This window comes from Cryptomeria japonica, chromosome 2, assembly GCF_030272615.1.
Source record: "Cryptomeria japonica chromosome 2, Sugi_1.0, whole genome shotgun sequence".
Lineage (NCBI taxonomy): Eukaryota > Viridiplantae > Streptophyta > Pinopsida > Cupressales > Cupressaceae > Cryptomeria > Cryptomeria japonica.
Window position 1 is genome coordinate 27,475,764 of NC_081406.1, and position 144,179 is coordinate 27,619,942.

General features: G+C 36.3%; 2 protein-coding genes across 2 annotated transcripts; both read right to left on the minus strand.

Moving 5' to 3' along the window:
* Positions 1-8,909: 8,909 nt before the first annotated feature.
* On the minus strand, positions 8,910-10,102 carry LOC131858996 (uncharacterized). Its single transcript, XM_059212508.1, has 4 exons — positions 9,984-10,102; positions 9,787-9,864; positions 9,183-9,596; positions 8,910-9,096 (listed from the first exon to the last, which is right to left on the minus strand). The coding sequence occupies exons 1-4, from the start codon at positions 10,100-10,102 to the stop codon at positions 8,910-8,912; spliced, it is 798 nt and encodes a 265-aa protein (XP_059068491.1).
* A 33,460-nt stretch (positions 10,103-43,562) lies between these two features.
* Positions 43,563-90,951, minus strand: LOC131048485 (V-type proton ATPase catalytic subunit A). The gene is made up of 20 exons (XM_057982445.2): positions 90,654-90,951; positions 86,120-86,246; positions 85,794-85,849; positions 85,592-85,648; positions 85,099-85,210; positions 84,971-85,008; positions 84,757-84,858; positions 52,556-52,612; positions 52,343-52,414; positions 52,091-52,192; positions 51,913-51,975; positions 51,684-51,816; positions 51,014-51,120; positions 50,190-50,384; positions 49,983-50,069; positions 49,709-49,813; positions 49,309-49,406; positions 49,076-49,154; positions 44,112-44,200; positions 43,563-44,028 (listed from the first exon to the last, which is right to left on the minus strand). Exons 1-20 carry the CDS (start codon positions 90,729-90,731, stop codon positions 43,917-43,919), a joined length of 1,869 nt encoding a protein of 622 aa, XP_057838428.2. The 5' UTR covers positions 90,732-90,951; the 3' UTR covers positions 43,563-43,916.
* Positions 90,952-144,179: the final 53,228 nt, after the last annotated feature.

Genomic DNA, 144,179 nt, shown 5'->3' on the forward strand with positions numbered 1-144,179 from the left:
GAGGAACTTTTATCCCTTGTTCATGAGCACCACAACCATTTCCATGATACCCATGCTTAGCAAAAATGCAAAAACCACGACCATAACGATCGGCCATTTCAGGAAGAGAAGGTGGTTTTTCATAAGACAAAGAATCAAACTCTTCATAATTAGAGGTGTGAGGAGAAGAAGTTTGAGAAGCGGCCACAAAATTATTGCTCATAGGTTCAAGTAAGACTGATTGATCTCTAGTTTCTTCCTTCTTTTTAACTTTAAGCTCTCTAGGAGGAACCCTATACTCACCTACAAAGGTGGGATTAAAGTCAAGGGATCCCCAATCGTCTTCTGCGAGAACCTTCTCAGGATCAAAAGCCTTTTCATGTGTAGACTCAAGTTGAGAAGGATCTTCTTCAGGAGCTTTAGACTCATCCAAAGAATTTTGATTATTAGAGGGTGATGATTCATCCATAGGTATCTTGTTTAAAGAGTCATCACTAGAAGAGGAAGGTTTAGAAGAACTCCCTTTGGAAGTAGATGTTTGCAAACAAGCCTGAAGATTAGTATCACCTATCAAGGTATATGACTTATTGTTATAAATGAATTTAACTTGTCTATGCAATGTAGAGGGGACAGCTTGCATACTATGAATCCAAGGTCTCCCTAATAACAAGTTGTATGTTAGATTTCCCGACATAACATGGATAGGAGTAGGCAAAGTAACAGGTCCCACCGTGATGGGTAAGGTGATAATACCTAATGAAGACTTAGCCACATTATCAAAGCCTCGAATGGGATGAGAGTCAGGCTCAATAAGGGATGTATCCACATTCATCTTATGCAATAGATTAATGCTACACACATTAAGGCCAGAGCCATTATCTACCAATGTTCATCTTATAGCAGTGTCATTTATGATAACCACAATCATCAAGGGATCATATTGATGTTGAATTTCACTAGTAGGCAATTCATCTTGAGTAAACACAATTTGAGCTTTAGGATTCATCACAGAGTTAACCAAAGACACTATATTACTAGATGTATTAGGTGGAGGAACATTCAAATCTTTCAAGGCATCTTGTAACATTCCATGATGAACGGAAGAAGTTTGGATCAAATCCCAAAGGGATATCTTAGCAGGGGTAGCTTTAAGTTGTTCTATGAGATCATATTCCTTACCAAGAACTTGTGAAATACGTGGAGCTTGCGGAAGAATTGGTTGGGAAGGAGGAAGTGAAGTGGGGATAACTGGAGGAGGATTAGGTTGCCTATTGTTTCTTGTGTTATAGGTATGAGCAACCGCATGATAACTCTCTCTAGTCAGTTGCTTAGCATACTCATAAGGGCTCTTAGAAGAATAACCTCCTTGCACAGTAATAATAGGTTTCTTAGGAGTGCAAAAAGAATCATTAGCATAACCACCTTGAACCACTAAGATAGGCTTATTTAAAGGTTGAGAATTTTGAGAAGGACAAGCACCTTGGATAGTGAAGAGAGGTTTGTTAGGTGTCTCATTCACATGTATCAAATTGATTAAGGATGGCTTAGAGGAATGAACAAAAGTGTTGGAAGAATTGTTGATAGTCTTCTCTTGTACTAAAATATTATCACAGATCAAATCAATTTTAGGAGAGAGACAAGGGATAGGCATTGATGTTCTAGTAGGAAGAGTAATACTAGGAAAGGCCATATCATCCTCTGTCATCAAAGGATCTACATGGGGAATAAACTCTCTAGGAGAAGGATCAACATTAGTCTCTAAAGTCTCCCTTTTGAGAGGGAGATCTTTGAAAGAAATGTTAACCATCTTGCTTTGAACTAGGGTATCCTTATGAGTAGAACCAAGTTGAGGAGAGGGAGATGCTTTATTTTTAGAGGGAGAAAAATTGAGATTCAAGGAAGGTGAGAAAATATAAAGAGAGTTTTCAATCTTGATTTCATCCCCTTTGGCTAGGGTTCTCTCATGGGGTAGAGAATAATCTTCATCTTCTTCTAATGGTTCATCCCAAATAGTGAAGTGGTTGAAAGGAATGTTTGAAGTATTGTCAATTTCGGGAGAGGAGATAACTTTGTTTATTAATTCCTCATCCTTAGGAGGGAGAGCATCAATAGATGTGTTAAACTCATCCTCTTTCCTCAAAATATGTTCAATGTGATCTTTAGGGGAGAGAGAATTAAGGAAATTGCTTATTATTTCATCTTCTTTCTCTAAGGGATGCTTATGGGTAAGACAAACATTAGGAGAAGGGTAAGCATTTATCATTAATTCATCATCTCTAGTGGGAATTTTGTTGGAAAAGGAAATACCATCACTAGGAAATGTAGGGATCATGTCATCTTCTTGCACAAAAGGATCCTCATGAAGGGAGTGTTTTTTAGGAGGAACATGAACAGACTTCTCCAAAGATTCATGCTTAGGAAGGAGATCTTTGAAAGAAGTGTTCATAACCTCTTGTTGCACTAACATGCCCCCATTGGAAGGACCAACTTTAGGAGAAAATAAGTCAATGTCCATCAATACCTTTTCACTTAGAGAGGCATCCTGTAGGGAAGGTGAAGTAACATTAAGAAAGGTGTTTATGATATCATTCTCTTCCTCTAGGATAGCTAAATAGGAAGGGCACATTTTAGGAGAGTTGTCAAGATCACTCTTAAAGTCTTCATCCTTAGAGCATGGGAGAGTCTCAAAGGGATTGGTAGCAACTCTTTTAGGCACTAAAATGTTGTTATAGATGGGGGGAGGTTCCTTAGGAGAAGGAAAAATTGAAACAACGGAAGCTAACCCATTATCACATCTATGAGATGAATGCATCATGACAACAATTTTCCTCTTTCAAATGATAACACATGCAAAATAGAAGGAAATGTTTAATTTTAACCAATGCAAGCACTTAGAATGTAGATTTAGAACATGAAATTTATGATTCAAATGAGTTCCTAAATCAGATTTGAAATTATTGATCCAAATTAAGCTATCCACAAGTTCAACTTTGAATTGAAAAATTAGGGTTTTAACAAAAAATTCCTCTAAATTTTTTTAATCTTGCAAGAAATTAAAACTTGTAAATACAAATTTGAATTTTAAATAGCATAAACACTCAAATTTGAAAACATAAATCAGAATTAGAGAAGATTGGAGTTCACGTCGGGTTCACCAAAATGTGTAGGAGAAAAAGTGACACTAAGCAAACATGCCCTAATCTCACTTTCAATCACACATTTGTGGAATGCGAAAGAGCCTAGAGGTATCACACAATTGGCTACTTCTTTTTGTGGAAGAGAGAGCCACGGGCTACCTATTAGGATTTCTATTCCTTTGTTGTAATTGAAAGATAAAATGATGCAAGTTCAATCCCTAACCCCAAAGTGCAAGTATGAACTAATAACAAGATTGCAGAATTGAACTTAAACAATGGAAAGCTGTAAACACAAGGACAAGGCAAGAATGCAAATGCGTACCCGGAGTTAAAATCTGACTGAAAATGTTCGGGATGGGGGCGCTGGCGCCACTGTCCTGATTCTGCCCCTGAAACTGCTCCGGAAACTGCTGTTTTTGCACTCTAGAAAAGCTGTCAAAAATGCTGAAAATGTTGTCTGTCAGGAGGACCAGGGCGCCCAGCGCCCCTGTCCTGATCTTTTGCTCTGAAATTTTGTGGGAAGGTCGGTCTCAGTCTGCTTTTCCTAGATCTGCAACCTGCGGCGTCGTCTGAGTCCCGAAACCTGCACTTATATCTGAAAAGGTGTTTGGGCAGCTATATAGGGTTTTTCCTTAGTCAAACCCCCGCTTCGGTGATTTCCATCTCCACGAATAGCCAAATTGTATTGTAAAATGTATTGTGTGTGCAGACCTATTGTGTGTGCAAGGTCCTTAAATGCAAGAAAGCAAACTAGAGCAACCTAGAAAGTAAACCCTAATTGCTTGTAAATGATAATGTAAATACTCTAAATCAAGATGCAAAGTGATCTAAAGCATGAATAAAGGATATATTGAAGCTTATGCAAAGACATGAAAACAACATGAAATCATACCCAACCCTCAAGGGAGGAGTACAAGCCAATCTTCAGTCGGTAATCTCCTATTGCTCTTCAATGTCTTCAAAGCCCTAAATGGATGAATGAAATCGATGAATGCTTGATGAATGGATGTTGAATGTTGTTGAAGGATGTTGAATGTTGTTGAAGTCTTCGAAGATCTGCTCTTTCACTGCATATGAGGTCCTTGAAAGCCAAAATTCCGGATCCTTTCAAATGAAGAAAGAGAGCTCTTATGTAGGAAACCCTAGATCGTAATTTCGTCTTTTGGCCGACCTAGAGATTGAATATCCTGCCAATTTCTTGGGGTTAAGCTTTATTTTATGATTGGATCGTGCTCCTAAAATTTCGGGAAAAATGTCCGGGACCATGTGCACTCCGGGCGCCATGGTCCCAACAACTTTTCACCAAATTTTCAGGGCCGTCGGATATGATGATTTTAGAGAGAATCCCGAAGTTACAGGTGATTTCGAGATGTTTTGACCCCCAAAATCAAGCCCCCAAGTTCAAAATAGGACCTAATTAGGGTTTTTGATTAAATGATGTATTGGAAGAATAAAGTGAAAAGGGCACACTTTAATGAAAGGGCCCAATTTTATGATATGGAAGATGATGAAATAGAACCTTAGACCTAATTAATTTAATTAATTAAGTGCTAAAGGGGAAATGCAATGCAAAATGCAAAATGCGCCAAGGCAGGTGCTAAACTAGGTGTGAAATTGTACCACCCTAGCAAGTGCGTACAATTTACGACGCTACATCATGGTTGAAGCCCTGGGTCGGGACATCAAGAAAGCCTCCTTTTCTAGTTTAATTGGGGGTATCAATGTCACTAGCAACATACAGATCACTCACCAATAGTTCACAAATGACACTATGTTGTATGGGTTGGCCAACAAAAAAGAAGCTAGACAATTTATCAAAATCCTCTCTTAGTATGCCAAGGCATTAGGCTAAGAAGTCAAGCATAGCAAGTCAAAGGTTTTCTTCATCAATACCTAGCCTAGGAAAGTAATTGAAATATTGAATCTACTTGATTTCAGAAAGTTTTCTCTCCCATGCACTTATCTGGGTCTCTCGTTGGATAAGGGTTTGCGAAACACCAAGTTGTGGTATCCGCTGAAAGACAAAATGGAGAAAAGATTGATCTCTTGGAAAGGTACATCGTTATCCTAGGCAGGAAGGATATTAATGTTGAGGACAGTCATATCTTCTCTTCCTATTTACCTCCTTTTGTATCTAGCCCTCTCCGCTAGAGCCAATAAGGTTATTACTCAAAAAATGAGGAAGTTCTTCTGGCAATGACTATCAAACAAGGACAAGGTAGCTCTTATCTTATGGGAGAAATTTTGCAAACCAAAAGAATATGGATTTGTTGGGCTTTGAAATCAGGTTTGGCACTACTAAGCTCATGGAGCTAAACTAATTTGGAAAATGATTAGACAGCCACACCTAAAATGGGTGAGAATTCTTCAAGCCAAATATCTAATTAGCACTGATAACACAAAGATTGTCAGAATTAGCAATTTGCCTAAGGGCTCTAGAGTTTGGAATTTTATGTTAAATTGCAAACCTTTGATCTTGAAACATCTAACTTGGAATATTCATAGTGGAGGCAATGCCCTCTTTTGGGAAGATTCTTGGTGTGGCTATCTTGGTATAGAAAGTCTAATTGATATTGAGAAAACCAAGGAAAATCCTAAATATATTGGGTGGATAAGGTTATAGATTACATCATCACTCATCAAGATATGTTGTCCCTTGGTCGAGATTGGAAGGATTTCAAATTCGTTCCTTTGCCAACACAAGAAGTTGGAGCCTTGAGCAACATCATCTCACAAAAGAAGATGACCTTTCGAGTGGGGGGGGATAAACTTATTTGGACAAGAGGTAAAAATGGAGAATATAGTGCAAAAGATGGTTATAGATTGCTCTCAAGGAGTGAAGATCAAGCTAAGATAGAAGATGATTATAGATTGTTCTCAAGGAGTGAAGATCAAGCTAAGATAGACATTCCAATCAAATTGTGTTGGGATAAACAATGTGTGCCAAGAAAATGAACTTATTCTCAGGAATCCTTGTAGAAAAGGTTTCTAACTACAAATAAGTTTAAAGAGGATGGGCTTTGGGGGTCCCTCTAGATGCATCCTTTTGAAGAAGGAGGAAGAGTCAGTTGATCACCTTTTCATCAATTACTCCTTTTCCCAAGAATGCTAGCAATGGATGTGTGCCAAACTAGGACGGGTTACTACATTACCCAATGACATTTTGAGCCTATTTCAATGTTGGCCACTAAGAAATGGAGTTGGACTACTTGGTTGCCTATGGAAGATTTTTCCCTCTCTCTTGATTTGGGAAATATGGAAAGAAAGGAACAAGATAATTTTTGAAGATAGAGAAATGTCTTTAGCATCCTTTCAGAACAAAGTGGAGGATGTAGTGGCAGAGGTTGCTAATCATTTTTCATCCACTTAGATTTCAAGCTAGCGGACATTCACAGAATGGGATGGTCAAATGAGATTCAGATGGTATGGTCTAAGAGTGCATGCATTAGTTGGGAAGGGTTGTATGGGAGGGAATTATGTCAGAAGGTTGGCCAATTGGTCACCTCCCAAGTTTGGGTGGTATAAACTAAACTTTGATGGAGCTTCCATGGGTAACCTAGGCCCCTCTAGGGCTGGATGTATAATTAGAATGTGTCATTGGCATATTAGCAACTCCCCTTGAAGAAAATACCAACGACATAGCCAAATTTAGTGTTGTTATTTTGAGCCTACTTTTCTGCAAGGACTTGGAGATCAAGGATGTTGAGATAGAATGTAACTCAACCTTAGTTGTCAATGCAATTAGAAAGGGTGCTAGCCCCAACTTGAAACTCAATGCTCTGCTCAAAATGGCACTGGAGATCCTAACACCTTTTTAGAGATTTCACAATCAATCATACCTATAGGGAAGCAAACAAAGAGGCAAATGAATTGTCCAATCAGGTGGTCAATGGGATCGTCTTTGAATGTATTAGGCCATTGGAAAACCAGTGAATTAGATTTCTCCATTTAGTCATTATAGATGAGATGGAGTTTTGACTCATTCATGGTGTTTTGAGGATGTGTCCTAATTATGATTTGAAGTTAGTAATCTTCACTCTCTCACAGTGATATTTAGATGGCAGGGTGTTTAAAAAAGAAATAAAAACATAAATATATAAATAATTAAAAGACATGCTCGGTTAATGATTTCTCTAGACGATGGCGGCTATTCTTAATGGCTCTTCCCAAATGTCGAAGAGCAGATGGTATATGATAACTTAAGGAATGACAACATTATTCCTCATCAATGATATGATCTCAATCTTCAAGGACTTCTATATGCTCCACATTTATTTGACCATTATGATTTCTAGTCTCAATTTGGCAAGGTAGAGAGCACATTTCTCTATAAATCACCCCTCGGCCTCTTCATTAGCATCATATCCTTGAGTCCTACCTTGGCCTTTCAAATTGCTCCTCTGCATTCCATTTCTATGCTCATGGATTCACCTATTTGCCTAGTTTCTAATAAAAGACAAAAGTCTTTTTTAGGGAAAATATGAATAAACATTTGCTTTTTTGTCATGAAGTATTCCCATCCCCTCATCCTGCATGCAGTCAAGAAAATTTTGGGTGAAGATTGTTTAATAGCAGACCATAGATACAACATAAATACGGATATCATTGTCGTATTTTTGGCTGCTATTATCTCAGTTGGGGAACCCAAGGTGACGGTAGGGCTTCTATGTCAAAAGCTCTTTAAAGGCTTCTTTTTGGGAGAAATGGATGTGGTAATTGCTAACATCGATGAGAACCATCGTATTCCCAAGCCAAAGGACTACTTTGTTGTCCGTCATGGAAGTCCTGAGGTCAAGAGGTTTCCAATCCTCGTTGGAGTGCTCGTGGACGTCTTTGAGGAAAGAAGGGTGGGGATTAATAGAAACATGAGATTGCTATAGAAGCTTTTGGGCCTGAAACTCAATGAGGGTGGAGATTGGATTAAGGTCTACCTGTGTGCTAAAGGGCTAAACAATGATGACGAGGGTGAGGAATTTAGCACAGACATTGTGGAAGCTAATGAAGATGGTATAGAAGATGCTAACTGTCTTAGCCCGAGCCATGGCAACTCTTAATTTCTCCTATGTCAACTCTTCATTTCCCCTATTCGCTTTTTTTCATGGTTTAAATACTACGTTACCCCAAGTTTTCGGGATGGGTGACGGGGGGACGAGTTTCTGGGATGGCAAATTTTTTTGCCAAATTTGGGGAGGGGGGGATAACAAAGGGGACGGCTATATAAAATATAGGGAAAATTTAAAATATATAGGAAAATTCTAAATGTTCATATGAAAACATGGATAAAGCATGTGTATGATAATATGAAAATATGAAAACATGGATATAGCATGTGTATGATACTATGAAAACATGGATATAGCATGTGTATGATACTATGAAAACATTTTAGAATGCAAACATCGAACATACAACATTATCAATAGACTCAATAGTCAATACTCAATATGCACTCATAATTCAGAATTTCAATTCATTCACATTGTCAATATGCATATCATAATAGATATTAAAGAAATAACATACAAAATGCCCAAAGGCTGTACTGCTGCCATATTGTTTCATTTTCAATTGCGATATGGAAATCAAAATAGTACTAAGTAAATACTAAAAACTAAAAAGAAAAGTATAATGCTGCCCCTAATCTGCATCTCCTAACATTGCATCAAAATCAGAGTCCTTTGAGTCTATGCCACTATCCTGGTCAACGTCCACCTCATCCAATGGAATCCCAACCAATCCCCGCGGTGTCTCCTCTTCATCAACCTGGGCCACATCTTTGGGATCAACATCCCATCATAAAGCTGGAGTCTGTCGATACTCTGGAATCTGACGATCCTGAAGTCGAAGAGCACTATGCATGGCCACTAGCTTCTCCACTTGTCTAGAGGTAAGTCTATTCCTCTTGATAGAGTGGATAAAGCCATATGTGGACCAATTCCTCTTTGTAGCAGAGGAACTAGCAACCTGTGAAAGTAAGCGACTGGCAAGCAATTTCAATTGTGGTGTATCCCATGCCATGTCCACCATCCAATAGGGTCTCTTTGGGCTAATATAGCTATGTCCAACCTCGCCTGTGGTTTACTCAATGTAGGACCATGAAGATTTGTGAAGTCAAGGAATTGTGCACGAAGTATGGAAGCTTGCTCCTCTGTATATATCTTATCAATGGCTCGCGTGAACCCATCTAAAACCTCATCATTGTCACATGGAGGCAACCTTCCATCCTTTGGTGCATACCATTTGGGATTCAATGCATCGGCTGCCATATGAAGCGGGGTGTTCATTATGTTCCACCTTTGTGTCACAATGGGCCTAATATGTTGCTCATAGAACCCCAAAGTAGGATCCTTGGCCAAAATTGTTTGCTTAATCTTCCCAAGCATACTGTCAAATGTCTCATATATCTCTCCAAGACTAGGAGAGTCTATATCAGCATATCTAATGACATCTACAATAGGTGAGATGACAAAGCAAACATATCTGCAAGTGCAAAGTTCAAAGTATTAAAATTAGAATATGAAAATTAGCAATCTAAAACAATCAACAATTTGATAATAAAATCTTTAAATCGGTGATGTCTTACCTCACAGTGGACCACCAATTGTCATCAAGAATCTTTTGTTTGACAGATTTTCATTCAGTAGAGTTTGATTCCCTCCGTCTACCCCACTCAGGATTCACCACCATCAGTTGTAGAGGATCATGCACCTCAAGCATCCTCTCCAACAAGATGAAGTAAGTGGCATACCTACATTCATTAAAATAATAAAAAAATTAAGTGGCATATCTATATTTTATTCAATGAGAATTAAATTAAAAAATTGGAAGTTTGATACAAAATTAAGTGGCATTAGCAATTTAGAATACCTTGTTTCAATAGGTTTAAGGAACTCTTTCTTTGAAAATGATCTAAAGAGAGCAAGTGAGGTGTGGTGGTTCCAAATGAACATTTGAATGTCTCTAGCTTCTGCCACCACTTGCTTCATCCAATCTATTTTCCCTATGTCTTTTAATGCATTGTTCAATGCATGAACACAACATGGGGTCTAAAAGATGTGTTTGTAAGCACCCTCCACCATCAAACCTGTTGATTTGCACACATGTGTTGAATCAGTGATCACCTATACAACATTAGCAGCCCCAACCTCCTCTATGGCATCTCTCAAAATGCCAAACTGGAACTCTGCATCCTTACGCTTCCTTGAACAATCCACAACTTTCAAAAAATAAGAACCAGCAAGGCATGTGACAATGACATTGATGAGTGGCCGATGTCTAACATCAGTCCACCCATCCATCACAATAGAGCAACCTGTCCTCATCCAAGTTCGTTTCATATCCTCCATTAACACATTAACCTTGGAACACTCTCTATCTAAGAGAGTAGTCCGTAGCTTATGATCTCCAAGGGGTGTGAATGTGGGACTGAAAGAGGCTATATCCATGACCATTTGTTTGAAGTAAGAGGAACGTGCCACATGAAATGGGATGGCATTAGCATAAAAGAATCTACCAACTGATGACTTTGTAGCTTCATGTCCTTTTATATTAAACAAAGCTTCTACCGACCTTCCCTTATCACTCCTTACCTTCCTCTTTCCTCTTGTCTCAGTTTGACTACTGCCAATAGTGGATGTCATAGGCCCAGATGCTTGTGAAGATGCAAAAGAAGGTGTTAGGGCTGCCCCACTTTGTTTCCCCATTTCAGTGTCCATATGCAATCTCTGACACTCTATCCTCTCCTCATCTATTAACTTTGGACAAGCTATGACCCCATGACCTAAAACACCCAAGAAGTGAGACTTTACCCTTGTGTAGCTGCCCCTAAATTCTTTCAAACAAACATGACAACTCCACACCCTACTCCCTCTAGATTTTTTTTTCCCTTCACCACTAGGCCTAGGTGTAGCAAATTAGAGAAGAGGCTTGTCTTTATTAAAAGGGCCTTTTGCATATGTGCTCATAATTATTGAAGGGCATTTAAATATGTTAGGTTGCTGCCCACTACTTCTTTCAGTCTTAGCACTTCCCCCTGTATTTCCACCAACCACTTCCACTTCATTGTCACTATTACTGTCAGTCCCACTGCTGCTCATTGTTTTTTATTTTGATTCTTTGAATGAACTGATAAAAAAAAAAAAAAGTCAGACATTTATCTCATCATGATAATATATCAGATGCTAATTTGCTAAACGATTCTCAAATTTTTTTTAAGTTTACTATTTTATTAAAAATTTAAAATAGATAATCATAAAACTTAAAAGTTAAAACTATAAATAAAAATAATAAATTTAAAAATTTCAACTCTTAGTCTTTATCCACTGGGAATGACTGGTGAATAAACAGAAAACTTAAAAGTTAAAACTAAAAGCCTTAAAAAAAAATTGCATACCTTGCCAAATTTTGCCAATTTGCAGCAACCTGAAGACCAAAAAGAAAGTTGAAATCCAGAATCCTCCTTAACCCTAGGCGATGGTTATCTCAAACTTGTTCTTTTTATGATATAATCATATACGATATATGATTTTATCGTATGTGATTATATCATACGATATATAATCATATATCGTATGGTATAATCAGAGTAATAAATCTTTTAATACTTAAGAATTAAATTTATAAATTTATTAAATTATGAATATTTTATTATTTATTTATTTTTATTTTCTATTTATAATTTTAAATTTTAAAATTTATTAATTTTAATTTTTTTAATGTTTGGTATGAATTATGAAACAATAAAACATAGATATAAAAAATTAAAAATTAAAAACCATTAACATTAACAATTAATTTAACAATTTATTATTTAATATTTTATTATTTTAATAATTTATTAATTTAATTTAATTTATTTTGATTATTTTAATATTTTAATTTTATTATTTTAATTATTTTATTTTATTTTATTTAATATAGATAGTCGTATTTGATTTTATAACTATTCAAATTTAATAATGAAAAAAAATTAAAATTAAAAATTATTAATTAATAGTCATTTTTTTAATTTTTTAATTTTTCAATATAGAGGGTCAATGTTTGAAAAATAATAAATTATAAATATAGATAGTCATATTTTCAATAATTTATTAATTTTTTATAACTATTTTGAAAAAATTGAATTTATAGAGGGGCATATTAGAAAAATTTAAAAAAATTTACAAAAATTGAAAATAAATATTTTTCCCTAGCCCTAGATGTGGGGGACGTCTAGCCATCCTCGGGATGGCTGGGACGTCCCCAATCTATCCCCAGCCGTTCCCGGGACGTACGGACGTCCCCTAAAAAATTTGGCAATTTGGGGACGGGGGAGGGGACATCCCCTAGCCGTCCCCAAGTCCCCGAAACGTCCCCGGGACTGGGACGAGGGTTTTCAGGTAGGGGACGCGTCCCCGGGTTTCCCAGTTTAAATAGTATTTTGGCCTCTGTCCTTTAAACTATAGTCAGGGGCATTTTGAGCTTTATGTTGTTTTGTCCTCCTCATTATCTGATGGCTTTTAGTTGCAGGCCTGATATCATATTATAAAGGCTTTTTGTATAGGACAATCTTTGGGAAATTTTGATAATACATGCCCCTATCATATGATCTGCAGTTGTTCTAGAGCTCTGCTCAACCCTCTGCAACTTTTGTATATTTTAAAAATATAATATAAATCTCTGGATTCAACTTTTTACCAATTAAAAAAAAGTTAATTTTAATAAATTTATTAAAATTAAAGTTAAATTTTTGGTGCCCAATAATAATATTTCTTTTATGTCTTTTAGATGTATTTAAGATATTTATGCTAGTTTATAATATAAGATTTAATCTTCTTAATAAGAAAAATGAGTCTCTAATCTTACAAATCAAATATTTGAAAACTATTTCTTTAACAAATAATATATAAATGATAAAAATAGAATAGATATTTTAAATACATCTATTTAAAGAAATGTTGAGATAGAGCTATTTTATTTACTTTAAAATTATTTTATTTTATTTTACTTTAAACTATATTCACGACATGCAAAGATATTTAAATTCTATTGTATTTGCATTTATTTTTTCCCAAATACAATTTTTTATTCTAATTTTCTAAAATTTAATTATAATTTGAATATTTATATTTTAAATGTCTTATCATTATTTTAAAAATGATAATATAATATAATGGTGAGTCGAGGAGGACTCTCGAGCAATGGAGGCACATCAAACCAAGGTGATGATTAAGGTTTGTTCCAATTCGACATGGACAAGCTTCTTAGTTTTATGGACAGGTTCGTTTCAAGCAGAAACCTCAACTTAGTGCTTAGTGGACTCCAAGTGGAGCTTGAGAGGATTCACAAGAAAGAGGGCATGGAAAACCCTTCTTTATTCACCCAAAAAATAGATTTTAGTCGCAACATCTATACCAACGATGGGGATATGCAAAACTTTTTAGAAGTCTTGTTAACTTTTAAAAGCTAGAAGAGAAGTTCTAGCATCCTAAGGAGGGGGAAACATTTACAGATACTGAATAGGTCAGTGTTCAAACCCACAAAAATAGGGTTCTTTCCTTAAAAATAAATCACCCTAAGTGAAGAGATTCTATGACTTTTGAAAGAAAAAACATATTTCATGAAATGGATTGGTGACTAGTTGGCCTTTTTTAGAGTAAGAAAATGATGTGATGAATAGTGGGAGAAAAAGTTTGATTTGAAAATGCTCCCTAATGGGTTTTTTTTTGGCAATTTGTGAGAATTCTCATGAGAAGCAATGGATTTTAAACAATGGTTCTTTTTTAATGGAGGGAAATGGTTTTTTTTTTATCAAGGATTGGTCACCAAACTTCAATCTACTAAAAGCTTCCATTAATGAGATCCATGTTTGGATTCTCTTATACAACCTCCCTTAAGAATATCAGGAGACGAAAACGCTTTGAGCTATTGGTAACAAGTTGGGCAGGTTCATTAAGGTTGATGAAGCTCTAGAATGCAAGGACTACAATATGTATGCAAGGATTTGCATTTAATTGAAGCCTCATCCTCATCTTCCTCGATAAATATAAATCTGATCCCATGAAGGGGTGCAGAGACAACAAATTGAAGTTGAAGACATGGTGGAAAATTGTAGGATTTGTAAAGGTTTAGGGCATTCATCTAAAGAATGTATCAAAGATAAAAAGAGGTAAAGGACAAGAGAAAGACATCATTCTCAATAAGCTCGTTAATCTGTTAGGATCTGTTGGGGAGAAAGTAATGCATCAACCTGTGGAGATTGGCAACTTCACTAAAATAGGGGAAACTTCTCGACTAGAGGCTCAAGAGGAAATAAGGTTGGAGGAGGATTGGAATCAAAAGACCAAGTTGGGAATCTAGATAATGAGCAGCACAATGAAGTCTCAGCCTAAGTCTTGTGTGGAGATTCTTAAATCTAAAGAAGGGAATGAAATATCTTTGTCTTTTGAATAATATAGAAACTAAAGTAGCTAGTGAAAGATAGGTTGAGGTTTGTCCATCAGTGCAACAAGTATCCTCAAACCCGAGTAATCTGGACTTTGTGTTGGGCACAATATTTTGTAACAAAGTAGTGGATGTACATCCCCAACAAGCAAATTATATGATCCTATAGATAAATCATCCCATTTCCCCACTTACTAAAAACCTTGTGAGTTATCAAGGGGACGAAGCTCCCCTGGAGCTAGATCAAGTGAAAGACATTCATGAATCCCCATGAATCTCAAGAGTTCCCTCAGCAAGATTGCAAGGAGGCAACTTGAGAATCTACAAATTTTCCTTCAAAAGGCATTTCTGATATCAATTTTTCAGAGAAGAGGATGCTTTGGGACTAGATGATATTGAAGACATTTTGGGAAAAAAGAAATATCTACCAAACCCCTGCTTCTAATGAGAAAATCAAGATTGGGGAGAAGAAAAAGAAGGGTCCAAAATCAATCAGAATGAAACTAGAATTAGTAGGTAGTGTTAAAGGGAAGAGTAAACTTAGATCCAAGAAAGAATTCTCCCTTTTCAAGAAGTAATGAATCTTATTTCTTGGAATGTCAAGGGTTGCAATGCCCCTAACAAGAAGCATTTGATCAAGCAGTGTCATGAGTAGACACGTCCTAATGTGGTGATGTTACAAGAAACAAAAATGTTCGGGGAGGATGTGAATGTTTTGTTGTAGAAATGAAAGTTTTGGCAAGGGATTGTCTTTGAATCCAAGAATCCAAGGGGGCTTCAGGAGGGCTTGGATTCCTTTGGAATCCTAGAATAGATTTAATGTGAATGAGATTCTTCAAGAGAAAAATTTGTAGCTTGTGGATCTATACCTTTCCAAGCTCATTGAGGTGTTGCTAATCTTCAATGTCTATGCTCCAACGAGCATAGATCGAAAAAGGGATGTATGGCATCATATTTCTAAGGTAATTCAAAACCTTGAAGAGGCGCCCATAATTATTGGGGGTGATTTCAATGCCACTTTAGATTTATGGGACAAGAAAGGTGGAATTATTAGAATTGGTGCAATACAAATAAACATCCAATATTTTGTGACAAGTAATGGGTTAACAAAAGTAAATCCAAAAAATGGAGTTTTCACTTTTGCATAATCACCGAGAAGATTTCTCAAAGATAGATGAAAAGTTAGACAAATTTTTCTTGCCAAGCAAATGGGCTAATCTTTCATTAGTTTATGAAGTTTCCATCCCCCCCTTTTCAAGATCAAATAACTATCTGATTTCATTATTGATTCAAAATAACTTGATTATAATTTGTTCTCCTTTCAAATTTGATAAAATGTTGCTTCGTGTTGAAGGTTTAAGAGATCTCATTAGTGATTGGTGTCAAAACTCTCCATTTTATGAGGGCAAAAAAACTTACAATATTCTTCAAAAAACTTCAATATTTAAAAACTAGGTTGAAAGAATAGAATTGGGAGCATTTCAAGAATAAATTTAGTAAAAATTATAATACTAAAAAGGATTTAGTGGCCATCAACGAAAAAGTGATTAGGCATGGCATGACAAAGACAAAAAAATTAGAAGAGAAGGCCTTCCAATCAAGATATTTGGAGATTCTTGCAAGGGAAGAGACATATTGGTGTCAAAAGTCTAGGGAGTGTTGGCTTAAAGAAGGTGATCTAAATACAAAATTCTTCTATAATTCAATAAAGGTGAGAAGATCTCATAACAAGATTGTTGAGATTCGACATGTTGAGTGGCAATTTTTAACTAACAAGGATGATATGCATTTCTTTTCCAATCTTCTCACCAAGAATGCAAATGATGTTCAATTTGAGGAAACTCTAAATGTGATTCCAAATCTTACATCCCTTCAAAATAAGTAGTCTTTAAATGCCCCTATCAAGATGGATGAAGTTAAAATTGCTCTATTTTCTATGGAGGGAGATCGGGCCCCAGGTCTAGATGGTTTTCTAACCCTTTTCCTTTAGAAATTTTGGGATATCTAAAAGACAAACCTTTGGGAAGTTGTAGAAGAGTCTCGAGCATAATCTTATATGTCTCAAGGGACTTAAACAATACCTTCCTTTCTCTAGTTCATGAAAAGGATTCATCTTCAACATTTCAAGATTTTAAACCAATATCTTTATGTAACACATCTTACAAAGTGATATCCCAAGTGATGGCAAATAGATTGAAGAAAGTATTGGGTTCTATAATTCCAAAGGAACAAGGTGGTTTTGCACCAAATAGATCAATTGTTGAAGGTATTATCATTGCTCATGAGGTTTCTCATTCAGTTAGGAAAGCCAATATTGATCGAATGTTTGTTAAATTGGACATTAGTTAAATTTCCAAGTTTTTAGGGATTAAAACTAGTAAATTATTGGGTAGATTTGAAGGGATCCCATTATTTGTTGGTGCTAATAGATCTAATTTATGGAAAAGGTTGGTGGATAGTTGCCTTGGCAGGATGGAAGGATGTAAAAGTAAATGACTTACTTCAATAGGTCGTATTCTTTTGTTGAGGTCAGTAATTTTTGTTGTTCCCCTCTATTCAATGATGTGTTTGAAGATTCCTCCTAAAATCATCAAAGTAATTAAGAAAAATATGACAAAGTATTTGGGAATGGAAACCATGAAGTGGACAAAATTCCCCTATTAACATGGGATAAAATTTGCCAAATGAAAAATATTGGGGGTACGGGTTTGAGAAATTGGAGCCTAATGAACAAACCCATGGGTGCTAAATTTATTTGGAGCATATATAGTAATTTGAATTAAAAAAAGGGCTCAAAATTTAAAATCTAAATATCTTGACAATCAGTCCAAGGACAAAATTTTGACAATTGAAAAGCCCCACAAGGATTCCGCCATGTGTAAATTTTTAATGGCATGTTGACCAGTCATTACTAAACATCTTACTTGGCTTTTGGGAAATGGCATCTTAGCTTCTTTTTGGAATGATTCATGGGAGGGTCATTTGGCCTTAAGGGAGAACCTTGCTTATCAAGAAGTCAAATGAATAATTGAAGCTAAATGGAGCACCAAAGTTGCAGACTACCTAGAATCGTTTAGGGTGAACCGTAAGGAGGAGTGGTGTTGGAAATTTGTTGGTGGTTTGAATCTATCAAAAGAAAATACGGAGATGCTTCAAACTATTTTCTCTTCTAGGAGTCTCTTTAACCAGTACTCTAGATGAGATTATTTGGTGTAGCTCAAAACACAAAATATATCAATAAAGATAGATCACAAGGCTTGAATCGGTTGTTTTAGATTATGATAGGCCATACCATCTTTGTTGGAAGAAGTGTATTTTTCCCAAAGCCATATCTTTTGCATGGTTGGTTATCATAGGTCATATTCTCATAGGGAAAAGATTAAAAAAGATTGGATTCTCAGGTCAATTCAAGTGCACATTATGCAACAAAAATGATGAAACTTTAGATCATTTTCTTTTAAATTGTAAATTTGCATATGAGTGTTGGAGATTTGTAACTTTGAAACTAGAGTGGTTGACTCCTTTCCCACACTCATTGAAGGTGATGTTTCAATATTGGTTTGAGGAGAAAAAGAAATCCACCTTTTCTAGCATTTGGTAGGTGTCTCCACCTACTATTCTTTGGGAGTTATGGAATGAGAGAAACATGCACATCTTTTAGGTAAAAAAAGAGACACGGCTCACATGTGTATGAGAATAGAAAACACAATATCTGAATTGGTAAGCTTTGTTGCACCTCTTGTCAATTCCAACAAAATTCCTTTCAGTCATTGGGATAGTCAAATTTGGTGTAGGTGGCCTTTGCTTAAGTTTTGGCTTGTTAATGGGTCGCCTTTGGTTGATCCAATCAAATCCATTCATAAGAATGTAACTTGGCAAAATCCTGAGGAGGGATGGATTAAGTTTAATTTTGATGATGCCTCAAAGGGTAACCCTAGACCATTGAGGGTGAGATTGCAACATAAATGTCATTGCCTTAAAAAATTAATGGAAGATATAAATAATGAAGCAGAGGCTCAAGATGCCTCTTCGATTGTCAAAATAGCAAGACAATTTATGATCCTGAAATTATACCTAGAAGGTGATTCTTTGATTATTATCAACTCAATTATAAAAGGTGATGTGGTGGCATGGTGCCTGAAAAATTAAAAGTATAAGAAATAAATTATCAAACGATAATGAGATTAAAATATCGCATATAGGATGGGAGGGCAATGAAGTTGTCGACACCCTGTTCGATTAGGTAGTTGCGTTCAAGGAAGGCCAACCTATCAAGATCTTGGAGGACCTTTGGAAAATGCATTTTAAGGATGAATGCGATCATAAGCCACCAATTCAAAGTGTATTATATGAAGCATTAAGTCTCTGTCTTGCACACTGGGAATCGTGTGAAGTGGAATTTGAGTTGGTGGATGTTGGCTTTTGCCTCCTCATTAAGCTTTGTTACAATGTCTTTGGGAGAGGCGGTGAGTTGTGCAAAAACATTTCCGTGGAAGCAAATTTCACTCTTTTAACATGCATAAGGATTCATTGTATCATTATTAATTATTTAGAATGTTTGTATAATCAATATGGTTCACCTTTTTGGATCAATTTGCCTATCTTTCATGGTTTAGCTATTTTATTTTGTGTAATAGGTGTTTGATTACATGTGATCTTTGGGAGTTGTCAGGTTGAGGGATCAACTCCAACATAGTACTAGAGCTCCAAATTTTTAATTCCCTATCCATTTTTTAAAGATTCGGTCTTGAAGTTTTTTAATGCATTCTAGAACCAAACAAACCTAAATGCCCCAAAACCTATAAATTGATCGTCCAAATATTAAAAATGGAACAATTGGAATTTTTATCAAAAAAATTAGGGGCACAAAATCTAGTCCATTGATTTTCATATGGTTGTACAAGTTTCATACTATGGTACGAATCTGTATAATCCATATAAGTGTATTGTGATCTATGCCCACTACGCATCAACGATCTGCATTTTTTGGTTTTAGCATTCTTTTTTGTTTCCCGGACAATTTTTAATCAACAATGACGAGAATTTCTCTTTCCTAACGACAAATTTTCAATTTATAGGTGGATTTGATGTTTAGCGGAGATGTGTTGTTTTTAATTGACAAAATTTTAACTATGCGTGTCAGTTGTGCCCTCAACCTCACCTCCTACCGATGGAAATTTGCATGTTAAGGTTTGATATGGTATCGTTTTGCTATTTTGTGGTAGCTCTATTTAAATTCGGCATTAGTTTTCTTTTGAAGGTGATGAATTTAAATATTTTGGAGTATTTTATTTGTTGGCAAAAAAAAAATGGGTGGCTCATTTCAAATTCATTGACACTTTTGAGTTTCAACGACCACAATAGTGGACATTTGTGGTGCTTTTTATTCAATGCATTGTCAAGATCCATCTTTTTCAACATTTTGTTATTCTCTGCCACAAGAAATATTTTTCGACAATCAACAATCACTTTTTTTCTCTTTTTGATAACTTCTCACTTTCCCACATATGCAACTTTTCGATTGGTACACTTTTCAATCATTTCTCACAACCACATTTTTTTTGTTTCTTAGTGATTGATAAAAAAAAATTGACACTACAAAGGATATTTCATATCTATAGTAGAATATTAGCACTTCAACTTTAGAGGTACAAAGGATACGTTGATAGGAAATCTAAAAGAATGCCACCATTGTCTTGTCCATGCACGTAACAATTATTATCCTTATCTTTAATTCTCTTAGGATTTTCTATAGGACATCTTATTTATATACATAAAAAATAAGAACATACAACTACATAATAATTAAACCCCTTTAAAGATATGAACTACAAAATAACATTTAATTAATTTAAAAAATAAGACGAACCAAAACCAATCTCTCTTGCGTAGATTCACCAACTTTGTTGTGAGTTTATCCCTATAACCAAAAAATCATAGTGGATATTGAGTAATTTAAAGAAAGCAAACAACCCATCATTTATAATGAAAAAGGTATTGAAGTCAAATAATATGATTATTACTAAATTGTATTACAATAAGTGAAAGAGGGGTTATTTTGCCTAGAAGAATTTCTCCATGTAGTGTTTTGTCATACATGTTAATTGGGAAGTGGTGGACAATAATGTGTTTTCAGGAATTTTCGTACAATTTCACAATTAATTGATTCTTAATATACTTAAAAAAATTAAAATTGATTCTTAATATGCTTAAAAAAATTCCCTTCAAATTCAAATGGTGAAGTTCATTGATATTAGCTTAGGTTGGGGTCCCATAGAGAGGGGCTTCCTAAAAAATAGAGCAAAAGTTGTTGAGATTTTTCAGGAAAAATTTAAAGTTGATGGTCCCATGAATTTTGTAGTGCAATTCAACTTAAAAATTTAAGCTCCTAAATTTAAGGTAGCCAGTGGTCCCATGAGATCAGCTTATAAATTCCAACTCCTAAATCTAAACAAGTTGTCATAAATTTTACTTTATTATTTGTGGCAAATCTTTCCACCTCTTCACTTGGATAGTTTAAGGGTTGAATAAAACAATTCAAGCCCAGTTCAAGACTAACTAAAAAATTTCGTACAATGCGTGTTGGGTCTGAATTTCATTTTTTAATAGCGGATTTTGTGTGTTTGAACCGAGGATGTGAAATGACTTGTTCACTCTATCTGGGCATTCATTAATTGTTAGGGAAAACAAGGGATAACGGGATTTCCTACTCGTTCAATTAGTATGCTCGATATGTTCATCCTGTGTGTTTTAAGGAATCACATTCTCCTGGAGACATTAAATTTCCACATTCTATGTTATTTCATATGAATGCTTTTGGATTTCATTATTTTTCAACATTTTCAATCATTTTTCGTGATCCAATGTGTAAAGCGGAAAATCGCGATCGAACCCTAGTTGCTCTCCCCTCTTCCAACTCCGAGGAGAGAGAAGGGAGGTCCCTAGGGTTGATGGTTTTCACTTAAGGGAGAGACTTTACATTCAAAAGAGGGTTGAAACCCACAAGATCCAATCCCACACAATGCAAGATTGGATGCTAAATGTGTTTCAAGGGTTAAGAAAGCAAGGCTACCCTCTTTTGTAAAGAATGTGCATAGAGTGATTAAGCTAGGAATACATAGAAAGTGACAAAGATTCACTTTATAAACTGAGATAGGGATATAGGATGAAGCTGCGGACCTGGAATTAGCAGTAAAATGTCGATACGGTGTTGTCCTGCAAATTTGAGCAAAAGTTGTCGGGACGATGGTGCCCAGCGCCACGGTCCTCCGAAAAATCCGCGAAACGAAGGGGGATCTGTTCGTCTCTGCACAAGGATTCCAGATCTTCAATTTCAGCCGCGTACCTGCAACCTACACACAGAAAAGCGAAGACAATTGGGGGGTTAGGGATTAGGGGTTTGCCTTTAGGTCAAACCCAGGTTTTGGAATTAACCAAGAAATGAGCAATGCTGTAAATGTAAATGACTGTAATGTAAAACAAGTACTAATACCTTGTTGTAAGGATGTTTGTATCCTTATGTGCGAAGGTATAGATGTTGTTGTTTGTTGTATGTAGTAGCATGTAGTAAGTGATTCCTCTTCAATGGTTGAATCCTTGTCTTGAATGCAACACTTAGCCTTGAATGGAGACTTAGAAGGAATGCTTGAATGCTTGAATGCTTGAATGTTTGAATCTTGCTTTCGCCTTCTTTTTTTTCATCTCCCTAAATGAGAGAGGAAAATGTAGTTTATATACTTGCCAATTAGGATTAAAAGACTGATTTTCCCGACCTTAGGCCGACCAGGAAATAATATTTTCCAATTTGTAAACAAAAAGACCCGATACCCCATAGGAAACCGGACCCAAAATAGGCCCAGGGACCAGGGCGTTGGGCGCCATGGTCCTAGGGGACCAGGGCGTTGGGCGCCCTGGTCCTAAAGGACCAGGGCGCTGGGCACTCTGGTCCCACCTCCCGGGACAGCAGGGTGCAAAGGAGGTTCAGGCCAGGGTGCAAGAAAATGCAGTTTTCAGTGTCGTGAGCAAGTTTCGGGGTCTCCATTTAGGTTGCGTGTTGCATCGCCATCGTGAAGACCGAAATGCAGTCGAAATTGCAAGTGTCGCAATTTTAGGACGCTACATTTAGCCCCCACTTTAGCGGGAGTATGTATGCTCATACTTCCGGTAAAGTACAAGGAATCATCATTGAAAGACTTTCACCACGTCAAGGAGGCAAGATACACCAAGCCCCCAGTGGACTAAGGATCTTACGACTTCGATTGACAAAGTAAAAGGGAAGATTACGAGGGAGAACCATGACTGTCAGTAGTAAGGTTCCCTCACTATGAGTCATGCAAAAGAAATACCAAAAATTTTCAAGGCAAAGCTAAGTTCGCCAAGAAATTTTCAAGTATCTTGAAAGGATAGACAGGGTGTATGCCCCCCTACATTAAAGCGATCGCACACGCCTCAACGGGGGTGATTGTTTTAACGTAGTGATACATATAAGAAATGAGAAGGGAAAGGAGCACGTTATCACAAAGATTTAGCCCCCAAGTGTGAGATAAACCCAAGGACAATAGACACAAAACACAAAGCACGAGGTGACTTCGCTTTCCTCGGGGTCAGTATGTTGTATGATAAGTCATGTATATCATATGTATGTATGCATAATTATTCTTCATTCCCCAATCAAGGAAGGTCACCTAGAAGAAGGGAACACATGTGTCTTTTGAGTCAACATGAGAGAGACCAAAAGAGATCTCAATGCTTTGCATCGTCCTCAAGTAGACAACACTAAGGACAACAAATAGAAGAATGAGAATAACATATAGAAGAAGTAACAAAAGAGAGGAGGAGAGAATCTGCTATGCTAATGTAACTAGTCTACCACATCATCTACCCCCCGATCTTGCTAATCAATGTTTCGGGAAGGCAGGGAACATGCTAGAGGAGGAACATCCAACACAGTAGATGGAGCTATCACAAGATCCAAACAAGGGCTATGTTCATGTTCCAAGCCACGTTGTTCTTGTCTAGGAGCTAGGATAAGTGCTTTAAAAAATTCGTTAGATAAATGGTTATCAACGTCAACAAGTTCATATTCACTATCAGAAGCAAGAGGAGTAACATTTTCATCATGAATAACATTTTCATCATCAAGATTTATAAAAATAGGATCTTTAACCCGTACAGGATCAAGACCATCATGCATCTTATGTTTAGGAGATTTTGGAGAAAATGGAATAATGCTTGTTGAAGGTGTCTTTGGAGATTGCAAAGTTTGAGAAGCAGCTGCTTGAGCTCTAAGACGACGCTTTCGTCGGCGTTCACGTGCAGAACGATTTCATCTAGTCTTAGTAGGAAGTGGAGAAGATTGAGGAGGAGGAATGTTCTCATCCTTATTACTTGGGTGTTTAGGTTGTGGTCTCTTAGGCTGGATAATAGGAGAAGAAGAAGGTCTCTTCTCTCTATAGAAGGAAGGAGGAGGAACTGCTCCATATAAAGGAGGAATTTTTGGTTTAGGAAGAAGACCAAGTCCATCATGACGAGGAGGTATAGGTCTACTTTTAGAAGGTTTATTAGGCATAGACATAGTCACATCCATGGGAACGGGTTGGGAATCTTCTTGAGGAAAGACATTAGTTTTATCTTTCAAAGGAAGAACTTCCTTCTCAAGAACGATAGGAATATCAAGTTTAGGTGTTCTAGGTTCGCTTAAAGATAGGATCATATCTGTTTTCCACTTTTGATAAGATTTGAAAAGATGATCACTTCGCGGAGGAAGAGATTGGAATTGTTTAGGCCAATAGTAATCAATAGGAACACTAGAGGTTCTTTCAGCTGGTTTAAAGAGACTATGATTGACAGTAACAACTTCACCATTATGGGGAAATTTCAAACATTTATGAATAGGAGAAGCAATAGCTTTCATGGAAGATAGCCAAGGATAGCCAAGCTTCACACAAAATTGTTCAGATGAAGGAATAATAGCAAAGTTTACATCAAGGGATTTGTTATGGACCTCAATAGGCAATGTAATAGAACCAATTGCAGGAGAAGAAAATGCTTCAAATAGTTTCACAATCACATCTGTTTTGTCATAGATCACTTGATTCAATTGCAAAGTAAAAAGAAATTCTTTAGTAATAACATTAACCATGCACGAAGGATCAATAAGCACTCCACGGCAAGGTGTATTCTTGACTTTTGCAACTATGTATAAAGGACCATCAGGTGCTCTAATGGTTTCACTGGAATCAAATGTGATGGAAGGTTCTTTAGGGTTTTCTTGCTGCTCTACAAAGTTAATCACATTCAGAGTCATAGACACAAGACCATCAGATGAGAGAGAGGAATCATTAGCCTCAATCGCATTAGAGGTATGAGAAGGTAATGGATCAGTAAAAATCTGAAGATTTTGGTTAGGAGGAGCTACAGATGTATTGCCTTTATCATTCACTCCAGAAACAGAGATAGTATTATTATCAATCAAATCTTGAATTTTACCCTTTAGAGAAAAACATTTTTCAGTATCATGCCCAGGCTGACGATGAAAGTGACAAAAAGCTTTGTTGTCAAAATAAGGTGAAGTAATCTTTGCAGGATCAATTTGCCTTATAGGAGGAAGAGTAAGCACATTTTGTTCCAATAACTTGTTCATAATACTATGCAATGATTCATTCAAAGGAGTATACTTTCTTTCTTTCTTGAAAAATTTAGAAATAGGAGGCACACCTGATGCTGCATTCACATTGTTGTTGATGATGTTTTCATTGAATTTGATGGAATCTCTATTCGGTTTAAACTTCCCAAATGGTTGTTGACTGCTATCACCCTTATCACTCGGAGCCATAGGATGTGATTGTTCCATTTGACTCACAGTCAGTTGATAATTGTGAAGAGTGGCACACAACTGTTGGAAAGAAGTAAACTCAGAAAACAGAAGCTTGTCTCGAATATCTTTTTGTAAATTAGAAATAAAGATTCTTTGAATATCATTGTCAGGCACTGGAAAAGAAATTTGAGCATACAAATGCTTATATCTACCAATGAAATCAGTCACTTTTTCTTTAACACCTTGTTTACAATGCATTAAATCAATCAAAGTAACTTTAGGACTTATATTGTTTTGAAATTGTTGAATGAAAGCATTTGCAAGTTGTTCAAAAGAAGTAATAGAATAAGAAGGCAATGAGCAATACCATTGTAGGGCTTTGTCTCTTAATGTTCTAGTAAACAGTTTCGCAAGCAACCTTTGGTCATAAGCAAAATCAGTACATATTGTTTGAAAAGTCTTAACATGTGTTAGAGGATCTCCTTTACCATTATAAAGTTCCAAATGTGGGATTTCAACATGTTTAGGGGGAATAGCTCGAACAATGTCAAGAGAAAGTGGGCTCGCAACATCAAATGTGGGCACACTAAACTTAGATTGATTCATAGAGGCAATTTGTTGCTGTAAAGAAGAGACGGTTTGTGCAAGATTGTTAATGGTCGCTTCAGTCGAAGAATTCATATTAGATGTGTTAGATTGAGATGGAGGTGTGATGTTATTGAAAGAAGGTAGAGAGTAAGGTGGTGGGACTCTATGATAGTTAGTCATAGGAGATGATTGGACAGGAGGAACACTACAAGGAGGAATGGAGTGGTTGAATGAATTGCCCCCTTGCGTCATGTTCATTTGTGAAGATGTAATAGGAACACTCATTGAAGGAATGAATGAAGAAGTTGGATTGAATGAAGGAAGAGGATTAATTGAAGAAGAAGGATTGCCCCCATGACTGGTAATCATAGGCGGAATGTCTTGTATAGAAGTAGCCATTATGTTTGATGTAAAGGTAGGTATGCTAGCAATAGGAGTTGTCAAAGGAATAGAATGATTAACTTGAGTGGGAGGTTGTGTATAACCTAAAGTTTTAGCACAACTCTTCATAGGCATCACATTCGAATCCACAATATGTGCAATACCACGCAAGATATCAATTCCATTCTTATCACTTTGAAGCATGCGTTTTAGACCCTCAATTAAAGGAAGAGCTTGACTATCGGGATACTCATGAGACATCCATTGGTGAAAATCGTCAAATTGGTTATCCAATTTCGAAAGTTGTTCTACAGAAACCTCATGGAGAGCTTCTTCATCATTAGGAGGATTAGAGGAATTACCCATGTCCTCGTTAAAAAGGCTATTCAAATTAGGTTCCATCTCCTCGGTGGTTAAACCTCGGAAAGACTTAATTCTACAGCTTCGTCTAATGGGAATAGTGGAAGTAGGGCTTATTGTTGTAAAACTCATGCACTAGAAAGAGAGAGAAGATTTTGAATTTAGAGGTAGCAATTTTCAGTAGAATTAGCCAATTTTCTAGATTTAAGTTGTTAAATATAATCAGGACAGTCTCCCGAAATTTCAGAAAAAATGTCAAGGACCGTGGCGCTCGGAGTGCACACGGTCCCGGCAACTTTTTTTGAAATTTGCAGGGATGAAAGTTATGATGATTTTAAAGCTAATCTGAAAAAATTGAGTGATTTTACGATCTGTAGATAGGCCAAATTAAAGTTGCAATCTCAAAATTGAATCCTACCAAGATTGTCGAAAAATGCGAAATTTGAATTTTGAAAAAGAGAGGGAAACTGAAATTTTGAATTTTATGATTTTAGAGGGAATACCAAAAGCAATGCAAGTTTTGAAATTTAAAAATTGACTCAATTTCACGCAAAATTTAATTTTGAAAGCGGAAATTAAAGTTGTTGTAATTAAGCACTTAATTTCAAAAGTCACAAATTGCAAGAATTTGAATAAAGCACTGGAATTTCGAATGAATGCAAACACATTTTTCAGATTTAGGACAGTAAGAACACAATTTTGACACAAAATTTCAATTTCGATGATTTTTGAATGATTAGAAGCCTTAAACCAAGCAATCACAAGACCAACTTTGACTGTAATTTTGAAAGTGTTATAATTGATAAAATCAGCCAAAATTCTGGATTTTAGCAGGAAAATACAGTAAAATCTAGCTCCCGAAATTTCAGAAAAAATGTTGGGGACGATGGTGCTCGGAGTGCACACGGTCCTCGCAACTTTTTTCCAAATTTTCAGGGATGAAAGATATTGTGATTTTATGCCGGAATCCAAAGTTACAGCCGATTTGGAGATGTTTTGATCAGTGAAATTGTCGGACAAAGGTTGAATCAAGAGGGTTTCAAAAATTAGGGTTTTGACACTTAACCACTTAATTTTCAAAATTAAAGCACATATATGAATTGATAATTTGTAATAGAAGGGCAGATCTGAAACAAGCATTAACAATTAAATATTTCACAAGTTCAATTACTAAAAAGAAAATTTAGGGTTTTTATGCAATCAACCTCTAAAATTTTGCAAAAGATCAAACATGGAAATGTAATCAAGGAATCAATTTTCAGATCTAATCATGAATAATCAGAAAGGATGTTCACGTCGGATTCACCAAAATGTAAAGCGGAAAATCGCGATCGAACCCTAGTTGCTCTCCCCTCTTCCAACTCCGAGGAGAGAGAAGGGAGGTCCCTAGGGTTGATGGTTTTCACTTAAGGGAGAGACTTTACATTCAAAAGAGGGGTTGAAACCCACAAGATCCAATCCCACACAATGCAAGATTGGATGCTAAATGTGTTTCAAGGGTTAAGAAAGCAAGGCTACCCTCTTTTGTAAAGAATGTGCATAGAGTGATTAAGCTAGGAATACATAGAAAGTGACAAAGATTCACTTTATAAACTGAGATAGGGATATAGGATGAAGCTGGGGACCTGGAATTAGCAGTAAAATGTCGATACGGCGCTGTCCTGCAAATTTGAGCAAAAGTTGTCAGGGCGATGGCGCCCAGCGCCACGGTCCTCCGAAAAATCCGCGAAACGAAGGGGGATCTGTTCGTCTCTGCACAAGGATTCCAGATCTTCAATTTCAGCCGCGTACCTACAACCTTCACACAGAAAAGCGAAGACGATTGGGGGGTTAGGGATTAGGGGTTTGCCTTTAGGTCAAACCCCGGTTTTGGAATTAACCAAGAAATGAGCAATGCTGTAAATGTAAATGACTGTAATGTAAAACAAGTACTAATACCTTGTTGTAAGGATGTTTGTATCCTTATGTGTGAAGGTATAGATGTTGTTATTTGTTGTATGTAGTAGCATGTAGTAAGTGATCTCCTCTTCAATGGTTGAATCCTTGTCTTGAATGCAACACTTAGCCTTGAATGGAGACTTAGAAGGAATGCTTGAATGCTTGAATGCTTGAATGTTTGAATCTTGCTTTCGCCTTTTTTTTTTCATCTCCCTAAATGAGAGAGGAAAATGTAGTTTATATACTTGCCAATTAGGATTAAAAGACTGATTTTCCCGACCTTAGGCCGACCAGGAAATAATATTTTCCAATTTGCAAACAAAAAGACCCGATACCCCATAGGAAACCGGGCCCAAAATAGGCCCAGGGACCAGGGCGCTGGGTGCCATGGTCCTGGGGGACCAGGACGCTGGGCGCTCTGGTCCCACCTCCCGGGACAGCAGGGTGCAAAGGAGGTTCAGGCCAGGGTGCAAGAAAATGTAGTTTTCAGTGTCGTGAGCAAGTTTCAGGGTCTCCATTCAGGTTGCGTGTTGCGTCGCCATCATGAAGACCGAAATGCAGTCGAAATTGCAAGTGTCGCAATTTTAGGACGCTACACAATGATCCATCATTCATTCTCTTTTTAAATTTTGATTATAGTTCATATGAATCATAGAATATGAACCGTGACAAATATAAATCGAAACACTGAAAAATGTTGTACAATCAAATACAGAAACACATTTCTGGTTGAAGAGTGACACTAGCGTTTGTTTTCAATGCTATAATAGTTCTGTGAAATGGGTTTCTAGGTGTTAGTATTTGATGAAGATTCAAAAAAAGAGTTAAAATGATTGCTTTGAGATCTTTCTATGAACAATTAATAATGATAACTATTTTATAAGATATGAAAATTCCATAATACATACGAACAATAAAATTATGAAATGATACTGAAATTTTATATACCAACAATAAAACAAAGAATTTTATATGCGAACAATTAAACAAATAAAGATACAGAAATTTTATTCAAATTTTATAACTAAAAAATACAAAAATGTATAGTACATGTGTTTGTCGTTGTCTTCTTTTGGTCTTCTTCTATTGTGTGTAGTCTATAGAGTGTAGATAAAAATAGGTAATAAATTTAGATTTCCCTCTAAAAATATTTTTGGCCGAATTCATTTGTTTTTTATGGGAATCAAATTATGATTGACAAGTGGCATAAATTATTTCTAAGCTAGTGGGGCAATTTCTAGCTCGACCCCATTTTTAAATGCTCAAATTTGAAACCCTAAAAAGTAGGGGCTTCTATTTTTTAGGAGAAGATTCCAAAAAATCTTGTAGCAGGAGAAAAAGAACTTCATAGGACCGCCGCTTCCTTAAAAATAGAGCTTAAACCCCCTCATAGAACCCCTACCTTTAGAAGTTCGAAAATGTTAGAACCCCTACCTTTAGGGTTTTGAATTTAATATGATATTTTTTAATCTACATGATTTATAGTTAGAAAAGGAAAAAAATCTTGTGCATGAAAGGGCTAATGCCAAATCCGAAAAAAAAAGGTGATATTTAGTTCCCAACAGGTATAGATCACCAACGTGGCCGAATTAAATCAATTGGAATTAACTGTGGAGTTTAAGTACAATATGATGTTTGGGACTATATGGCTGTCATGCCCAAAATTTAGGGCAAAAACGGAACAAATTTTTTTTTAAAAAAACCTACTAAAATTAATTAACAAGTTCACTCTTGCGACAAGCGTTAATGAATTTTTCCATTATTAAATTCGAGCTAATTCTGAAACGAACCAAGCATCGATAAATTGTTGAATTTTAATTGCGGAAAACCTCCTGGTTTAAATTCTATCTCCAAGAGATACTTAGTCAATAGCTTTATCAAATTAATCAAACTAAAGAAAATAGGAGAGATATTTTAATTTATCCTCCAATATGACTATATAGTCTTTTCAATTCTTTTATATTTCTCTTTATAATATATCCCAACATTAAAATCAGGATTATATAAATATATACATATATACATATTTGTATATGCATATATTTATATATTTATAATTTAATTACTTATTCAAAATACTCAAAAATTCATGTATATATATATATATATATATATATATATATATATATATATATATATATATATATATATATATATATATATATATGACATTATTTTAATTCTATATTTAAAAAACATTATATCTTCCTAAAAATTGTTTCACATTTCCCCCCAACCCTAATTAGGGTTCTAATCTCCCCACTTAAATGTTATCTAATCAAATGAACTTTTTCTTTTTTTTTATAACTTGCCCTAGCCCCATTCGGCTAGGGTTTAAACCCTATATATTTTTTTTAACAGTTAATATTTCTGGCTGGGCCGAAGCCCTTGGCGGCCATGAAAACATTTTATCACAGGTCACGAAGGAAGGAAAGCAAGCTTGGCCGCGCGCGCGCCACTATGTGAGCGCACAGTGGGCGTCGCGGCACCACTGTGTGCCCACACAGTGGGAGCCGCAAGCAGCTCCACTGTGTGTGCACACAGTGGGCGCCGCGCGATCGTCCACTATGCGTACACACAGTGGCGGCTCCCACTGTGTGGGCACACAGTGGACGCCGCGCGATCGTCCACTATGCGTACACACAGTGGAGTCCGCGAGGACCCAAAGCATTATTTTTTTTTAATAAATTTTTTTTTAAAAATATAATATAATATATAAATATATATATATATATATATATATATATATTTACATAACTTAAATAAGCATAGTTAAAAAAGATGAAATTTATTTCAATAAAAATACATATAAATTTTTTTTTAAAAAAGAATTTACATGCAAAATTTTTAAGCTAATTTAATAAAGGGAAAACACATTAAGTTAAATCAGATATATATATATATATATATATATATATATATATATATATATATATATATATAATCAATAAGCTTTTAAATCAATGCTAACTACAATACAATTTAAAATACTTTTAAAAAGATACAAAATACTCTTTCTAGAATAAAAGGAATTTTTCATTGATTTTTCTCCTCTAATCTAATATTTACATAAAACTACTTTTTCATTAAAAATACATAAATTCTCTCAACATCGATAAACTTCTATCTGCCACAAGTGAGATATAAATAAAATCTAAATGAAAACAATTCTTTTATTTCTTTCCATATTACAAGAAGCTTTTGCATTCAACACAATTTGACTTTTCTTTTTCAAATAAACCTGAAGTAGAAATAACAAGCTTTTCTTTTTTAAAACATCTCTAAGATATTCTACCAATTTACAGAATGTTTTCTCTAAATAGTCACAACAATAAGTCTTCAAGTCTACTTTCACAAATTACAACTTGCTTCTCTTTTCTATGAATGAGGCATATTTCTATAACAACTTTAAACAAACCTCTGCAACTAAATTCAAGTATCTTCAAAAACAATCTTCTGTATCTCTTTCATGGTTCCTATTCTCTTTCCTCTGAATTTCCTGCATAATAGAAAACACAAAAATGACCACGGAGTGCTCACCTCCCAGCCTAGGCTAACTGGTAGCCACCCCCGAGCTCGGAGAACCAATTCCTAGACGGGTAACAAACAGGCAAACACATAGAAAACAATGCATACAGATATTCCAGACACATTCCCAACCTGGCTTTCACAGCACCACACTTTGGTGATGAACATTTTCAAAGGGTGGTAGTGGACCAAATACCCTGAGGAGAATCTGCAAGTATGAAATAAACAAGAAGCCACCTCATGGCACAATAAAAATATCAAGAATCTCAACCCCTTAATCCTTATGCCCCCCAAAGGCATTCTAGCCTTATAACCCTCCTTATGACCCCCATTGCACAAACAGGCCATGCAGCAAGGGTCACACAAAGATCCCTTGTGATCGCTCTCAAAAGAGAGTCTCTCACTCGAAGGCTGTCACTGCTACCACCCTCAAGATCCTCTTCTCTCCCAAAAGTAAGAGATCTTGAGAAAATTCCCAAAACACATCATTTCATAAAACAAAATACCAAAAGAATTTCAAACATAAACTTTCAAGAATACAGATTTCTTATTCAACAACTTCTAGACATAAACAAGAAGAAGATATTAAAAGTAAAAAGTAAAAATTGAAACCAACCTTAATCTGCCCAAAGGTTATTATGATATCTGAAGAAGAGCTGCCCAATCCACAAATCTTTTTCCTTCTACCCTTATTCAATTTCTCTATTCCATAACATTATTTTCCTTACAAATTTTCTTCTGTCTCCAAAAATGGAGAGTGGGTGATTACCCTACTATTCCCAAAAATCTTCCTTAAGAAGCTTACTCTCTGAGTTCTCACAGGATTCTAAAAAAAAAAAAAAAGAAGAAAGAAAGCAAAAATGCAAAAAGACTCTCATTCCAAAAGGAAAAATCTTGATTAGATTTAATTTCTAATTTTCAATTTTCGCTCAACTCAAAAAAGCCAATTTTTAAAGCGTTAAAAAGATCATTATAAAGTAGAAACTTGCCTAAAATTACCCCTAACCCCTAGGTATACCTTATGGGCTTTAGGAAACCCTATTAAACTACCCCTAGGTGTTCATTTAACCCATTTTAAACCCTTCTAAAGTTTATTTTCGGGTCAAACATAAGTTGACCACTCCAAATATTATATTCCCAAAAAAATTTTTTTTTTTGACAACACATTAATTTATTTAAGAAATTTATAATTAAACACTTTCCCATCAAGAGACAAAATAAAATATTTAAATTTAAATCCACACGTGTCAAGTGACACTAATAAAATACTTTTACAAAAATAAAACATGAAATTGTCTCTTGAGGTTTTTACACATTAAAATTTAATTAACACTTAACACTCATGCAGCATATACTGTTACGAATAAAATACAACACAAACGGGGTGTTGTCTCTCCAAATAGACAAACCCTGGCTTTACGAACATACATAAGTCTAGGTTTGATTCTCCATAATTTCCATGGTCACATGGTAAATTTCCTGTGCATCTCAATTTACACATTAGTACTTCCAAATAATCTCATATAACATAAAACACATGAATAATAATGCACTACAAGCACTCTGCATACAATATACATTTATCAATCAATACATCCTTCATCCAAATAACTCCACATAACAATTATCATCATTCACATAATTTTGATCCATACATTAAAACATTCCTATATCTATCATCATAGTAAGTCCTGCAAATCCAATAATGATATACCTCCTCTCATATTTATCCTATTTTAGGATCATATAGAGTTCTTTATCATAAAGCATATAAATGAAGCATCAACATTCATCAATGTTATCAAATCACGGAAACATACACGTTCTACATTCAGACATAGCTGACATACGTTAAATCAAGATTATCCAGTCATTGAATCTTTTAGGATTTCAAATTCATAATATATCAAAATGCGCACCACAAGGTGCAATAACTCTATAACTTGGTTCAATTACCTTTCTCACCAATCTATCTGTCTAACACAGTCCATTCTATTGAATTATAAAGCATTAATTAATAGGTCAAACATGGTCAACTAAGTAAATCAAAGCTTGGTTTGGGGAGGGTCTTACAATGGCGAAGCCATGGTACCGTTGCCCTCCATGAATATGTTTTGGGGCATCATACACACGACTACTAGAAAAGTAATTTTTCCCTCGAGCAGTTTTACACACTAACAAAATTTGGGTTTTGTGTATGCCTCTACAACTAAGCTTCCAATAGTGGATTTTAGTTTTTCCCGATCATTGTCTTGCGATTTGGAATTGGATTCTACCGGAATTGATAATGGGGACTTGAATCTCACTACAATCCAGTTGCCACTGATAGACCAATCAAGCCTCTTACAACCTGCAGCCTGTCCCTAGGAGAAGGTCTCTTAACCGGTACCTTAGAGCAACAGTCGATCTCATGGAGGAAGGAATGATTCAACAGTTGTGCAACAGTCCACCTTTGCTTCGAATCTCTCACAAGCATTTCTCAAGAAAATCCCAACATTGAGACGAAAGGCAAGCGCGCAAGTCCAACAATTCGTCTATTCAGGCAATGCACTTAATGAATTTTCGAATGATCTAAGATTGTTTAACGGCAGTTAAAAGTTGTTTTAAGTAGACTGGAAGATGTTTCACAGTGTGAGACAGGTTTACCGTGCAGTTGTAGACTGGCAAGTCAACTTAAAAAGCCTATCGACTAATTATGTCTGTCAATGTTAGCATATGGATAAGCCCCCTCTACCTGCCTAAACTCTAATTCTTTGCGTAAAGGAGGTGTCTTTCCTTCTTAGGAAAACATGGACATACGATATCAAAATTTGGTGAACAAGCAATCATTGGAAAGCTTATTCAAAGCACTTTCGAATGGTGTAAATAATTTTCTCAATTTTGTTGCTTATACATTCTATCATCTACCAAAGTCAGATGTGTTGTTTTTACTCTCAAGCTCATATCTTTTGGCCAATTCTTATGCTCTCACAATTGTTGCGACAATGAAACTTCTTTCAAAGCTTTTCACATGTGTTCATGTGATAACTCCACTTTTTTTTTTCAAGTAGACTTTGTTTATTTTTTGTGTTTTTACATTTTGGTTGATTATTTGATCGTTTTAATATTTGAATACATTGTTTGCATGGGATGACTTGGTTTTGGCTATTCTACATGTATTTCTAACATTTAATAATTTTTGGGCATTGTAGGCATATTTTGAATGCACTATTTCATTTGTAGATGCACTAAAATAAAGTGCCACTCTTGTGTATGTTTTTCCGAAGATTTCACACATCATGTTATATCATATTTTATACTTGCATTGTATTAAAAAATGTCATGGGAGGTTGTGTAATGCTTTTGTTTTTGTCATCACACCTTTGTAAAATGAATGTCCCTCCACGACAAGACAAATCCTAATGATTCTTGCCTCATGCATTTGTCTTGGTTTGCACACCCTTTTTTCATTTGTTGGTACTTCCTAATGCATATCCAAATGTTTGTCCTCCTTTATGCATTGCATGATGACAAAATTACAAAGGACATCAACCTCTCCGTTTTTAACATTATAGGGGGTTTTCTACTGTTGGTACTAATGCTTCTTTGGTTTTGCTTTGGAGTGAACTATGTATTTGATAGTTGATCCTATGTACTAAGCAGATGCAATGATTGATTATCCATGCATTTTTAGGTGGAGCACTTACTATATACTCTTACATTCCTATTCTATGGAGGTGACCTTCCATCCTTTGTTGAGTGATGTTCTTCAAACTATTAGCACCTATATTTTTTGACTTGCATTTTGCTCTTGCATTGGTTGAGTAGTGTCGTTGGGGGCAATCATGTAGATTGTTGTCTTCTTGAACTTGATCTTCGTCTTGATTTCAAAAGAGATTTGTCATTACAACACTATAGCAATCATCATTCGACAATTGTTTGTAGCTTCTTCATGCTTCAATAATGTTTTTCATGTTAATATTCTTTTTGGAACATTGTTTTGGAGGCTTTGTAGTCCTTCATTTACCCCTCTCTTTTTAGGAGGGGATTTTTCTCACAAGATTTTCTCTTTTTCTTTAATTATGAGGATTTTTTTCATTTGCAGTACACGGGTATCTTATTAGGGCTTGGTTGTCAAGATCCATCCTTTGTACTTAAGGGTGTTAAGAGTAATCTAGTACTCTAATGCTTCAGCTTACTTAGATCATATTTCTTTTAGGTGTCCCAAGCCAAATGATGACACGTCTGTTGATGTGTTTTTTATGCACATGCGAACACAGAATAAAATACCAAGGTATCTTATCCTCTCTTGAACAAAGTTGTTCGAATGTTGAAGATTTGCCTAAGGATCAATTGAAATAACTCCAAGGTTCTGGTATGTAGGGTCTCTACGTGTGGATAAGCACAGTTGGTTTGATGTGATTATGTGAACTTGAGTCCTAACTACTCACTGGGAGATAAAGAAATAGCAAAAGGTGTAGGGTTTAGAGAATCTAATCTAAGACCTAGAATGCAAGAAGATAGATGAACGACTAGGTGGAGTCCTACTGGGCTAGGTCTCACCATCAAATTGAACAATTCAACACCAACTCGGTGCAATCTTCTAAGGGATGCTTCGCATATGTTCAAATCATTATTATCATACGTTGATCACCATTCAAGTTAATGCATGAACAATAGACACATAACAATTTGAAGTTAAGCTCATAAATGCTAGTTGACCACACAGGGCGCACTTGCAATCAGTAAGAGGCTAGTGCTTTGGACTAGGTGAATTCCACGCGAGTGCATTTAGTAACTTCCTTCATTCAATCTAATCATTTACCATCTAAAATGAAGATTCAACAAAAAACCATGCATATTGCAAAGTAACAACACACTTCATCATAACTTCAATGAAAATGGAGTTCATTTACAATCAAGGCAACAATTTATTGCCTTCTCTTCCTAATCTACTCTAATTGCTATCTAAGCTTCTATTCTAGCTACTAACTCTTGACTATCAGATATTCTCTTATTATTCACTATTAACTAACTATTAACCTTTACAAATGAAGAGCTAGAGCTTTATATAGAGAGCTCTTTACATTTCAATGGCTCTGATTGATTTACAATCAATGGCTAGGATTACAAGATGGAAACCCTAATTAGGGTTTGTTACAACAAACTCTCCTTAGCCAATGAGAAAATTATAGTCAATGCATGAGAACCAATAGGAAACAAGGGTAGGTACATCGGAGTTTGTGCCTTCAGGTATAAGCGTGGTTCATCGAATCTTGACACGATGTAGAGCCTTCTGATTGGAGGAATAGCAACTGGGATGCCACTTTGTCTTGTGTTTGTGCTTGGTCAAGGAACGTTGAGCAATATTTCATGATACTCAATGTGATGATGATGATGAGAAGAGGACCTTGATTAACTCTTCTAAAACTATCTACTTCTTCAACGTACCCTTGCACTGGCCTTGGTTGATCCTCCTTCCTTGATGTACCTGGTGAATGGTGTACCTCTCCTTGACTCTTTTGTGCTTGATGAGGCCTCTTCGCGATCAAGTCACTCCTCCTCTGGTAGCTCACCTCGCCTTGAAGTGTTTGTATGATCCTTCTTCTGATATCTTGTGATTTCTCCATGTGATAGAATGAGGTCCTTGAGGATGGTTAGCTCCATTGCTTGCAATTCCTTGAACACTTGAAGTCTTTAACACTTTTAGTCTTCTTCCTTGCACTTAGGGTGTCCTTGATGATGATGAAGCTTGAAGAAGTCATCCTTGTCCTGGTCTGATCTTCCTCCAACTTGATTTTGTTGATCTGCAAAACAAACAAAATGGTGTTAAGTACACATGATATTTTCATTCTAACATTGTATTTCTCACTTCAAACCATCGACAATAAGGCACGAGGATCAATTTCGCTCTGGACCCTTTGGGAGGTACAAGAGCGAATTAGGAGTTGTTTCAAGTTTTCTCACTTTTCAAATGAAAGCACTCTCAAATTCATAGTTCTTGGGATTGTTTGAACACTAGAATCACCTTTTAGAAGACCTTCAACACAAATTCACTAGCTAAACCCTCTCTCCAAAGGAATTTCACTCTGGACCCTTTGAAAGGGTCAGGAGCGAATTTGGTATTTTGCTCAATTTACCTCACATTTCTCATGATCTTGTCTTAGATTTGTCCTTTGAATCCTTCTTACATCAATATCATGTTAATTTGCCTTCAAATCTACTCAAAGGGGGATTCATTCAATTGTTTGAGGTGAAGAATTAGCTTTTTCAAGAATTTTGCCTTGGTACTTTTGGAAGGTACATGTTCCTCTAAGAATTTCGCTCTGGACCCTTTGGAAGGGTCAGGAGAGAATTTGCTCCTTTAAGCTCAAATCCTTTACTTTCTCATCATTTTTCTTTACTTCAATTGTTTCCAAGGCATGATAACATCCCAATTGAGGTTCCAAGGCATGAAATTAGTCCATATTTGAAGCGAAAGGGAGGGTCTTAGGAAAATTCGCTCTGGTACCCTTGAGAGGGTCAGGAGCGAATTTTGTCATTTAGTCTCAAATTCATCATTTCCTTTGCTTCAATTCACTTCTCAAGGCAAGTCTACATCAATCCTCTCTCAACCACGCCATAGGAACAAAGATTTTGACCCCAAACAAGGAGCAAATAGGTGTTTAGGAAAATTCGCTCTGGACCCTTTGGAAGGGTCGGGAGCGAATTTTGCATTTTTGCACAAATTTTTCACACTTTGTGACCACAACTCACTCAAATGCATGTCTAAGGATGCCTCTAAGTTCAATCAACCTCAATCAACGCTAGGCTTCATGTAAATTGGGAGCAAAGGGAGGTTTCAAGAGAATTCGCTTTGAACCCTTTGGAAGGGTCAAGAGCGAAATAGCTATTTGCACTCAAACTCTTGTCATTTCCTTCAACTTTGCTCTTAGACTTAGCTTTTGGGTCCTCCCTCCATCTCAATCAAGTTCATTTGCCTTCAAAGCAATGTCCACTCAATGCTTTTGGTAAGAAAGTAGGCCTTTCTAAGGATTTCGCTCTGGACCCTTTGGAAGGGTCGGGAGCTTAGGTGAAATTAGCTTTGGACCCTTTGGAAAGGTCAGGAGCAAAATTTTGCTTTTTGGCTCAAATTCCTCATCCAATATTGTTGCAACTCATTCCAAGGGCATGGATAAATCATTCTTCATTCAGTCAAGGCCTGGAAGCAAGGGTTATAGTCCAAGTTAGGACCAAGAGAGGTTCTTAGGAGAATTCGCTCTGGACCCTTTGGAAGGGTCAGTAGCAAAATTCTTCTTTAAGCTCAAATTTCAAACTTCTCCATGATCCAAGTGCATGCCTTTCAAGGCATCAATATATTAATCTTCTTCCAATCGCCATGGGAGCAAGGTTTATAGTCTAAACTTAGGCATAAATGAGTATTTTTAAGGAATTCGCTCACGTCCCTTTGGAAGGGTCAGGAGAGAATTTGACAATATTGCTCAAATTCCCCTCTTCCTCATCAAATCTTCAAGTCTAAATGTGTTTAAATTCGTTTTCAGAGGTGAATTCAAGTTGGTTTTCCTCTCATCCAAGCCTCCAAGTGAGATTCTGTCCAAAATAGGAGCCGACCTTTAGAAGAATTCGCTCATGTACCTTTGGAAGGGTCAGGAGTGAATTTGACAATCTAGCTCAAATTCTCCACTCTTTGACAAGTTTCCAAGTCTAAAACTCATAATTACACTCCTCCAAAGGGATAGGCAAGTGAATTTATATCAAACAAGGCCTTGAATTGGAAGGATCCGTCCAAATTAAAGGAAGAATTCTCTCATTTGAAAAATTCGCTCCTATACCTTTGAAAGGGTCAGGAGCGTATTTGGCTTAATAGCTCAGTTTTGAGTCTGGACTTGATCATTAGGAATTTTCTAAGGATAAATAGGTCGATTTCATACCAATCAACGCCTAGAGTACAAGAACTTCATCATCCATTGACTTGACCAACTCAAACCTTCAAAGGGAAAATCCTTGACAACACCTACTCACATATCTTCATTCACTTCCTTGACTAAATGACATAGGTCTTAAAGGCAAGGCCACCCTTGGATTTTCAATTACATGGCAAGGTACAAAGATTCCCTTACTCTCAATCAAGACTTAACCCCAAAAACAAGTCCCCGGGCCTAACCAAGAGGAAGCTTTCAACAGAGACCCTGACCTGTACCACCTACTGAGCCACTTCAATTCAAGTAGGCCCTCCTATCCTAATGAGCTCTTTGGCAACCCCTTAATGCATAGATTAATAGCACGAACCTAAAAGACTAAGCCAAGAAAACTAACCCTAGAAAGCAAAAAAAAAAGAGGGTCCCCATTTGCACTGGGGCGATGTGTGAATATGTCACAACGACGTCATGATCTAATTATATCCTCACCTAAGGTTTAATTATTCAAAATGTTTGTCTTTGACCTCCATTGTTTATTTCTATTTGTGTAACAAGTGTTTGGTTGCATGTGATCTTTGAGAACTTTAGGGTTGTGTGATCAACTCCAAGTTTTCGAAAGTAAACAAAAAATGCAACTAGTAAGCCATCTAAATTAACAAGATTAATTACATGAGGTTACCAAGTTTTCATAACCCAAATAGTTAGAGATTGCTCCAAAAGAATATAATTGGCATTATAAACACTTGAGCTAAAGTTTTCACCACCCATCCCCTTAGAATAGTAGGGGCCCTCACATCTCCTCCTCCCACCCACTCCCCCTACGCCTACCCCTACCCCTAACATATAGAAACATATGTAAAAAGATAAATATACAGAAGCATTAGGTGAACAAACCTCCAAGCTCTCTTTGGTGCCATTCCACTATCAGTCACAACAAAGGTGTTTAAGGCACGGAAAAGGCCATATTAATAACCTTAATCCACTCTTTTCCTGAGGTCTCTTTAATAGCATTTCCACCGTTGTTCACAAGAAAAAAAATTAAGCAAGAAATCTATATTAATAACCTTAATCTGCCCTAAGGGAGGAATTAGAGGCAAATTATGCCAAAAATAGAAAGCTTTCAGCCATACCTGAACCAGGCCATAAGGATACTATCAGATAAGTAACGAGTTTTTAATGTTCAAGGAATGGGAAAGAAGAGCTAAAAATTTCTCCATTCATACAAATTTAATATTATCATAAGAAAGTATACTAAAAAAATGAAGGGATTCCCTAAAATCATTTTTTCTTCCAAAGAAATCACTGCACCCCAAATATTCCTCAAATGCATTTTTCCTAGATGACCAAAAAAACATTCTATTTAGATAGATCGTGCCAATCTGTTGTTTGGAAAACTATTTTTATTTAAAAAGATTGTATTAAGGTAACATCATATGGTGATGGGAACTCTACATGCTAAATGATTCAACACTTTGTGTCCTTATCAATAGAAATCCAAAGAAAGCATTCAAAAGCTAAGTTGCTGCAGGTCTACAAGCTTGTTATATCTCTTCCTACGGTTCATTATAGTAATATGCAAGCACAGTAAGCTTGACACTCTTAATATTTTTACTACACACTTCAATAACAGATAAGATATTCAATAACACGTAACAAATATTTTGAACATGGAGGTTTACGCTAATGTGATTAGCCAAACCGTGGCAGGTTGCATACTGGATAGAGGGTAATTAAATCATTTACACATCCCCTTGATCAATCAAACCACAAACTAATACAAGCAAGAGCTTAAAAAAACTTTGTTTCGCTCTGCAAAGGCTCACTAAACATACCAGTGTCCTCATACCAAATTTTGTCTATGGGTTATTTAAATGAGAGGTGGAGTTCACGTGTTGCCAAAGAACGGAAGACCCAGATTGTTTAATTGGAGTTCTTGAATTGCCAAAGATTGGAAGACCCAGATTATTTGAAATGGTTTTTTAAAAGTTTTTTTAACTGTGAACTAAACTAAGATTATAGAGAATTAAAGTCATAAATCAACAGGTTATGAGCTTTAATTTCGGAGATTGTCTCAGACATGGAGACAACCACCTAGGTTTTATTAATGCTAAGTTCAATTCTCTTACAGGACATGAAATGTGGATCACCCCATCTTGAGATCAAATAGGTGTTCGAAATAATTATTTTTTTAAATCATACTACACTGATCATTCCTAATTTATACAGCAATGACACTGTTCATGGCATTCATCGGGCAAGAAAGGTGTGGAAGAGCAGGGGAAATCCTAACATAATTAAAAACGTAAAGCTAATATAGAAAAACATTGAAACCCCACAAAAAAGAAAGCAACATAAGAAAGGCTTGCAACAAGTATTGGGCTCAAAAGGGTAATTAATTTCAATATTTACGTTCCAACAAGATCACAGAATGATAAAGCAGGGAAACTGGTTTCCCTTTTCTATCATTCTGGAAATTAAAATATGAACAAAACAATCAAGATCCAACTCTCAACAATGAACTAGCCATTCTAAAAATTCAAAAACCATTAGTTCATGATGACTACTCCGAATCATGGGCATTTAGTAATAGGACCACTAACAATGTTTGTTGCACCACCTCCTCATCAATCCACCTTGCATTGTGAGGGTCAATGTCTCATCGTGCTGCTAGAATTTTATGATACTACAGCGCCTTCTCAGCTCTTCTAAAGGTATGGCTATTCCCCTTAATAGAGTCAATGAAGCTAACATTATCACTCAGCGACAGAGGAGCTAACAATCTACTTAAGGCAACAAACAAGAAGCATTCATACAATAAGAGTTGCATTCCCATGTAACTGCCACCATCCAATGGCACCTCATAGGCAATGGTGAATCTATCTTCTCTAGCCTCATCTATTGAATTCACCCTACAAATTGGACCCACAAAGTCCATACCCATGTCTCATTTGTAGCATAACTTTTTGATTGCCTTTATGAACCCTTCATTACCTCACTATTCTCTATACGAGGTACTCTACCAAGCCACACTTCATACCACTTTAGATTTACTACATAAAATGGCATGTGTAATTGAGTGTTCATCTTATACCAAATAATGGACTAAATATGATGGTCACAAAATGGTATTGTGGGATCCCCCTCCCTAGTAACTGCCTTCATACTTCCAAGCATGCTATCAAAGTACTCTTCAATCTCTCCAAGACTATAATAGTCTGTCCAGATTAGATACAATCTCTGCATATATTTTCCAACTAGAATATGGTTACAAGAAACCATCATTAGCAGCTGCCAAATCCAAAGCATGAGGAATCAATGTAGAGCAATAAAATGTGTTTGAATGACTGAAGTTGAAGATTAATGAGAGTTTCAAAAAAATTGCACATCATCTAATGCAATTCTAAGTAGAACTCAGATCCATGGATACTAGAGAATTCCCAAGTCATCTTAAACTGAATGAGATTGCAGATTAAAGCAATTGCAAAAAATCTTCCATCTCAAGAAAATATCCCTAAATTGTGTTAACTGATCTATAATTGACTTCATAAACAAAGAGCAATAATACATCATGAAACTTAACTTATTTTCAATCTATGCGACATATGCATAGATTCACAATGTATACTCTTGAAAATTACTAGAAATTGCATGCTGCAACATGACTTCCCTTAAAAAAAAATAATCACTATTTTCCCTACTTGCAGCCTATCAACAGTTTGTGCCAGCCTCGATAAATAAAAAGAGGATAATTACAATAACTCCAGTGATACAAAAGCTTAAGCTGCTTCAGTTTAATAATCTGCCTTGGCAAATTGGCTATGATAGAAAAAGGCAACATCCAGTAGCAAGCACCAAATGATAACAATACACTTAATGATATTCATCAAGGTTATGGAAGCCAGCTGTCAAGTCCTCATATAATTTGCTGAATTTGGCTACTAAGGCAGGTTCTCCTTCGGCAGGATCTTCAAACTTCTGAGACCTGTAAAGGTGGGCAATTTTATTAGCATACGTTCCCCTGGCAATGGATACACAACATAAATAGATGTGGGAATAAATACATACACTAGTCTATAAATAAGGTCGCCTAATCGTTGTTTTATTAAATTGTAGGTAATCTTCTGCCCTTCTGAACCAGCTCCTTTTTCTACAGCCTGCAACATTAAAATATAATAAGAAAATGAATGAACAATAGATGCCACAAAAGTAATGCACGCTACATTCAACCTTTGTTTAGTTACTCCATCATGGTTACTAACAAAAACTGTTAAAACAGTACCACAAAATGGGATGTACTTGAGCAAAAATGCTAACAAACACTCTCTGAGCAATAATTCAGATATTTATGAAGATAGCAAACAGAAGACAGCATTCCCAATCAAGGTAAAGGCCTTGAAAAATGTGTTTCAGAAGAGGAGGCCTTGCTTCAAATATGAGATCAGCCACCTCATTGGAATACAGAAGATGGTAAGAAAATATCTTGGCAGGTCAAGAAGATGCAATAGAGAATAACCTTGATCCAAAAATATGGCAAAAGATGAAGCATTACAGATAATGGCACAGGTTAATGTTCAGCCCCATAGCCCCCAATCAGAACTATATTTATCCAGAAAGAGGGAGAAGTTATAACATCTCATTTTTCTTCCCCAACTAAGGAGAGAAGAAAAAGGGAAGAAATCTATTTATTTTTCTTTTTGGAAAACCCTAATAGTTGAATTTGGAACAATATTATATAATAAGTTTCTATATTAGTAAGAATCATGTTTGCAAGGCCCGTTAATGGGCTTCCTAGGGTTAATCCTACCCAGGAATCAGATAGCTCAGTAGTGTGGAAAGCTCCGGATCAGGGTTGGATTAAAATAAATTTTGATGGTGCTGCTAGGGGCAATCCGAGGCCATCAAGCGCAGGATGTATTGCTCGAGATGACAAAGGAAGTATATTGGCAAAATGCTCTCAAACTTAGGAAAGGGTTCGAACAATATGGCAGAAGCTAAAGCTGCTCTTTTAGCCGTCCAATTGGCAGGAAGGTTGGGGATCTCCAACTTTCACCTAGAAGGCGACTCGCAAATTATTATCCATGCTATCCTTAAGGGCAAAGCTGATAATCAGAAAATTGACAGACACATTCAATTCATTAGACATAGTCTGAACGCATTTCAAAACTTTGGGGTGTCACATATCAGGAGAGAAGGTAATCAGGGGGCGGATGCATGTGCTAACCATGCCTTTAATATCCAGTAAGGCAAAACTCGGATATGAAGCTAACGGCCAAGTTTTAGAGGAATTTTGAATTCATATAAGTCCCCTTGCAATGGTAGAGGTAATCCGAATGGGGAGGTAAGAATATTCCCATTTGTCATTAATGATAATGAACATTTGAGTTGGGACAGTTGCTTGAATGCTCTGCAGCCATGCATCTGGCAAGCTAACCCCGAAATCTTTACATATCTCTGGTGAAGCGTGTGATGATCTGGCAACACTATCCAAGAAGTCCGGGTGGCTCTTCCTCATGAAGGCGTACAAAGTTGACAGATGATCAAAGGTGGGTGATTGACCAAGTTGCAGTCCAAGGTGGATTGACAAATCCAAGTCCATTAATGGACATCGTAGAGCTGGATTTTTTGAACTTAACCAAGTGGTTATTTAAGTCATCGCATGTATGAATTAATTACCTTGAGTTGGCGGTGGTACATTCAACACAGAGCACGACATAAGGAGAGGTTAGATGTTATAAGTGCTCATTCTTTCAAATACCTTGGCTGCTCTATGCAAAACAAAGTTCTAGATGCAACAATGGAGGCTAACTTCTCCCTAACCGCTTCAAAGCCAATAGTAGCCTTTTGCGGAGCGATTTCAGACGAACGGCTCATGAACATCTTCAAGTTTGAAGACAGGGACTTTCTAATGCGGGTAAAGATAGTATTGGGGGAGGAGTATCTAAAAGCTGCATTCAAATATCGGTGCAATGTTGATATTGCATCAATGTTCACTGCATGGTGCTTCGAGTTGGAAAAGGAGATAGTCCGCTGGCTGGTAGAAAGTTGCATTCGAGATGAATGGGGAGGTGGTTTTGAGAATTTGATGGAAATGGCAAAAGATGGGTGAGGCTTCATCTGCCCAGGCAGTGTATGGCTTCATGTGGGCAAATTCATACCACCTTTGCACCCTTTTCTCATCTAGAGTGCGAAAGGCAACAAGGAATTGAGGCACACCTTGGCTCAAGTTGGCATGACAAGGGTAAAAGACTATGTCAAGGCGTTCAAGGCCAAGAAACTCCGGTGGGAACTCGAGAAATGGAGTCCATACAGAGAAAGAACCCCTGCAGTTCTTGATGCATCTTCATCCAGACGTAAGCGTGGTAGACCAAAGGGAGCCAAGAACAAGTCTAGCCGGTCCCTTTGGATTGGTTTTCCTCCGGAGCCGCGAATGGAAGAGGAACAACCGCCAGCAGAACCAGCACAAGGGGAGGAGAATCGGGATAAAGGCAAGGCAATTGTACTCTCTTAGTAATCAGTTGGAATATGCAACCTTTTTTGGCTTACTAGTTATGAAAATGACAACTGTATAGGTTAGAATACATCTGTCTTTTCTGTATATGTTCAGTGCGGGTGATAGCTCAAGAGTCTTTTTGATGTCGGGCTTTTTTTGATTTGGATGAACTCTTGGGGGTGGTGCTCAAAGTTCTATATTGCACCCCAATTTTGTAATATTTTCAGATCTATTAATAATGTACATAATCATTTACCGATCAGAAAAAAAAAATCATGTTAGCAAACTTGTCATGCAACAAATCATCCCATAGGCTAAAACACTACAGCCAAATATATATATATATATATATATAAGGTTCCTAGTTCCTATGTAATGTCCCCATTTTGCGAGCATCAGAGTTTGTAAGAATTAGCCTATCATTTGACCCTCGTAGGCTAACAATTATTGATAGAGGGCCTCGTGTGGCAATTACTTGGTGATTAGAGACATTACTCTTCAGCTGGATTTAGGTTTTGGCCTTTGCACAAGTTTTTTGACTCAGATTGGCACACTTACTATTTATAGTAAGTTACTATTCAGGGTTTCTATTTTTAGACAGGCATCCAATCGCATGGAGAACAGGGAGAGTCAACTCCGGGCTCAGACGGCTTAGCAATCAGACAAGTACATCAAGAGATATTAAAGTTTAAGTGACTTAAGTGATTTATTTAATATTTTAATATTATTATAAAGTTCTAAAGTAACTTTATAATAATAAAGTCACTTTAATATAATAAAGTGCGTTAAGTGAATAATTTAATGTGGGAATAAATCTTTTATCCCACATTGGCCAGGAAGGTGTTTGAGCTCTCTTAAGGAAAGAATAAAAAGAAAGGCAAGAGTTCATTCTCGGCATCCAGTTGATGAATCGTATTTTGATTGATTTTTATTGTGGAGCCTAGGGCTTTCGCAATTTTCTTCTTTGATCATAGGAAACGAAAACTTCCTATTGATAGCAATTTTGAAGGTGTGAAATAACACCTGAATTATTGCAGTTGTGGGAAAGAATACTTCAGTTCTTTCATTTGTGCAAATTGGTGAAGTTTTCTACAAGGGTTTGAAGTTTATCGTTGAAGAACATCTATAGTTGGTTGTGAATCATCCTTCTTTGGCACATGGAGTTATATCATTCTTGTTGGGAGAGATTATCAACAAATTATTCAAGGTTTTAAGAGCAGATTGCAAGTTTGTTCTTGCTGCTACAGTGCGCATGAACAGTGCGCGTGAACAGTGCCGTGAACAGTGCGATACAGTGTCGTGAACAGTGCGCATGAACAGTGCCGTGAATAGTGCGCTACAGTGCCGTGAACAGTGCGCATGAACAGTGCGCTACAGTAGTTGGAGTTCTATAGAAGGGGATTTAGAGAGGTTGAACAGCTATATATATGTGACAAGGGATTTGCATATGAGGAGAATCAAACCAATATATCAAGGCAGCCATTGAAATACCAGGTTTTCTATCTATGGTCATTGTATTAGAAAATCATTACTTCATTGCATCATTTTCTATTATGATTATATCATGAAATATTTGGAGGTTGCATATGTTTAATGGAGATATAATTTGCATATTCCACATTCAACATTGATCGGCCATTTAGCTTTCATGCCAATTGTTTGCTTAAATGCCTAATGGCTGTAGGTGTACTTTGGGATGCATGACAAGTGTTTGTCTTAATGTCAACTAGCTGTACTAGTTAATTTCAGTCATTACATATGTGTGGAAAGGTCTAAAACAGCTAGTATATCATTTCTATAACAACTTTGCATTGTTAGAAGCTTTCCATAACTTCATTTGCAGCCTACAAACCCAAAGAAGACAAAGAAAGAATTCACTACAGCGGCTTCAAACATTGTATGCCAAATGTTTGACAATATTCCTTGGTGTTCAAATAAGCAAAAACAGGGTCAGATTAGCCAAGGGATATTACAGCCACTGACCCCAGTTTGAACACAAACTCCCAGAACACTGAAGCCCTTCTTGTTAATGAATGCTCTTGTTGCACACCCCCGTGTCTTCTATTCTATACTAACTGAAGCTAAACAAGTACAAATTTATACAGAACATAATTGTTGGACACATTTAGCATTCCCAATTTACTGCAGAAAAGGCAGACACTATTTGCTTTCCTATATCCACCATAATTCAATGGAATTTCTCATATTGACTTGTGTGCTTCTTAAATATTCAAAGGTTTCAAACTTCACAAAGTTGGCACTGTACATATTGATGTGCCAGCTAATAGGATTGTCAAAGTCATTAAGAAATCTATTTTCACTACAGGTGAGCAATGCCAATGACAGGTTTTTATAAAAATATCATCCTTTCAAAGCAGACTCCATTAAGAATCAATACAAATGCAAGAAATGCATTATAAAGAGTTAAAAACTAGCAACCTTACAAGGGATTGTAAAAACTCGTGGTTTATCAATTATTCAAACAAGGTGGGTGTTTATCAATTATTGACAGAAATATAAAAATGAACTTCAAACTTACTTGATTAGCTAATGTATTGAAATGGATAATATTTCGCATCATCCACACAGATTTGTAAAATGGGCAGAATTTATCATACCTGTATGCAAAACCCATAACCAAAATGGTCAAAATATGATATATCAAAACAGTACCATTGCATTTAAACAGATACATAATGGAAAGCACTAACCTAACTGAAGACTAAAATTGTATACCTAGACCTAGGGACATATAAATTAGTCACAACTTACGGAGTAAATGCATTTTGAGCCAGATAGTCTTCCCTCAAAAGTTTTGCAGTCTCCAGGATAATCTTATCAGTTTCTGCTAAAGCATCTTTGCCAACAAGCTGTACCAATTTACCAGATTAGATGCAATCTTCACTTGAAATATAAACTTTGGACATTAATTTACAAACTTCAAAGGAAACTTTCCACAATAAAGCAATGACAATCAAAAATCTTCTATAACAGAAAGCATATTTACTATAGTTAAGAGTAGCAATAAGAATACTTGCCATAAACTTGTAAATGAAACAATCACAATGATGAAATAATGTCAAGACATAGAGTATTAGTGAGACACAAATAACAACAAAACCTGTTAAAAGTACCCATGAGTCGAACTATATTTTCCATATAACTAACTTACTTGAACAATTTCATTCAAATCATCCTCCCGCTGCAGGACTTCACGAGCTTTAGTCCTGATAGAAATGAAATCTGGGTCAAACTGCTCATAGAAAGACTCTAATGCCTGCAGAGTAGCCACACAGAAATTTTAGAAAAATAAATGGAAAGGGCAAAAACATTGAGATGGAAATCCTCATACTCGAGGCTAGAAAACATAAAAAGAGAGAAGATATAAGCTGCATATGTTTCAAATGACATAATAACCAGAAAAACAAGGAGGAATATTACTTCACCTTTGTGTATTTTGAATAGGAAATAAGCCAGTTGACAGATGGGAAATGTTTGCGTTGCGCAAGTTTCTTGTCAAGACCCCAGAAAACCTGTTCCAACATTGGACACGTAAGAACGACATACCCAAACTTAACTGTCACTGCAATACACATACTCCAGCAAGTAGATTAATTTAACTTTCACAAGTAGAAATAAAGTCCCATACCAACCTGAACAATACCAAGCGTTGCTGCAGTCACTGGATCCGAAAAGTCTCCACCAGGAGGAGAAACGGCTCCAACTATTGTTACACTACCTGTGCGGTCTGGACTTCCCAAGCATTTAACTTTACCAGCCCGTTCATAGAAAGAAGCCAATCGTGCACCCAGATATGCTGGATATCCACTATCTGCCGGCATTTCAGCCTGCAAATGGATGATTATATCACATTAAAATCATAAGGAACAATTGCATAACTTGAACGTGCAACTTCAAGCATTCAGCTAAAAAGTAAATTAGTGAACAGAATATGTTTTCCTGACATTGCTTGGTATATGGTGATAACAATACACAGCAAAAAAGTTGAACTGGTTGTAATCGAGTTTCTCGACAGAAAATGGCAGTGTTTCAGTAACTTCACCAATAATTAGATATAATTTGTCAGCATTACTTTGTATATGGTGATAAAAATGCACATCAAAATAGCTGAGGTGGTTGTAATGAATGCTCCTCAAAAGAAAATAGCGGAGTTTTAATTATTTCATCAATAAATTAAATACAAACCACTTTGTCACTTACACCCCACAATGCCATCCTCATTGCCAAAATCTTAAACATGCTTTACTCGGTTAATAGAGAGCTTTCAGTTTTACATAGCTACTGTTGTAAACTACCAACAAATCTGTCTACTCCTGATCTGCCAAAATATGCTTAAGCCTCGCAATGTAATCTTCTTGAAAGGATCTTGCATTGTTATAGGCCAAAAAATATGGCAGCCGCAATTACATCCCAGCTATATGGTACGTTCAAGATAGAAATGGAAGAGAAAACTCACCAAACGTCCTGAAATTTCACGAAGAGCTTCTGCCCAACGAGAAGTGGAGTCTGCCATCATACTGACATTGTATCCCATGTCACGGAAGTATTCAGCCAAAGTAATACCTATGAATATTTAATACAGCACTATCATCAGAAGTTTCCAAACTGTAGACCACTCCATGTCAGAGCAAAATATAAGTGGTTCAAATCATTGCATGATGACATAATATTAGCTTCTAACTTAACCCCAAGGCTACGGTTTCAAAACAAGAATATTTTAAAGAATAAGTTGGTCAATCCTCAGTTGCATGGAGACAAATACAGTAAATGATATGGGAAAAAGTAACAGCAGAGTTTAGAAATATAGGATATGGATGGGTACAAAGAAATAATTATATAATGAAAAGGTTAAAAAGTCAATAAGTTAAAAAAACATATGCAATTAAATACTCATAGGCCAATAAAAAATTTCAAAAATTGGTAATAGTAGTAAAAAGATGTCTGAGGTCTCCGTTCTCCATTTTAAGTTTTTAACTGTTTTCCTAGGCTGGATAAACTGTATTCCTTCTATCTAGAGACAGATGCTTCCTGTATCAAGCACCCAAAAACAGGAGTATTGACCATTATCATACCCAAATCCATGTCTAGTGCATGGCGTATCCAAGCCTGCAGAATTGCAAAATTACCTGTATAAATTGAAGCCTCTCGGGCAGCCACTGGCATGTTTGAGGTATTTGCAACAAGAGTAGTCCTTTTCATCACAGATTCTTCACGTCCATCAGGCAAGGTCATTGTCAGTTGAGGAAAATCCATTAGGACCTAGAATATGGCAGTAGACAGCACTCAGTCTTGATGAAAGAAAATAGCTTTTTATATCATAGCCATTGTTTATTTCTCAAAAGAAAAACTGCATACCTCAGCCATCTCATTTCCTCTCTCACCACAACCGACATAGACAACAGTGTCAGAGTTGGAATACTGCAAAGATAAACAAACCTTGATGAAACAAGAAATCTTTGTGCTTTAGAAAAAAAATGGAAGAATAGTAATTATTAGATGACAGTGCTCAAAAGAATGGTTATGTTTTATATACCTTTGAAAGTGCTTGGCTAATAACAGTTTTACCACAACCAAATGCACCAGGTATGGCACATGTTCCTCCAAGCACTGATGGAAATAGAGCATCAAGAACTCGCTGTCATTAGAACAAGTAATTGGTCAACAAAACATGACCAACAAAGCTTACAAAGGTCTTATAAAAAAAGTCTTAAACTTCAGAACAGCATTACACAATTAACACAACTATAACATGGCTTAAAACTTCAAAGTGAGCCACTTATCATACTTGTCCGGTCAGGAGGGGTGTATCAGCTGCAAGCTTGGCAGAGACAGGCCTAGGTTTACGCACAGGCCAGGTCTGAAACAATAAAAATATGCATCCATTAAACCCAACACTTTCAAATGGAATTTCAGAAAAAAAATAAAAAATTAGATACAATCACTGAACATTTCCAAATCTTAAACATATCATCAAAGTGAAAAAATGATCTAACGGTACCTGGAGCATTGTAAGATGCTTCTTAACTCCTTGAAATTCTAACTCGAGCACAGTATCCTGCCGCAATGTGAAAAATATAACATACATCAGGATAATCATCTCTTTAATAAACCAAGCCCATAAGCACAATAAAGAATAGAAAGAAGAAAAGCAAAATATTTATGAAAAAAAAATCACAAATAGATAAAAAACAATAGCTTGAATTAAATGACTATATGAGATGTAGAACAGTAAAGAGCATCACTCATAATAATAAGAAATTTACTCTTTATCAAAGAATCCTTACTGTAATGCTAATTTTGCAGTCAATCAATATTACCTTCTTAAAGGTAGAGCTTCATATGCCCTCACGGATAACAAACTTCTGCAATCCAGACAATGATCACTTGACATGAATCAAGTTGAACTTGGGGGCAGGGAAAAATAAGACCATCTAGTAGACATCCTACAGATAGATAGGAAGAGCGTCTAGACTCTAGACCAGTAATTCATATCTCTATCTCAGGCCTTGGGAAAGAATTGCAAATATGAAAACTATTCCTTCCTTTGAATAATATTCAATGAAAGAGGGGCACACCTCATATAGGCTTGGAAGTCATCAAGGACATCCAAGATGTCTTCATGACAGAGAAGCATCCCTCCATATGCAGAACACAAAGGGGGTTGTCTTTGAAATATGGGAACATCTCCCTGATTAGGAAAAATGCCAAGGGTATGTCATTCTATCTCAGGGACATTTAAAAGTGTCTAAAAAAATCATTTAAAATTTAAAAAAACTAAAAGAGGACCTATCAAGGCCCTCATTTGAATGCAACCCCTAAATCTTGAACCCGTTTCCATTTGCATTTGCAACAACAAAGGAAATAGAAATGGGAGTAAGAAGAAAAGAAAGAAAGAAAATTTGCAGCTGCTAGAGGTTAACGCCAAAAACATTTCTGATGTATTTTACATATTCTCTCGAGTTTTTGTTTTATGTTTCAATATTTAATTTTCTTTGCAAAGCCATTGTTTCTCTTTTGGTGTGTTCAACACATTAAATTAATTTAATTTATTCAACACATTGAAGCAGTGAATAGATTAAGTTTTATTAGTCTGTTGTTTCACCATAGCACTTTATATTCATTGACACAGTGTGACAAAAGTGTAAATGGAATTCAATTTGGTTTATAATGGTAGAAACTTTGGAAACTAAAAAATGATATAATATTCATAAAAATTAAAAATAAACACAACTTTGGTCTTATTATTTTATGTTAAATATAGTGAGTAAAAATTAGAAGTATAAATTGAAAAAACAAAATACAAATAAAGTACAGTTTATTAAAAAGATTAATTTGATTCCACCTAACAGAATTTGTGTTAAGAACAAAAGGCAGGTCCTAAAAAGATAAATCCTACAGTCTTTGGTGCACAGCCTTTAGGGGCAATCCCATGCTTTTAACCTAAACCCTCACTAGGGTATAAACTAAAAGAAAACACGTAGTAGTGTTTAAAATTTGACTGTCAAACAAATTTATTCAAAAAAAAATGCTCCAGCCTTAAACCCTATACTACAAATTCAGTTTTCCCATGCTTTAATTATTATGCCCCTAAGTGGAAAAATGAGCCAAAGAAGGATAACAAGTATACATCAAAACATTTCAAAATATTAAGAAAAATAGAAAACAAAAGGTTTACCACGATATTCATTCAACTTAATGAAAAAGGAAGCAAAAGCATCCTTGTATAAGATTACAATAGACTTAATCCAACATCCGATAAAAACAACTAAACTAATAAAGCAAAAAGCATAAAGTAAACTATTCCAACCTCAGTAAGGTCTAAGCTAAAAGGTAACTGACCATTACTAAAAACTAATTATTTAATACTGTCCCTTAATGGTCAATCTACTAACCACACCAAGCTTATCCCAAAATTGTAAAAATTTATTAGGACTCAACGATTTGGTAAGAATATTTGCAGTTTGCTCCTCTATTGGACAATACAACATAATAGATCCATCTTCTACAAGTTGTCCAATGAAGCGATAATGTAATTCAGTCCGGGACAAGTGTGTTGATCAACCCTTGAAATCTCTTAAAGTGCAACGTCTTGTCCTTAAGGGTGTGATCAAGTCAGGAATTCAAATTTTGAGTCCAAAATCCATGAATAAAACATCAGGACTAGGAATTGAGGTCAAAAATGCAAAATGTTCTCACTATTGTCAAAGTTGTCAACGTTGCAAAATGTTGTTGAAGTGCAAGAAATGTTGCAAAATATTGTCAAATAAAGTTGTCAAGAAAATTGAGATTTTGGAAATGCTAAGTGGAAAATGAGGAAATTTTCCAAGGATTGAACCTCAAGGACAAAATCCATGTTTGAGGTGAATTTCCCTTGGGAAATCTGCCTCTAGATCATGATCCCCTTCACAATCCGGAGTTGGGATGAGGATTATTAGAAAATTCTTAAGTTGAAGTGAGGAATCTCTAAGTTGAAATGTGAAATCTAAAGTTGATATATGGATTTTCACTTATGAGTCCTTGAAACACCTTGAATCCCGCTCCCATTTGTCCTTGCACAACTCCCCAACCCACCTATACTTGTCCATGCTTGAGGGGAAATAACGCCTAGGAGTCCCTACTCACACTTTGGTTGCACCTACACTTGTCCTTGGATATCCCTAAAGTGCGCCCTTTCTTGTACATGCACATATGGCATTTGTGCCTTGCTAGGCCTTGTCAACTCTCAATTCACGCCTTCACTTGTCCTTCTCAACCTCTCAAACCCACCCTTCCTCGTCCCTGACTACCAAGGAAATCCGCACTTTCAAATCCTTCACGAGGCCTTGATCCCGCTTATAAATCCTTATCTTTGCTTTGGATTCACTTGGGATTGATTTAAAATTCTTAACAATCATGGATTTCCACTGAAAAGATCTCTGGATTAGTTGTAGAACTGTTTTGAAAAGTGGGAAAAATCCTTGTTAATGCTTCTTTTCACTTGGAAAAAATTGAAAAAAAATGCTTGACTATGCTTTGGGTTTACTTGGAAATTTGTTCACTAATCCTTGTCACAGCTTAATTTCCCCAAGGAAATACATGTGTTCGCCTAGATTCCGCTCATCCCAGTCCATCACTGCTCTCAATTTGCGCCCTTGGTAGTCCCTAACTCAGGTAAAAGCCCGCCTACATCAGTCCTTGGTAACATCTGATCTGCACCTATACTAGTCCTTGCTGGGGGTGATGCGCTTAGCTGTCTATGAGCATATGAAATTTTCGTTTGGCAGTCCTTGCATGGTCTTAAAACCTACCTAGCAGTCTTTGGCCTGCCTTTAGATGCACTCAGCAGTCCATGATGAGGTGATAAATGCACCCTCTAGTCCTTATACTAAACAAGCTAGGGTGGAGTTTAGGTAAGCATTGATCTGGCTGACTTGAGGAAATATAAGTATTCAAAAAAACAAAATAGGGTAGAGTTTGGTAAGCATTGATCTGGGAAATGTAAGATTTGAAAATAAAAAAATACATACCTGGCCAACTTGACATTGGGCAACAAATTGTTACTAGGTCGGCCACATTAAGGAGTTTGTAATTCCTAAGGTGGATCGCTATAAATGAGAGCTAAAAACATCAACAATTCTATATATATTCAAGCAGAATTAGAGGCAGAGCAGATAAATAAGTGTGAACTCCCATCAGAATGAAGCAAAACCAGCTATAAAAGGAAGTGAATCAGGCCCAGAAAAAGACAAATTATGTCAAAATTCAAATCAGAACTAAGCAAATTTCAAGGCGAATGACACAGAATCAAAATCAAAACAGAGGACAAGCGAATAAGGAGCAGAATAAGGTCAATTAAAAGTGGAATAAAGAATAAGTTGCAGTAGAAGAGTGTGAACCTGAATTTGAAAGTCAGATTTCAAATCAGACTCCGGCCCAAGTGAAAAGAGGAAGGAAAGAACTTGATTAAGAGTCAAGGCAACAGGGTTGACATTGATGCTTAGATGTAATTTTTAATCATTGACACCCAGATCTGAGTGATTTCGTTACAAAACAATGCAATTTCCAGACCTGTATCAACATTTTTAGATCTGAAATTATCATTTGAAAATTGTAGAAAGGGGTTTGTTCATATTGTTTCACAATGATTATCAATATGGATTTGAATGCAAGAGCTTCAAACTCTCATTATTTCTCATGATTAACTTAATGTTTCATCTACAATCATAATTTAAGCCGTGTTCACTTTTCAGGTTTTTGATGCAAAGAGTGATGCATAGGTGATGCAAACAATGAACGTGTGGAGCGATGAAGATCAATGCCAAAGAGGGACATCACAACATGGAGGTGCTCAAGATCAAGGAAATCAAGGATTCTCAACAAGATCAATGCAAGGCATCACAAAGAATCCCAAATATGAAGATGACAAGGAAGATCACAAAGAATCCCAAATATGAAGATGACAAGGAAGATTTTACAACGACCTTGGAAATCCAAGATTAAAGGTAGGAACTCAACAATGCAAGGAGAAATCAAAGTCCAAGTAATTACATAATGAGGATGAGGATGAGGATGATCAATGCAAGACAACATCAAGATGAGGACAAAGCAAAGCAGTAGTACAACATACAGGATTACATGATGATGAAGAGTTCTACAACTACTACAAGGAGATCAAAGCCATCAAAGACATGATTCGCATTTCAAAGATGAAGTCAAGGAGAATGATGGTCACAACATAGAAGATTGCCCAACTACGACAAGAGGATCATGCTGCAATACAATGCAGCAGTTCACCAAGGCAAAGAAATGTTTCAAGATTCCAAAGTAGAGAATGGAAATGCGAGGAGAGGGGCATCACAAAGTGGATTCCCCAACATGCGAATGAAATGCAAGAATGATCGAGGAAAGATAGTTTCGGAAGAGTTAATCAAAGTTAGAAACTTGATCAAGATGATGCGATTTGGAAATATGAACCATCACAATTAGTCAAGCAAGGTGATGATGTTGAGTATCAAGAGACATCTACGCTGAGATGGCCCCTAATCATCATCAACCAATCTGGTGATGCCATGTCAACATGCCCAAGTGCATTGAACCTATTTCATTCAAGGAAGGAGCAAGTGACATGTGGCACTATGTTAAATATTATTTATTATACCTTACCTCATTTCTCATTGGTCCACATTCAAAGGAAGGACATGTGTCCAAAATGTTGTAATTTTCTCATTGGTCAATGAGGTGTTAGTTCTAACTAACCCTGATTAGGGTTTTATTGTTCAAATCTTGGCTATTGATTTCGAATCAATCATGACCCTTCAGTTGTAATTGAAAGCTCTATAAGGCTTTGCCTTTTCATTTATAAGGGGCTAATTAGAAAATTGGAGTAATAGTTAGCAAATAGAGTAGGAGGAGGAAGGTAGAAGTTGTTGCCAAGTCTATATTGAAATCAATACATAATTCTCATTGAAGCTATGGTGGATCTTTGTGTCATGTTGCTACATTTTGCATAGTTTCTTGTTACTTCTCTAAGTTAATTGAAGTTCATTGATTGTGGTGAATACATGTGAAGATATTTGATGAATTCCTTGGTTCATACCATTTGTGATTTGTTGATTGCAAGTTGCTTTGCATGGTTAATTTGAAACTCATAATTGGTAATAGTTCGATTGCGAATGTTTCATTTAGATTACACTAGCAAGGTATTTGAAAGAATGTTTGCAATATGAAAATATTTCACTACCTTAGAAGATTGCACTCTTTCTATGGCGTTGTGAGCTACTCTGGTCAAGTAGAAAGTAGTTCCATACGGGATTCATCTATCCAAGCATCATCCATTGTTATCATTGTTCTTAGGTCTTAGATTAGTTTCTCTAAACCCTTCCCTCTTCTGATCTTTATTTGTTTGATGAGATAAGTTAGTTTTTGAGTTCCAATTAAGCGTATGTCCCTTTGTGATATCAGCAAATCATATTGTATTCACTAGTCTATCCAACATTAAGTCACATTGTTTGCATTGTAAACCTTGGGGTTGCCTTATTTGATCACGAAGTTTACAATTTGAGGTTTCCTTGTTCAAGTTGAGGTGTCATTAAAAACACATCAACATGAATGAAGCCCCCTATTCTCCCATCTAATCCCAATGTTTTGCTAGAGAGCCACCCATTTTCAGACACTCCTAAACAACCACCCGCTACAAATAATAGGCCAAGAGACCTTTGGAAATGGCATTTCCAAATGAGACTGAAGACATTGTCGATCAACACATAGCAAGATGTATTTATGAAAATAGGTTAGCTTTCAATGTTGTTGCTCACTATAAGGCAAGAAATGGTTATCAAAATTAAATGAAGCTCCAAAAAGGTACAAGGGCCTAGCTTATGAAAAGATTTGTGGCACTTTATTGATCAAGGAAATCAAGCTTGTAGAATATTCATTAAAGCTTGTAATGGATTCATGGGTCAAAATAGGCGAGTTCATTGTTTTTCATGATTAGAAAGATGCATAAAATTGGGCCTTGATCAATGTCATAGAAATGTTCCCTAAAGTGGCAATGTTTTTAAACTGATCCTTGAATGATTGGAATAATCTCTTTTATACTTCATTGGTGAAAGGGTCACCACCCTTCATTGCTACCTTTGAGAAAAATAAATTATTTCCCAAGTTGATCTCCCTTGGATGTCCTCCTCAAATGAAACTTTCTCCCCTTTATATCTTCCAATGTGAGAGAGAGTCACACCTCTTCATCAAGCCTTCCCTTTTGCAATGGTCACAACCTTTCACAATTATCACCCTTTGAAGGAGTCACAACCCTTCATTATTTTGCCCTTGAGAGAGAGACAACCTTTCATAATTATCACCCCTTCGGAAGAGTCGCGACCCTTCATCATTTCTGCCCTTTGAGAGAGTCACAACCTTTCATAATTATCCCCCTTCAAAAGAGTCACAACCTTTCATTATTTCTGCCCTTTGAGAGTGTCACAACCTTTCACAAATATTACCTTTTGAAAAAGTCACTTCCTCATTTCCTTGCCGTTCCTTCTTCCATTTATCCTTCCTTAATTCCTATGCTCCATTATTTTTCCCTTCCTCTATATCCTCTTTCAAAAGAACTCTTCTCCCTTTTATACTTCATGTTTGAGGGAGTCACAACTCTTCATGGCATGCACCTTGACCTTTCATTAAACTTAATAAACTTGTAATTATATTATATTATAATTTATTATTATTATTTCTATATTTTAATTTTATTATTATTATTTATTATTAAATCTTATTTCAAAAGGGGACATTACGGTCTTGGTGGGATTATGTGGAGTATCTCTTTGGTTTCACTAAGCCCATTTTGAGTATGATTCACTATACTAACATGGACAACCCGTCCTTGGGAGAGACATATGATGCCATCAACTCAATAATTGAGAAGATGAAAACCATCATAAATGGGAAAGAGCAAGACCCTACAGAAACTTTTTTAAAACAAATGCATGAAATTATTGAGAAAAGATGGAGCACAATGACCACCCCACTAAATCTTCTTGCCTTCGCATTAAATTAAGACCAAAATACTGAAGTGCTAAGATTATTTATAATTATATTTTTTTAATTTAATAATGTATAACTATATCTCTGTACTTTGTCTTCATAGGTTGTTAGTTCATCTACATTTGAGAAGAATTCAAGCACATACTCTTTCATCCACTTAGTGTAGCGGAACATATTACACTCAAAAAGGGCAAAGAAGTTAGTGTATATGCATTCCAACTTGCACCTCCTTTTGCACAAACATGTCTAAAAGGAAGGGGACACAAATTTGTGGCATACAGAGCCGGAGCATATTGACTTAGATGCTTCCACTTCCCAATATATTGCACTTAAGGAGTCCCCAAGCAAGCACACTCTTAGTGCTAGTGGCAGTTGCACAACTTGTGGTTCTTCAAATGTTCCTAAATCATCTAATGTCAAGAATAGTGATGATATTGATTATTTAGAAAATCCATGACACTAAAAATCAATTTTTGAATTTGATATTATAATTTTAATATTGAACTTGACATTTGAACTATGAATATTTTATAATGTTTATCATTTATGTTTAAAATGGCATCCATATGCATAGAAGCATTAATCTGCAAAAAATCACGATCAGTCGCGATTAATCATCGATCAGCAAGGTTGGTGATTTTTTCCCCAAAAAAATCACATAAAAATCAGTCAACAATTTCTGATGATTTTCAACGGTTTTTGCTTGATTAATCATGAAAAAAACACGCGATTACTCCTCATAAAATTGTCACTACCCGCGAAACACTAAAACGGGGAAAAAATGAATGAAAAAGTAAAAAATTGGCTCGCGCATTCTTATGAATGGTGTGCGGGGTTGCAGGTTAACACACTAAGTGTGAATGAGGAGTAGTTGCTGAGTCGGCAGCCAAGCCATTCTTACCCTGGACATGATGAAGCCATTGACAGCGAGCACATGAGCCAGGTTTTTATAAAAACAATTCCTGAATTTCATACTAAAATTTTTACTAAAGTTTTATTAAAATTTTGTATGTTTATAAATTTTATATATAATATGATTCAATGAATTAATTTTATAGAAATTGTTTTTTTCTTTTTAAATTCTTTTTATCAAAAAAAATTTGTAAATAAATTTTGTTAAAAAATAAATGCAATTTTTTTAATATTTCTATTAAATACTAAAAAATATAAATGAACTTATTAAAGTTTGTTAATATTTATAATATTTAATAAAACCCATTAAAATTTCTTTATTTTTGTTTATGATAATGTATTTTCGTATATAAATTTTATTAAAAAAATATTGCAAATTTTTTTACATTTCTATTAAATACAATAAATTTTGTAAAAAAAATGACTGCAAAATTATTTTATGTCTTCTATTAAATATTAAAAAATATAAATGTACCTGTACAAATTATTACATTTATATTTTTTAATATTAAATAGAAAACATAATAATTTCTATTAAATATTAAAAATAATTTCTATTAAATATTTTTTGTTTTCTATTAAATATTAAAAATTGTTTATTTTTGTTTATGATAAGGTATTTTCATATATGAATTTTATTAAAAAAATATTGCAATTTTTTTTATATTTCTATTAAGTACTATAAATTTTGTAAAAAAAATGACTGCAAAACTATTTTATGTTTTCTATTAAATATTAAAAAATATAAACATTCCTGTAGAAATTATTTTATGTTTTCTATTAAATATTAAAAAATATAAACATTTATATTTTTTATATTTAATTGAAAACAAAATAATTTCTGTAGTAATTTATTTTACAATATATTTTGTAAAAAAAAATATATTTATTATGTTGAAGTAATATCTTTATGCTATGGAAATGCTCTTATTAATTCAAAAAAAAATAGTTTTTGACTGATTTTCTGTAATTTTTTTATGTTTTTTTGTAAATCCGATTTTTTCACGATTTTTTCAAAAAATCTTAAACTTTTGTTTTGTTGATTATATGATGCTATTTGGTATTCTAAACTTAATTCCTTCTTTTAGGCTGAAAATAATACATATTTATAATTTTTACATGTTTTTTGTATTAACAAACACAAAATGAATTTTGCCCAATCCAAGAATAGAATTCATGGACCAGAACCAAGAGCCGAACCAAAACAAACAACTTTGCATGAGATTAATTGTGATAGAATAGTGCAAATTAGTGGGAGTGAGGCAAAACTAAAGAGTTGAGGGCACTAAAGTTCAATTGGGAGTGGTACTTTCTTATAGCCCCTCGAAGATTTGGGATTAATGTGCCAAAGGAGTACATAGTCCGGTGGAAAGTCCACAGCATTGGAAGTGTAACATTTGCTGCCTGGTAGAATCAAGATAAAAAAAAAAATCCTAAGCCATGAGCTAGTATTTGTAGGCACATAACCATAAGAAACCACCAAATAGCATCACAATATAAAATGTATAAAACCATGGACCAATAAACTGTTAGGAAAATTGATGTTTACATTATATTTGAGGTGTTAGTAATTATGTAAATGTAGAAAGGTAATTACTATTGTAATAGTGATGTTAATAAACAACTCACTAATATAGATTTGGATGGTTAGTCGTACATTTGTTGAAATAACAATATATCACAATAGTTAGTGGTTAATGTGTTATACCTGTGAATGATATTCCGGGATATTTGTTATAACACCTCCCTATTAAATAGGAGGTTGTTTGGCTATGTAAGTGGCTATTATTTTAGCCATGTATTGAGTGTTGAAAATGAAGAAGCACATATTATTTGTTTATTTTTCTTGCTTCAGTTTTCTCTGTCCATAATTCTAATTTAGTATCAGAGCTTCATTGTTTCTGTGTCGATTCATGCGCCTATAATGAGTCGATTCTTTAACCATTAGAGTTATCTTCTGCATCAATTATTTAGCGATGAGGAGAAAATATTGGAATAATGTGTTGTAAGTATTGTGGCATATCTTTAGCCAATTGAAGAAGGTTTGCATAGCCATTAATCGGCGCAAATCTCACTGGCATTCTTATTTGCTGGATCAGAGTTTTCTCTCTTCTTGATAGCCCACGTTCACATTGGATCAACAAATCTCTGTGGTGTTTTTAAGCCCAATTTGTGCTTAGAAGCTTGGTGAGAGGGTCACATCTCTCGGCCAACAAATCCTCAACCATGATCCAGCTCTATCATGTTTGCAAACTCTAAGTCCATGGATCTGTGGTTCTTGTTTGGCGTATATATTCAATTGTGTGGAGCTCTTTGTTGGCCATCAATTGGGAGTCATGCAGTGAAAAGGAGTTGCTGAGGCACAGAGAAAAGCGTGGGAGTGTGAGGAAGGAAACCTCGGTGTCCCATTTTCCAAGCTGGTGGCGTCCTCTGGCAAGTCAACATGTTTCATATTTTATTGCAGGCCCGCAGTGTTATATTGGCCCGATTTGTCCTCTTTCATGGATGTCAATTGCATCTCGATGCTATGATCGGGCTCGTAATTTCGCATCATCGGCAACACAATCATATTTATCCAGGCCTTGTACCTATTTAGTGCAGATCGCAACCACAGTTTGGCATTTAGTTGTGTGGGTTCACGACTTTCTAAGCCAACCTATTCTGGAGATTGTCTCGATCACGATGCCTGCAATCTAGTCCTCAGCCGATGATAATAATTTTATTCATGCTTTTGAACATACATGTAGGCCGACATTTAGTTTTATTTTCTCAGCCTGATATCATTGGCCCTTTTTGATGGAGGTTTGTGATGGCCAATTGTTATATTAGCTGCAAGTTCAATTATTAGATTCGTATATGTATGCCAATACATATAGTGGTTATTTTTTTGCATTAGAGATATTTTGTGTCAAAGTCTGGGATCTATTTTTAGGAATTTTTAATTTTTATGTCATCAAAATTCGTCAAAATTCAAAAGTGTTCAAAAATGTTCAATTGGAGTGCATGATTGGCAGTACACGACACTCCTTGTAAGAAGTTCACATCAAGGTGGGAGGATATATTCTTTCCTCACAACTGATGAAATGAGCCTCAGAAGACAAATTTGCTAACTAAGTAGCAATATTACTGGAGGATGGAGGCACCGGAGGCTAGAGGACAACCAGCAACCTCTCGTCAGTCACCAACAATGGGGCCGCACAACTGATTTGGTGACCAGCGTGCAGTGTGTTTTCAATTTTTTGGTGTGGTTTTTAGTTTTTCATATTTTTAGTGTGGTGTGTGGATACTAAAATAAATAAAAATTAAAAAACGATTATATTGGAGAGCAGATGACTACAGCGATCCTCTAACTGCGGAGATCCTCTGAGTGTTGTACTTCGTTGGAAGATGGTCGATTGGTGAATACGTTCACTAGCAATAATGGCCACGTGCAACAAGATCCAAACAGCAAGATCCAGAAAGTAGTATGCAGTATGGTATGATTCTCTTTTCAGTATTCCTTTTTGTGTGAATAAATGGAATTTCACATTGTGGGGGGAACATAACATCAATGCTCCATTTCCATTTCGTACCAAATTGACTAAAGTCAAGGGCAACTTCCAGTGGCAGTGGCAGTTTCCTATGTTGTTCGAGATCAGGTGGCAGCGGTCGACAATAGTGACTGCAATTGAGAACATTTGGTTCTCGTAGATGTAATCTGAAATCGTTTAATGTTTTGTTTTGTGTGAGTTGCATTTCCTATATTTTACCCAGATGTTGGAGAAATATAAGCACCAATGTAAGTCAGTTCATGGATCTTGAACGGGTTGGTGGGAGGACCCAAAAAACCACACGAGGTGGACAGATGGTGGAGGTTTTTGTTCACATCAAGGTTTGTGGTAAGCCTATTTAAAAACCATGGGAGGAGAGAGCCTTTCTTTGGATCAAGGTCATGAGTCAGTTGGACATGCCACAACGTGAGCATACTACAGAAGAGTGTGTGAATGTTTTTCTACCATGTAACATTAAGGTGGGGAATGTTAGGAAAATTAATGTTTACATTATATTTGAGGTGTTAGTAATTATGTAAATGTAGAAAGGTAATTACTATTGTAATAGTGATGTTGTTAATAAACAACTCACTAATATAGGTTTGATGATTCCATTCAATTTTGGCGTCCTTCTTCAGCATCTCATTCAAAGGTCTGACAATTTCTGCAAATCCGGTGATGAACTTTCGGACAAAGTTGATCTTGCCAAAAAATGACTTGAGTTCCTTCTTGCTAGCCGGCAAATTGATAGTGGATATGGCTTTCACTCTTTCAGGATCAATAGATATTCCTTTTTCTGAAATGACATGTCCTAAAAGCTTTCCTTCTGTGACTCCAAATATGCATTTCTTTGGATTGAGGGAGACACCGTATCTTCTGCATCTTTGGAAGACTCTTCTTAAGTCGTCCACATGATCTTCTCTTTGCCTAGAGAAAACTGTGATATCATCCATATATATAATAATGCATTTACCAATTAAATCTCTGAAAGCGATATCCATAGCTCTCTGGAATATGGCCCCGGCATTAATAAGCCCAAAAGGCATCCTCTTGTAAGCAAACGTTCCCCACTTGGTGGTGAAAGCAGTCTTTAGTCGATCTTCAGGTTCGACTAGAACTTGGTTGTATCCTGAATATCCATCTAGAAAGGACATCATCTGCGATCCATTGACGATCTGCAACACTTCATCTAATGATGGTAGCGGATAATTATCTTTTTCTGACGCTCTGTTGAGATTTCTGAAATCAACACACAATCTGATCTCTCCATTTTTCTTTCTAACAGGTACCAGGTTGGCGACCCACGTCGAGTGTCTTACTGGGAAGATGATCTTGGCTGTGAGTAACTTCTTCACTTCTTGGTATATCAGTGGTTCCAATAGAGGATTAACTGGTCTTTGTCTTTGCCTGAATGGCCTACTTCCTGGCTTTAACGGGATTGTGTGAGTAATAATCGCAGTATCGTAGGTCTTGAGATCCTCATAGCTCCATGCGATGACATCTAGGAAGTCCCTCATATTTTTCAGGATTCCATCTCTTTCAGTCGCTGTGCAGGACTTTCCAATGAAGACGTTTTTAGCTTGTGTCTCATCACCTAGATTGATCGTGTCGCACATGTTTCCTTCCGAACTGTGGTTCTTCTTTTCTTTTAACTTGTCAGGATCAAAAATCCTTTCTAATTCAACCATTCCTTTTGGAATAGTGTTTGTCTTTAAATTCAGGACACCTTCAGCATCGAATTCGGCTTCACCGACCTCATCTTCATCTATGATCTGGGTTAAGAAGACGTCTGTGTTGGTTAGGAAGTCTAGAATATGCTTGTCATCCTCGAAAACTTGAAAATTGGTAATGTTATCTGGGACTGAAGGAACTGATATTAGCTCGACTGTGAACTTCTTCAATCCTTCCATTGCTAATGGTATCAATGAACTAGCGGCCTGTGCAAGTGAACTGGCCACTTGATTTTGATGTCTATAAATTGAATTGATATTGAAAGCTTCAAAACTTTCAATGAGATCCCAGACTCGATTTCTGTACTTGGTCAATCTTTTATCGTGGCAAACATACTGCTTCCTGATTTGCCTTACGGCAATTTCTGAGTCTCCATATACTTGCAGTACTTTCGCCCCCTTTTGGATGGCTAATAATAATCCATGAATCAAAGATTCATATTCAGCTACGTTGTTGGTACAAGGGAACTGCAATTTGTGAGCGGCAAGATAAGTTTCTCCTGTTGGACTAATTAATTCATACCCAGCTCTAGATCCTTGTTTGGATTTAGATCCATCGAACCTTAATGTCCATATTTGATTTTCTTGATTTTCCGTTTCTGGACTTTCTTGACTTTCAGATGATGTATCGGATAAAACTTTATCTTCCATAGAATTCTCGGTCTCTGTAGAGCTTTCATTCTCTAAATCTTGAATTTCTTCTAAGACCAATGTCTGTGGGGCTCTTTTGTATACTTGCTCCAATGCGGTCTGGCATAAAGCGCAAGATAATTCTGAATGTACGGCATTGTGAATTCTACACCAATTCGGAAGAAGCAAATCTCGGACGTATGCTAGGTTGCCAAGTTGCACACTTTGCTGGATGTTTCTCTGTACGAACCTTCTGAAATTTTCAAACATCCCTTCATCTTCTTGGTCGGATCCTTGATCGCTTTCAATGACCATCTCTGTAGACTCTATCACCTTTTGCTGAGTATCTTTATCTCGTATGTTTTGTATCATCAAGACTTCCTCCACTTTGGGCTTGTACGTCCCCAAGTCGGATTCCAAAAACAGGACTTCATTATCTTCCCCATATTCAGTTATCATCAACCTCAACCTTGGAGTGCTATCAATCTTGATCTGGTTTGGAACTCCTCTCCATGGTAGCCACATGTGTGCGAAATCAGTCGATACATATCCATTCAATTTTCGCGACCAATCTCAACTTAGGAGCATCCCATATGAATCTGGAATATATGAAATTCTGGACTCTTGGATCCGCGGCCAATTGCATATGAATATTGTTCAACTCGCCCATGACTGGAACTTCTGTCTTGTCCAGCTGAGTGACCTTCCTCTTGGTAGGAGCGGGAGTTATACCTAGTCTTTGACAAACAGCCAGGGGCATCACGTTGCTTGAAGCTCCTGAATCATAAAGGCAATTGTGTAATAACTTTCCAAATATTCTAACTGATAGCAGAAACGGGGCCGATTCGTCCTTTCCTTGAGAAGGGCCTGAGGTCTCCTCTTTTGGTTCCTGATGTTTGACTTCATTAATCTTTGAATGATCGTCCTTTGCAAGGTTCTCCTCTTTTGGGTGATTAGCTTTGTTTGTAGATTTTCCTTTCTTGACTACATCTTTCTTGATTGCGACTTCCTTTTCTGGAAGAGTCTGATTAGTAGCGAGGCCTTCCTTGATGGTAGGCTGAGTTTTCTTAGTCTCGCCTCTTTTAAGTAATACTTTTCCTTCCAACATATCTTCCTTTTTAGCTGGGAAGGTTATGGTCTGAACCATGCATTCATTCTGTTCGGACTGCCCTTGGTCAGCGGCTTCCTCCGGGTCACGTTGATAGCGGCTTGAACATTTGACCTAGCTGTACTAGACTCACTTAGGCTATTGATCACTGCATCTTTGATTTCTGGAACTTTGAGCAACTCATAAAGTGGTAGACTCACTTTGACTTTCTTAAGTTCATCCAACACCAACGCGGCCAGCCTTTTCATTTCATTTCCCGCGGGAGGTGCAATATTCCTTGGTCTGTATTCTTGTGTGTTCTGCGGGTACTCCGGATTATTGCTGGCTTGGGGATCCGGCGGAGTAGAGAAATTGTTTGGAGGGATCGACGTAGTTAGAGGTTCTTGATTCCTTTGATTTCTATGATAAACTCTTTGATTCACACCTCCTGATGATTGATGAAATACCTCCTTTATTCCTTCTACCAGGACACTGTCGTTCAATGGTGGAAAATAATACTCTGAATCTTCTACAGGTCCATTTGCAGATGCTAGCGGAAACTGGGATCCTGGTGGTACCATTGGTCCATTAGCTGACTCTGGTGGAAATCTTCCATTTTGTACCTGGCTAATTTCTTCTTGTGAATACTTGCAGGTTTCAACAACCATGGCTTGACCATATTGCGTGGTTGGAACAATTTCGTATCCTGTCATGGGATGATTTTCAGGTGGATTAGTGGTGCGCATCTCTTGTTGGAAAATGTCGGCCGCAATCTTGAACTCAAGACACTGCAACTCAGAATGTTGGTTCGTATTGTGGAGTCTGCACCAACTGGACAAGGCTGCTTCGACTAAAAACACTTTGCTTGTAGAAGGATTTTCTTGATTCTGCGAATTTGGAGGATTATCTAGAGGCGTCACCACATTTCCATTGTTGGGAGCCGTATTCCATGATCTCCTCTGGAAACCTTGGTTGTTATTTCCTTGATAGTTATTTCTAAATCCTTGATTATTGTTTCCTTGGAAATTTTGGTTGTGATTAATCCTTTGCATGCTTTGGAGTTGATTATTCTGGTTCCTCAGGTGGGTCACCTCAGTTGATAGCCTCCTGACTTGCTCAATCAACTCTTTCATTTCGTCTTTCTCTTCTTGTGTCCTTGACAAACTTGTGGCATTTTGCAGATACACAGGTTGTGCGGGTGGAGCTTGAGAAATTGGAGCTCCTGGGTGAAGGACCAACTGATTTGTCGGCTGTACACTTGGGTATGTTGCTTGCGGAATTGGATTCATGACTGGAGTTTGGTTGGCCAAGGCCGTACCAACTGCCTGCATCTGGTTCGGTGCCGCGACAGGTGAAGAAGTGGCCCAGTGATATTCTGTCCCATGTGTTTACTTACTTCAATGGCTTTTGCATAGGCCGCATTTAGATCATTCGGAGTAGGATGCGTCCTTACGAACATAGCTGTGAGATGATCTAAGGCTCCATAGTAAATTTCTCTTGGATCTGCAATGAGATAAGGAGGACGTAGCATTGTGTATGCGCGGTGAAATCTGTTGTTGAAGGAAGTAATGGGTTCATGTTCTCTCCTTCGGACCTCAACAAATTGTCTATATAACTCAGCTGGTGTGGTTGGGATACCAAATTTGGCAATGAATGCATCTTTCATCGCGTCCCAAGTCCTGATGGACCCTGTAGGCAAATGAATGAACCAAAAGTATGCCTCTTCTCCCAATGAGTAGGGAAAAAGCCTACATGCCACATCTCCATATTCAATTTGTCTGTTGCGAAGAAGGTCCTCGAACATCTTGATATGATCTTCTGCCGTGCGATGGAAATCACTGACATTGAACTTGGAACAAAAGTGCTCTGGATTCTTCGGCATATCATGATAAATTGCAAATTCCAACGGTGATGGATTGTTGACTAGCCAAGTCGCACCATTAAGTATATGAGGAGGAGGAGGTGGAGGTGGAGCACGTTGAGCCATCGTACTCTTTGAAGCTGAGCTTGATGAACTAGCTTGGCCTTTTGTTTGAGAAATTGCCTGGATACTGGATTGGATCGCCGCTTGTACTTGTTCTTGAAGAATTTGTGATGACTTAGGAGATCCTTCCAATCTTAATTCGAACTCTTTGGGAGTGTCTTCTCTTTTAACTCGCTTTGCCTTTGAAGTGAACTGAAGTTCACTTAGATTCTTGACGCCTGGTGTGGACCTCAACAATCTTTGATGTTTCTCGGGCGAGAATGAACCAATGCGATCCAGCGTGAAGTCTTGTGAAGATTATTGCGGATTCCTTTGATTGCGAAGTTCTCTAGCTATGACCCTTCGATGTTCTTCGGCTCTATCTTCCTCTTGTTCCAAGATGATTCTGACTCTGTTGTACTCAACTTGACTTCTCCTTGCATTCCACGCTACTTGATTCAATTCTGAAATGATATCCTCTTGGGTGTTACCTATCTGCAAATTTGGTTGTACTACTTGATTCAGTCCTTCATTCGGCAACACCATCGTACTTCATGATCATGTTTTGCAATGTATTCCTTTTCAAAATCTTCGGACTTTCGGACTTTCGGAAACTAGGCCCTCCTTCTAGCGCCAATTCTGTTGACGTGTATTTTATACACAATCATACACAGAATAAAATACCAATAGGCATCTTGTCCTCTCTTGAGAAAATAGTCTCTAACTGCTGAAGATTCGCATAAAGGATCAGTTAGGTAGACTCCAAGGTTCTTTTAGTAGGGTCTCTACGTGTGGACAAGCTTCCAGCGGTATGATGTGATTTGCTGTTTCCTCCAAGGGGCCTTACGTATTCCGAAAGTTCAAGATTTGCTAAACTAAGAAACTTTTCAAAAATAACAAAAGAGTAGGGTTTGAAAGAGGTCTAATCTAGTCTAACCCTATGAATAACTTAGTATGGACAAGACTTGGCGAGATTCAACCAACTTCAATTTTGCCATAAGATAACAACTCAAATGAAATTAGTGCGATCTTCTAAGGTAATAAAATGATATTCAATGCATCAAAGATCATGGACACTACCACGAAGGTACATATCCAAGATACAATAATGATTGAAGATTAAGGGGTTCAAGGTATTCTCCAGTCGACCACGCAAGGCGTTCCTACAATCAGCAAGAAGCTAGTGGTTTGGATTACGAATCCTACCAAAAATCAAGTCTCACACTATGTCCTTCAAATTAACAAGCTACTTTGATTGAGCATGATTCAAGTAAATCAAACAACCATGAAGATAACTTAAGAAAGTTGCAACGAAACACCATAACTTCAATATTTCATTGATTTCCAAATCATCATATACAACAATTTGCTTGAATTTCTCTCTTCAAAACTCAATCTTGCTACAAAATAAAATTGCTTCTAACTCTAATCTTTCTTCTCTATTACATCAACTATTGACTATTACACTATTAACTATTACCAAATGAAATGAAAAATGGGGGTATAAATAGCATCCCCAATTACAATGAAAGGTCCAGATTGAAAGTAGATCAACGGTCAAGATCATGACACCCAAACCCTAATTAGGGTTTGTTACAAATGGCCTCCTTTTTACTGAACAATATTAAATGCATAGCCAAATATTAAATTTGGCACAAAAACCTAGGAGACATAAACCAATGACAAATAAGGTGCCATGTCATCTATAACAACCTTTCATCTAGAATCTTATTCCCTTTCCAATGTTCCCTTTTGGCATATGCAATGAATCTTGTCACGATTCCTTCGATTTCTGCAATCGGAATCTCAGGAAGATTCTTCATACTCTCTTCCAAGTGGATGACCTGATTGAATGCATCTAGAAGAGCTGCGTCCCATGAAGCTTCAAGTTCCTTCGTTCTTTCAATCAGGAGCATGGTAGCAAACATTTGATCATATTGCTCATCTGTAACATTTGCGTCCTTGCAAAAGATGACCTTGATTCTATCCTCTAGCTCCTGCATATCCACATCTGTCTCGACCTCGATCCTTCTGCCAAGAATGGTACGAAGTACCTCAAATACTCTGTCCTGGATCGGATTGATCACCTCTTCAACTCGGCCACATCTAACACTGATGTCTTCAAAGAAAACACTCTTCATATGGAGTAAGGTTGACCAATGAAACAAACTGTGAGATTCTCCCTCCAAGATCTTCTCCTGCGCTAAAATCTTCCTTGAAGTATGTCTTATTACCTTAAGACAGGAATGATGACGTCCTTGGTATGGGCAAATGCAGCTACTGTTATCATCAAATTGTGGATTATCTCAAGAACTTGGATAGCTTGATGAATAATCTTCATCATCCTTGTTACAAACTCTATGGCCACTGTATGAGATCTATCCATCCAATTACTTGTACGTTGGACCATGTTCCTGAATCTCTCTGCTTCACTGATTGATTGAAGTGGAAGTGCTTGCACTGGTGATCTAGCTGGATCCTGACGTCCCAAAGGTTCATTGATGTGACTGAAATACATCCTCCATGCACCGACCTCTCTCTCAAGCTTTCTATTCTTCTCCATTTCTTCTTTAAGCTTGTCCTTCAACGCCTCAAATGAGTCGGTGGCATCATCTAAAGTCTGCTCAGCTGTGGATGGTCCTAGCTCAAATGTCTGTATATCATATTCCTCTGCTAGGATCTCACCTTCATATTTGTCTGCTGCCGGTGTAGCTATCTGCAATTTCCTGGATCCAGTCTCATCTCGAATCATCTTGGACATCTTGGTAGCCTTTCTCTTCTCTGTTACTTCGTGTGAGCGTCCAACAAGGCTCTCTAAATCAATTGCATTGTCCTCGTCCTCTACTACGATCACCTTAGTTAATCTTTCCTTCAACCAATCTGGGATAATCGATCTTGTTTCTTGATCTTGAATCTCTTTATGCACTATTTCTTCTTGTCTGGGAGGAGATGTCATTTCATTGTCTTCTTTATCTTCATCTAAATCATAGTCTTGGAGAGATCCATCTGGTGACCCTTGCTGTGCCTGTCCTCCTTCCTGCCTGTCATTCTGTACCATAGACTCCATGGATTCTTCCACTTGAATTGTTCTCTTCTCAGGTCTAGAAGAAGTACCGGATGATTGATCTCTGTTAGCTTCTTGTTTCCTCTTAGAAGATTCTCCCTTTCCAGGTCTCTCTTTCCTCTTCAAACCTCTTGGATGGAGATTGCCCTCACTGGCACATCGAAGATTTCCTTCACCTGAATTTCTAGGATTAGGATTGCCTTCACTCACACTAGCTCCACCTTCGGCTGGTTTCTCTTCCAAAGTGAAAGTCATAGCTATGCCTTGTTCTCTCAACTTCTGATGTTGTATGTCAACCCATCTGCGAGTACAAGACAAGACTGGTGCCATCAAAGTATCTAAATCCACGACCTCGGGCTCATTCCAATCTAACCTTATTGTTTTGCTTTCTCGATCATAGGAAGACTGGATATGTCTGCCACTGTCCTGAGCTTGGTCGGCCACTCTGTAAATCCTGCATTTCCTGATGAAATCCAAAGGTAATCTAGAATGCATTTTTCGTTTCACTTCAAGATCATCTAAGAGATTCATCATAAAATCTTCAATCTGATACTCATGTCTAAACTTCCTGCCGACTGTCTCCTCTAAATGTCCATGTGGATCAAAGCTTTCTCTCAGAGCAAAAGATGAAAAAAGAATACAAGGCTAACTCCTTCTCTGCGTCATCCATGGCTAAAACATTAGGACATACCTCAACTGAATTACCCAAAATGATAGGTACTGGAACTCCATTCTGATGTCTGTGTCTGAATGCCTTCACATATGCTGCCAACTGTCTTGTTACTTCAAGTAACACAATTCTGTCTGTCGGATATCTCGGCAACATGTATGGAGGTAAAGGACATCCATGCACCCTAATATAAGTAAACTTGGGAAACTGAATGAACCAAGCACCGTACCTCTTTATGAATTCCTGGGCATCCTGAGATAACCTGTTGTGAATTCCACCTTGCAACGTCCTTGTGATGTTCATCGTGAAAGTATCATTAACCAACCTATAGTTGCTCCCTGGTGGATGATGCAAGTAGGCATAGGAATCACAAGCTCTGACCTCGCTGGGTCCTCTTCCAATCACTCCTCTGTGAGGTAGTCCTACGTACTCAACACTCCTAATCAAGGCATAAATGACATATGAACTCATGTAGAAAGACTTAGTAGCCTTGAGTCTTCTCAACTGTACGTCCAAGCAATGGCTAATCATCCTAGCCCAATGTATTGTACCTTTTCCCTGAACGATCCCCTGGATGAAGTAAAACATCCACTTCTCAAAATAGAAGGCATGAGGGGCTCCTATAACTCGGTTGAGCATGGTAATCAAATCTCTGTACTCCTCTTGGAAATCAATCCTGTGCGGTGTGTTCGGGACCTTGCTCAGACGGGGACGGCTCTTGAGTAACCAGTTCTTATTGATAATGCTTAGACAAGCATCTGGATCATCTTCGTACATTGATCTGGCTCCTTCTGTGCTCTTGTATATCATGTCCCTGTGCTCTGGAAGATGGAAAGCTTCACTTATAGCTTCCTCTGAAAGGTACGCCAAAGTGTTTCCCTCTTTGGACACGATCGTTCTGGACTGTGGATCATAATGACGAGCACACTCGATCATCAACTCATGACACTGAACAGCTAGAGGAAAGTCGGCCGCCTTAATGATGCCACTCTCTATTATTCTCCGGGCGACAGGCGATGGCTTGCCAATATAAGGGATCTCTCAAAACTTCTTCGTGCTAAAGTTGCCTAAGTTTGTATCTCCAATGTGGCTCCACTTCGACACGATCTTGGTCTCCACTTCTTCGGTCTTCTGATCTTCTTTCATGAGAGCTGAACGACTGGTGGATGCTCCCGCCTTCGGGGTTGCCATACCTACACAACATTTCATAATGAGAACTAGATTTTGCAATAAATAACATAGATTAGAGAATAAATTTTAGGAAACTTCATGATAAGTCTTGAATTATCATTTCCTAAAATAAAACGATTGAGCTAGGAATTCAAAATTTCAAAAAATCAAAATTTAAAACATGACGATGAATAAGTAAAACAATAAAATCAAATCGCCATACCTCAATAGAGAGCTAACTCTAGAATGCAAAAAGGACAAAATCGCCTAGGCAAAAAGATCGAAAATAGCCTTCAATGTAATCGTCTTAGCAAAATAGCAATTCGCCACCCTTTGAGTTGCCTTTGACGTGATCTTCAAAATTTGTTCAAATGGATCCTCAAGTTCGAACAGATAAATCTCCAAGTCTCGCACCACCTTTGGATGATGTTAGCATCACCTTGGATGATAGTTCGCACCACCTTTCTTGGAATGAAATTCGCACTTCTCCAAACACAATTCGCACTTTCTTCCTCCAATCGCATGTGTGAGATGATAAATAATATTGTGAAAATGAAGATTTCACCTCTCCCTTTATAGCGCTCACCTCACCATTCACCCCCAAGGCCGACTTGGTAAAAATAAGGCAATTTTAAACGATTTTTTAAATAAATAATAAAGGCCGACCTCCATTTCTAAATACCAAGCGCTCCTCTTGATTTTTATTAATTAATAAATAATTAATTAAATGCCTTTATTATTTAAATAAATAAATTTTGATTTTTATAAAGGCAAAATAATTAATAATTATTAAGCGCAATATTTAAATGCTAATTAATTGAGTTTTTTGAATTTATCAAACTTTAGCATTTAAAATGAATTCAAAGATGTTTATTTAGTGCCAAAATTTTGAAAATGGTAGATACGTACCTCATCGCCCTGGTCCCTTGGAGAGGGACAGGAGCGATCCACTATTTTGGTCATGATTCTTGCGTTTTTGTCGTCCAAAGTCTTCATCTCCGCGTTCAAATCAACCACTTTGTCGGGTCCTTCGAGTTTGATTGTCTTGCTTGTGTGAACAAATGCCTTTATAACCATTATCGCCCTGGTCCCTTGGAGAGGGACAGGAGCGATCTTCATGTTTTCACGTCGATCTTGCATGTTCGAACTCCAATTTTCATCATAAGGCAAATAATAACATCGCTTGTTCATTCCATGCTCGTCCCACTTGCTTTTCACAAGACATTTTGATGTTTAAAGGATCATCGCCCTTGTCCCTTGGAGAGGGACAGGAGCGATCCTTGTCTTTTCTCCATTTTAAGCTCAAATTGGTAATACTTAACGTCCATTTCCCTTTGCATCGCCTTCCAAATGATGTCTAAAACCATGTGCGACTTTATCTTAACGTGATCTTCAAAGGATATCATGTGTTTTGGCAAATATCGCCCTGGTCCCTTGGAAAGGGACAGGAGCGATCTCCATGTCCTGGCTCAAATTTGTAAACATTTGATCTTCGTTCTTCGTTCATTGTCTTCCAAAGGACGTCCTTTACTTCGCCAATCCTTGCATTGTCTTGATTTTGAAGGAGCATGAGTGTTTTTGCAAAAATCGCTTTGGTCCTTGTCCAAAGGACAGGAGCGATATGAGTTCGTTAGCTTGATTGATAACACTTTGACGTTCAAAACCTTTGGTATATCATCTTCGAAGGACACCTTATACATTGTATGACCTTGTGAAGTCTTGACTTAACATGATTTTTGCATGAATCGATCAATACATTCAATATCGCTCTGGTCCCTTCCTGAGGGACAGGAGCGAAGTTCAAGGTTTTGAGTTTGTTCTCATGTTCTTCAACTTGCCATTACCTTCAATGCGTGAAATGACATCCCTTGATTCTCCTTGGTCGCTTGAAACTTGCTTAACTTTTGAAATCTATGCCTTTATGGAAATATCGCTCTGGTCCCTCCCTGAGGGACAGGAGCGAACTGGGGGGTCTTAGTGTAAATCCATTCAATCTAGCAACTTTGGATACTTCGATCTTCATTGGGACACTTCGAAACGCCTTTGCCACCTTGTTCTTCGCCTTGGAGTGTCCTGAACTTGGAGGAACGGCAATATAATCATTATATCGCCCTGGTCCCTTGGAGAGGGACAGGAGCGAATTTAAGCATTTTGGTCCTTTGTTGGCATTTGGCAATCTTCAATTTATCTTCAATGAGTTCATTTCACCTCCTTCCTTGCCTTCAAACATAAACTTGACTTGATCTTCGCCTGAATCTCGCCCTATGAAGAATATCGCTCTGGTCCCTTGGAGAGGGACGGGAGCTACAATGTACTTCGCCCTGGTCCCTGACTGAGGGACAGGAGCGATTTTAGCATTTTGGACCATTTTTCTTCATGTTTGCTCTTCAAGTTATATTCATTCGATAAAACATATCCCCTTGGACATCTTCAAATCGTCAAGTCGTTGAAATCCTGCAAGGACAAAGCAATATTTGATTTGTAGCTCCGGTCCTTCACTGAGGGACAGGAGCGATTTTGATTCCTGGAGGCACCTCTGTGCTTGTGAAAATCTTCAATTTATATTCAACGGAAAGATCACGCCTTTCTCTATCATTTCCAACTCGAAATTCACCTTGACCCTGCAAGGACAGTAAGATATTCGAAAACGAGCTCCGGTCCTTCACTGAGGGACAGGAGAGATTTTGCTCCTACAGGCCAAAATATCATGAGTTTACAAATTTTATCACTTCACAAGGCGAAAACAAATCATTTACAATGCCCAGGATCAAAAATCAAAAAACTCAAAATCTGGTCAAAATTGGTCAATTGGTCAAAATTCACATTTCATCATCAACACTTAGACAAATTTAAGCTCTGCACTCAAAATTCCAATTGAAAATAGACCATTCTGGCGAATTCATTTCATTCAAAATTTGCATCCTTTGAAAGGAAGCTCTAAAGCTCTCAAAATTGACTGGATTCTGGCTTGAAAAGACGGCAATTAAAACCCTAAGGCTTGACCCTAAATCCAGACAATTGACTGACTAACAAAACCCTAAAAGCGAAGCGAAAAGCGAGCGAAAAGAGGGCAAAAAGAGGGGGTCCCCATTTGCAATGGGGCGATGTGTGAAATGGTCACAACAGGGAGGTACCCACCAAATGGTTGACACATGGCGTATTCTATCCTCATTCCTCATAGATAAGTGGGAAGAGATTACACAACATAATCCAAAGCCTTGGATGAATTGGACATTTGGACCACTAGAGTCATTTTATTCTAGCTTGTGAAGTGTTATCAAGAGATGTAAATTGAGGAGTTTATGCATCACCAAACCAATGTAACAAAGATGTTTTTGGATAGCAGTGTTCCTCTTTGTTGCCTATGGCGGTTTAGGGATGATAAGGAACATCTTGAAATCTTTGTTGGCGAATAAGACATCTTCTAGGTTTGATTCTACTCATATGGACCTCATAAATGCATTGCATGGTCAAAAGCAATGCAAAGAATGCAATCTCATTTCAAGTCCATGTGCAAAAGTTATGGCTTCCAAAATAACTAGGTAAGTGAGCTCTATGAACTGGCAAACTCTTCATGGATGTGGCAAATTCATCATAAAACAGATAACTTTTTATTGGTGAAGAGGCAAATTAATCAGTGTATAAGCATACAGTTAAAATCTGTAAGCACCAAACAATTTCTCTCCCTTTTGGCAGTTGATCTTCACTCTTCTGGGATAGTTACTATGAGTATGAACATTCTACACCCCTTGGGAATAATATAATATATTACATCATTGTATTATTATTATTAATAATGGCATATAATTATTAATAACAAATAGAGTCGGTTGTATTGAGAAGTTGATCAATTATATCTAGCCTCAACTAGCTGGTTAATATCTGACCATACTTTTGTATATATCCATATCCTCTGATCAATAATTTATTAATTATTAACAATTGTTCATTGCCTCTTCAAGATTCAATTTAGTATCAGAGCAAATATTTCCATGTTCTTATGATAAAGTGGTTCTCTGCGGCTGTAGAGGAGAATGCTGCATGGAAAATATAGAGGGATCTGCACACTAAGAATAGCAGTCTCAAGAATCAATACATATTGTGATTGGTCAAGAGAGCATCAACCGTAGTCAAAGATGGGTGTTTGCATGTGCTCAAAAAGAAGATAATCTATGTTACTGCTAATGAAACCACAAAAGTTCTAGATTTCTGTATAGACCTATCATCAAAACCTTGAAAGCCGTGATGAAATAGGATACCAGTCGAAAGTTGTTACGAAATAAATGAGCTCATAAAAACAAAAGGGAAGGTTTTAAGCCATATTAATTTGTTTTCTGGAGAAAAGGAAATAGAATATAATTGTTTGCCTTTATCCCATACTTAAAACCATATAAGACAAACAAAAAAACAAAAAAGGCACACAAGACAAAAGGAGGCACTCTAATAAAAGTTTTTTTAAATCAAAATATTAAAAGAGCAATAATATAGTTAATAACAAAACTCTATTTATTTCTTCTGTTGCACAAATAACCAGCGTTCCATATAAATGGTACCTTTGATTTGCATTTACAGCTGAAGTTGTAATGTCGAATTATTACATCTAATGCTTAATAAAGTTGCAACACATTTGTGGCATTGATCCTATAAATTGTTGGGCGAACCAAGGGGGAAATAAAGATTGACTTTGTCAATAAAAATGGATGCAAATGCTCCAAAATCATGCTTCCATACTCTCACTTGTTAAGAGGTGATAACTATTCTACCTAGAAAACAAAAGTCTAAACACAATTAGAGTTTAAAGACCGATGGAATATTGTAAACAGCACTATCACAAGGCCTAAATCAGATCCAAATGAGCAAAAAAAATTTGATAAGGCCAATTTGATCATCTTCTTTGGAGTCTGGATGAGGTTTAATCAATATTACAACAGCCCAAAGCTCAAAAGATGCATGGGATAGACTGAAAATTGTCTATGAAGCTAAGAATCGAAAACAGATTCTTCATCTAGAAAGTCAATGGTATTGATTGAAAATGCAAAGCAGTCTTAAATTGCAGGGATTCTTGCAAAAATTAACAAAATTAAGGAAATAACTCCAAGTACAAGGAAAAATCATTTTGGATGACTATCTTGTACCATAGAGCACTATCCCTTTCCTTTCAAGTGTTTGTCACTTGTACCAAGGTGGCTAGCAAAAAAGATTGCATTCAAAGACTTGGTATATTTGCTTCCACAACAAGAAGGAATTCAAGATGAGATCACAAAATCCACTAAAAATTAGGCTCCCGCATCACAATATCACCAAAAAAGAAAAAAACTAAATGTTGACACAAGTCCATCCAAACCAAAATAGAACAATCAACATGCATAACAGATGATATGCCAAATGTGAGGGGGCATATTCTCCAAGACTTTTGGTACAACTCCTTTATAAATGGAGAATCAAGCTACTAAACACCACGCCAAAAATCCGAGGGAAGCGAGCAAAGGAATCCCCAACAAAAAAAGAAGACTGACAAGCAACAAAAAAATGTTGTTTCCAAAAAAGATTCTAATAAGAGGACTAAATGTATACTACAGAAACATCCACATCCTCTTCAAAATAACATACAATGAGAGAAAAAGGGTGGTTTGTCAACCTAACCACATTAATTTCATATGAGCAAGTTTCATTTGGAAATACATTTCATTGCCACTTAAAACCCACACATATTAACTTACAAGGTTCTTTATGTTCCAAGGCTCACCACAAACCTCGTCTATATGTCAATTATAGAGCACAACTTGATAATTGAATTTAATAGATATAATGGTAACAAACTATGTCTCATTCAAGAAAAGACTTGCAATAATGAAGTTATAAATTGTGCCTCTAGGTTGGTAAGGCATTTCAATTGGTTGATGTTTCATCCACCACACTCTAGCACAGACAATTTCATCATCTCAATTTTGGTTTTCTTCTTGCCTTGAGTAAATGAGACATGGTGCAAGAACTTCCCCCAATAAAGAAAATTGAAGATCTTTTCTCCAACTGTACTTCTAAAAAGCATTAGACTCCACAACAAAAAAATGAATCAATCTATGTGGACCAATGCAACTAAGTCATAATCATGCTCAATAATTCCAATTCTTTCTAGATGATCACAATTGGAAGATATGGGTATATTGCTTGACAAGCAAAGCTCAACCATTTGTAAAGTTCAAAGAGTTTAAACCCCTTGTTGAATGGTCATCTAGTTGTTCTCTAAATGCAACATGCTCAGGTCAAGGGGGAAATTCACTGAAAATGGTTTCTCCACATATCTAAAAGAAAACAACTACCCACTACATATATACATCAACAAAACGGTGTGTATTGAGATCTAATCGTGCCATCATGGAAATGAAGATCAAGTTCCTACATTTTGGACAAAAGCAATTCACACAATAATATGTTTGTTGAACACATGCACCACAAAGGTGCTTGATGAGATCTCTCATGAAGAAGCATGGAATAGGACAAAGCCCTCCATCTCACATCTAAAGGTGTTTGGTTGTGCAACTTTCGTGCACATCCCCCAAGTGAAGTTGGATGAGATGTATTTGAAAAGTATTTTTCTTGGACACAATTTGAAGTTAAAGAGATATCAACTCCTAGATCCAACTATAAATAAGTTGAATGTGAGTAAATATGTTTCCTTTGATGAGGAGAGTGTTTGCAACACACCTACCACACCATCTCTTACCTCAAAACAAGAATCAAAGATATTTGAAAGTGACCAAGAAATTTAGGACATTAAACATGAAAGTGGTGAAGATTTATTTCAAATTGAACAACCTCCACCGTCATCCTCATATATTGTGCATGAAATACCCAAGTGGTATTCTGCACCATGAAAGAAGCAAAGTCAGATGTAGTTTCTGATCAATTTGCTTCAAGGCCAAAGACTCATAAAAAGGCTCATGAAGAAGTAAATTTGGCTCTCTTGTGCATAGTGATACAAAACACTATACCAAAAATAGTGAAATGGGTACTTGACTCACAATTTTGGAGAGATGTCATGGATGCAAAAGTCATAACATTAAGCATTGATGAAAAATAACATTTAGGAGTTTGTCATTCTTCCACCAAGGAAAAAAGTAGTTGGATGTAAATAAGTGTTCAAGATAAAATACAAAGGGCTATGCACAAAAAGGTGTTAACTATTAGGGGTTTTACCCTCACTACAAAGATCAAGAGCATCAAGTTGGTTCTAGTGATGGCAACTCATGTTAGGGTGAAAATTCATTAGATGGATGTTAAAATGATAAAATTGCTTTCCTTAATGGAGATCTTGAGGAAGAAATCTATAATACTCAACCAAATGGATATATTGCACCTAGTTAGGAAATAAAAGTGTGCAATTAAGTTTGAGTAGTACTAGGATCGGTGACCTCCTAGAGAATCTTGATACTTCACCCCCATGAGCATCTCCTATATGCAATTAGTGCTAAGTGGACCATTCATGCTCATGAGAGATAAGTTCTTGTGAACCATTTGTCACAAACCATGGGTAAATAAATATTGACCCAAAAACTATGCAATTGAATCCTAATAAAACATTTTATAATTTGATACATTGTGAAGATGTCGCCTAAATGCAAATGCCTAATTTGTATTTACAATGGCAAATATAGCCTTACAATGCAAAAAGAAAGTTGAAGAGTCAAAGGAAGATTAAAAGTTGAGAGAAATGGAACACCATGAACTATTTTTTGTTATGGTCAAAGCTAAGTAGGCTTGATTTGAGGGGAAACTCCATGCTTAAGTGTGATTGAGTCCTGGTATTGGGATGGATGACCTCCCAAAAAATCCCAATGCTTCACCCCTATGAGCATCGCCTAAATGCAATGAGTGCAAAGTGGACCATTCATGCTCATGAGAGATGAGTTCTTGTCAACCACTATTCATGAAATACGGATCAATAAATATTGACTAAAAAACTATGCAGTTAAATCCCAATAAAACGTCATATAATTTGATACACTACAAAAACACCACATAAATGTAAATGCCTAATTCAAGTTTGCAATGCATAGTATAGCCTTACAATGCAAAAAGAAAGTGGAAGAGTCAAAGGAAGTTGAGGGAAATGGAATGTCACAAACTATTTTCTGTTATAGTCAGAACCTAAGTCACCGCGTTCGAGTTCGAGTTCGAATTCGCCAACAATAAAATTTGGATGAAATACGGCAAGAGGAAAAAATTCGAAAAAAAAAATCGCCATTAAATTCGCTTTATATAAATTTTATTTTTTAGAAAATATAAATAATATATCTAATAGCTAAAAAATGTTAGAACAAACAATATTAAATTTGTTTAATTTAATTTATATATTTTAATTTAGATTTATCAAATTTTAAATATAAATAATTAAAAATTTGAATTAAATAATTTAAAATATTTATTTTTTCATATATTAATGTTAAATCTGACAACTTTTATAATAAATGTTAATATATTAGTTAACATTATTATTATTATTAATTGATAATGTATATTAGACAACTAATATTTATTAATAATGTATATTAGATGTTTAATATTGGTTAAAATTATATCGGGCAACAATATTATACTAAAATGTTTTCATTATAGGAGGTCAATCAAATTGGGCATTTTAGTTAGCATTATATCGTGCATTTTAGTTAACATTATATTGGACAACAACATTATATCGGGCAAGATTTTAAGTTTACATCCTTTGTCTCGGACGCGGCTTCAAACCCTGCTGGTGACCAGGCACACCGTCGACCTGTAGCTCTTCCACGGCCCCCATACCTCTCCACAGCAACAGAGAACTAGTCATCTGCCAACGGCCAAAACCTCTACCTGTTATCCAGTGAATTTTAAACGAATTTCTGCGAATTTCATACATTTTTTAAAAGTTTGCCGAATTTTGAACCTGAAGCCGAAAATTCAGCGAACGCGGTGACTTAGGTCAGAACAGCCACTTTCTAACAAATTACCACAGTGATTTCAAAACTACCACAGTAGTTGTCAGAACACCTCAGCAGTTCCAATATAGCCATCTAAGAGCACCCAGTAGCGTTGCCCAAAAGCCAAAAATGCTCAAAAACCACTTTTCTATTCTGCCAAAGCCTGCTCCAAGATATCCCATAACAACTTGATCATTCTCCAGGATCGGAGTTCTGCCCGTGTTCTGAGACCTCTTCAGACCTTTTTACATGAAGTCCAATTAATCTGTTTCAGATCACCTGCATTGATTTATATACCTAGTACCATAAGATTGCCATATAAACATATGGCTGAGACCGACCCAGAGCACTTAATGCACAACCCACTAATTAGAAAACATTGCCTAATAGGCAGCTGGCTGAGACTGACCCAAAGCACTTCTTTACAAGCAACCCATTGAAGAAACTTTAAGAGATTAAACACCGATTCCTTGTTATGATGCATACATATAGACTTTAAGAGCTTGCTAGATCTTCGATCAGCAACATACATATGCGCCCCTGGTAATTTTCAAGTGCCTAATTAAACTGAATGGATTAGATATAACTAATATAAGTTGACAACTAATGACTAATAGTTTAAGACACAAGAATTCACCTTATTCATTAGTTTCAGACACAAGAATTCACCGTACTTACAAGTTACAAGACATGTGGCATAAAAATGCTATAATTGCAGTAAAAATAACGACTTTAAAAAGAATTAGGAATCATGCTTTGCTTGAGACAATACAGCAACAACATTTGTCATCAAGGTCAGACTCCTTTTTGCCACCAGATTTACATTCTCTTTCAATCCCCTCAAGACTCCGCAATTTATACAAAAGGAATTTTATGACCAGAATCTTTGGAATAAACTATCCTCTAATGAACTTGCTATGACAACCTTCCCATAGACTAACTTGAAAGATATAAATTAGACAAACCTGAATAGTGTATTGACCAGGTGGTGCAATATATGTTATCTTGCCCATTGCTCCAGGAGGAACAGCAATGCGGTGCTCCATCAGACTATTTTCAAAAATTGTCTGCAACATAATTTGTTAAAAAGAATAAGTTCCTTATTGCAAACTAAATAACAAATAAGTGTTCAAAAGGCAACTATATTTTCCGAAGTTTAGGGGAAACAAAAAAACTTACTGCATATAAGTCACCTCCAGTTAAGACATCTCCAATAGCTGTGACATAGCATGCAATACAATCAATAAGATCTAAAAACTAAGATCTAAATCTGTTAGAAAACAGTCACATCTAATCATTAGCCTTACATAGTTTCTTTGGCTGGAATTCCCAGGCTGTGTCCTTGTCAAGTGCTGGAACAGAAACTCCTCGAGGAATATACACATCACCAGACTTTATAGCAATTGCCTTCAAAGGCCTCTGCATTTCAGTAACAAAATGATCCCTCATCAGCAATATTTGTTTGCCAAATCCCACCAATGCAGCAGAAGCATTGTAAGATCGAATGATTCATGAGCTTTAAAAAAGTTAACTAAATGACAAACACAGAACCATAAAAGTAGTGCAAGAATATTAAATATTCAATTATTAATCTGAGTCATAAAAACCACCATGCCTGTAAATTGTCACTATTATGCTATATAGAAGGTATATTGTGTTCTTTTATATTGAGCACAAAAAATTTGTTCACCAAACTGGCTACTATATGTGTATAGCAGTATAATAACTAGCAAGACTAGAAAACTTATTGCTAAAAACATCACAATAAAGGAAGGAATACGAGCATAAGAAGAGACAAACCTGAATGCCATCAAAAATATTACCCAAAATTCCTGGTCCAAGCTCTACAGATAGTGGCTACAATCAAAACCAAAGAACCTCATAAATTTAAAGAATATAAAACCAAAAGCTTAATTCTCTCAAATAGGTTTTAGTAACATAGCCTATGGCACCCAAGCTCCTTTAGCTATGGACTAATAATAGGAGAATGGTGAATCAATACCTTGTGTGTCCGCAAGACAGGGTCATTCACCATTAAACCAGCAGTCTCTTCATAAACTGTTGAGAAAAAATTTAATACAATTAGTGATCTAAAATTTCACAACAACTGTGAATTAGTACTTTCCCGCCATGATATTTATTCAAAAAGGATAAAGCATGCAAAACTTCCACAACCACAAAAAATAATGATAACAGGCATTCCTAATAAAGGTACTATCAACTTCAAATGATAGTTTTTGGATGAAGATCGTCAAGAAAGTTGATTTTGCCACTTTGATTAAGTGATTGAACAATCAAATTGAACTACATATTTTCGAAGGATTATACCTTGTATGGTGGCCGAATCACCCTCCAGACGAATAATTTCACCAATAAGATGATCGTGGCCCACCCGAACAAGCTCATACATAGCAGCTCCTCCCATTCCATCTGCCACAACAACAGGTCCTGATACCTGGTATGACGATTGTATGCCAAAAATAAAAGAGCGAATCAGCAAGTCAGAAAATGATTGCACAAAATTCTGTGCTTTACCTCCACTACAGGTGAATAACAATTCCACAAGAAGTTTATCTCTTATAAGCCGTCTTCAGAGTAAGAAGGTTAGTACAGAAACCTTGGGCTACTGTTCAACATTTGCAAACATTACCAAGCAACCAAACCATCCAGATTTTCAAGAAAAGCGACATAATGAAACAGTGAAACCGCATAGTTGTACCGCCAATAACAAAAACTGCATAATAATCAGAGAAGCTATTTCGCTCTAGTAAATGACTCAATAGCTGACCTCACACCAATAAAAAAATTTATATCAGATTGAATATTCCATAAAAGTTGAGAAGATTTAATTGACTTTGAGCTCATTTTATATTTTCATATCATACCTATTGATAGTTGGCATCATATCGTAAAAAACATTTTATTTCAGATGAAATATTCCACAAAAGTTGAAAAGATTTAATTGACTTTGAGCTCATTTTATATTGTCATATCATACCTCTTATCAAGTTAAGGTTATTTGTACAAGTTTACCAAAGATTTAAAAAACCCAATAAAAACCATTTGTACAAGCTGATGATTGATTATGATGTAAGCAATGCCAACTGATCAGCATATTTGCTCAGTCCTGCCTGTAATGGCACCCTCCTTGACAGGAATGCCAACCTTTTAATCTCTACGTTTGCTTCATTCGTGCATCTAATTTCTCTATAAAATTTATGTTCCTCAGTATGAGTCTTCAATTTCTTGCTTGAGCTTGGGAAGTTAAATGGTTACCAAAAATGTGAGAAAAGATCCTCTGAAGAAGGTGCAGTTTCAAACAGGAGATTTTGCGATGCTTTTAGGATTCATATTTTATATTGTCATATCCTACCTCTTAGCAAGTTAAGGTTATTTGTACAAGTTTACCAGAGATTTAAAAAACTCAATAAAAACCATTTGTACAAGATCTAGGCATGACCAAGACAAGGCCAAGATTTCTAATCAGAAACCAGAACAGTATCTTAAAAGTATGAGTTCATTTCTATATCCTAAAGGGAACAAATAATGAGTCAGGCAACTGTTATACTGGAAGGATGGAAACTGGTGCTAGCTTTAGATTTCCACTCCCTTGTGGTGGAAGAAAACTTGTAAATCATTCTAAATGGAATTTCGAAGGGCTCAACACCTGGTTGGAAGTAAAAAAGAATCTTAGAGGAAGGCTAAAATCTAATACCAAGGTTTGAAACAATCAGCTTTGAACATTGCTTCAAAGACTGCAAAAAAACAGAATGATTTATTATATGATGCAGTGACCATGCAATACACCCTCAGAGTAATAAAAAGATTAACCCTGATAAATTGATAAACTTGAGCACACTTAGCCTAAGCAAAATGCTAAAAAATTAATTAATTGTCTCACAATGGAGACCTATTGAAAGGCTATGCAAGTATCTATTTGCTAATGCAAAAAAATCACATTAAAACACCTGTACAAAGAGATCATTTCCCATAGAAGCTGATGACAAGCAATGCCAACTGATCAGCATATTTGCTCAGTCCTGCCTGTAATGGCACCCTCCATGACAGGAATGCCAACCTTTTAATCTCTACGTTTGCTTCAATGGCATTCATTCTTGCATCTAATTTCTCTCTAAAATTTATGTTCCTCGGTATGAGTCTTCAATTTCTTGCTTGAGCTTGGGAAGTTAAATGGTTACCAAAAATGTGAGAAAAGATCCTCTGAAGAAGGTGCAGTTTCAAACAGGAGATTTTGCGATGCTCTTAGGATTCATATTACTCCAGACAATTTAGCAGTGGTAAATTCTGTAATTGACTCTTATGGCCTAGACAAGTCAAGGAGAAAGAGGACTAATGCCTAAACCAAGCAACATTTTTTGTGAAAAATATGGCAAAAATGGTAGGTGAAAGTGCAGTCTTTTATTTGATTGTCAACTTTGTAAGCAGGGTTTCTAAGCTACCTGTATGTGAGGAGATACAAGGTCAAACTGTTGATGAGCATGGAGGTGGCCAGGAAAAATATGACGAATTGCAGAATTTGGAGGAAGAGAAGTCTCTCATCTAAAGCGGGGAGGTGGATCCTCTGCAAGGACGCTTTGAAGAAGCCAGGCAAAATAAAAATGTTTCTATAAAAAGTTAAAACATGAATGAAATACAAAAAATAATTAAAGTGAATGTACTGCTGGCCCAGGCACCCTCATACCCTACCTATGCTTAGGCATGTACCCAAAATCACCTAAATGAAAAAAGGTGAATTCTCATGAAGACAACAAGGAAAATCAGGATGAAGACTCTGCCTTTGAAGAGGCAATAGCATCCAGAATAGGCTTGAACAGGGATTTAGTGGATATCTACATAGTTCCCATATTGTCAAGGCAAGTGTCAAAACTTAAAAGCCCTGTGTTATTTCTAACACCGAGACAGAGAAAATAAATTATAATGAAAGTTTTGGGGGGGGTATAAAGATAATAGAAGTTGACACTAAGATGAGAAACAAAGAGCCTTGAGGAGGCTGTCATTGGCGTCATTTGTGCAGAAGGAACTGGTCCTCCTTCAGCAATTGTGGTCCCTCCATGTGAAAGCCTTCTCAGAGATGCTCCTGATAACATGCAACTGGGAAGCTTTTCCTTCTAAATTGTTGTCTTAGTTTGTTTGCAATATATGAACCCAACCTTCTTTTTCAAATTCTGCCAAAAAATAATGTTTTTGAAAGAATAGAATCTCATATTTTATATCACTAGGTTAATCTACTTGTGAAAAATACTGCCTCCATTGACCTTTGGCAATAGAAACATTGTTCCACGATTCCTGTCACTGCATTCAGCTTCTCTTTATGTTGTTTGCAACTATCGACAAAGAAATAGAACCTATCTGTTTGGGCTAAGAGCTCCACTGATTTTCTTCTCAAAACCTGAGTTCCAGTCCAATGGCAGAGTTTATGGATGAAAGACTCGTGAAACAACTCTTTTGGAGTATACTGACATTCAAACCACTTCAGTGAAGTTTAAACTTTGATGTTGAGAAACAAATCACAAGGAATGTTATTCTTTCTGATCAGTTCACAACTAACTGGTTTCTGGGTGAGGATCATACAAATAGATTTGCTTTAATAACATGAGTAATCATAATTAAATAATCATCTCGCGAGTTCAAGATTTGCAATGACATCAGAAATCTGGTCCCTCTATACTCATTAATACCACATGCAAAATAGAGCTTCAACTGATCCTTAGAAAACAAAGCAGTATTCGATCCCTTCCAATACTCAAATCTTATCATTTAAATTGTTGGTAATAAAAATGATGAATCTATCATCATCGGAAAAAACTCATAAAATTTGTAATCACATGTAATGAACTTAAGCAGTAAACCTTTCAGGAACCTGTGTCCAGATTCTTATAATACATGTTAAGAGTTAAGATTCGATATTAATATTGATTTGTAGCATCACCGAACAGATGAGCCCAAATGTACTGTTACTTTGACAGAAGAGATACCCTGACGCATATTCAAATCCTCATGACAAGTGTTAACCGTTAAACCGGATGATTTCAGATACGAGTTTAGTCTATGCCAATTTTGACTGGGGGGAACCCAACAATAGAATTAAAATCCTTGTGACACATGAATAATTTTACGAGTTGGATAGAATGCTGATTTATGCATACAATAGACAACCGAAAGGAGACCCTGGTAAATTTGACAGAAGACATACACCAGAGTAGCATTCAAATCCTAATGGCACATATCTAATGATAAAGTTGGATAAAAATTAAAATACTGATCTGCAGATACAAACCAACTGGAAAACCCAGATGCAAGCTTGATCTCTGGTGACTTTGATAGAAGACAAATCCCATTCTAGTATATTATTCCTCACTACAATTTTAGTGCTGTAATTTGATGGATTACTGATCTGCTGAGACTGCTACAGACTAGACAAAAACTAAGTTCCTAGAACTTTGACAGAACATATATCCCGCAGTAGTGGCATCCAAAGAGGAAGGTTAATCAAGGGAAATTCACCAATTAAAACTTAGGAGGAGAAATCGTAAATTTCAGATTCAAGCTTTCACTGGTCAATCATATATGCGAAGCTTCTCTGATGCTTTAGTATTTATAGCTTATTCTTAGATGAAGGAATTCATTGAATGAACTAAGGAATTCTTCCTTCCACTCATTCATTTAGCATCGCAAATCCACAAAGAAAAAAAAATCATGAAACCCCGCTTCTATACAAATTGTCCGCTAAAAAATTCAATCCTATATCTTAACTTGTAATCTAAAATTCGCTGCAAAATCCAAGCATTTTAAAGCCAATGCAAAGAAAGCCAGTGCAGAAAATGGATCAGAATAAAAGCACCTTCCGAACGTATCCATACTCGCTCTCCTTCTCGGAGTCCTCGAATGTCGTCAATTTCTCTCCGAACGTAGACGGCATTTTGCCTGCTCTTAATTACAGCAAAAACCCCGGAATCTGGCGCAAACTGAGTTCAAAATGAAAGATAAAAACAAGCGAATCTGGATCGAATTCGATTTGTTGCAAAAAGTCGAAGCAGATAAAAGAAAGTCCTCCAGATCCGATATGAAGTTTGAAGGCTTTCGAGAACTGATTTTTTGTGATCCTCAGTATGGAAAATAAAGGCATGCGTGAATTTAACTGGATTGGAAACTGTTTTCAATTCCGGGTCAGGGAAATGATTTAGTTTTAGCTGCGCCCTATCTCGCCTTGCTGGCAAAATGTTGCTTAGGTGGCATATTTGCAATTTTGGGATTTGAAGGAAGTGGCACTGTTTTCAAATTCATTTTATTATTTTTATTTAACGTAAGGAAACATGTGTGCAAATTTTTTTATTATTTTTATATTTGACGAGATTGCCTCCCTTTACGTATCGCAGGGAAAAAGGAACTTCTAATATTTGTCCTTGCCAATAAAACAAAGACACCTTATCTTTCACCGCGGCTCATAAAACAAAGTGTCCTTGTATTAGCCAAGAATGGAAGTGAAACTCTCACACTAATTTGATACCAAATAATTATAATTTAGTTTAATACACAATACCTAAAGTGTACTTTAAAATTTTAAAAAATACTTTAATTAAAATATAAAGATTAGGGTATTTAGATTTTTAAGAGTTGATGTGGAAAATAATTGGAATTTGTTATTATTTTTTATTTTGTAATTAGATTTATTTATAATTTTTTAATTACATTGAATTGATGCATTATTGAATTTTGTAATTCAATGAAATAGAATTGTTATTGTTGTCTAATATGTGGAATATTATAATCATATCATTCTTCTATGATTTTATTTATGTTAGTCTGTTACTCCAAGGTTCACTCCTTCAATATTTAAACATGTGCATATTATCAATATTGTTTATGAATACCTTTTAGAGACCTAATATGTTAGCATTCGGAAGCCATATCTCTCCCTTTTTGCCTTTGATCAAATCTATTGTTGTCATTTTCACAATTTTTAATGATAATATAACTACTTTAATGATATGTGAAATAATGCTTGTGAGTATCTATTGGTTATCTTTTAATGATGTTTAGGGGATTGTCTTTAAATAGACAGCTATAATTGCTTAATTCTTAGACAAGGGTCAACTTGGGAATCAAGGAAACAAATGGTAATCAAGATGTATGGTATTACAATAGTGATGGTTTCTAGGATTGAAAAGGATTAGGAAGAGAAATGGTTTTGGCCCTGTGATGAGGAAATTTAATTACTATGAGACAAATAAAATACGCTGCCACAAGACTTAAGAATCTTCAAAAATGACCAAGACACCAATGAAACAAAATAAACAAAGTAAACTAAAACAATAAACCTTCATGTATGTCCCATTGTGTCCTATCAGCTTTTGATCTTGTTGGTGTGGTTGCTCTCGAAATGCACTGATGTTGCTTCAAGATGACAAAAGGTTGAATGGACATAGATGCAGTATGAGAGATGCAATGGAGTGGAAATATGATGCAACTAGAATAGAGATAGTGAGGATAATGCAATACAATGATGGATTATGATATGATAAGCTACTAAGTGATACTATACTAAGTCAAAGGCATGCTTTTGAAATGTTCTATTTGCTGGAAAGCTAGAATGCTCGAATTATTGATTACTCTAATGGTGACTAGCCTCAAATGGTGGAAAAAGGCTTCCCTTTATAGATTTTCCATGGCTCAAATCCAAGGTGGTAAAGATCAATGGTTGAGAGTGAATCTTGAGAGAATGAATGGATGAGAAGAATCGGTTGAGATGTGAGAGATAAAGGGGGAAGATGTTCCTCCTAGGATGACAAGGTGGAGGACAAGGTGGAAAGAAATTACGCATAGCATCATGCTCACCTTGACCAGGGATGAAGACCCCAAAGATATAGGATATTTGGAGAGAATATAGGTTTCCCAAGACATGAAGAAGTCAATAATCTAGGGAGGTTGGAGAAGATTTAGGCTTCCTAGGAAAAGTGGACAATGAATCACTTTGACTTGGTTGATGTGGACAAAACCACCCTCTAAGATATAGGGATGTGAGAGAGAATATAGGAGATAGGAGAACACACGAGTCTTCTCATCCTATTGACTAGGAATTATGTTAAGGATAGTTGAGGAATTAAATATTTAATTTGTTTAGGCACATGGTGATGAGATGGCATGATGACATGGAAGATGAGATGGAGGAAATGATGTGGAGGATGAGATGATGTGAAATTAAAATTGAAGACATAGGTTAGATGATTAATTAAATAATTTAGAATTATTTGATCAAGATAAACTTTAGAAGAATCATGATGAATTTTAATCAAATAATGATATTTAATTCATAAGTTGATTTAGAGGAATAAGACAACTGAATCAAAAAATATATATATATTCAATTTATCCATTGATGGAAGAATGAAGCTGTTAAATAAATAATTAATATTTATTTAATTATCTCTAGTCATTTTTAGGTGTATACAGGACCATTCAAAATAGGTACGCCAAAGGTAAGTTTGGGCTTGGTTGACTTGCATATTGTAACTTTTCAAAATGAATACTAAGACAACATACTTCTTAGCAAGGGTGTAGTGAGTGCACCACAAGAGAAGGAAATTAAAAAGTTTGTACGTTTTTTCTCTACATATAGCCTCCACTTTAGCATACATGTAAATTTATTGTAAATCTTACATCTTAAAGTAAAGCAACAAAATAATTAGAGTAACATGCATTTTCTTTGCAACAAATACAAGGTTAATGTTGGGTTTTCTCAAATTACACATTATAAATATCAATTAGACACATAGAGAATATATTTATTAATAAGGGTGTAGTGAGTATAAGATAAGAGAAGGAAATTATAAAGAGTGTATTTTTTTCTTTGTATTTTACCCCACTTTAATGTATGTGTAAATTTACTATAAATTCTGAATGCTCGAGTAAAACAAGACAATAAGTCCAATCCAAAAAGATGCTTTTGATTGATTATCTTCTCGGTTTCACATCATCTCAGTGTTCAAAATCTATACACATGAGCAATAAAAAGGTATTACTAGCACTTGCATTCAAATGTTCATAAAAATAAAACATTGACTTATTTTATTTGTTTGAAATCTTGACATTTCATTTGTGAAAATAAAGACTTGCAATATAAAGTCTTCTAATTGGAATAGATGTAGCCCCTATGAAACCATGCAAGAAGTAGTGTGAAAGAAGGAAGACAATGATTTTCTAATGTTCTCAAAGAGTAGTAAGTTTCCACCCACGATTTCTATAAAATGTCAAAATTATAAAACATAAATAAATTATAAAACATTGTCAAAATTATCAAAGAATTGGAATTAGTGTGCCCTAATAAATTTCTACAACATGAAGTTATGTAAACTATGAAAATAAGTGATGTTCTCATTATCTGGGTCCATCAAAGAGTGATAATTATTGGACATCAAATTCACAACTAAATGTTATACCTACATATAAATTACATCAACATGGGAAGTTTTACAATAATGAAATTCAACTTGCAAAATGACCTCCAAGATTATAAAATTTATCTCTTCATCAAATCTTTAATGAAATTATTTTATAGATTTTAAGAAAAGGGAGAATGAAATTAAAATTAAATCCTAGCCAAGAAGGTGATTTTCCAATTACAAAACCCTCTTACTTGCATATGACTTATTTTACATAAAATTCATAACTGTGAAACAAGAACACAAATGCAAGAATGCAAGGTGGGATCTACGTAGTAACTAATTTGCAAGGGATTAGATAGTTTCATATTTATAACCAAGGCTACACATGCAATATAAAAAAGAAAAAAATATATATTGACGAATGAAAAGAGAGCATGACAAAGCAAAACATTTCACTTCATATAAATTAACAAATAAATGTGAAAGGCCAAGTGCATAGTCACAATATTTGTTCTTTATGAACTTGACGATTATAAAATATTTGCCTTGAAAGACCTAAAATTATACAATCTAGTAGAGCTTTGCTATTCAACATTCTCTCTTCCTTTGAATGAGACCATTACATTTATTTATGGAACAATAAGAATATTTTTTATGAATAGAAAAATGTTTGAAAATAAATAATTTTCTACATGTACAATTCCATTCATTGACAACCAAAGTCCTTTTGGCTATTTTTGCCTCTCTCTTTTTGTTAGTATATCCTATTTACCTCTGTATTAGTAAAGATAAAACAGTACAATAATCACAAAAATGGTTAGGGTGGTAAAAGGGCACACCCATGAGAGTCTTAGCAAAGGGGCCTAGCATAGAAAGTAACAAATCAAATGGGCCAAGGTCATAAAAACATGAGCAATTAAAGCCAATCCTAGAGGTTGTAGTGTTCGTTACATCCACTTGATAATTTAGGCTAATTAAATTGGCTTCTATGACTCGGGGATGAACCATCCTATATTGACTCTAATCTATCATAAGGTAAATTTAACTTATCATAAGGTAAATTTAACTTATGAGCCTTCTATTTATGAGTCTGAGGAGGATGGGTCGGACTCTGTTTTTTCCTTGGATGAGGGTTATGATAGTGATCCAACGAGCGAGTCTGAGGAGAGTATGGATGACTTGGAAGTCAAAATAGGTAAGAAGAGGAAATATTTGAAAACCAGGCCTTCCTCCTCGAAGGGAAAGAAACCCAAAGGCAAAATTCTCCAGATTAGCTGCTCAGAGGAGGAGGAGGGCTCGGAAGATTCAGAGAAGGAGAAACCCTAGGGTTCTCAAAAAAAGAAAACTAAAGTCCATACACAGACCAGAAACAAACAAAAGAGAAAGGATGAGAATGTGAAGGAGCTGGAGGATCATAATGTTATTATTTACTAAGTTGTCATTAGTTTTATGTCCAAAGTCATTCTATATACTCTAGTTGGTTATTACTACCGAAATATTCAGTCGGTAAGCATAGAGCAGTCGGTTACAGAAGTTACAAGTCACAAAGTTTAGTATACACTGAGTTGTCTATCGATTAACGTTCTATGACTACCAGGCAGCAAAGATGGTATACCAAGTTAATACGCACCGAGTGAAATGTGTTACCAGATTCATTGAACCTAGACACATATGGGAAACGTGTTACAAAGATCGAGGAACAAGAAACCGTTAACACATTGGAAATTGCACTTATATATTTTATATGATTTTGAGGACATCTATCCAATGAAATAATTTTGTATGGTTATTCATTTAATGAATCATGTTTGTAAGATCGAAGCATGAACAAGATCACTGTCACAAGAGATCTATTTATACAACATGAATTGAGGATAAAATATATGTGTGTGAAGCAAGACATATGTGAAAAGCAAAATCATGGGAAAGCACTGAGTGTTATGACTATTACGATTAACAGAGATACACAGAGGTCACCGAGAAGGATTTCAGAGAACAGTCAAGGAACAGAGTAAACAGAAAGGTTTACCGAGTTAATTTATGATTTACCGAGGTATGCTATAAGCAAGGTAATTTCATTTTGAGCACATAGAATTTGCTATAACATTTCAGATGTGAAGTTGCAGATATTTTGTAAGATTTTGATTGTAATATTTTGAGTTGTAAGAGAAACCTTTAACAGGGTAAAAGACTCTAACAAAGTCTATAAATTGTAAAGTCTTTAGCCAGGTGCAACATTTAGAATAAGTGTTGTAAAATCCTTTAGCAAGGTAGATCTAAAGATCTTGATACTCCTAATAGGGTAAGATATCAGAAATAGCTAAACATGTAGCTCTAACCGAGCAACCTTTATTATTGCAATAGTGAAGTTGTGGGTGCCATCCCCACCGCAGTTTTTCTCTCTAACAAGGAGTTTCTGCATAAACAAAATATATGTGTTATGGAGTGAATCATGTATGATTGTTATTTATATGTTTTAGCATTATATTATGTTACAACAGTTTTCGGTTTATGCTTAACAGTAAAGTTATTGTTGAAGAAAGGATTTGAAGTATTGATTCACCCCTCCCCTCTCAGTACATTAGCTTTCCATATTGGCCCTAACAATTGGTATCAGAGCTTGAATCTTGGAAAAGGGTTTAACTGCCCAAAGAGAAAGATCTTATCAATGGAAGGCTACAAACAATCTCAAAGAATTGTGAATCTTCAAAATGAATTGGATCATGCTAATCAAGTGATTGTTGACATGCAAAAACAAATGCAAAAATCTTTGAAAGTTAGAAGAAGATTGTCTGATGATTTGCAGGACTCTCAAGAGCTGGTGGAACAAGTTGAGACATCATCTGAGAACAGAATATATGAAGAGACTGAAGAAATGATTGGAGCATTGAAAGAAAAGAACAAAGCACTGAATGATCAACTAAAAGCAATGAAAAGAGAACATGAACATTTCAGCACACAGATGACTGAAAATCTTGATGCATTGAGGACAACCGAGGATAAATTAAGAGATCTAGAAAGAGAAAAACAACAGCTTGAAGCATTAGTATCTGAAAAGAATATTGAAATCACAAGGTTGACTGGAATTCAACAAAATCTGTTAGATCAATTGGGTTATGCACATCATGAAGCAAATATGAAAGATGATGAGAATCAAGCATTGAAACTTGAAGTATCAAGGTTGACTGATGAACTTGAAATAGAGAAGAAATCCAAAGAAACACAGAAGAAGAGTTATGAAGCATCAAATATGTTGGATGAGCAACTGAATACAAAAAGACCCAACAAAGTTGCAGGACTCGGTTACAAAGGAAAAGACTCTACCGAGAAGGGAATCCACACTACCGAGAGAGGAGAATCATCAAAGCAAGCTGGAAACAAGAAGAACATCAAAGGAAAGAAGCCTATTTGCAACTACTGTGGAAAACAAGGACATACTACCAACATGTGCCAAATCAAAAAAGGTAAGCAACCGAATGTCAGTAGGTCCAATGGTTATTGTTACAATTGCAATAAATATGGTCACACATCTAACCAATGTAGGACAAAGTCTGCTAGCAATTATCAGAAGGCAAAATTCAAAGGGTTTTGTAAAAATTGCAATAGATATGGACATAGTACCGAGAAGTGTTGGTTTAAGCAGAAGAACTATATGTGGTCTGCACACCGACCAATTACTAGAGGCTACCGAACTCACACAGATCTTAACCGACAGTATACTGTAGTACCATGGGATTATAATACAAGGATATGGTGTGAATGTTGTGGAAGATATGGACATATAAGTGCCAACTGCTTTATAAGGTTTGGAGTGAACAACCGAAGATCATGGAGAAATCTTGGTATGGCATGTTTTCATTGTCACAAAGTTGGACACTTGGCTAGAGATTGTAGAGATCAACCTAGAGGAGATATTGAAGAAATAAAAAGCAAATTCCAGATGATTTGGAAAAAGAAGGAAATTGTGTCAAATGAAGAAAGCACCTTACCTACTGAGTTAGGTGCATCTATTCCAAATTAATCGATAAAGGTATGAAGGGGACTGCATTCTCTCAAGGTCAAATCTTAATAGTTCCTATTTTATCACATACTTAATTCAAAATCTGCATAGCTAAGATGCATTAGCAAGTTTGAAATTTTATCAAGTCTTTTGGAGCACTAGAGAAGTCGGTAAATGCAGGAAGCTTGTCAAGTCGGTAAATGCAGGAAGTCTAGCTACTCGGTAAAAGCATGAAAAGGAAGGTAAATCAGTTTAGTGGAACTAAGTGCATTTAATGTTTTCTGACCTAACTGCACGAAGCCCGATAAGGTAAAATGTGTACTTAAAGCTTTTGCGTGGTCATTTTACACTTACCAAGTTTTCAGAAAGCAGAGCGAAGCGATTCAAAGGTGATCAAATCTCTTCCGAAGTGAAATTCAAGGTATTTATATCAATCACAACGCATTGCCAAGCAAGTTAACTGATCATATCAGTTGTGAATATCTGTTTTATATTTACTGAGTAGAAAGCGTCTACTAGTTAAAAGTTTTCAAACCCTAAGGCTCTATCGTTAGTGATTATCCAAATTTTGAAATGGTTCCTAAGATTCAGAAACCCGTTATTGTTGAGAACATTGAGAAGCCCTCACTGAAATACTCACTACCTCCCAAAGTAGCATCTAAACTGGATGATAAAACTGCATTTTCACTCATTTTGGATAGGGTTTTATTAGTTGAGTATGTCAGATTTTTCACTAAGTGTCGTGTTGAGGAACTAGGTCACACAGAGATCAAGGACACATATGATGAATTGTGTACCGATGGAAAACTGGATAGCAAGTTTGAACATATTAAAGTCAAGGGATTGACCAAAGCCCTAACCTACCTGCGAGTCTTCAAACCCCGATGGGTTAAATTTGTTTTGAGCAAAGTTCATGATGACTTTATGTGGTTAGAGGAGCAACCATTCAAGATCACCAAGGAAATCATCCACTTGATCACCGATTACCCTATTTTTTACCATACCCGAGCTCAGAAAATGATTTCACAGAAGGAATTGATCACTTTAACCGGAGTTGAATCTGATTGCAGAGGTCTAAAACTGAACAATGTCACAAATCCAGAGCTGAAGTTTACAATTAGAGTCATAGGTTATTATTTCTTTCAATGGGCAAGGGAAAACAATGTACCCTGTGCTGTTGTTGATTTAGCTTATAAAATTGTGAAGAAAGGTATGAAGATTGACTTATGCAAAGTGTTGTTGAAAAATCTGTTTGAAAATCTCAACACCATAAGGAAGCCAAAGAAGAACAACTCAGCAAACACACTGAAGTTTGAATCACTTTTGGTATGCATGTTTTTCTACTTTAAGAAATTCTTTCCATCAGTTGGTAATGTAGTTTGGGAGCTACACCGACCAATCACCCATCAAATCAATGACTTCATCAAACAGCTAGGTGATAACTTCAATGAGATTATGGATGATTATTTTAGCAAGTTTGAGGAAAAGATGCATAACAGGCATAGGATACCAACCCAGTTAGTGGAAAATTATAAGGACAATAAATGTTTTGAAATGGACACCGACTACTGCTATGTCAATGCGGTAGAACCGAGAACTCAATCTTTGTCGCCTATGGGTTATGAGATTGATTTTGACATTACACAGTAGCAGATAGATGCCTTTCTTGCATTGCCAAGGCATGCTACGGAGATCAGATACGGTACATATGAAGAAGTTAAAGAAAAAGTCAAAATGAGCATCGTAGTACCAAAGGCTACAAGGAAAGCAACAAAAATGATTAAAGCATTAACGAAGAAATTTGGAGAAGGTTCTTCCTCCACTCCTGTCAAGAGCGTTTAAGTCATCACCGAGGAGGAATCTGAAGCCCAAGAAGCGGCTATTACATTGAGCACCAAGTTGCCAAAAGGGAAAATTTTGAAAAGGAAGAAACATGATACATCACACGTATCACTGACTCCTTCAGTAATGCGCCCAAACACTAGATCATTTGCAGTGTCACCGAGCAAGAAACAGAAAAATGTTGCAGTTCCCAAGGTAACAAAAACTTATAAGAAATCTACTTGGAGACTCATTTTGAATAAAGAGTCCAATGACACCAAATTTGAAGACGTAAGTAAATTTCAGATTGTTAAGAGTAAAAAGGAAGATGTACATAGTGTTGATAATTTTTGCAAAAGTTTGAAACAATATGGTGGATTTGGAGCATTTAGATATGTAAAATATGACTCCAGATCTGATGCAGAAAAGAGACAACTTGAAGAAGTTGTAATCTGCACTCTTATGAAATTCTGATTGGTCCCATTGGAAGTAACTAATTCTCTTCCAAAAGAACTGTATTTACATATTGATAATAGGTGGAAATATGCCATGAACTTAGAAAAATAGATAAGAGAAAGAAGTCTAGTACATCTCTTTCCAGACATGTCGGTAGATGAAGTAAGTGATAATCTGAAAAACTACCAGACTAACTTCCTAGTCAAGCAAAGAACCCTGAAATTGATGAATGGCCTCTATCTTGATGTAGAGAAGGAGACAAAAGAACAATGGCAAGAAATCTTTTGAATCAAGAGTACTATTGAGCAAGGTGAAGTTGAAATAGTGGATATCACCGAGCAAGATCTCGCTGAAACTATACAACCTGATGAGGATGTCATGGATACCGAGGTACAGGAACAGGAAATGATAGAAGGGAATGCTTATGCCAAACTAGTATCAAGTGAGTCAGTTTTGGAACGAGTCAAGTCCCATCCTCTGGTAAATCAACATGTTTCAACTGAGACACCTCAGGATATTGAACAAGGAAAAGAGGGTCACCAATCTACAGAAGGAGAAGCTACTTCTCAGGCCACCGAGGAACAGACTTCTCAAGCCCCTTCAAATACTGACAATGTTACAACTGAGACCCCGAGCAAGGATTCACCGAAGGCTACATCTGAGGCTAAAGAAATTGACAAAAGTGTTGCCTCTACCGAGCAACCTACCGAGGGTGAACAAGCCTCCCAAACCATTGAATTAGTTCAACTGGTGAAAGCCTCCTCCTCTAAAGAAAAGAAAATGAAAAAGCATAGTTTCAAGTTAGATTTGTCAAAACTAATTATGTTGCTAAATGTAGACATATCCAAATTAAAGGGGCAAGCACTTATTGAATTTGGTGAACTATGCATGCAAAGCCAAAGCAGAACAAGAGAAACAAATGGCTATACAAAAGAAAAACAGAGTACTTCAGAAGGTCAAAGCACTATTATCAGAAATGCTACCTGAAGCTACAGTGACAAAAGATGCAGCCATCCATATTCAACCGGATGAACTCCTTAATAAGATCGAGACATCTGGAATAGACGCATCTGAATACTTGAGCAAATTGAAGGACAAAGAGCTCATTGCAAAAATTATTGAAGAGGTACATAAAGCCATTGCTATCGGTAAAGTAAAACTTGTCAAATTTATTGCTGAGTTGTCCCCTCAACTCAAGCACATTCTTTATTTATTTCAGAAACTCTGTACATTTTCTTTATTCATTAAAGATATCAAGAATAAAATAGAAGTGATTGAGAAAGAGATCACTGATCTCTCGAATAAATTGACCACTGAGCCAAATTCTATTCAGAATTTCTATACCAAGTTACAAACGCTCATGGCTCAACAATTGGAACTTAGGAATGAAGAGCACGAAATAAGGATGGACATTATGACTCTTCAAACCTTATTCATTCCACACTTGTCCTTCGTCCAAGAACAGATCAACAAGGCTACATCCTTATCCACTCAGCAAGAGGGAAGCACTTTGGATGGTCTGATTTCACTATTAGCTGATATTACAGCTCAGAATTCACTCATGGATAGTGTCAAAGATGCACTCTCGGCCACTCTCATTGATGCAAGAACAAAGTATAAATCCATTTTTGACCAGTTGTCTCCACCAAATGGTAACTAGTTTTGATGTTTGTCAAAAAGGGGGAGTATAGTGTATACAAGAGGAGTATACCGAGAAGATCAGCATATTCGAGTGTACAGATAATTTTGACAGGGGGAGCAGTGAATACAGAATATTGATCACAGTGCATGCATAATCAGAGTTATGTATAGTATATTGATAAGGGGAGTATATTTGAGTGTACTATTTTATTGACAATTATATATATTGTCAGTTTAGTAAAATTTTGTAAGTATATAGATTTTTTTTTGAGCTATGACTTTGAAAGAAGTTTTGTCAAACATTTCAAAACTAATGTCAAAAGGGGAGATTGTTACTATTTACTAAGTTGTCATTAGTTTTATGTCCAAAGTCATTCTATATACTCTAGTCGGTTATTACTACCGAAATATTCAGTCGGTAAGCATAGAGCAGTCGATTACAGAAGTTACAAGTCACAAAGTTTAGTATACACCAAGTTGTCTACCGAGTAACGTTCTATGACTACCAAGCAGCAAAGATGGTATACCGAGTTAATACACACCGAGTGAAATGTGTTACCAGATTCATTGAACCTAGACACATATGGGAAACATGTTACAAAGATGGAGGAACAAGAAACCATTAACACATTGGAAATTGCACTTATATATTTTTTATATGATTTTGAGGACATCTATCCAATGAAATAATTTTGTATGGTTGTTCATTTAATGAATCATGTTTGCAAGATCGAAGCATGAACAAGATCACCATCACAAGAGATCTATTTATACAACATGAATTGAGGATCAAATATATGTGTGTGAAGCAAGACATATGTGAAAAGCAAAATCATGGGAAAGCACTGAGTGTTATGACTGTTACGATTGACAGAGATACACAGAGGTCACCGAGAAGGATTTCAGAGAACAGTCAAGGAACAGAGTAAACAGAAAGGTTTACCGAGTTAATTTATGATTTACCGAGGTATGTTATAAGCAAGGTAATTTCATTTTGAGCACATAGAATCTGCTATAACATTTCAGATGTGAAGTTGCAAATATTTTGTAAGATTTTGATTGTAATATTTTGAGTTGTAAGAGAAACCTTTAACAGGGTAAAAGACTCTAACTAAGTCTATAAATTGTAAAGTCTTTAGCCAGGTGCAGCATTTAGAATAAGTGTTGTAAAATCCTTTAGCAAGGTAGATCTAAAGATCTTGATACTCCTAATAGGGTAAGCTATCAAAAATAGCTAAACATATAGCTCTAACTGAGCAACCTTTATTATTGCAGTAGTGAAGTTGTGGGTGCCATCCCCACCACAATTTTTCTCTCTAACAAGGAGTTTCTGCGTAACCAAAATATATGTGTTATGGAGTGAATCATGTATGATTGTTGTTTATATGTTTTAGCATTATATTATGTTACAACAATTTTTGGTTTATGCTTAACGGTAAAGTTATTATTGAAGAAAGGATTTGAAGTACTGATTCACTCCTCCCCTCTCAGTACATTAGCTTTCCATATTGGGCTTAACACATAAGCAGAAAAAGATTCTAGAAGCTGACCAGAACTTGGAGGAGGTGACCAAGGGAGAAATTCTTAGGGTTGATGACACCCCAAATAAGGAACATGACAACTTTGGAAAGATTGATCTCTTCGTAAACCCACCTCCTCAAGGTATGAAAGATTTCATGGACACCATGGAATGGTTATTCACCAGTTGCAAGAAAGTTGTGGATGACAACAAAAAACTCAGCCACAAAATCTAGATTCTGGAAACTATTAACACAGGGGAAGGGAAGACTATGGCTGATTATATGGAGGATTTGACAAATATTGTTGTCAAAACTGAAAACATAAGAGACTCCTTCAACCCCAAATTCAAGCAAATCGAGAAAGACTTGTTGGAGAGGAAAGAAAAAGCTAATGCTATGGATCAAACCATGTCGGAAACTGTCAGTAAAGTCAGCAAAATTGAGGAATGTCTCTAAAGTATCATAGAGAAAAGCTTGAACATTCTGAAGGTCTCTGCTGGCAATACTAAAACTCTCATCAACAAATTGGATGAGGAGAAGGTTACCCTGGACATGGACCCTAACACTGAAGGCACAAGAGATGTTCAAGGACCCAAAACTAGAACAAGAGGAAAAAAGAAAGAGAAGAAGCCTAATAAGGACCTGGATGAGCTCAAAGTTGTTGCGGCCTCCTATGACCAGCTGGTGATTAAGGTGGAGGACCTTCTGAAGACTCTTTAATTGTGCAGTGTTTTCCTGGTTTCTGTTGTTTTGTTGTTCTTATCTTATGTTGTCTTTTTTGTTTACTGGCTTTTTGCCAATCGTTTTGTATCTAGTTTTTATGTTTTGGAACGCTATGATGATATTTCTTAATATCTTATGTTAAAGGTTTCTGGTCCTGAAAACTTGCTTTTCTAATTAATCAGAACTTGAAATGGGTTAGCATTGTATGTGCACTATGATCCTACCGAAGCTACTAGTTTCTAAAACAACTATCTTACATCAATTTCAAAAGTAAATATTTCCTCTAAAGCAAACTACAATTACAAAAGGAAATTAACTTATAACAATAACAAATAATGATTGAAATAGTAAGCTAATGAACCTATGTTATGCTCATTCATGAAACAATATTGCTATAGGTACTAAAAAATACATAACCAAAAATCTATGCTACAAGCTAACAAAATTGATAATAATTTGTTGAATTAAGCACTAACTAATTAGAAATGAAATATAGAGTGGTGTTTACATCAAGTGGGCCTTGTCTTGGGGTAAATGCATAGAATATGTTCATTCATGAAAATTCATTATACATAAAACATGTTACAAAACTTCTATAAAATGAGAAAATTGTACCTAGGAGAGTTGTTAACTACGTTTGGCCTTTTCTCGACTCATATATAGAATTATTCAGACTAACTAACTAATAGTAGCTATCACTCATTCCAAATATCATGGAAGAGGATTATTAACTCTAAGAAAGTATAAACAAAAATAAAGTCCTATTAGGATTGTCCAACGAACCATTACGAAACATAAATATTCACGATGCAAAATTACAATAGATTCTTAATTACAATCATTATGGAAAGGTATCTCATGTTTCAAGGAGGTCTACATCTAATAGGAGTCCTTTTGGTGGTCATTGAACGAATAGCTTAGCATTGAACATTCAATCTACATTTTGTCCCTTTTATTGTAGGAGTTGCCTTTGTTTCTAATGTCATCAGCAACAAGAATTGCATCAAGAAATCTAATTGAATGTTGTATGATAGATTAGTGCACAAGAAAATTCCACATAATGATAATCATATAAATTCAACATAATTTCACTCATAAATATGCATTCATGTATTATCTTATCATCTATAGACAAACATACTATAATGCCTAAAAAATAGTACTAACAGTGGAAAGTGTCAAGTTTCTAAGATAAAAGTCTGCAACAACTTAATTATAAAATTATAAAAAGAATAATAAAATATATTCATCACCCCCAACTTAGATCCCTACTTGTCACCGAGCAAATGATTGTAACTAATTTCTCATCAAGGTCAGTGATGGGGAGAGGTACTCAAAGAGAGTCTAGCTTGTTCCAATAGGAAGTTGAGTGATGCCTTAGTGGGATCCCTTCACTCTACACTAGTTTATCAACCAATCAAAACTTTCAAACTCTCTAGGAGTGCTCGCAATCAAAATGTGCTCATTGACTGCTCAGGCATGGTTGAGATTCACAAGGGTAAATCCAACCTTACTCTATCACAATTATAAGATATGTTTGCAGGGGTTGTATTGGGTGTCCTTGAGGTTTTTTTCCAAACCAATCCATTGGTTTGGTGATTGGGTTTCATTCATTTCTCCATCGCTCTTTCTTTTCCCTATTTTCTAGGCCTAGTAGCCCTTGAGCCCCAATTAGCCCTACCTAACCAATTTTTTAGGAATAACTCAAAATTATTCCAGAGAACCAGACAAAATTATTTATGATCTGAGTACCCTTTTGGAAGAGCTATTAGATTCATCGGGTGAGGAAACTAGGTTTGTCTATACAGGTACAAAACCCGAAAATGACATGTTTTGAAGGGTTTTTGGGTCTTTTTGGTCTTCTTCCAAGGGTTTAAATGTCTTCCCTGATCTACCACACCTCCGAACTTCCACATAGGCTCTTCCACACCCCACTTTCTCATTCCAAACACTTGTAAACTTCAAACCTTCTCATCCCTGCAAACACTTGCAAAATTTCAATCACTTCCTAATAGGGCTATGACTAAGCTCGCCTAGGAATGATGTCCAATGGCCTTTCAATGACCTCCAAATTAAAAAAAAGATTATGTACAATGTAAAAAGGTTCCATGGCTGAGAGAAACTCAAAGGACTTCAAGCTGGAACCATGTTTGGGCCTCTAAAACCCTTGCTCAGGTCGAGAGCTATCAAAATCAAAAACTCAATTCAAACCTGCAACAAAGACTAACTCAAATGCCTCTTGAGAACTAAAAGAACATGTACAAATCAACTATCAAAGAACAACAATGAAATTAATCCATAAGTACGGACTACTGCTCCAAATTTGAGAAAATACAAGGTAAAAATTGGAAAAAGGTCTTCAAAATATATTGTGATTTCCTCCAGGCGTTCACCAACCTGATTACATTCATACTCAAGGCATTTATATTCCACTTTGTTCCTAACTAACTCTCCATCGGTTGCTTTAACCACCGATTTTCTCAAACTTGCAAAAAGTTGCTCAAAGTTGCAAAATGTTATCAAGCAACGTTGACAACTTTTGCCAAAAAGTGCAGTTTTGCATTTCATGCTTTGTTTCTCATTTTAAACCACCTAGGATGACTTAAAAACACTAACATGACATGTCTCAATGCCAAATAAGGATTTTCAAGATGTTTGACACCAAAATGCACGTTTATGCTACTTTAGGCTTACAAGGGATTATAAGCCAAAATTGAGTAAACACATGATCCCATTGACATCCAACCTCCAAATTCATATCACAAACAAATGTGGACCTATGATTCATCCATTATTCACAATCCAAAATGAAACTATAGATTAACACACCAAAATATAGAAAATGCACTCAAAACTAGGTGCTCTTGCACTAGTCAGCTCCCTGAAATTTGAGTGTGTAATGATCTCTACGTGTTGATTGAATGGATTCCAGAAGAAGCAATTTGTTTTCTCTATCCTTTGCCATCTGAGACCCTCTATGGTATGGGATCCTCTACCTCTACATTATACTCTTTGATTCCTCTTCAATCTAGTAGTGGGCACCATATAAAGGGTGGTTGTAAGTTGAGTGGTTGTCAAGTAAGCTCATAGTCTCTTGCTAGTTTCATGTATCTCCTAGCCTATTTGATAGCTTTCATGGTAATTAAATAAGGAGTGTTTCTTCTTTCTCTTTATCTCATCACTTAACTCTTTCCATCTTTCTTCTAAGAACCCCGAGACTTTTGTGTATGTGGTTTGTGCTAATTTTCCAAACATGATATGGCTATCCCATCTCGCCTTCAATACCTTTTGTTAGATCAGGCGGACATACATATTAGAATAACCCAAATATTCAGTATGTTTCCAATGCTACGAGACTCAAACCTCAATGGAAGCACAACTCATTTTTCCACTTCTCTGTGATCTCCCATTTCCTCACCCTGATTTTCTTTATTCTTAACATAGAAGCAAAGTGCTCTCATCTATAGATCACCAACACAAAACAAAGGGTTTCACTTTTCATCATAAGGTACTACACGGTTATGCTAGTAGAACTTACAAAGAGAGTTATGTATCTCAGGGTGGATGAATTGAAAATATTAAAAAATAATTTTGGAGTGACCATGGAGAAAGGTAGATCATAGTATAGTTGCATAAACTAACAACTGAGTATTATTCTCTTGGAAATAGTGCATATACCCTTGTTAGTGGCCTATAAACTATAATTTATGGCACCATTTTTGTCATATGATCTACATGACCCTTCAATCTGATGATCTCTTTATCTTTATCGTATAACTCCTAATACTTCTTTTGTGGATACTTCTTCTCCTCTTTCCATTTATTTTCTTGTAATTGCAACTATTAGACTTTCTTCCAAAGCCTTGAGGCAACGGTAGGACAAGAGATGGTAGATATGTATGAGAGGCATAAATGACATGGGGTATTTCTTGGTTTTGTACATGGCCAATACTCTCTTCAAACTCTTTAGCAGCCATCTCTATTAGCTTACCTAAATTAGTCTCCCACTGCTTGAAAAAGTACTTCACCTCTATATGCTACATATATAGATACTATCCTTCTTCCCGTTGAACCTGCTACTGCATAATCTCAACCAATTCTTCTTCTCCTTATGGCCAGTCTTAAATAGGTTTATCAAAAATATTTGTATCCAATTAAATTTATTCCTTTGTTGGAGGTGGTCATCCTCTAAACATGTGCTATCTTTTGTAACTAATTTCTGACTCTATATTTAGTATTTACTAGGCCTTAGTTGAAACCTTCTAAGAGCTTATCTTTGATTTTAGCTTCAATGAGAATTTCTAGCAATTTTAGCAAAAGATTTATGTTGCTTACATTTCTTCTTCTTTCTAGTTACAATAGGAGCCTCATCATGTTCACTGGGTTTTATGGAAATTCTCAATTGTAAGGGAGTATGTTGACTTCTTCTTTTTAGAAATAAGGCATGACTCTGGTTTCCTCTTCTCTCCTACAATAGTAGAAGGTTCAATTAGCTTCTTATTTTTGATGTAGATTTTTCACTTACCTTTTCTTCTATGATAGGGGAGACTTTACCTTCTTTTCTTTTGATGTGGAAGGGGAAATATTTTATTTCTTTTGTTTCTTCCCCATTTCAAGATAGGGTTTATTTTTCCTTCCTTTTATTTACCAAGTGAAGATTTTTTTAATTTTTACTTCTTCTCCTTAATAGGAAACTATCCTAGTAACATTTTTTATTTGGCCTAGCAAACAAAGGCATCTCAAGGAATATTCCTAGAAGGGAGGCAATGCAGAGATCAAAGATTCTTGCAATTTCTCTTTGTAGACTAAGGCTCATGTTTAGGAAAAATATTTATGACTTCCTCCAATTAATACTTTGTCCCAAAGCCTTGCATTATTTGTTTAGGAATTATTTGATTTATTTTGCCTCAGTGTGACTTGCTTCTCTAAAGAGGATTGTATCATATATATATGAATTGTTGGTGTGAGCTAAGCTCCAACCCATTGGCTACTTCCAAGCCCTTCCATCCCCTATAAGCACAAAGCCAACCATTTCCTCTGCCCAGCGCCTCTGCAATGATAATGAAGAGAAAAGGCAGAAGGGGGTCTCCTTGCCTCAAACCTCTAAGAGAAGTGAAAAAACCATGTGTCACTTCATTCAACAAAATTGAGAACTTTGGTGTTGATACACAACTCTAGACCCAACTAATCTATTTTTTTTCAAAGCCAAATTTCTCAAGAACTTTTACTAGGAATGTCTATCCACCAGGTCATATGCCTTTAGAATATCAAGTTTTAGAATCATACATGTATTTATAGTATTCCTTGTTGAGTGGATAACCTAAATTTGATATGATGATCCCTCCACAATTGACCTACCTAGAGAAAAGCCAGTTTGCTCCTCCGATATCACAGTTTGTAGAAGCTTCTTTAATCTGTTTGTAATGATTTTGGTGATGACTTTGTATACAATATTGCAAAGAGTAATTGGCCTAAATTCATCCATCATTTATGTCTCCTTTTTTGGCTAGAAATGTATTTTGTTCAATGCTTTGAGATAATTCCTTTTCTTCCTAGATTCTTTTGCAACACCAAACAAATTGTCTCCCACTATATCCCAAATTTTTTGGAAGAAGCTAGTCGAAAATCCATCAGGACCAAAGGTTTTATCAAGGTTTAGCTAGAAAAGGCATTCTTGAGCTCTTCCTTGGAGATTTCTTTAAACAGTTATTTGTTCTGCTCCTCATTGACTAGGGTCGAGATCGTTTCAAGAATATAGTCTTTTTATTCCAGGTGATTATGTGTTCCTTTGTTTAGGATGTCATTGAAGAAGTTAACCACCTTTGCATTTACTTCTTTGATGGACTATACTAGTACGTGCCATCCTCCTTCCTAATTTCCCTGATACTTTTTCTTGTGCTATTTGCCATAACAGTTGTGTGAAAGAATTTCATGTTTTTGTCCCCCCCTTTTAGCCAAATTTCCCCGTGAATTCTATCTCCAGTAGAATTTTTCCCTGACTTGGAGTTCTACTAGTTCCTCCTCCAATATTTTTTTTGTCTCATATTCATCAATACTCATTCCTCTAGCAATTATTATCTCATCGAGATCCTCCAACTCATTTTCCACCTGCTCCTTTTCTACAAATATGTTTTTAAAGTACTCCTTATTCCACACTTTCAATTTGTTCTTTATGAGATTGAGCTTCTTATTTATTTGGAATAGTTTAGTTTGATTTCTCAAATCAATCTATGTCCACAATCCTTGATGATTTCTTTCAAATTAAGATCTCTTAGACACATATTTCCAAACTTAAAGGGACTGCCGACTAAGGGTTGGTTTGGTCTAATAGTGAGAAGGATAGGGTAGTGTTTTGACCTGTGTATGGTAGGATTTTTTGCTTCCTATATATCCAATTCATTATCCCATTCTCCTACTATGAGGAATATGTCTAACCTTTCCACAATACTTGTGAAGCCTTTCCTCCTATTTGTTCAAGTAAAGATCCCATTCTTGGTTTTTAGATCTATGAGCTAGTTATGATCCACAAAGGTCTAAAAATCTTGTTGAATGCTTGTGATGTTTGTAAGACTTCCTCTTTTTTTAGTACTATTTAAATTAGCATTGAAGTCACCTCCAATAATACCTTTCTATTCTTTGTGTCTAGGTAGTGCATCAAATAATTGTTTCCATACCATTCTTTTGTCTACTGTGGACACTGACCCATACACATTTATCATTAAAAATCTCTCATTCTTCTAGAGTACTCTACAACTTACCAACGTCCAATTTTGATCTTCCTCTACTACTACTACTCCCTCAATCTTGAGGGGATTCCATATGATTTGCAAACCCCCTGACGCACCTACTAAGCTTACAAAACCTCCTATCCACTACCTCCAATTGTTCATTCTTTTCCCGCTTTCATCCATACTCTATTTGGTTTTCTGAATTAAATTAATGTCTACCTTAGCTTGGTCAATTTGGCACTTGACCATGTGCTGGTTGTTAGGGGCATTAATGCCCTTAACATTCCATGTTAGAATACTCATTTCCTCTTGGGAACGATAATGGCATTCATAGATCTAAGTTTCCTCTACCTTAGAGCATTAACTACCAAGGTCAGCTTGACCTAGTTGATTTTGGTCTTGGTTTTCCTTGTTTAATTTCAGGCTTCTTGATCTTTGACTTTGACTATTCTAACATTCCTATCACCACAATTTCTCCATCTTCCTCTTATCCCATTTCATATTCCTCTACATCTATTTCTATCATTTCTTCCTCTGCCACTGGCTGAGCAAGATTCATCTTACTTACATAAAAAGGATAGTCAAATGGGATTATTCTCTGGTCCCCATCACCAACTTCTTCAATATTGTCTACTACTTTGTCTTCTTCCTCTAGCAGTGTCACTTTGTGATATCGAACAAGAAAAGAAAGAGAAACAAATAGAGATTGAATTCCACAAATGAGATAACAATCTCTATAGTCAGAGAACAAATTCAAACAAGATAATTCATCTGCAAACAAGGTTGCAAACTTTCATTATTCCAATATGTCTTCGTGAGGAGAAAGCTACAAATATATAGGCATTAAAATGCCCAAAATAAAGGATTTGGCAATATTTTCCAAATCTCCATGTGAGATGGAAAAGAAAAGATATAATATACTCTTCCAAATCTCAACGTGAGATGGAGAACAATAACAAATAAACTAATAAAACCATAATATACTAACTTATGCTAACCTCCTAACAACTAGGAAACTAACATTTTACTTTTCACGTTTCACTTTTTTATTTTTGACACTTACATAGGATAAGAAACAAATAAGATTAATACTAAGCTAAGAAATTATATATATCCTATGCACACCCTATAAATCCTCATCACTTTATCAATTGCATCTTCCATCTCCTATCCATCTTCATTGTTGGTCATAGTGTCTACCCCAACTAGGTCAGATTGTGTCGATCTAAGTTCAATGTCAACCTCACTTTCGAGATCCTGGGCACACGATAGACCCATGCCATTGTCCTCTTTTTCCCTAGGGTTGGGTGGAAACTCTACACTAGGAGCAACTTCTTCAAGGGTAGGGATCTCAACTACCACCTCATTTCCACTAGAAACTACATCATGTGGAATGTAGGTCTCATTGGTCTCATCTCCATTTATATGCTCTAGGATACACTCTTGTACTTGTTCTTCCATACTTGCTTTGTCCTCCTTGTTCTCCCGATTTTGCGTTTTAACATGTAAATAAGTTTTAGCCTTGTTTGGCAAGAATTTGGACCAACATTCCAACTAGTTATGCCCCTTCAATTTTCAATTAGGGCACAAAATCAGGCAATCCTCTCTTTTTACCTTCTAGTGCAACACACCCCAATCTGTAAGAATTTTCACCTCTTGTGGTAGTAGCAAGAAGGCTATTCAGTTCAGATATATTCTTGCATAGGTCCCAAATCATCTATCTTCCATCTTCTTATGTACTTCGATGAGTAGTGCAATTCTCTACTAATTTCCTTCAGGATCCCTTCTTCACAATATTCAGATGGTAGGCTATAGACAAACCCAAACTGAACCGACCTCCACATTCTACTTCCAAGGATCAAAATTGGGTTTCCACTCTTTCATATAGATCCTCATTCCATCCATCAAATAGGGACTATGATTTAGCATTGTCCATCTATCTTTTTTGGTTGACAATTCAACCAGGAAAAAACCATTTGGCAAGGCTTTTAACTGAAGGTTTCTTCTCCATTTCTTATCAAACCATCCTTTCATTTTGCCAAAGGTCGGCCAACCACCCCCCCCCCCCCCCCCCAACTTAAAAAAAATCCCAATCTCTATCAATCTATCTATTGTATTCTTAAATTGGGACTTCTCCAAAAAGATTGAAATGTTTTTGCTAGAGCTTTAAAGCAATACCTTTTTAGAGATCGAAATTCGATCATGGAGCTACTTCTGGGAACATTGGCTCTTTAACTTTCCATGGCTTGCTTGTCATCTTGATTTCCGCACTTTGCATCTTTGTCAACCGCTAATTTCTAGAGGAGCTCATGTGATAGTCTCTTGTTTTTCCAAAACCACCCATGCTTGTGGTTCATTGCCCTACTTTGTAAATTAGAGTTGCTTAGACATTAGTTCTCATTTGAATCACTCCCTGCCCAAATGGTTTTTGCACTTCACCTGCAGGTGTCTCCTTGTTGTTGACTTCTCCATCCATACTTAGTAATTCCTATTTAATTCAACTTCCCTTGCCACCACTTGCCATCTTCGTGTAGTCACGACAGGAAAGTCCTCAAAGAGAATAGTCTGGACTGTGCAACAAGAGTTTCACAATAGAAACAACTCAGTGTGATGGAGGCAATGTAGAAATAGACTGTATTATATCATGAAAATAAATTACAAATTGTCAACAACATGCGAGATTACAATATTAGGCACACTAGCCCGATTACATACATGCTTGTTAGGCCCATATAAAATTTCCATTTCATATTTGTCCTTGTTTGAAGTAATGTCTGTCTAAGCCATTGGTCAAGTCATTTGCTTAATTTTCCTCATATAACTCGACCGCTGTTAAGTTTCACTGCGTTGAACTTGAACCTTTTTGGCTCAAGGTTCAAAGTTCAACAGGCGTTGTTTTGAATGTTTTTCCTCCCGTGCAGTTTTAAGTCTTTGCCAGTCCTTCTTGGCATTTTACATTCTCTGAACCTTGAACTTGAACCTTTTTGGTTCAAATTTCAAAGTTCAAAGTTCAACATTTGTAATGTTAATTTTGTGTCATTGTTATTTCACAAAGTTCAGAGTTTGATGTATAGGTTTCTCGGAAGACATGGGACTTGGCACGAAGTGACGGTGCACATTTCAAGAGATGATTAACGGCCGTAGAGGAGAGGAATATTCTTTCTCTAATGATTTGAAATCTGTCATTTATAGCAAGTATGTGTGAGGATCCGTAGTGTCAGAAGTGAAGTGATCTAGCATTTAAGGCATGCTCCGATAAGATTTTCTCGGCTTTAAAATTGAGTAGATGTCACATCGAGATTATTATTTTCTTGAGAAGGTTTTGAGAAGCAGTTTTTAGAGCGGGAGAAATAGGCTACGATAGGGGTTTGTAGAGGATAGAGGAAGGAAAAAGGCAGGCAAGGATTAAAGAAGAGAAACTTGACACCAAGGTTGAGCTTTCTAGTGGTGGTCGAATTACCAGGTCAAGGTCCAAGAAGAGTTTTCAGTTGTCGGTTCCCCATCTCATTCTTGATTTGGACACAGAGGAAGCACTGTGTGATATCACATCCCCCATTTCTGAAGCAGACAAGGATTCAACTAGCGTAGATACTACTTTCCAAGATCCAGGGACACTTGATATCCAGTCTCATGCGGACAGTGCCACACCGCCATCCTCAGCAGGATTTCCACCCATGCCATCTAAGGAACTAACTCTGGCACCCAAAAGGTTAAGTGATTCAATCACCAGGAAAAGGAATGTGGTTCCTATTTCGGTATCAATGGAGGATGCTGTGAGTAAATGTCTCGGAAGGTCTACAAAGCCCAAAAAGATAAAAATGGAGGCCATGATTGATTTTGATTAAAGCACGAAGCATTGGATTGCAGACATTACCAGCCCCACGTCCGACAAAGATGTTGTTATTGCTTCAGAAGCAGACTATGCTATTGAATGAGTTGATTTGGGGGTCGGAACCCGAGCCATAGATGTGAAACATCTGGAGACTTTGACTAAACGAATTATCTCTCATACTTGGAAAGATGAAAGAGACAAGGCTGAGTTAAAACAAAATTTAATGCAAATGGCTCAGTATATTCATGCTCTGCAGAACAACCCATTACCATTGTCTCAAAATTCAGGACCATTTAGCCCAAAATCACCTGGTAATTAGAAATTCTTTGATGAAGTTCAACAAAATATGATGATTGTCAAGGTTTTCTCATAATGGCTCACCTCGATCATGCATCAAGCAACCAATTACATAATGGATTTAGTCCATATCTTCAAAGATGCTAATGAAGTCACCAAAGCATTGGACTCCGACTTAATCTCATGGCAGAAAGAGAAATCTAAATGGGTAGTGATTTCAAAACAGATGCGCGATAATCAGCGTTATGGTCTGATGAATTTTCTTGTTGAAAATCAAGTGTCAAGGTTAAATGAGGATGTAATGTTTATTTGCAAAGAGAGTATTGAGTGGTGCAACCAGATTATTGAACATGGTCATAATGAATCAACCAGTCTGCGTGGTGAATTAACAACCTTAAGGGCGGCCATGCAGAAGGACCTACACTACGTGGATGTTCAATTGCTTAAAGAAGATAGCAAAACCTTGGAAGATACCATAGAGATGATTAACCGATTTAGCAGCCACATTAAACAAATCAAAGTGGAGAAATCCTTGGTCGTGGAAGACTTCACGAGGATTTCCAAAGTGGAATCGATGCTCACAGTTTGTCTCGATCACCTGGATTCCCACAGAGACAAAGTGCAGATGGTGAAGAGAAAGAAGGAGCTCTAGAAGCAGAGAGTAATTCACATCAGTTTGCCACACATAACTGTAATTCAAGAGTTTTCAAAGGTGCATTGAGAGTGGAGCGCGACGAAGGCGGTGATGGTGTCTGTCCAAAACACCAACCCGAGCGATCACATCGGGACCGAGCAAACGACATGACTAGCACTGCTGACAGTTGTTTGCCAATGAGTCTAGTCATTTTCCTTAGTTTTGGTTATACAGTTAGGGTTGTTTTCTATTAACTCTTGCGAGTTAATTTTACTTTGGTAAAAAAAACTATTGGTCTGGCAACCTATATATATGTTTTGTAATGACTTTGAAAGGGTTCACTAAGTTTTTGGAAAGACTATCTTTTAAATTAGCTAAAGACTTTGCGTATGTAGAAGGTGGATGATCATTAATGAATGAAAATCTCATCAACAGATCTCTTTGATTTAAAATCTGTGCATTTGTTATTTTGGAACTTGATTTATGTGAAAAATTGTTTCAAGGAAGGAGCCATTATAATTTCTATGTGTGTAGAAAATTATTAGTGAATTTCATCTTTAAAGGCTTTTCATTTTGTTTTAGTGTACGTGTGAAGTTTGTTGGCTTTATATAAAGAGTTATATATGAATTAGTGTTTGCATTCATTTTGTATTGACTGGTGAATGTAATTACCTTTTAGTGCTTTCTGGTGAAAACCATTCTATTGATTGTGTGTAATTTGGAGCTGATTGAATATTTATTAAAGGGAGTTGTACCTTAATTCAAAGGTTAATCAAATATAATGATTTTCCAACTGATTGGTAGGAAATTTGTCTTTCTTTTCGTGAGCCATAATGTGTAGTGGTAAAATAAATAAAGAAAGACCAATCTATTTACCAACAGATTTTTGGCGACTCTGCTGGGGAGGAAAGAACAATTGATTTTAAAATAAGATCATCATTACAGTTATGCTTTGTTCTTCATAAATGGTATTGCCTCTTAAAGGGTTTTTTTCCTATTTTGCAACCAAATTTAAACTGGGTACAAGAAGAACAAAGTAGCATTACCTCAAAGCTGGATACTCTAGCTTGGAGGCATAGAAGAGGTCGAGCAGAATATGACAGAATAAGTGCTCTTCTTAGCGAAATAGAAAGACAACCGGATCAACCTGTGTTAGTCTTTTGAAGGGTAGTTGTTCCTAGGGTTTTCTTTATTCATGTCCATGATAATCAATTTCAGAAACCCAGACATTTGTTACCCTAATTGCTCCACACTGGACTCCAGGCTATACATGAGATCCCAAAGAAGGGAGGGAGTTTCTGATCCCGTTTTTGAAGAACTACCGAATTTAAATTACCAACCTACCTTCTCCTCTCAACGAAGGGCAAGAAGTAGACCTCCACCCTCATTACCATCATCACCTATGTCTCCAGTCTGCCAAGCTTTGGTCTTGCATGGTGTTGCCTTACCAATTTTATTTAACCGTATCCCTCTTAATATCATACTCCCAGTGGCAGCCAATAACCCGTGGAGGGCAGCTGTAGGCCCATTGAATTGAGGTTTGAACCTTAATCCTTTGCCAAAAGTTGTTAAGGATCATTTACCTAAATTTAGCGGGGATGGGACGGTCACTGTAGATGAACACCCGAATGCTTTCAGTGTAGCCTGTGGAGTAATAGCAGTTCAACATGAAGATGTGGCTATTAGGCTATTTATTCAAACGTTGATAGGAGTGGCGGCTGATTGGTTTTATCACTTGCCGAATAGCGTGATAACGACCTGGCAGGATCTGAAGACAAGATTTGAAGCTAGATTTAAGGTAGTTGAAGAAGAACACTCCCTCCTAGCTCAGTTATCCCAGTTGAAAAAAGAGCTTCCTGAATCCATGAGGGACTTCGTAGCGAGATTTGATAAGATCCTACACAAGATTCCGGTTAATCAAAAACCTTCATATGATAATCTCAAATGTTTTTTTATTAATTCTATGCCCTTTGAAATAAGTTTCCTGATTTGTAGGCAAAGGGTCACAGATTTGAATGTCGCTAAAACTCTCGCAGTTGAATTAGAGGATGATTTGATCGCTGCAGGCAAATGGAAAAGAGAAATGCAAACATCTAATGCTCAACCCACTACTTCCTCGAATCTTGTTATCCAACGGTTAATGAATGATGTAATTGCCCTTAAGAGGCAAACTCCCAAAGCAAGTACTTCTTATTCCCAACCATATCAAGATATCCTAATCAACAGGGAGGAGGTGGAGGAAGACAATTACAACTACCCCCTGTACAACAAAGACTTGCTATTTAAGCACCACCCCTCAAGGCAAACTCTTGTGTGTTTCATTTAACTGACGAACATGATGGTTCTTCGTGTCCAGAGATGGTTCGTTTTTCCCGAATGATCAGTAAAGGAGAGACAATCTTAGAAGCTGATGAAGGAAGTTCTCAAAGTATGTCTGGCGACTCTGAAATTCATTATATGGAATATGTCTCTGACTCAAAAAGGGGAGGAAACATGTTGGCCTCTTTGGAAGATTCCTCATACGCAATTCTTACAAGAACTCAATAGAATTTGAAATCTCAAGATGTGGTAACACTGGTTCACAACACTATGAAAGGAAAGGAAGTTTTGACCCATTAGGGAGGTATATCAAAAAAAATTTCAGGGGTTGCTTCTTCGAGCTCTAATTCTTTTACTAACCCTTTTGATATCATTGAATTTTGTAAGACATCTTGTGTTCAGATTTATCTGGCTGTGTATTTGAAATTAAACCCGAAGGAGCTAGATAGATTGGTTGAATTTGTCAAAGGGGATGATGCCCATGCCTTAGCAAGTGAAACCCAAACAACCGTGAGTAGTGATTCTTGAGCACACGATAATGTCGGTCCTTCTTTAGTAATCCCTGAAGGCTCATCAGAGACTATTCCTCTACAAGATGATTTGCTTGAACCCAATTTTGAAAATAAACCAGAACCTTTCTATGTGTCCTTATATATTAATGGGCATAAGTTGAGTAATTGTATAATAGATTCAGGAGCATCTGACAATGTCATGCCCTCAGCCATAGCAAAAGCTTTAGGTGTAACCCTAAAAAAGACCTTTGGCAAGTGTTGCTCCATGGGCTCCAAGAAGGGTCCTTTATTAGGGCAAATTAAGGATGCATGGGTTGCTTTAGTAGCACACCCTGCCAAGAGAATCAAATTGACAATCCTAGTGGCCGACATCTCGGCAAGTTATGGCATGTTGTTGAGCCGCACTTTTTGTAAAGACATGGGAGGGGAATTAGGATGGATTGGTCTCAAGCAATGATCACGGTTGGAAAATAGAGAGTTACTTTGCGCCCCGAAACAAAAGCTAAATACATAGTTTTTCCTTCAGACGATTCGAAAGCCCAGATTTTGTATCAAGATTGTGGCTTTGGTAATTACATGATATCGACTGATCCTCAAAACGAGAGTATGGTAATGGATTCAGGTATGTCTGATGAACTTTGGTTTATGGAATTTAATGGGAGTTGTTCATCTTCTGGATCAGGGGCCGGAGTCATGCTAATACCTCCCCAGGATAAGGTCATTCCTTATTATTTTAAATTGGAATTCCAAAACATGAATAATACGGCCGAATATGAGGTTCTATTATTAGGTTTGGCTGAAGCGAGGAAATTGCAAATCAAAATGTTGAGGGTAAGAGGTGATGCTAAACTTATTGTTAAGCAGGTGAGGGGTTTATTTGTTGTAAAAAATGAGAGACTGAAACATTATAGGAATCGTGTTTGGGATGAGATCGAAGCCTTTGATACTTTTTCAATTGAAGCCATTCCTAGGGAGTTTAATTCAAAGGTTGATTCTTTGGCGGTATCTGCAGCCTTACTGATACTACACCTAGATTTCACAATCGACACTTATAGGGTTGAATTAGTTTATAGACCTAGTGTGCCTGATAATTCTAAATTATGGCAGGTATTTGAAAATGATAAACAAATTCAGAACTTTCTACAATGTGTTGACATTTTTACATCCTTGTTTTATGAGGGATTAGAGGCGATTTGTAAAGAGTTTTCTCCCAATACACTAGAAGAAGTACATGATGGAATGTTGCAGTTAAAAGGAAATAAAATCCCAAAGGGTTTAGTTTCTCTTGAACATCTTTTCGACAGGAAAGATGGATATGTTAAGCAAAGGGATAAGGAACCTCGTGTAATTCAAAGCTTTGGTGAGTATGAGCAAATTAACATTGGTACCAATGAGGATCCTAAATTTGTTAATTTGGGAAAATGTTATTCTGAAGTGGAAAGAATGAAGTTCATTGATTTGTTGGTTGAGTTTAAAGATATTTTTGCATGGAGTTATGATGATTTGAAGAATTTCAGGGATGGTAAGTTCCAACATCAAATTCCTTTGAAACCAGGTGTCAATCCTTTTTGGCAGAAGTTAAGGAATTTTAATTCAAAGATAGCAGAAGCAATTTTTCATGAGGTTGACAAAATGTTGAAGGCCCAAATTATTTATCCTCTGCATCGCTCTACCTGGATTGCAAACATAGTTCTTGTTCGGAAGAAAAACAGTGAGATACGAATCTGTGTTGATTTCAGAAACTTAAACCAAGCAACTTTGAAAGACAATTACCCCCTGCCTGTAATGGATCATATTTTACAAACTGTTTCAGGGTCCGAGATGATGTACATGCTAGATGGTTTCTTTGGGTATAATCAAATTAGTGTTGCGGAGCAAGATCAATACAAGATGACCTTCATAACCCCTTGGGGTACTTTTGCATATAACAGAATGCCTTTTGGGTTGATTAATGCAGGGGCAACGTTTCAAAGGGTGATGGATATTTCCTTTGGGCATTTGAGGGATAAGATTATTGTGGTGTATTTATATGATTTGACTATTTTCTCCAAGAGAAGGAAGCATCATGTGCGGGATTTGAGAAATGTTCTGGTGAGATGTAGGGAGCATGGGGTATCTTTAAATCCTAAAAAGTCTGTTTTTGGTGTCATAGAAGGAAAAATTTTGGGACATATCATCTCACAGGAGGGGGTAAAGGTTGATCCATAGAGGGTAAAGGTGATACAGCAGCTCAGTCTCCCCTCAAATAGAAATGGAGTAAGGTCCTTCTTTGGACAGGTGAACTTCTTTAGGCGTTTTATTCCTGATTTTGCTGAAACTACTAAATACATTGTAAATATGATGAGTGAAAAAGTAGCCTTTAGATGGAATGAAGCAGACAGGAAAGCTTTTGAAGAGATTAAAAGGGCCATCGCGCATGCACCTACCCTAGTTAATCTAGACTTTAATAAGGACTTTATTATTTATTGTTACGCATCCGAGCATACCATGTCTGGGATTTTGGTTCAAAAGGGTGAGGATAATGAAGAGGTGCCAATTTCTTTCAAGAGTATCCCCTTGAAGAAACATGAGTTAAAATATTCACAGATAGAGAAGCAGGCCTATGCGGTGGTAAAAGTTGTGAAGTAATTCAAGCATTACATACTTCATTCACATGCAACTATTTTTGTTCCCAATTCTGTAGTAAAAGTTGTTTTAACTCAATAGGATGTTGGCATCAACAATAGAGCATCTTGAGTCTCCAAGATTCAAGAATTCAATTTGGACATCAAGCCTACTAAATTGGTTAGAGGTCAGGGCCTTTGTAAATTGATAGCAGAGAATGAGTTTAAAGAAGAGGATAACCTACCTTTAACCCTGTTCGTCGGCCATCAGGATTCTTGGTTTACCAATGTTGCATATTATCTTACGTATGGAGATTGTCTAGATAATCTTTCTCCTAGGGAAAAAAGAAATTTGAGGTTGAAAGTTGCAAAGTACATTATCTCAAATAACATATTGTACAAGAAGGGCTTAGATGGCACTTTCCTACGATGTGTGGGTAAACCGCACCAAGAAGCTCTATTGAAAAAATTTCATAATGAAGCATGCGGGGGTCATTTCTCCTCTACAATTATTGCATACAAAATCCTGAGGAACTGTTACTATTGGTCGGGGATGTTCAGGGATGCATACGCCTAGGTGGCGAGGTGTGAGAAGTGCAAGTTGTTTACAAGTAAACCCCAGTTGGCCGCCTTGCCCTTAAGACCCGTGGTAATTGAAGAACCTTTTAAATAGTGGGGATTAGATTTCATTGGTCCTTTGAACCATGTTTCCACTGTGGAGCATACTCACATATTAACAGCAATGGATTATTTCACCAAGTGGGTGGAAGCTATCACTGTAAAAAAAATCACTTCAGAGATTGTGTGTATGTTCCTTAAGGATAATATTCTTGTCAGGTTTGGAGTCCCTCAGAAAATAGTCACAAATAATGCATCAAATTTCTCTTAATCTGATTTAAGTTTATTTTGTTATGACCATGGAATTTTCTTGGCACACACTTCTGATTATTACCCATAGGGTAACGGTCAAGCAGAATCAAGTAACAAGAATTTGATCAGCATCATGAGAAAGTTGGTTCGTGAAAATTTCAGGGATTGGCACAAGAAGTTGCATGAAGCACTATGGGCAGATCGAACCTCACCAAAATGGGCCACTGGGATGTCACCATTTGAGCTAGTATATGGCATTGGTGCGCAACTCTCTCTTCCTTTAGAGTTAGCAACATCTAGGCTGCAGACAGTGATAGAAGATGCATTTTTTCATAGCTCTCTTGAAAAAAGAATTACGTACCTAACTAAGATTGAAGAGGAAAGGGAAAAGCTGGTTAACAAGATTACAGAACATCAGATGAAGGTTAAAATTTTTTTTGATCAGAAAGCAAGGCCCAGAAAATTCATGAAAGTTGATCTGGTGTTATTATGGGATAAAAGGAGAGAGCCAAAGGGTGCTCGTGGCAAGTTTGAGTTGTTGTGGAAGGGACCTTATGTGATTCATGAGGTAAAGGGCCCCAATTCTTTTAAACTTGCTTACTAGGATGGCTTTGAACTACCCCTGTCCTATAATGGGCAGGACTTAAAATTGTATCAATTGTAAACAGGCATCCCCTATCGGTTTGTACATACTCTTTTTGTGTTGTGTTAGTTTAGGTGTGCCGGTTTTTGTTGTGAATCGAACCTTAGTTAGTCATTTTGCGAAACTAGAGATTTTGGGTTCATTGCCTGGTACTTTGGAGTCCCAGTCCCCATGCAGAGCCATTGTTGGGCCCATATAAAATTTCCATTTCATATATGTCCTTGTTTGAAGTAATGCCCATCTAAGCCATTCGTCAAGTCATTTGCTTAATTTTCCTCATATAACTTGGCCACTGTTAAGTTTCACTACGTTGAACTTGAACCTTGAACTTGAACCTTTTTGGTTCAAGGTTCAAAGTTTAATGGGCGTTGTTTTGAATGTTTTTCCTCCCACGCGGTTTTAAGTCTTTGCTAGTCCTTGTCGGCATTTTACATTCTCTGAACCTTGAACTTGAACCTTTTTGGTTCAAAGTTCAAAGTTCAACATTTGTCATGTTAATTTTGTGTTGTGATTATTTCACAAAGTTCAGAGTTCGATGTATAGGTTTCTTGGAAGACATGTGACTTGGCGCGAAGTGACGACGCGCATTTCAAGAGATGATTAACGACTGCAAAGGAGAGGAATATTCTTTCTCTAATGATTTGAAATTTGTCATTTATAGCAAGTATGTGTGAGGATCCATAGTGTCAGCAGTGAAGTGATCTAGCATTTAAGGCATGCTCCGATACAATCACTTCAAAGTAAGGCCACACGAACGAAGAGTAAGGGAGACAGTTTATGGTAATGATGGGTAAGATTTTCTTGGCTTTAAAACTAAGTAGATGTCACGTCGAGATTATTATTTTCTTGAGAAGGTTTTGAGAAGGAGTTTTTGGAGCGGGAGAAATAGGCTGTGATAGGGGTTTGCAGAGGACAGAGGAAGGAAAAAGGCAGGCAAGGATTAAAGAAGAGAAACTTGACACCGAGGTTGAGCTTTCTATTGGTGGTTGAATTACCAGGTCAAGGTCCAAGAAGAGTTTTTAGCTGTTGGCTCCCCATCTCATTCTTGATTTGGACGCAGAGGAAGCACTATGTGATATGGCATCCCCTTTTTCTGAAGCAGACAAGGTTTCAACTAGCGTAGATACTACTTTCCAAGATCCAGGGACACTTGATATCCAGTCTCATGCGGACAATGCCACATCGCCATCCTCGGCAGGATTTCCACCCATGCCATCTAAGGAACTGACTCTGGAACCCAAGTAGTTAAGTAATTCAATCACTAGGAAAAGGAACGTGATTCCTATTTCAATATCAATGGAGGATGCTATGAGTAAATGTCTGGGAAGGTCTACAAAGCCCAAAAAGCTAAAAATGGAGGCCATGATTGATTTTGATGAAAGCACGAAGCATTGGACTACAGACATTGCCAGACTCATGTCCGACAAAGATGTTGTTATTGCTTTGGAAGTAGACTATGCTATTGAATGAGTTGATTTGGGGGTCAGAATCAGAGCCGTAGATGTGAAACATCTGGAGACTTCAACTAAACAAACTATCTCTCGTACTTGGAAAGATGAAAGAGACAAGGTTGAGTTAAAACAAAATTTAACGCAAATGGCTCAATATATTCATGCTCTGCAGAACAACCCATTACCATTGTCTCAAAATTCAGGACCATTTAGCCCAAAATCACTTGGTAATCAGAAATTCTTTGATTAAGTTCAATGAAACAGGATGATTGTCGAGGTTTTCTCAGAATGGCTCACCTCGATCATGCATCAAGCAACCGATTACATAACAGATTTAGTCCAAATCTTCAAAGATGCTAACGAAGTCACCAAAGCATTAGACTATGACTTAATCTCATGGTAGAAAGAGAAATCTAAATGGGCAGTGATTTCAAAACAGATGCGTGATATTCAACGTTATGGTCTGATGAATTTTCTTGTTGAAAATCAAGTGTCAGGGTTAAATGAGGATGTAATGTTTATTTGCAAAGAGAGTATTGAGTGGCACAACCAGGTTATTGAACAAGGTCATAATGAATCAGCCAGTCTGCGTGGAAAATTAACAGCCTTAAGGGTGACCATGCAGAAGGACCTGCACTATGTGGATGTTCAATTGCTTAAAGAAGATAGCGAACCCCTAGAAGATACCACAAAGATGATTAACTAGTTTAGCAACCACATTAAACAAATCAAAGTAGAGAAATCCTTGGTCATGGAAGACTTCATGAGGATTTCCAAAGTGGAATCAATGCTCACAGTTTGTCTCGATCACCTGGATTCCCACATAGACAAAGTGCAGATGGTGAAGAGAAAGAAGGAGCTTTGGAAGCAAAGAGTAATTCACATAAGTTTTCCACATGTAACTATAATTTAAGATTTTTCAAAGGTGCATCGAGAGTGGAGCGCGGTGAAGGCGGTGATGGTATCTGTCCAAAACACCAACCCGAGCGATCACACCGGGATCGAGCAGACGACATGACTAGCACTGTTGGCAGTTGTTTGCTAGCAAGTCTAGTCATTTTCCTTAGTTTCGATTATATAGTTAGGGTTGTTTTCTATTAACTCTTGCGAGTTAATTTTACTTTGGTTAAAAAAAACTATTGGTCTGGTGACCTATATATATATATATATATATATATATATATATATATATATATATATATATATATGTTTTGTAATGACTTTGAAAGGGTTCACTAAGTTTTTGGAAAGACTATCTTTTAAATTAGCTAAAGACTTTGTGTATGTAGAAGTGGATGATCATTAATGAATGAAAATCTTGTTAACAGTTCTCTTTGATTTTAAATCTGTGCGTTTTTTATTTTGGAATTTGATTTCTATGAAAATATGTTTCAAGGAAGGAGTCGTTATACTTTCTATGTGTGCAGAAAATTATTAGCGAATTTCATCTTTAAAGGCTTTTCATTTTTAGTGTACGTGTGAAGTCTATCGGCTTTATATAAAGTGTTATATACGAATTAGTGCTTGCATTCATTTTGTATTGACTGGTGAATGTAATTACCTTTTAGTGCTTTTTGGTGAAAACCATTCTATTGATTGTGTGTAATTTGGAGCTGATTGAATATTTATTAAAGGGAGTTGTACCTTAATTTAGAGGTTAATCAAATATAATGATTTTCCAACTGATTGGTAGGAAATTTGTCTTTCTTTTTGTGAGCCATAATGTGCAGTGGTAAAATAAATAAAGAAAGACCAATCTGTTTACCAACAATGCTCAAACATAATATTCGAGTTCAAGCAAGAATGTGAGCCAACTTCAGACCTCCTAACCTTATGATTCTTCTTCTCAATTACAATAACTCCTTTCTGAATGCTTAATTGCATTGATTTATATGATCAAGAATGATTTGCATCGGCTCAAGATGAAACAAATGTTGATGAACAAGATGAAACGTGTAAAATAACAAGGTTGGCCTCCACCATTGAGATCCTTTCGAAAAATCCATAGAATAAAGTGTGAACGTAAGGGAAGGTCGGCCACACGCCAAGTAACGTTGGAAAAAATGAACCAAAGCTCTGCAATCTACGGAAATGATATGCAAGATTTCCCAATAGCAAATAGGTCCAAGCAGTTTCAGTGTTCCAAGCCAGAAAATTGACTCAGATTCTCAAAGTGATAACATTACGGAAAAAAGATCCAAACATCCCGCAGACTTAGGATAAGGTAGATGAACACGTCCACAATCAAAATCCAGCTCTGCAAGATTCCGTGAAGAAATGCAAAGAAATACCGAAACTGCAAAACATGAAACAAACTAAAAGAAAATGTTTTTGGTTGATGCAAGATTGCTAAGAACCAGGGATGCTCCTGCATCAGACATCCGGGGTTGTTGAAAAAGTGAGTCCCTCACTTTGTTGGGGCAAAGGAAAACCAAGACGGTCTACCTTTGCCAGAGAAATCTATAATGAATCTTCAATTGGTTTGCCTTTCCACTTCATAAGATACTCTTTGTGTTGGTTGCTCCAGGTGTTATGCCCAATCCTACTATCCAAAATGTCTTCAATCTGGTCTGGTTCCATCTAGGGTATCTGCTTCTCCAAGTCTGCTACACTATCTTCACTGAATTTTGTCTCATGAAATTGCTATAGGTCTGCAATAGTGAATATAGGTGAAATTTCCAAAGTGTCAGGTAACTCAACTTCATATGCATTTCTGAAATTGAATTTCTTCAAGGTCTTACAAGGTCCAAACTTCCTCATCTTTAACTTGTTATAGGTTCCAACTATAAATCTCTCTTTTCTTAGATACACCATCACTTCATCTCCAACTTCAAATTCCTTATGTCTCCTCTTTTCATTTTCATTCTCCTTATACTTGTTGTTCAAGTCTTCCAAATGTTGTTTGACCTGAGTATGTATTGTTTCATATGGTTTGCAAATTCTTCATCTTTTGTAGTCCTTTTATCTTGATTATTGATGTCTCTCAATTCTGATATGCCTCTAGGGTGTGCTCCAGTAACAATCTCAAAAGGTTTCCTTCCGGTACTCCTGCTCAATGAATTGTTGTAGGCAAATTTTGCTTGTGAAAGAATCAAGTCCCAACATCCAATTTTCTCTCCAACTAAGCATCTCAACAAATTTCCCAAACTCCTATTCACTACTTCTATCTATCCATCGATCTATGGGTGAAAAGCATAACTGAATTTCAAGTCTATCTTCATCTTCTTCTAAAGTGTTCTCCAAAAATATCCAACAAACTTAGTGTCTCTGTCTGAAACTATGCTCTTAGGTAATCCATGTAATCTCACCACTTCCTTGAAAAATATGTTAGTAACATGTACTACATATGTTGTCTTCTTATAGGGTATGAAATTTGTCATCCTTGAGAACCTATCTACCACCACAAATATAGAATCATTTCCTCTTTGTGTCTTAGGTGATCCAAGTATAAAATCCATGCTTATGTCCTCCCAAGGTCTCTCTGGAACTATCAAAGGCTTATATAATCCAACATTCTGAATACTAGCTTTTGCAAGTTGACAAATTCTACAGTGTTGCACAAATTTCCTGACATCCTTATGAATCTGAGGCCAAAATTAATTCTCACTAATCAATACCATGGTCTTGTCAACACCAAAGTGTCTGATTAATCCTCCCCTATGCTTCTCCTTTATTAGATTCTCTCTCATAGAACTCCTAGGTATACATAACTGAACTCCTCTAAACAACATTTCATCTTGAATGAAATAGTCCAACCACTTACTTCTATCCACCATAATCATTTCCTTACAAGCCTTCCAAGGTTCTTCAAAATCTGGGTCATCCCCATACAAGTTCTTCAATTCCTTAAAACCTAATACCTCCACTCTCATCTTTGTCAGCAAGTTCCTCCTTCTCCTCAATGAATCAACAACTCTATTGACATCCCACTTCTATGCTTCAAAACAAAGGTATAACTCTGCAAGAACTCTACCCATCTCATATGTCTCTTATTCAAATTACTTTGACTATTCAAATACTGCAAAACTTGATGATCAATATACAACACAAACTCCTTAGGCAACAAATAATGTCTCCATTTCTTCAATGCTTGAACTATAACATAGAATTATGTTGGCATTTGGTATTATAACAGACAATGGGAGATTGTTGGCATTTCAATAAGAATATTGAGAAGGTTGTTATGGATATAACTGATTAAGGGTGTTTTACTGTCTTAATATTATTATTTTGTCATTGATGTCAAGAAATTGATTTTCTAATTCAGTATGATGTTGCCATATCTTGAGAAGTATGATTTGATGAGTATAAAGATGTCGGTAAAAGACATAGAAAGAATATGATGAATAAGGGGATGAATAAGGTATTCAATGGGCAACTATTACCGAGTCAGACAATGATGAGATCATGATGTTTATATTGTTTTAACATCATGCATATGTTGTAAATTGTAAGGTTAATACTATACTACGTTACTGAGCAAAGAACCTAGTCGGTAAACCCTAAGGTTATCGCTATTGATTAATGAAGGCGGAATGTCTACCGAGTGAAGTTTAGTATTTACCGAGTTGTAACCGAGCTGCAATAGAATACATTAAATGGTTACATGCGTTATTTAATGAAGGAAGCTGATGAGCTGGAACTGATTAAATGATTGGTATGTCGTGCATGAAGTTTGTTAATGAATCTATGGCAAAGGAATATCGGCATGAAGATCTATAGCTTAGATTGAACCGCATTACCCTAGCACAAGTTCCAAGAAATGTATGCAAGTTCCTAGGTGGGGTAAACATTTTTCAGATTGAAGGATACATTGAACCTGGACAAGATTGAAGATCTGATGGCTATGATTGATCATGGGAAATGTGATCAAGGAGATTAAGCGGTTAGCTAATTGTTTATAAATAGGGAGTTGTTGATAAACAATGTATGCGGGCAAGTGTATGCACAGGGATGCTACATAGTGATTACCGAGCACATAAGCTTGAAGACCTGTTTGAATAACAGAGTATAGAAGCCCAACAGATGGACTAGATTAGTTCTATGTCTAGATTGTATTGAGCAAATAAGAACCTGCTTTAGCATTTTAGATGTGAAGTTGCAGATAGATTTTTATTACTGTTATTTTGTGAAAGTGATAGAAAATCTCTTAACCGAGTGGACTTAACAGTCTTATTTGTAAAACCCTCTAGCAAGGTGACATTCTAATTGAGTGTTTGAAATCCTTTAACAAGGTCGCTTCTAACAAGGTGAAGATCCTAACAGATCTGAGGGAAATCCCTTAACCAGGTCACATCTAGCAATGTGTTTGTAATCTTTAATAGGATTTGTTTTTAACTGAGCATACTCTAGAAGAGTATATTTCTTAGTGGGTCCAAAATCCCACAGTGGTTTTTCCCTACTTGGGTTTCCACGTTAAATTTGGTGTTATGAGGTTTATGATGTTTATATGCTTTTGAGTTTGCATGTTTAGTAGTTTTGGTTATATTACTAAAGTATATGTTACCGAGGTTGAATATGATGTTTTTATGGAAGATTAAGTTTGTATGATTCACCCCCCCCCCCCCCCTCTCATCTTGTTGGCTATTGGATCTGTACTTACATTAAGTATTAGAACTATCAAATTATTGGTCATACACTCAATATCTTCTCCTTGCATCATTCAACTTCTCACTAAAATATGATATCATTCTTCCTTCCTTACTTAACACAGCTCCAATTGCATTCCCACTTGCATCACAATCCTCTTGAAATACTTTGCTAAAATTCGGTAAATCCAACACAGGTTGCCATGTCACCTTATGTTTCAACAATTCAAATCTCCTATTTTCTCTGGTTGTCCACTTGAAATCCTTTCTATCTCCTCTTACCTTCTTAGGATATATCTTCGATCCATTCATAGATAGTACAAATCCCAAATAGACTAACTCTTCTTTCATGAAACTGCACTTCTTAATGTTTATCAACAACTTTTCTTCTCTCAACCTCCGTAAAACTTGTCTCAAATGTAACATATGTTCTTCCTTGGTCTTACTTAATATCAAAATGTTATCCAAATATACAATAACAAACTTACCCAAGAATTTCTTTAATACTTTGTTCATCAACCTCATGAAAGTATTTGATGCATTAGTCAATCGAAAAGGCATCACCAACCATTCATATAGTCCTTCATTTATCTTGAATGTTGTCTTCCACTCATCTCCTTCTTTGATTCTAATCTGATGGTATCCACTCTTCAATTCTATCTTTGTGTCTAGTATCTAGCTCCACTCAAATAATCCATTATGTCATCCATCCCAGGCAAATGAAATCTATACTTTATTGTGATCTTGTTTATTACTTTAGAGTTTCTACACATCCACCATCCTCCATTCTTATTAGGTGCAAACACTATTGGTATTGCACAAGGACTCAAAATTTCTCTAATCAAACGTTTCCTCAACAATTATTGAACTTGTCTATTCAACTCCTCATTCTCCGTCCGTGTCATCCAGTGTGCTTCTTTATTAGGAAAACTAGCTCCGAGAATCAGGTCCATGCAATGGCTGATACTTCTCATTGGGGTAATCCATCAGGTACATTATCTAAAATGGCATCTCCATATTCTATCAACAACTTCTTTATCTCCTTTGGTTGTTCTTCTTCATGCTTTGGATCTTTGGTCTTCTTAAGAACTATAGCAAAACATACATTTTCATGTCTCATCCCATCCAGAGACTTCTTTCCATCCACCAAATAGATTCTAGCACTTGTACAAACTTCACTCTTCGAAGGCTCCTCCAAGGGAAACAAGGTTTGCTTCATCCCATTTGCAACAATAGTGTATATGTTCTTTCTCTCATCATGTACTGCCTATCTATCAAACTGCCAAGGTCTACCCAACAAGATATGACAAATATCCATAGGCATAATATCTCACAAAACTTCATCATGATAAGATCCATTTTTTAGTTTCACCAAACATTGTTCACTTACTTGTATCTTATTATCATCCTGAATCCATGCTATTTGATAAGGTTTGGGGTGCTTCAATGTTTCCAACTTCAGCTTATTCGCCATCTCTTCCAAAACAAGATTATCCGAACTACCACTATCAATAATGACTCTACAAAACTTACCGGATACCTTACATCTAGTCTTGAACAAATTCCTCCTCTACAAAGACTCTTCATCTTCTCCAGTATGACACAAAGCTCTCATCATCACCAACAATTCCCCATCTTCTGGTTTATTAGTTGATCTAGTATGGTCTTCTTCTACCAATGCTTCTCTCCCACTACTCTCTGTCTTCTTACATTCAAAAGCATGATGTCCTTCTCCTCCACACTTAAATCAAGTTCCTCTAAACAGTCTTTTATCTTGTCTTTTGTCTTCTTTTACATAACTCTCATTCTGGTATCCATCGGGTTCTCTTCTCTGGTATGAACTACCATCTCTGCCAACTTCCTTATCTTTGGTTTGATCTGTATAGGGTCCTCTTCCTTCGGAATAGCTTCTTCCTCCTTTAAATTTGTTGGTATTATGGATGTGTTGCATTGGTTTTGTCATTGATGTCAACACCTGTCAACACTTTTGAACACTTATCAGCACTGGAGATCTTTGGTTATGTTCACTGGCATGTTCAGTGACTTATGCACAGTCACCGGTATTTGGTTCACCGACAGGTTATATTGTTCACTGGCACTGAGGATGATCTGTTATCATCTGGATATTACTTGGTTATGTCAAAGACATTGTTTGGACACTTGGTTTTGGTGATTTGGTTATTTGCCTAATCGAGTTTTCATATTTGTTGTTATTGACAAATAAGTCCAGGTTATGGACCAGCAAGAGTTATCTATTCCAGATCAACACGACACATTATGGAGATGATTTACTGATTGGTTATTATTGTAAATGCATTGAGCCGACATGATGTATCGCATATTAATTCATTTGTAATTGATTTAATAGTAATATTCTTAGTGAGCCGACCTACATATTTGGTCTTAGGTTCTAGTATATATGTAAGATCTCATTTGTGAGATTAAATTAGTAGGAGGAGAAGGTTTGGAAAAGGATTGTAACAAGGTATATGCGAATATAAGCAAAGATATACATGCAGACATCATTTGAAGATTCAAGGAAGGTATGAAGAAGACAATCAGAGCTTAACCGGTATTGAATCCAGCATATGAAGATGTTATTTTGAGCAGTACATTATCATTGGATTTAACCATCCAATTGTAGTCAGTGTGACTCTCATTTTCTGATTGAGCAGTGAGCTCTAGGTAGTTGGCCTTTCTACATGTGCAGACCCCATTTGTACACACATACTATCTGCAATAGTATCATCTGATTGTGGGTAAGGTTTCCCATCGTGTTTTTTCCTCTTACAGGGTTTCCACATACAAATATCCATGTTATGTGTTGTGGATGTTATTTGTCTTTTTGTTTCATGCATTAAACTTTACTAGTACTGTTATTAACTGTTAAATTGTCAACGGACATTAAGTTTGGTTTACCGATATTATGCATCAAGTTTGATTAAGTTATATTTGGGTTGAAATTAATAGACAATTGGTTCACCCCCCGCCCCCCCTCTCAGTTGCCTCCATGTCCTAACAAAATATTCCTCCTCTACCTGTTTGCTTCTGCTCATGTCTTTTGTTCAACTTTTCTTCTGCTTTCAGGGCATATTGATAAGCTTCCTCAACACTCTACAACTTGATTAGACTTAGTTAATCTTGTATAGACATCCACAACCCATTCAGGTATCTAGCAATTTGTTCAATTTCATCATCGGTATGTATGGATTTGATATTCAATGTATAGAATACTTTTGTATACTCCTTCACACTAGATTCCTTTTGCTTCAAATTCTGCAACTTTTGGAACTGAGTCACTTGATAATCGGCAGACATAAACTTTGATTTCAACTTGTTAACCATCAGCTTCAAAGATTTAATCTTCTCTTTACCTCTTCCATGTCTATCTACTTGCAAATGTTCCCACCAAAGAGATGCATGTCCTTTCAACTTAGTGCAAGCATATCTTACCTTCCTATCTTCCCTGGTACCTTCAAATTCAAAATACTTGTCCATCTTTGTGATCCAATCTAGCATTTCATCTGAATCCAACTTGCCATCATAATCCAATGGGTTGAAATGTGGTCTAGTATTCGCTCTAGACAATGCTCTTATAAACCTTTCTTCATTTGAATCATTCAGCGGTGGATTTTCTCCTTGTTCTCCAACTACTTCTTCTTCCTCATCTTTGCTCACATCTTCAACATGTCGACCTCTTCTCTGGGTTGTTTCAACAGACTCCAATTGAGTTACAATTCCTCTCAATATTTCCATCGCAACAGGGTTTGCATTTCCATGTGCTCCACTACCTCTAACATTTCCTCTTCACGCCAATCCTTTGTAGATGCAGGTCGGATCCCCAATCTGCCACCCTATAACAATATCTTACAGGTCAACATAATCTCCAAAATGAAATCTCACTCTGATACCACTTGGTGTAATCACGACAAGAAAGTCCTCAAAGAGAACAATTCAGATTGTGCAACAAGAGTTACACATCATAAACAACTCAGAGTGATGGAAGCAATGCAGGAAAAGACTATATTATATCATGAAAATCAATTACAAACTATCGGCAACATGCTGGCTTACAAGATTCGGCACACTGGCTTGATTACATACATGCTCAAAGATAATATCCAAGCTCAAGAAATAATGCAAGCCAACTCTGAACCTCCTAACCTTAGGATTATTCTTCTCAATTCCAATAACTCCATTCTAAATGCTTAAATACATTGATTTATATGATCAAGAATTATCTGCGTCGGCTCAAGATGAAACAAACACCGATGAACAAGATGAAACGTGTAAAATAAAAAAGGTCAGCTTCTACCAATGAAATCCTTTTGAAAAAATCCATAAAATGAAGTGTGAACCCAAGGCAAGGTCAGCCACATGCCAAGGAACGTTGGAAACAACGAACTGAAGCTCTGCAAGCTACGTAAATGATCTGCAAGATTCGTCAATAGGTCCAAGCAGTTCCGATGTTCCAAGCCATAAAATTGACTTAGATTCTGAAAGCGATAACTTGTCAGAAAAAGATCCAAATGTCCCATGGACTTAGGATAAGGTAGATGAATATGTCCACAATCAAAATCCAGCTCCACAAGATCCAGTGAACAAATACAAAGAAATGTTGAAACTGCAAAACATGAAATAAACTGAAAGAAAATGTTTTTGGTTGATGCAAGATTGCCAACTGTAGACACCTAAAATTGTCCAGTCTATATTTATTTAATTATTTTACCCTAAGTCCTCTATTAATTAAATAAATATTTATTGATTTAATTAATTCATTTTAGCTTCTTCTAGCCTTTTCCTAATTTAAATAAATACTTTTATTTATCTAAATTATCTTGCTCCTAAATTAAATAAATATTTTATTTATTTAATTATCCCCCTCCTGTATTAATCAAATAAATCTTTATATATTTAATTAATTCATTAGCCTTGTCTACCCATGACACATGTCATTCAAATCTTAATTCCTACACTACCTACCCTCTTATTATTTTCTTATTTTCTCTACCTACCCCTTTAATCCTAGTTGACCATTTATCTTTACACCTCTTAATCTTATCCCTCAATTTCCTACAATGTTCTTTATATAAGAGGATGCCCTCTTCCTTTTATAACCCTAATAAATGCGTCTAATCAATCATATGCAATCAAACCCTCTTGCGATGAAGCTATCAACCATAATCCGTTCTTTATTGAGCTCTTGTGCACACATAAAATTTGAGAGCAAATATATCAAACAAGATCAATCGAGATAGGAGACAATGGAGATTGAAACCCTACTTGACATGTGAATGGTAATTGTATGCCTGAAATGTGGTATCGGCTTGCAATAGGGGAAAACATTTCAAACATACACATGAAACATTGCATTAGAGTTAGAAATCAAAACAAAACAAAACAAAGCAAGTTAATGAATCAAAACTCTTTAAAATCATTTCATGTTCCTTTATATCTAAAGATCTCTAAGATTCAAGGTGGCCCTCAATTGGAAGAGAGCTTGATTCTCAAGATGACAACCTAGAGAACGAGATTTAAATAATGCTAGGATCAAAATGGATGCAACTAAGATCCTAGTGAAAGATTTAGATATGAAACTAGATAATGATGTGATGCAAGATATTGATATGAAAATGATAATAAAATGAAGCTAACATGATATGAGATTAACATGATATATATAAGCTTATAATGTTATAAAAAATGATCTAAAATGCTATTCTATCAAAGAGAGATGATGTGCTTAATGTTATGAGACTATAATGTAGATTCATAAAAACTTGATATGGAGAATGAGAAATGAGAGCCCTACTTATAGGGAAAATAGGGCAATGGAGGGTTGAGATTGAATAATCTCAACAAGGGCTAGGATTGAAATTTATCAATCCATGTGATGAATTCAATCCAATCTCATGTTGACAAATGTCACCTTTAGAGGGCTTGAGAGGAGATGTAAGAGACATTAAATGCCTGAGGAGACATGAAGGTTACCTTAGGAGGTAAGGTTATGGCTAGGTTAGTGGATAAACAATGGATAAAGCCTTTACCCAAGAGGTAAACTCTCGTGCAAGGGTTAACAGGATAACTAGGGTCAAAGCCATAAGTGTTTGATGAGACCCTTAGGTTAGATGAGGGTTAAGTTAGAGAGAAACTCTCCAACCATGTGGGAAGGTTGAGTTAACCATTAATGGTTAAGAAGACTTTGGGGACAAATTTGTAAGAGTCCTTCCAAATTTGGGGGAGCTCAACAAGTTAGCTTATTGAATGGATAAAGCCTTTATTGCTTCTAGAATTTTCTCCAAATTTGAGAAGTGACCTCCTCAAATCGAGGGAAATGAAATGATTATAGGTTGTTTAGGCTAATTAAAAGGGTTTAGAAGAATCTAGAAGGCTCTTTGAAGAGGTTTAGGAGGCAAGCGGGAGATGTAAGATTTTGTAAGTGGGCGAGGGAAAAAGAATTTGATTAAAATAAAAAATATTTATTTTAATTTTGGTTGCAACTTGCATTTGTAAGATTCTGCAAGTGGGGAGATTTAATTAAAAGTAAATTTAATTAAACGGGCTAGAAGGGGGATTTAATTAAATGTGAAAGAAGAATTTAATTAAATAAACGAAGACTTATTTAATTAAATGGCTAAGGGTATTTAATCAAACCTTAGTTTAATTAATGGATTAGGTTTTAGAAGAAAGAAGTTTAATCAAATCTTTAATTTGATTAATAGGCTAATTAGAAGAATAGGGATATTAATTAAATCTTATTTTATTTAATTGGAAGAAATAGGGATAATTAAATGAATAAAATTCACTTAATTTGTTGTGCAACTTTTAGGTGTTTACAATAATATTGTTCATTTTGTGAATTTGCATGATCTTAGGTATGTCTATTGGTGTATGATGGATGTTTCATTGTAGGACTTAGATTGTTTGTGGTTGGATCTTTATGGTTTTACAATAGGTTCTCATCATTACTTTTCATCGTATACATTTTGGCACGCCCAATGGGACTCTTGTCCCTTTTAATTTGAATATTTATTTGCAAAACTATCTTTTTTGTGAAGTTGCAAGTCAAATCTGCTACGATTTTGAGTTATTCCACGTCTGTGTTTGGTTTCCGTGTCTGTGCTTTCTCTTTTGATGTTTTAGTTTTTGTCGGTTTTGCAAGTCTCAGATTCCTAATCCAAAGTCTATGCATTATATTTTTGCATTTGTGACCTTAAATCACATTTGTGCAAGATATTTACACGTTTCTATATTTCGTGTTTAATTGCAAGTGCAGGTTTCAAAAATCATGTCTCTGATTCATATTTCCATGTTTTGGCCCAGAAATCGCATCTTTGTCGGTTTCTTTCGTGTCTTTGTTGTTCCTATGTTTTGCAAGTTTTAGATATGTTATTCTGCATCTGTGTTTCACCTTTCTCCGTCTGCGTTCAAAAATCGCGTTTGTGTTTGGTATAATAGCGTCTTTGTTTTGTTTTTTTTGACATCTTTTTCATTTGTAGGGTTTTCTTTGATTTGGTTTTGGCCTAACCCCTTGATTTTACTAATGAAGTGGTGCAGCTATTTTGGAAAAAGAGAAAATATTGTATTGTCGAAGGCCCCCCTTTTCACAATTTGATTTTGATTTCTAAAATTAACGTAACTTGTGTGCTTGCAGGAGGGGTTATTTTCCAAAAACTACTAATGACATTTAGTCTAGGATGTTTGACGAAGACTTGATTTTGAAACTAATTATCTGTTAGTGTTGGTGTAACTATTTATTCATCTTGGATATAATTACACTTTACTTAAGTTTACTTAGGTACATGAATAACATTGTAGTTTGCATATGAGACACTTAGGGAGATGTGCTACATTGGGAGTGTGTATGTAGGATAATCTCCACCTTTTATGGTGTGATCTTGTTATTACTTATCATATCCACTTATTGTGGAGTGATAATTCCACCTTCGATGGGTGATCCACCTCATGTGGAATATTTTACTATTTCTCCTACCTACCCCTACCCACCCTTGCATCTCATTGAGCCACATGTCATCATTGTGTTCTCTCTTTGTCTCTTAGCCTTGTCTTTATAAGCAGGCTTATCCTACATTATATGTAACAACTTGTAATGATCCAGTTGATCACATTTTGCATCATTGTAGGAATACAATTTATTCTTGTCACATTTTGTTCTCTCTTATTTGTGCTTTCCATTGCCTCTATATCTTGGCAAATTGTCACAGTTAGTATAGAAAATATTTTAATTGGTTCTCTAAACTTAACAAGTGTCTTTTGTGTCTTGAGCAATAGGCTCTTCTTGTCTTACCTTTTAGAGGGCCTACCTCCCGAGTAGCCCATAAGGCCAAGTGAGAGGGAATGACCCAAGTGGTAACAGGCTAAAGCCAAGCTCTCGTGAACCACTATAAATAAAAGTGTTTGTGATGAAAGTTATAAACAACGAGTGTTACATGTTTCCATAATGACGTTATGACTCCCTCAGTGTCTATGACACATAAAACCTTGTGGAGCATAACCTTTACAAGATTGGGAGGCCTTCCTTAACAAAGCATAACATGCTACTGATTATGGCCACTCAAACGGATGCCCTTACTAAAAACCCCTTGTTTTTTAAGCCAAAAAATCTTCTAGTTGTTGGTATAAGAGGTCAGACCTCTGATGCCATCTCACATTCTTATAGTTCTTAGCAGTTATACGAAGTTTTTCATGGGGACTGGTGATTGGTTGTCCTAGAGAAGCGAGTGTCGGGAGTGGAGCCAGTGGGTTCAAGCATCTATGTATCTGCTTTGAATAAGCGTAGTTGGGAAACCAAGTGAGATAAAACAACTATTTTCCTGGCCAACCTTAGGATTTGTGCTTGCATGTTTTTATTTCAAATCAAACAAACACCTTCAGACATTTCATCTTCATTGTTTGTTGTGTTTTCTTGTCACTAAAAAGTCAAAACATTGAGATTTGGTCACATTCAAAAACTTCACAATTGGATAGAATTGCAAAACATATTCAGAATCGCGTCGGTGTTGGAAATACACATCTGTGCAGAGCAGAATCGCATCAGAGTATCAAAGAATTATACTGTCACATTTTATAAAAAATTGTCAACATTTCGAAAAACTGCGTCTAGGTTATCATAAACCACGTCTACGCAAGGCAGAATTGAATCTATGATTTTCAAACTCAAAGTTGTCACTATTATTAGAAATTATGTCTATATTCATTGTAATTGCATCTTTGATCAAAAATCATGTCTGGGTTTATTTAAACTGTGTCTGTGTTTAGAACTAAGAAAATGAAAAATATTTGTCAAAAGAAAAAGGACTTAATTTTTTAGATTCAAAGGTTGCTTCCTATAGGGTTCCACTTTTCAGTCAACCTGTCTTGGTCACACCTAGTCAATCATTTTCCTTCACTTGCACTCCTTCATACATATTTTCCAGACTAGAGTCAAAAGGTTTCTTTGTTGTCCTCATCATATATGACAAACTTGTTACAACATATCACTAAGTGGTTCCCGCATCAGATCGATCATCTTAGGGTCCCATTTGGTCATCTTTAGTCAAGGTCAATTTACCTCATCAAGAGATCTATCATCTCTTTGGAAGCCACACCTTACTTTAGATCACACATATCTTGAACCTACATTTTTGGACATTGCAAGACAGCCCTAGATTTTTTCCATCTCATATCCTTTCTTGGTCTTCCATAGTCTTCATATTTTCTTCAATCTTTCATTTTAGCCAAGGTCAAATTCATGGTTGAAACCCATTCCCAAAGGTCTAGAAGAGAAGTCAAAGAAGCTCTAAGATTTCTCAACATGAGTACTTATGAGTTTGATGGAGATGAATTTTATAATCCATTTGATAATCACAGTAATATACCGGACAATGACAACGAGAATAACAATGATAATGAAAATGCATCTATCACTTTCGCAGACATTGAAGAGAATATCATAGATCCAAGGTTCAATAGATTGGTTGAAGAAATCATGAGAATAGATGGACAATACTTCTTTCAAGTCATGGCGCAAAGTGGGAAGAAGCTACCTCATGATTTTGATGTGTCAAAAACTATAGAAGAGGACCCCAATCAAGGAAATAAAACAAATAAAAATCCTAGAGGATCTAATGGTGGTACTAGGAGAGAGTGTTTTGTGCCTGAGTCACCTTCATCCTTATTCCAAAAATGAGAATTTCCCAATACCTATGCTCATGCTAATTTTACTAGGTACTCTCATGAACAACCTCGCAATTGTCATTTCCCATGGAGGATAACTACCACTACACATGCTCATGATGATACCCAAGATCATACTAATGCATACAATTACACTCAAGCAAAGATTCAAAATCATGACACGAGGAGACCCCATGTCAGATTTGGGGGTAATACTCAAGATCATTCCTATGATACCTCCTATCCTCATGGTCATGACATATATCAACCTAGACCTAGTGCTCCTCATTAAAATACCATACCAAGTGGTCCATATGAAAACTATAGCCACGTTCCTCCTCCATATGAACACATCTATGATCAATACCATCCATTCATGCACTATATCCCTCCTCCTCCACTCGGTGGCTTAGGCATGGGACTAGCTCAAAGAGAAAAGACACCACCCAAGAATGATTTGCAACAACAAATTAAGAACTTGCAAAAGCAAATGGTGAACATGAATACACCAAAGCAATAGTACACAATGAAAGACATATGTCCTTACCCATTTGATAGAAGCATTCCAATGCTTCCATTTCCTCCACATTTCATGATACCAAAATTTGACAAGTATAAAGGCAAAGGGGATCCTAAGGCACACATAAGAGAATTTTTCACAGCTTGCATTGAGGTGGGAGGAGAAGAAACATACTTGATGAGATTGTTCCCACAAAGCTTAGGTGGACAAGCTATGGAATGGTTCTCCCAACTTCCACTTGGAATCAAATCATGGAGTGATTTAGTAGAATATTTCATACAACAATTCTCATACAACATTGAAATTGATGTGTCAGTGACCACCTTGTGCAATACTAAGCAGAAAAATGAGGAATCGTTTGCTTCATTCTTACAACGATGGAGAGGTCTTTCTAGTCGATGCTCTTGTGATATCCCACAAAAACAAATGGTAGAAATGTTCACTCAAAATGTCAACAAGGATATTGGATATGAACTAAGAAAATCTTGTTTGTCTACCTTCAAAGAGGTCATTGAGAAAGGATTAGCAATTGAGAAAGTCCTTATTGAACAAGGCATCATTAAGATATTCAAAGAAAACAAAGAGGAATCAAATGGGAAAGACAAATCCTTCTTTTGGAACAAGAATAAGAACACAGTCAATGATGGGGTAGTAGATGCAAATGTTGCAAAACCCAAAGTGACTTTCCCTGATGCAAGTTCATCTAATACAATCAATCAAGTGAATACTCAAAGGCCATCAAAGCCTTGAAGTAAATACAATCCATTGGGAGAACACTCGAGACAACATTCAAGAAATTGGTTGCAAACAAGCTTATAACACTACAGTTATCTAAATTTTGAATCAACCAAATTTGATAGGCCTATGATTAGCCTTGCACATCAAATGAAAGAAAGGTACAAAAAAAAATTTCTTTATACTTCATCATTTATCAGATTTGAATATAAAAATGAAGAATTATTTTCAGATGCAATGTATTTCATTAATGTACTTTTAAAACTTCATATGAGATAATCTTTTTCATTTACATAAATGTGTAAGGACCCACACAAGTCATGGGTATGATTGAGAAGTACAATAAGTAGAACGATAAATATATGTATAAATAAAAGAGAGAGAAAGAGGGATCCATCATTTCCTTTCAATGACGAACCGTAGGTGTGATCAAGTTGCACCATTGTGTATTCATGCTCCTAGCACTCCTAGAGTGCCTACAAGAGGTGAAGGACAGGTGTGTTAGAGCTCAGGATCTCAATTTGTCTAACAAATCTACTCATGCACATGTATATAAGACTACAAATGGAAATAATCATAATAGAACAACAAAAGAATCAGAGATCGAAGTGACAAATCATCAGAGGCTTCATGAGCTTCTTATTTCATCTAACTTGTTTGTTCACTGTGCAGATATAAGACAGGTTTCCATTTCATTAATATCAAGTATGTGAGAAAAAATGGGCTCCCACAAGGGTTGAGCTTAGCATACTAGTCATCACTCACGGGGTGACACTAATCAGCTATCAAACATGAATGCAGTTGTATTCATGGTCTCATATATTGTCATCCAATGACAGTGTAGACCACTATCCAGTGACAACATATACAACAATAAATGAATTGCACTCTATATCCGACAGGTGACTAAAGCCATCACATGAGTAAAGGCAAGAATACTGACTCGAAATTAACATCATATCAAATAGATCAGAGAGTCTAATAATCAATGATATCATAAGAGGAAAAGATATGCATTAATCCATGCCCATAGCTCATTAACATTCATAGTTGAATCAAGACACAATGATCATGGCAAGGCCCAAAAGTCACAGTAATAACACTGTCAACATATTAGTCCTTATCAAAGGACAATCATAAAACACCAAGGACAATGAGATGATTCTATGAACATTAATAATGCAGTTTTTTACTAGAACAATCACCATGAGAACATAAAGAACCATTATTTCAAACAATCTTACACCACATCCTAGTCATTATTGCAGCTAGAAGCCATATAGCAGACTAGTACAAAGCACCGGTTTCTTTGATTTATATAATTTATAGACAATGCTAAGGCAATCTTCATGAGCAATATGGTATTTTATATTAGACATTCCTATTCACGGAGCTTTCAGCCTTCATGATATCACATACAGTCATGATTTAGCATGCATTAACATAAATGATATGCAGGGTTATCAAAGCCTTATTCACCAAGTAACAGTTCATGAATATCCAAAGTTGCAGTCTACAGGGTCTACAGTCAAAATATGACAAAAAGCAAATCACAGTCAAAGGGCCTTCAAACACTTTCCAAAAGATAGAGCACAATGAGAGCATGCCTTGGACAATCATAAACCCTTTCTATATCAAGATATGATACTATTGTGAACAATTACAAGAAAGAAGCAAATAAAACAATGAGAGCACCACTTATAAGACCTTCACTATGTTCTCAGTCCAAAACGTGCAAATCACTGAGAACATAAGATGAAATACATGCCATTTGCAAACGAGAAGCCATGTATTCATGACAGTGATATCAGCATCCAAAGGCAGTTAACAAGGACATGACCTAGATCATAAAGCTACAATATAGACTTGGAGGTTTATAGTTCAAAACAGAAAACCTTAGCAACACATATTAGACAGTGAATCATGTTGAGTAGTGAAGTGTATAAAACCCATAACCACTACATGAATTACTATGAGGGAAAATCACATAATCAATGAAGGAAAATGAGCAGCCTTCAAAAGAGATCTTCCATTCTCAAAGTTGCAGCACTTAGTGTATTGAGCAGAGTTATAGGGTCAAGGAGCAGTAAAAGACATAGTCATTGTATTTGAAGAACAACCACAATAAAGAGACATTTACACCTTGCCGAACCAATGAAGTGCTAGTTAAGAAGGGGGGGGGGGGGGGGGTGGGGTGAATCATAAAAACTTACAATTCAATATATTCAATAGATTCAACCTCAATAGCTTTTACAGATATGCAACTATGACTATAAATCATTCAAACTCATAAACAGATACACTTAAAACATCATAACACATTTAACACTAGATTTAACGTGGAAACCCAAATAGGGAAAAACCACTGTGGGATTTTGGACCCACTAAGAAATATACCCTTCTAGAGTATGCTCGGTTAAAAGCTTATCCTATTAAAGATTACAAACACATTGCTAGATGTGACCCGGTTAAGGGATTTCCCTTAGACTTGTTAGAGTCTTGCACTTTGTTAGAAGTGACCTTGTCAAAGGATTTCAAACACTCATTTAGAATGTTACCTTGCTAGAGGGTTTACAAATAAGACTGTTAAGTCCACTCGGTTAAGATATTTCCTGTCACTTACAAAATAAACAACAGTAATAAAATATATCTGCAACTTCACATCTGAAATGCTAAAGCAGATTCTATTTGCTCAAAACAATCTTGTCATATGACTTATCTTGTCCCTTGTTGGGCTTCTCAATATGTTCTTCAATTAGATCTTCAAGCTTTTTTGCTTGGCAAACATTACCATAGCATCATTGTGCATACATTTGCCCGCATACATTGTTCATTAACAATTCTTTCTTTATAAACAATATCTAACCACTTAATCTCCTTGATCACATTTCCCATGATCAATCTTAGCCATCAGAT

Excerpts from the sequence above, each read along its gene's own strand:
- LOC131858996 (XM_059212508.1), bottom strand. The coding sequence starts at position 10,102 with ATGAAGCAAGTGGTGGCAGAAGCTAGAGACATTCAAATGTTCATTTGG. Across the intron at positions 9,865-9,983 it reads CTTAAACCTATTGAAACAAG|GTATGCCACTTACTTCATCT; the intron begins GTATTCTAAATT and ends TAATGAATGTAG. Across the intron at positions 9,097-9,182 it reads TTGAGTAAACCACAGGCGAG|TCGCTTACTTTCACAGGTTG; the intron begins GTTGGACATAGC and ends ATTGCTTGCCAG.
- LOC131048485 (XM_057982445.2), bottom strand. The coding sequence starts at position 90,731 with ATGCCGTCTACGTTCGGAGAGAAATTGACGACATTCGAGGACTCCGAG. Across the intron at positions 50,070-50,189 it reads CAACGCTTGGTATTGTTCAG|GTTTTCTGGGGTCTTGACAA; the intron begins GTTGGTATGGGA and ends ATGTTGGAACAG. Across the intron at positions 49,155-49,308 it reads GCTCAAAATGCATTTACTCC|GTATGATAAATTCTGCCCAT; the intron begins GTAAGTTGTGAC and ends TTTTGCATACAG.